At 41.5% G+C, this 121896-nt stretch overlaps 6 protein-coding genes and 1 non-coding gene across 10 annotated transcripts; 4 read left to right on the top strand and 3 right to left on the bottom strand.

The window, feature by feature from the left end:
* The first annotated feature begins 3752 nt into the window (after positions 1–3752).
* lrrc2 (leucine rich repeat containing 2) lies at positions 3753–30771 on the top strand. The gene is made up of 11 exons (XM_082969920.1): positions 3753–3844; positions 6234–6270; positions 7180–7327; positions 13915–14098; positions 15302–15370; positions 15487–15643; positions 15831–15964; positions 22832–22977; positions 23509–23661; positions 29533–29657; positions 29847–30771. The coding sequence occupies exons 3-11, from the start codon at positions 7191–7193 to the stop codon at positions 29894–29896; spliced, it is 1155 nt and encodes a 384-aa protein (XP_082826046.1). The 5' UTR covers positions 3753–3844; positions 6234–6270; positions 7180–7190; the 3' UTR covers positions 29897–30771.
* A 646-nt stretch (positions 30772–31417) lies between these two features.
* On the bottom strand, positions 31418–52826 carry slc71a2b (solute carrier family 71 member 2b). The gene is made up of 12 exons (XM_014174881.3): positions 52573–52826; positions 44818–44910; positions 40862–40924; positions 40093–40220; positions 39516–39630; positions 39176–39394; positions 38767–38880; positions 38122–38193; positions 37858–37970; positions 37575–37672; positions 37128–37282; positions 31418–35324 (listed from the first exon to the last, which is right to left on the bottom strand). Exons 1-12 carry the CDS (start codon positions 52642–52644, stop codon positions 35109–35111), a joined length of 1458 nt encoding a protein of 485 aa, XP_014030356.2. The 5' UTR covers positions 52645–52826; the 3' UTR covers positions 31418–35108.
* Positions 52827–69668: 16842 nt separating this feature from the next.
* spinb (spindlin b) lies at positions 69669–74641 on the top strand. 2 transcript variants are annotated; one of them, NM_001165328.1, is made up of 6 exons: positions 69669–69754; positions 70862–71067; positions 71229–71277; positions 71409–71659; positions 71868–72101; positions 72805–74641. In NM_001165328.1, exons 2-6 carry the CDS (start codon positions 71016–71018, stop codon positions 73002–73004), a joined length of 786 nt encoding a protein of 261 aa, NP_001158800.1. In that variant the 5' UTR covers positions 69669–69754; positions 70862–71015; the 3' UTR covers positions 73005–74641. The 2 variants fall into 2 exon arrangements, with proteins under 2 accessions (NP_001158800.1, XP_014030236.1); XM_014174761.3 differs by having other exon boundaries at positions 69699–69838; positions 72805–73288.
* Positions 74642–76510: 1869 nt separating this feature from the next.
* LOC123730867 (small nucleolar RNA U13) lies at positions 76511–76606 on the top strand. Its single transcript, XR_006762318.1, has one exon. It is a non-coding gene; the product is annotated as a small nucleolar RNA U13 (small nucleolar RNA).
* Positions 76607–83627: 7021 nt separating this feature from the next.
* Positions 83628–87409, top strand: mak16 (MAK16 homolog (S. cerevisiae)). Its single transcript, XM_014174880.3, has 10 exons — positions 83628–83800; positions 84386–84435; positions 84590–84699; positions 84834–84898; positions 84986–85137; positions 85313–85367; positions 85547–85621; positions 85765–85869; positions 86555–86620; positions 86719–87409. The coding sequence occupies exons 1-10, from the start codon at positions 83786–83788 to the stop codon at positions 86926–86928; spliced, it is 903 nt and encodes a 300-aa protein (XP_014030355.1). The 5' UTR covers positions 83628–83785; the 3' UTR covers positions 86929–87409.
* tti2 (TELO2 interacting protein 2) lies at positions 87353–93593 on the bottom strand. 3 transcript variants are annotated; one of them, XM_014174876.3, is made up of 8 exons: positions 93489–93593; positions 92214–92922; positions 91824–92010; positions 91617–91709; positions 91263–91447; positions 90957–91100; positions 90706–90862; positions 87353–87630 (listed from the first exon to the last, which is right to left on the bottom strand). In XM_014174876.3, the coding sequence occupies exons 2-8, from the start codon at positions 92909–92911 to the stop codon at positions 87547–87549; spliced, it is 1548 nt and encodes a 515-aa protein (XP_014030351.1). In that variant the 5' UTR covers positions 92912–92922; positions 93489–93593; the 3' UTR covers positions 87353–87546. The 3 variants fall into 3 exon arrangements, with proteins under 3 accessions (XP_014030351.1, XP_014030352.1, XP_014030353.1); XM_014174877.3 differs by having other exon boundaries at positions 93029–93513; XM_014174878.3 differs by lacking the exon at positions 87353–87630 and adding an exon at positions 89729–89904.
* Positions 93594–105770: 12177 nt separating this feature from the next.
* Positions 105771–114922, bottom strand: slc18a1 (solute carrier family 18 member A1). Its single transcript, XM_014174874.3, has 16 exons — positions 114800–114922; positions 113607–113775; positions 112901–113237; positions 112698–112756; positions 112441–112524; positions 112220–112312; positions 111840–111929; positions 111313–111356; positions 110786–110846; positions 110476–110571; positions 110304–110382; positions 108358–108409; positions 108208–108271; positions 108001–108120; positions 107708–107841; positions 105771–107237 (listed from the first exon to the last, which is right to left on the bottom strand). The coding sequence occupies exons 2-16, from the start codon at positions 113731–113733 to the stop codon at positions 107130–107132; spliced, it is 1548 nt and encodes a 515-aa protein (XP_014030349.1). The 5' UTR covers positions 113734–113775; positions 114800–114922; the 3' UTR covers positions 105771–107129.
* Between the last annotated feature and the right edge of the window lie 6974 nt (positions 114923–121896).

The following is a 121896-nucleotide window of genomic DNA, read 5'->3' as shown; positions in this document are numbered from 1 at the left end:
ACGCAAGAACAAACGCAGCTATTTGGATATAACTGTGGATTATTTGGAACCAAAACAACATTGGGTGTCGAAGTAGAAGTCCTGGGAGTGCATTCTGACGAAGAACAGCAAAGGTAATCCAATTTTTCTTACAGTGAATCTGAGTTTGGTGAGTGCCAAACTTGGTGGGTGTCAAAATAGCTAGCCATGATGGCCGGGCTATCTACTCAGAATATTGCAAAATGTGCTTTCACCAAAAAGCTATTTTAAAATCGGACACCGCGATTGCATAAAGGACTTCTGTATCTATAATTCTTAAAATAATTGTTATGTTTTTTGTGAACGTTTATTGTGAGTAATTTAGTAAATTCACCGGAAGTTTTCGGTGGGTATGCTAGTTCTGAACGTCACATGCTAATGTAAAAAGCTGGTTTTTGATATAAATATGAACTTGATTGAACAAAACATGCATGTATTGTATAACATAATGTCCTAGGAGTGTCATCTGATGAAGATCATCAAAGGTTAGTGCTGCATTTAGCTGTGGTTTTGGTGACATTATATGCTAGCTTGAAAAATGGGTGTGTGATTATTTCTGGCTGGGTACTCTCCTGACATAATCTAATGTTTTGCTTTCGTTGTAAAGCCTTTTTGAAATCGGACAATGTGGTTAGATAAAGGAGAGTCTTGTCTTTAAAATGGTGTAAAATAGTCATATGTTTGAAAAATTGAAGTTTTTGGATTTCTGAGGTGTTTGTAATTCGCGCCACGCTCTATCATTGGATATTGGCGAGGCGTTCTGCTAGCGGCACATCTAGATGTAAGAGGTTAATGCAGGCAAACTTAACTCAGTTTTACCAGCATGTCACATGTGCAACCAGAGGGAAAAAAACTCTAGACCAACTTTACTCCACTCACAGAGACGCATACAAAGCTTTCTCTCGCCCTATATTTGGCAAATCTGACCATAATTCTATCCTCCTGATTCCTGCTTACAAGCAAAAACTAAAGCAGGAAGTACCAGTGACTCACTCAATTGCAGAAGTGGTCAGATGACGCGGATGCTACACTACAGGACTGTTTTGCTAGCACAGACTGGAATATGTTCCGGGATTCATCCAATGGCAATGAGGAGTATACCACCTCATCAGTAAGTGCATCGATGACATCGTCCCCACAATGACCGTACGTACATATCCCAACCAGAAGCCATGGATTACAGGCAACATTTGCATTGAGCTAAAGGCTAGAGCTGCTGCTTTCAAGGAGCGGGACACTAATCTGGACGCTTATAAGAAATCCCGCTATGCCCTCAGACGAACCATCAAACAAGCAAAGCGTCAATACAGGATTAAGATCGAATCCTACTTCACCGGCTCTGATGCTCGTCAGATGTGGCAGGGCTATGACTACAAAGGGAAACCCAGACGCGAGTTGCCCAGTGACGCGAGCCTACCATACAAGCTAAAGGCCTTTTATGCTCGCTTCGAGGCAAGCAACACTGAAGCATGCACGAGAGCACCAGTTGTTCTAGGTGACTGTGTGATAACACTCTATTGCCGATGTGAGCAAGACCATTAAACAGGTCAACATTCACAAAGTCGCGGGGCCAGATGGATTACCAGGATGTGTACTCAAAGCATGCACGGACCAACTGGCAAGTGTCTTCACTGACATTTTCATCCTCTCCTGTCTGAGTCTGTAATACCAACATGTTTCAAGCAGACCACCATAGTCCCTGTGCCCAAGGAAGTGAAGGTAACCTGCTGTAACCTCAATGATTACCGCCCGTAGCACTCATGTCGGTAGCCATGAAGTGCTTTGAAAGGCTGGTCATGGCTCACATCAACAGCATCCTCCCTGATACCCTAGACCCACTCCATTCGCATACCGCCCCAACAGATCCACAGATGACGCAATCTTAATCACACTCCACACTGCCCTTTCTCACCTGGAAATAAGAAACACCTATGTGAGAATGCTATTCATTGACTACAGCTCAGCGTTCAACACCATAGTGCCCACGAAGCTCATCACTAAGCTAAGTACCCTGGGAATAAACACCTCCCTCTGCAACTGGATCCTGGACTTCCTGACGGGCCGCCCACAGGTGGTAATGGTAGGCAACAACACGTCTACCATGCTCAACTCAGGGGTGTGTACTTAGTCCCCTCCTGTACTCCCTGTTCACCCACGACTGCATGGCCAAACAAGACTCCAACACCATCATTACGTTTGCTGACGACACAACAGTGGTAGGCCTCATCACCAACAATGATGAGACAGCCTATAGGGAGGAGGTCAGATAACTGGGAGTGTGGTGCAAGGACAACAACCTCTCCCTTAATGTGAGCAAGACAAAGAAGCTGATTGTGGACTACAGGAAAAGGAGGGATGAACAGGCCCCCATTAACATCAACAGGGCTGTAGTGGAGCGGGTTGAGAGTCGAGAACTATCATGGTCCAAACACACCAAGACAGTCGTGAAGAGGGCACGACAAAACCTATTTCCCCTCAGGAGACTGAAAAGATTTGGCATTGGTCCCAAGATCCTCAAAAAGTTCTTCAGCTGCACCATCGAGAGCATCCTGACCGGTTGCATCACCGCCTGGTATGACAATTGCTCGGCATCTAACCATAAGGCGCTACAAAGGATAGTGCTTACGGCCCAGTACATCGCTGGGCCGTACGCTGGGCCGTAACAGCTTCTACCCTCAAGCCATAAGACTGCTGAACAATTAATCAAATGGCCACCGTACTATTTACATTGCCCCCCCCACCCCCCCCCCCCCCCATTTGTTTTGCACACTGCTGCTACTCGCTGTTCATTATCTATGAGAGAATACCAAGAGTGTGCTAAGCTGTCATCGAGGCAAAGGGTGGCTACTTTGAAGAATCTCAAATATAAAATATATTTTGATTTGTTTAACACTTTTTTGGTTACTGCATGATTCCATATGTGTTACTTCATAGTTTTGATGTCTTTGCTATTATTCTACAATGGTGAAAATATTAAAAATAAAGAAAAACCCTTGAATGAGTAGCTGTGTCCAAACTTTTGACTGGTACTGTAGGTCAGAGAAGGTAGGACAGAGGTCACAACATCCAATGTGAAATATCATTCATGCATGCATCCTGAGGGTTGAGTATTCATGCATGCAAGCACACACACACATTTGCACGCACGCACATGCCTATGTAGGTTTAACATTCCAACTGATTTCTTTACTGATGTAGAATGTATAGTTAAGCAATAAGGCACAAAGGGGTGTGGTATATGGCCAATATACCATGGCTAAGGGCTGTTCTTATGCGCAACGCAACAAAAAGTGCCTGGATACAGCCCTTAGGCTTGGTATATTAGGCTTGGTATATTGGCCAAATACCACAAACCCTCGAGGTACCTTATTTCTATTATAAACTGGTTACCAACATAATTAGATCAGTAAAAATACATGTTTTGTCATACCCGGTCTATACGGTCTGATATACCACGGCTGTCAGCCAATCAGCATTCAAGGCTCGAACCACCCATTTTATACCTTGCAATGTATGACTTCTAATCACTTGTAACCACTGCAATATGAGAGCTTTTCAGTATCTTAACCACTGAAACTTGAGAGCAGTTTAGTAGAACAGTTTCCATAAGAGATTCCATAAGGTGACAGACGGTAGGGCTCATGCTGTAATGTTGGTACTCATGAGAGTGCCTCCATGTGACCCATGGAATCATATCTCCAGTGTAAAAATAGCACCTTGGTCACAGAGAGGCAGACAGTTGTTAGTCATCTGTATTTTAGCCTAACAACTTTGTAAACAACTAAACAAGCAGTTGAAGTTACACAGAAGCAGTCAATTTACACAGGTAAGAAAATGTATTTGTTGTACGCATTGTCTTATCAATAATCGTACCTATGGATGTCTTCATTGTTTTCATACAGGATTTATAGCTTAGGGGAAAATCTGGTTATTTTCACAGAATAATAAATGTGTGTTGTGAAATTCAAGGTACAGACAAACTACAGCAAACAACTGTTTTGGATCTAAAAGTAGAGAGAAACCAATATGTTTCCAAGTGAGATTGATGAAGGACCATTCAGACTCTTGAGCTGAAAGTAATATATATGAAGACATACATTTATGAAAGCATTCAATCCTGTTCAAGTGCTTGCTACCATGACTTCAGTTTTTATATCAATAGTCAGTCACAGCAGTCTGTTCCCAAGTCTAAATATAAAGTAGAATTTTACAAAAATAGCACCTCATGGCATAACTCCACAATTACTAATGTTATTCTAATTTACATACTTATATAATTTTCTGACTTTTAAAGTGGATGTTCACCATTATTTGGTTCCACACCCTCCTGTAGTCTATGGACCAGGAGAAACTATCACCAATGGTTTGTTTTTCTTTAAAACCATCTAAACCATCTAACATCAAGTTGTACAATCCTGAACTTCCCCATTAATGATTATTCAGTTTAGACTATTCAACAGGGTTAAAGTCACGTCACAGTCTAGGTTTCAGTGTGGTATGACTGTGATCAGAAACCAAATGTGTCAGTGTGGTCAGAGGCATTAAAGAGCGAGGTGAACTTAGCAAAGCCGACTGCTGTGACTGTTCTCATCAAAATGCTGTGGTGATGATTGATGTGCTCCACATATAGGGCATGGTTACCTTTAGCGTATATAATATATAAACAGTTCCAGTCAAAAGTTTGGCCACACCTACTCATTCAATTTTTTATTTTTTTGTGTGACTATGGAATGGAATCATGTAATCATGTAGAACCATGTAGTAACCAACAAAGTGTTAAACAAATCAAAATATATTTTAGATTTCAGATTCTTCAAAGTAGCCACCCTTTGCCTTGATGACAGCTTTGCACAATCTTGACATTCTCTCAACCAGCTTCACCTGGAATGCTTTTCCAACAGTTTTGAAGGAGTTCCCACATATGCTGAGCACTTGTTGGATGCTTTTCCTTCACTCTGTGGTCCAATTCATCCCAAACCATTTCAATTGGATTGAGGACGGGTGATTGTGGAGGCCAGGTCATCTGATGCACCACTCCATCACTCTCCTTCTTCGTCAAATAGCCCTTACACAGCCTGGAGGTGTTTTGGGTCATTGTCATGTTGAAAAACAAATGATAGTGGGACTAAGTGCTAATCAGATGGGATGGCATATCGCTGCAGAATGCTGTGGTAGCCATGCTGGTTAAGTGTGCCTTGAATTCTAAATAAAGCACTGACAGTGTCACCAGCAAAGCACCCCCACACCATCACACCTCCTCCTCCATGCTCTGCGTCTCACAAAGACATGGCGGTTGGAACCAAAAATTGCATATTTGGACTCATCAGACCAAAGGACAGATTTCCACCGGTCTAATGTCCATTGCTCATGTTTCTTGGCCCTAGCAAGTCTCTTATTTTTATTATTGGTGTCCTTTAGTAATGCTTTCTTTGCAACAATTCAACCATGAAGGCCTGATTCACGCAGTCTCCTCTGAACAGTTGATGTTGACATGTGTCTGTTACTTGAACTCTGTGAAGCATTTATTTGGGCTGCAATTTCTGAGGCTGGTAACTCTAATGAAATTATTCTCTGCAGCAGAGGTAACTCTTGGTCTTCCTTTCCTGTGGTGGTCCTCATAAGAGCCAGTTTCATCATAGCGCTTGATGGTTTTTGTGACTGCACTTGAAGAAACTTTCAAAGTTCTTGAAATTTTCCACATTGACTGACCTTCATGTCTCAAAGTAATGATGGACTGTCGTTTCTCTTTGCTTATTTGAGCTGTTCTTGCCATAATATGGACTTGGTTTTTTACAAAATATGGCTATCTTCTGTATACCACCCCTACCTTATCACAGCAAAACTGACTGGCTCAGAAGCATTAAGAAGGAAAGAAATTCCACAAATTAACTTTTAAGAAGGCACAGCTGTTAATTGAAATGCATTCCAGTTAACTACCTCTTGAAGCTGGTTGAGAGAAAGCCAAGAGTGTGCAAAGCTGTCATAAAGGCAAAGGGTGGCTACTTGGAAGAATCTCAAATATAAAACATATTTTGATTTGTTTAACACTTTTCTGGTTACTATATGATTCCATATGTGTTGTTTTATAGTTTGATGTCTTCACTATTATTCTACAATGTAAAAAATAGTAAAAAATTATAATAAATGAAGCACTTACTGTATATAGCATGATCCTTTTTTTAATCAATATCATCTGCATCAAATGTTTTTTACAGGAGAAATAGAGACTTTTCCTATTCAGCGCACTGAAAAGTAAGCATGGCAAAGCATGTTTGTGCTTGTCCAATCTCGCTTGGGGAAGCCTGTGCTTCTGATGCTAATACATGTCTAAACAACTGTAGAGTAAATTATTTGTGTATGATTTTCTCTCAAAGCTCTAGAAAATACAAGTCAAGGCGCTCTGGATAAAAGTTTCTACTAATTGACTAAAATGTAATGTACACATAAAAGACAAAGGGCACAAAACCAAAGTTTGTTTTTCAAGGCACTTCCTGCACTATGGTATTAATTAATACATTTTTATTTAACTAGGAAAATCAGTTAAGAACAAATTATTTTTTACAATGGCGGCCTACCCTAATGGCCAAACCCTAACCCGGACGACGCTGGGCCAATTGTGCGCCGCCCTATCGGACTGCCAATCAAGGCCGGTTGTGATACAGCCTGGAATCGAACTAGGTTCTGTTGTGATGCCTCTAGCACTGAGATGCAATGCCTTAGACCGCTGCTCCACTCGGGAGCCCAAAAAAGGAGTGTCAATTGGTAACAATTTCAATATGGAATCAAAGATCTACAACTCTACATCTGAACTTGTACAGTGTCATTCATATTGGCAGACACATTTAAAACACATAACATGGAATCAACACTCAAATGTGAGATTCAACCTAACAGTTCCAGAGGTAAGATCGTGGGTCAAACGGTTAGATACAGTTTTTGGATTACCCTTGTTTTATGGTAGATTGTCATCTGATTTCTAACAAGATATACATTTTACCCCCTTGATGCTGCTTATCTGTTAGCTAAACCCAATCCTTTTTTTAAATATAATTTTATAACAGATTTTCTCAAAAGGATAGAGGCTTGTAGTGAAATACCTTTTTGTTTGTGGGTATAATGTCATGTTTTTTACTTACCCTCAATTTCTGTATTTTTCCACAGGGGAAATCAACATGAGGGTGGACAGGAGGGTTGATATACCAGTTTATGACATCTCACTGCTCAGGAACATTTGGGAAGGCAGAGAGAAAAAATACAAGAACAAGCAGAAGAAGGAACACGAGCGAGTACAGAAAAGCGCTCTGGCAAAGTATGTTTATTAATCAAAACTCAGAGGTTTGACAACCATATTCTAGATATATTCTCATATTATTTTTAACTTAAAGGAAAATTAAACCCCAAAACAATATTTAAGGTATTTGTTTCAGTAGTCCATTGTTAATATAGTCCCATTTTTTTATGCATGACAGCAATCACGTTTATATACAACCATGTATATCCCTCCTCAAGCCGATACCATGAAGGCCCTCAAGGAACTTCACTGGACTTTATGCAAACTGGAAACCACATATCCTGAGGCTGCATTTATTGTAGCTGGGGATTTTCACAAAGCAAATTTGAAAACAAGGCTACCTAAATTCAATCAGCATATTGACCGTAGTACTCACACTGATAAAACACTGGATCACTGCTACTCTAACTTCCGCGATGCATACAAGGCCCTCCCCCGCCCTCCTTTTGGCAAATCTGACCACGACTCCATTTTGCTCCGCCCCTTCATATAGGCAGAAACTCAAACAGGATGTACCCATGCTAAGGGCTATTCAACGCTAGTCTGACCAATTGGAATCCACACTTCAAGATTGTTTTGATCACGCGAACTGGGACATGTTCCGGGTAGTCTCAGAGAATAATATCAACATATACGCTGATTCGATAAGCGAGTTTATAAGGAAGTGTATTGGAAATGCTGTACTTACTGTGGCTATTAAAACCTACCCTAACCAGAAAACATGGATAGATGGCAGCATTCGCACAAAACTGAAAGCGCGAACCACCACATTTAACCATGGAATGGTGACTGGCAATACGGCCAATTACAAACAGTGTAGTTATTCCCTCCGCAAGGCAAACAAACAAGCAAAACGTCAGTATAGAGACAAAGTGGAGTGGCAATTCAACAGCTCAGACACAACACGTATGTGGCAGGGTCTACAGACAATCACAGACTACAAAAGGAAAACCAGCCACATCACAGACACCGACGTCTTGCTTCCAGACAAACTAAACACCTTCTTTGCCCACTTTGAGGATAATACAGTGCCACCGACACGGCCCGCTACCAAAGACTGTGGGCTCTTGTTTACCCTGACAAGGCTGCCGGCCCAGGTGGCATCCCTAGCCGCGTGCTCAGAGCATGCGCAGACCAGCTGGCTGGTGTGTTTACGAACATATTCAATCTCTCCCTATCCCAGTCTGCTGTCCCCACATGCTTCAAGATGGCCACCATTGTTCCTGTACCCAAGTAGGAAAAGGTAACTGAACTAAATGACTATCGCCCCGTAGCACTCACTTCTGTCAACATGAAGTGCTTTGAGAGACTAGTCAAGGATCAGTCATATCACCACCACCTTACCTGTCACCCTAGACCCACTTCAATTTGCTTACCGCCCCAATATGTCCAGACGATGCTATCGCCATCACATTGCACACTGCCCTATCCCATCTGGACAAGAGGAATACCTATGTAAGAATGCTGTTCATTGACTGTAGCTCAGCATTAAACACCATAGTACCCCCCAAGCTCATCATTAAGCTTGAGGCCCTGGGTCTCAACCCCACCCTGTGCAATCGGGTCCTGGACTTCCTGACAGGTCATCCCCAGGTGGTGAAGGTAGGAAACATCACCACCACTTCACTGATCCTCAACACTGGGGCCCCACAAGGGTACGTGCTCAGCCCCCTCCTGTACTCCCTGTTCGTCCATGACTGCGTGGCCATGCACGTCTCCAACTCAATCATCAAGTTTGCAGAAGACACAACATTAGTGGGCTTGATTAGCAACAACGACAAGACATACATTTACATTTTAGTCATTTAGCAGACGCTCTTATCCAGAGCGACTTACAGTAGTGAATGCATACATTTCATACATTTTTTCCCTGTACTGGTCCCCCGCGGGAATCGAACCCACAACCCTGGCGTTGCAAACACCATGCTCTACCAACTGAGCCACACGGGACCAGCCTACAGGGAGGAGGTGAGAGCACTCAGAGTGTGGTGTCAGGAAAACAACCTCTCACTCAACGTCAACAAAACAAAGTAGATGACTGTAGACTTCAGGAATCCTCAGAGGGAGCACCCCCCTATCCACATCAACGGGACAGCAGTGGAGAATGTGGAAAGTTTTAAGTTCCTCGGCGTACATATCATGGACAAACTGAAGTGGTCCACCCACACAGACAGTGTGGTGAAGAAGGCGCAACATCGCCTCTTCAAATCAGGATGTTGAAGAAATTAGGCTTGTCACCTAAAACCCTCACAAACTTTCACAGATGCACAGTTGAGTGCATCCTGTTGGGCTGTATCACCGCCTGGTATGACAACTGCACCGCCACAACCGCAAGGCTCTCCAGAGGGTGGTGCGGTCTGCACAGCGCATCACCGGGGGAAAATGACCTGACCTCCAGGACACCTACAGCACCCAATGTCACAGGAAGGCCAAAAAGATCATCAAGGACATCAACCACCAGAGCCACTGCCTGTTCACCCCACTACCATCCAGAAGGTGAGGTCAGTACAGGTGCATCAAAGCTGGGACCGAGAAACTGAAAAACAGCTTCTATTTCAAGGCCATCAGACTGTTGGTATTAAATGTATGGGGAGGAGTGTACAAGTGCACACTTCAGAAGAAAGAACAGTTTTGGACACAGGCAAAGTGTCTGAGAATGTGAAGTTTACTGTCGGTGTAAACAAAATGTTCTACAATGAGTGATACAATCTGAGTATTAACCATTACAGTAGCAATGAGACCCTTTTTTCAAAATAAATCAAGAGGGACATTTTCCTAGATGTAGATCAGACAAATGTTATATTTGCCATAACTAACACAGAGAGGCTGCTGCCTACATACAGACTTGAAATCATTGTCCACTTTAATAAATGGATCATTAGTCACTTTAATAATGCCACATGAATAATGTTTACATATCTTTCATCACTCATCTCATATGTATGTACTGTATTTTATTCTATACGATCTATTGCATCTTGCCTATGCCGCTCCGTCATTGCTCATTCATATATTTATACAGTTGAAGTTGGAAGTTTACATACACCTAGGTGGGAATCATAAAAACACATTTTTCAACCACTCCACACATTTCTTGTTAACGAACTATAGTTTTGGCAAGTCGGTTAGGACATCTCCTTTGCGCATGACACAAGTAATTTTTCCAACAATTGTTTACAGACAGATTATTTCACTTATAATTCACTGTATCACAATTCAAGTGTGTCAGAAATTTACATACACTAAGTTGACTGTGCCTTTAAACAGCTTGGAAAATTCATGGCTATATAAGCTTCTGATAGGCGAATTGACATCCTTTGAGTCAATTGGAGGTATACTTGTGGATGTATTTCAAGACCTACCTTCAAACTCAGTGCCTCTTTGCTTGACAATCAGCCAAGACCTCAGAAATAAATTGTAGACCTCCACAAGTCTGGTTCATCCTTGGGAGCAATTGCCAAACGCCTGAAGGTACCATGTTCATCTGTACAAGCAATAGTACGCAAGTATAAACGCCTTGGGACCACGCAGCCGTCATACCACTTCTGTCTCCTGGAGATGAACGTACTTTGGTGCGAAAAGTGCAAATCAATCCCAGAACAACAGCAAAGGACCTTGTGAAGATGCTGGAGGACACAGGTGCAAAAGTATCTATATCCACAGTAAAACGAGTCCTATATCGACATAACCTGAAAGGCCGCTCAGCAAGGAAGAAGACTCTGCTCCAAAACCGCCATAAAAAAGCCAGACTACGGTTTGCAACTGCACATGGGGACAAAGATCGTACTTCAAATGTCCTCTGGTCTGATGAAACAAAAATAGAACTGTTTGGCCACAATGACCATCATTATGTTTGGAGGAAAAAGGGGGGAGGCTTGCAAGCCGAATAACACCATCCCAACCGTGAAGCAAGGGGTTGGCAGCATCATGTTGTGGGGGTGCTTTGCTGCAGGAGGGACTGGTGCATTTCACAAAATAGATGGCATCATGAGTAAGAAAAATTATGTGGATATATTGAAGCGACATCATAAGACATCAGTCAGGAAGTTAAAGCTTGGTCTCAAATGGGTCTCCCAAATGGACAATGACCCCAAGCATACATCCAAAGTTGTGGCAAAATGGCTTAACTAGGGGGCAGTATTGACACGGCTGGATAAAAAAACATACCCAATTTAATCTGGTTACCACTCCTACCCAGTAACTAGAATATGCATATACTTATTACATATGGATAGAAAACACCCTAAATTTTCTAAAACTGTTTGAATGGTGTCTGTGAGTATAACAGAACTCATTTGGCAGGCAAAACCCTGAGACTTTTTCTGACAGGAAGTGGATACCTGATGTGTTGTATTGCCTTTAAACCTATCCCATTGAAAAACACAGGGGCTGAGGAATATTTTGGCACTTCCTATTGCTTCCACTAGATGTCACCAGCCTTTACAAAGTGTTTTGAGTCTTCTGGAGGGAGATCTGACCGAACAAGAGCCATGGAACGATGATGTCCCATTAGACACCTGGCGCGCGAGTTCATGTTGGGTACCCTCGTTCCAATACGTTATAAAAGAGTATGCATTCGTCCACCTTGAATATTATTCATGTTCTGGTTAAAAAAGGCCCTAATGATTTATGCTATACAACGTTTGACATGTTTGAACGAACGTAAATATATTTTTTCCCCTCGTTCATGACGAGAAGTCCGGCTGGCTTAGATCATGTGCTAACAAGACGGAGATTTTTGGACATAAATGATGAGCTTTTTTGAACAAAACTACATTCGTTATGGACCTGTGATACCTGGAAGTGACATCTGATGAAGAGAATCAAAGGTAATGGATTATTTACATAGTATTTTCGATTTTAGATCTCCCCAACATGACGTCTAGTCTGTATCGCAACGCGTATTTTTCTGGGCGCAGTGCTCAGATTATTGCAAAGTGTGATTTCCCAGTAAGGTTATTTTTAAATCTGGCAAGTTGATTGCGTTCAAGAGATGTAAATCTATAATTCTTTAAATGACAATATAATATTTTAGCAATGTTTTCTAATTTTAATTATTTAATTTGTGACGCTGACTTGACTGCCGGTTATTGGAGGGAAACGATTTCCTCAACATCAATGCCATAGTAAAACGCTGTTTTTGGATATAAATATGAACTTGATAGAACTAAAAATGCATGCATTGTCTAACATAATGTCCTAGGAGTGTCATCTGATGGAGATTGTAAAAGGTTAGTGTATCATTTTAGCTGGTTTTATGGTTTTGGTTACCCTGTCTTTGAATTGACAAAACATTACACACAACTCTTGTAAATGTACTGTCCTAACATACTCTAAATTTATGCTTTCGCCGTAAAACCTTTTTGAAATCGTAAAACGTGGTTAGATTAAGGAGATGTTTATCTTTCAAAGGGTGTAAAATAGTTGTATGTTTGAAAAATTTGAATTTTGACATTTATTTGGATTCAAATTTGCCGCTCTTGAAATGCACCTGCTGTTGATGGAGTGCACCACGGGTGGCACGCTAGCGTCCCACCTAGCCCATAGAGGCTAAGGACAACAAAGTCAAGGTATTGGAGTGGCCATCACAAAGCCCTGACCTCAATTCTATAGAACATTTTTGGGCAGAACTGAAAAAGTGTGTGCGAGCAAGGAGGCCTACAAACCTGACTCAGTTACACCAGCTCTGTCAGGAGGAATGGGCCAAAATTCACCCAACTTATTGTGGGAAGCTTGTGGAAGGCTACCCAAAAAGTTTGACCCAAGTTAAACAATTTAATGGCAATGCTACCAAATACTAATTCAGTGTATGTAAACTTTTGACCCACTGGGAATGTGATGAAAGAAATTAAAGCTGAAATAAATCATTCTCTCTTCTATTATTCTGACAATTCACATTCTTAAAATAAAGTGGTGATCCTAACTGACCTAAAACAGGGAATTTTTGCTAGGATTAAATGTCAGGAATTGTGAAAAACTGAGTATAAATGTAGTTGGCTAAGGTGTATGTAAACTTCCGAACTAGAAGCACAAGCATTTCGCTACACTCGCAATAACATCAATCAATCAAATGTATTTATAAAGCCCTTTTACATCTGCTAACCATGTGTATGTGACCAATAAAATGTGATTTGAACGCAGCATTATTTGATGCAAAATGCATCATACCAGCTGTATTTTGAAAGTTACATATCTTGTGATTTCTGGCATGCAAAACATTTTGGGACTATACCAACAATGTTCTAATGAAACAAATACCAAAAGATAGTTTTTGGGTGGAGTTTTCCTTTAAATCACCTGGATTACCAGTCTGTTTGTGCCATCATGCAACTCCTTGTTTGGAGCGACACAATATTTGGTATGACAAGAAGACGAGTAGCATGATGGCACAAAAAAAAGACTGGTACCCCTGTAAACTAGATTCACCTCAGCTATGTGATAATAATGACATCCAACAGCAGTGTCTTAATCGTTGCTCTCATCCAGACAATGTATTTTCAACAATTGATGTTGCTGTGATGATCTGGTCGAACCATGCCTTTTGTAGATAAGCTACTACACAAATGTCAACGTTTCCAGAAAAACGTGTAAATATTTTTCCCAAGGATCGATCAGCAATGGCAGTATCGCATAGCATGCAAGAAATTGAAGTCCAACGAGGTGGAAGTGCTCCAACACTACCTGACGAGAACAGCTCTGAATGAAATTCAGCCCCACCAGGATATACCAAACACAGGCAAGCTCAGCAAAACAATTAAATCATTAGGACAGCAATCCCAACATGTCCCGTGAAGATGTTGTAAATATATACAAATATAAAACAAATGTACATTTACAAAAGTATTCAGACCCTTTACTCAGTACTTTGTTGAAGCCCCTTCGGCAGTGATTACATCCTTGAGTCTTTTTGTGTATGACGCTACAAGCTTGGCACACCTGTATTTGGGGAGTTTCTCCAATTCTTCTCTGCAGATCCTCTCAAGCTCTGTCAGGTTGGATGGGGAGTGTCGCTGCACAGCTATTTTCAGGTTGCTCCAGAGGTGTTCGATCGGGTTCAAGTCTGGGCTCTGGCTGGGCCACTCAAGGACATTCAGAGACTTGTCTTGAAGCCACTCCTGCATTGTCTTGGCTGTGTGCTTTAGGTCGTTGTCCTGTTGGAAGGTGAACCTTCGCCCCAGTCTGGCCACTCTACCATAAAGGCCTGATTGGTGCAATCCTGCAGAGATGGTTGTCCTTCTGGAAGATTCTCCCATCTCCACTCTGGAGCTCTATCAGAGTGACCATCGGGTTCTTGGTCAACTTCCTGACCAAGGCCCTTCTCCCCCGATTGCTCAGTTTGGCCGGCGGCCAGCTGTAGGAAGATTCTTGGTGGTTCCAAACTTATTCCATTTAAGAATGATGGAGTGTTCTTCGGGACCTTCAATGCTGCAGACATTTTTTGGTACCCTTTCACAGATCTGTGCCTCGACACAATCCTGTCTCTGAGCTCTACGGATAATTCATTCGACCTCATGGCTTGGCTTTTGCTCTGACATGCACTGTCAACTGTGGCACCTTATACAGACAGGTGTGTGCCTTTCCAAATTATGACCAATCAATTGAATTTACCACAGGTGGACTCCAATCAAGTTGTAGAAACATCTCAAGGATGATCAATGGAAACAAGATGCACCTGAGCTCAATTTCGAGTCTCATTAGCAAAGGGTCAGAATACTTACTGTATGTATTTCTGTTTTTTATTTGTTATAACGTGCAAAAAAAACTGTTTTTGCTTCGTCAATTTGCGGTATTGTGTGTAGAGTACATGTTATAATTTAATCCATTTTAGAGTAAGGCTGTAATGTAACAAAATGTGAAAAAGGGAAGGGGTCGGAATACTTTCCGAATGCACTGTATATTTATCTGAATAAGTACTTGTGCCATGGTTACTATGCTCTCTCTCTTCTCACTCTCAATCAATGCCATGCTCCACTCTTTAACTGACTTTTTTATCCTACAGATGCAAATCCCACAATTGAGGGCATCAAATTCATTTTTGAACTGGATGGTGATAAATGGATAGTAAGTTGGCTCATACCATCTCATTCTTTTTCATCATGATTGTTTTCAGATAACATCACTACCATTGTAGGTATCCACACTATCGTTGTTTTCATGTTGTATTACTTTCAATGCAGGAACTTCCTGATAATCTTCTTGATATGACATACCTTCGAGAATGGCACATAAGAAGAACTAAAATCTGCAAATTACCAGCGTGGATTGTGCAGTTTCCGGACCTCTGCGTATTGGATATACCCCAAAACGGAATTGACAAGCTGCCTGTTGAAATAGGTAATTATTATGTATCATGCATGTCCTCCTATTTGAAAATATGAAAGTTGAAGTCTCTCCTATGACTTTGTCTTTATTTGTTACATTAGCTCATTAAACATCCTTAATTTGAATTGAATGTAAATGGGATTTAGAACATATCTGTTTCTTCATTCCATTACATGTCTTCCCTATGTTTTTTTGTAAGGTCAATTAACAAAGCTGAGGGTGCTGAAAGTTAATTACAATAGGCTGTCCAGTATTCCTCCAGAACTTGGTGAATGTGAGAATCTGGAGAGATTGGAGCTAACTGGAAATTATCTTGAAGAGTTGCCTTTTGAGGTAAGGGGTATTTGTGTGAAATGGCTTGTGTGGTATGATATCTTCAAAAGCTCCGTTTATACCTTGTTCTAACATGCATCCATTTTCCTGATTTCGTCCAGATTCTGATTGTGCCCAACATTTTTTGACAGGGGTAGACAATCAAAATATACATTGTGATCTGATTTTGATTAGATCTTCTTGCCCACCTCCGGAGTTAGTCAGGCACACATTGGATCTAGATATCTTACAATTGTAGACAGATCTGGGCCTCGTTTCCCAGTTGTGACACAAATTAAGCATTACGATGATAGTACCAGAGGCAGTGCTTCCCAAGTTATTTACTTTAAAGTGTTTCCCAAACAAGCACGTAGAGTGAATATGTAAGTGTGACAGCTAAGAGCATCATTGGGGCCATGTTCGGTTTTTCACGTGATCCCCTCTAGTTTCATGTGAAATGTAAGCTATGCCAATACATTTCACAGATTCGTTTTTATGAATGAAAATAAATAACAAAAATAAATAACAAACAAACCATTGATTTCAAGATTTGAATCTGTCGTCTTCTTTTCTATAGTGCTTAAGCTCTAGTGCTGAGCTAATTGAATTTTGGTATAATTTTTTCTGTGAGCTCAATACGCACATTGCGCAGTTTCTCTAGAGATCAATAAAATCAAGCAGATACACAGAGTAGTCGCAGCTTGTATGTGAGTGGGTGTGTGTAGAGTCAGTATAAATGTGTGTGCATATTATGTGAGTGAGAAGATTATGGAGTGAGTGTGTGTGTGAGTGTGTAGGGCCCTGTGAGAGTGCAGTGCAAAAATAAAAGGTCAATAAGGATACAAGGTTAACTCAGATAGCTATTTTGTTACAGTGAGGGAAAAAAGTATTTGATCCCCTGCTGATTTTGTACGTTTGCCCACTGACAAAGAAATGATCAGTCTATAATTGTAATGGTAGGTTTATTTGAACAGTGAGCGACAGAATAACAACAAAAAAATCCACCCACCTCGACGGGGCTGCAGTGGAGCAGGTTGAGAGCTTCAAGTTCCTCGGTTTCCAAATCACTAAAGACTTAAAATGGTTCAAACACGAGCACAGTTTTCCCCTCTGGAGATTGAAAAAGTTTGGCATGGGCTTTCAAATCTTCAAATAGTTCTACAGCTGTACTATTGAGAGCATTTTGACTGGCTGCATCACTGCATGGTTTGACAATAGCATCGCCCTTGATCGCATGGAGCTACAGAGGTTGGTGCGGATAGCCCAGTACATCACTGTGTCCGAGCTCCCTAACATCCAGGACATCTTTATCAGGCAATGTAGTAGGAAGGCCCGGAAAATTGTTAAAGACACCAACCACCCAAGCCATAGGACTATTCTCTCTGCTTCTGCACGTCAAGCGGTACTGGTGCATCAAGTCTTGCACCAACAGGCTCTTGGACAGCTTCTATCCCCAAGCAATACGACTGATAAATAGATACAGTGAGGGAAAAAAGTATTTGATCCCCTGCTGATTTTGTGCGTTTGCCCACTGACAAAGAAATGATCAGTCTATAATTTTAATGGTAGGTTTATTTGAACAGTGAGAGACAGAATAACAACAAAAAATCCAGAAAAACGCGTGTCAAAAATGTTCTAAATTGATTTGCATTTTAATGAGGGAAATAAGTATTTGACCCCCTCTCAATCCGAACGATTTCTGGCTCCCAGGTGTCATTTATACAGGTAACGAGCTGAGATTAGGAGCACACTCTTAAAGGGAGTGCTCCTAATCTCAGCTTGTTACCTGTATAAAAGACACCTGTCCACAGAAGCAATCAATCAATCAGATTCCAAACTCTCCACCATGGCCAAGACCAAAGAGCTCTCCAAGGATGTCAGGGACAAGATTGTAGACCTACACAAGGCTGGAATGGGCTACAAGACCATCGCCAAGCAGCTTGGTGAGAAGGTGACAACAGTTGGTGCGATTATTCGCAAATGGAAGAAACACAAAAGAACTGTCAATCTCGCTCAGCCTGGGGCTCCATGCAAGATCTCACCTCGTGGAGTTGCAATGATCATGAGAACGGTGAGGAATCAGGCCAGAACTACACGGGTGGATCTTGTCAATGATCTCAAGGCAGCTGGGACCATAGTCACCAAGAAAACAATTGGTAACACACTATGCCGTGAAGGACTGAAATCCTGCAGCGCCCGCAAGGTCCCCCTGCTCAAGAAAGCACATATACATGCCCGTCTGAAGTTTGCCAATGAACATCTGAATGGTTCAGAGGACAACTGGGTGAAAGTGTTGTGGTCAGATGAGACCAAAATGCCCCCCCCCCCCGTTTCCTGTAGTCCATGATCAGCTCCTTGGTCTTACTGACATTAAGGGAGAAGTTGTTGTTCTGGCACCACACTGTCAGGTTACTGACCTCCTCGCTGTAGGCTGACTCATCGTTGCCGGTGATCAGGCCTACCACCGTCATTTCATCAGTAAACTTGATGATGGTATTGGAGTTGTGCGTGGCCACGCAGTTGTAGGTGAACAGGGAGAACAGGAAGGGACTAAGCACACACCCCTGTGGGGCCCCTGTGTTGAGGGTCAGCGTGGAGGAGGTGATGTCGCCTACCCTCACCACCTGGGCTCAGGCTGTCAGGAAGTCCAGGATCCAGTTGCAGAGGGAGGTGTTTAGACCCAGAGTCTTAAGCTTGGTGGAGAGCTTGGAGGGGACAATGGTGTTGAATGCTAAGCAGTAGTCAATTAACAGCATTCTGACATACAGTATGTATTCCTCTTATCTAGGTGGGTGAGGGCAGTGTGAAGAGCAATTGAGAATGCGTCATCTATGAATCTGTTGGGCAGTATGCAAATTGGAGTGGGTCTTGGGTGTCTTGGTGTCAGCCTCAAATAATTTCATTAAGTCATACAAAAAAAAGAAATTGGTGTTTTTTCTTTATTTTGACTATTTTCTACATTGTAGAATAATTGTGAAGACATAAAAACTATTAAATAACATATGGAACCATGTAGTAACCAAAAAAGTGTTAAACAAATAAAATACATTTTATATTTGAGATTCTTCAAAGTAGCCACCCTTTGCCTTGATGACAGCTTTGCACACTCTTGGCATTCTCTCAACCAGCTTCATGAGGTAGTCACCTGGAATGCATTTCAATTAACAGGTGTGCCTTGTTAAAAGTTCATTTGTGGAATGTCTTTCCTTCTTATTGCATTTGAGCCAATCAGTTGTGTTGTGACAAGGTAGGGGTGGTATGTAGAAGATAGCCCTATTTGGTAAAAGACAAAGTCCATATTTATAATTTTTTTATTTCACCTTTATTTAACCAGTCAGGCCAGTTGAGAACAAGTTCTCATTTACAACTGCGACCTGAACAAGATAAAGCAAAGCCGTGTGACAAAAACAACAACACAGAGTTAGACATGGGAGAAACAAACGTACAGTCAATAACACAATAGAAAAATCTGTATACAGTGTGTGCAAATTAAGTAAAGAAGTAAGGCAATAAATAGGCCATAGTGGCAAAGTAATTACAATTTAGCAATTAACACTGGAGTGATAGATGTGCAGATGAGGATGTGCAAGTAGAAATACTGGTGTGCAAAAGAGCAGAAAAAAACGAATATGGGGAGGAGGTAGGTAGTTGGTAAGAACAGCTCAAATAAGCAAAGAGAAACGACAGTCCATCATTACTTTAAGACATGAAGATCAGTCAATACGGAAAATTTGTGCAGTCACAAGAACCATCAAGCACTATGATGAAACTGGCTGTCATAAGGACCTCTACAGAAAAGGAAGACCCAGAGTTACCTCTGCTGCAGAGGATAAGTTCATTAGAGTTACCACAGAGTTCAAGTAACAGACACATCTCAACATCAACTGTTCAGAGGAGACTGCGTGAATCAGGCATTCAAGGTCAAATTTCTACGAAGAAACCACTACTAAAGGACACCAATAATAAGAAGAGACTTGCTTGGGCCAAGAAACACAAGCAATGGACATTAGACCTGTGGAAATCTTTCTGATGAGTCCAAATGTGAGATTTTTGGTTCCAACCGCCATGTCTTTGTGAGACACAGAGCAGGAGAATGGATGATCTCCGCATGAGCGGTTCCCACCGTGAAGCATGGAGGAGGAGGTGTGATGGTGCAGGTGTGCTTTGCTGGTGACACTGTCTGTGATTTATTTAGAATTCAAGGCACACTTAACCAGCATGGCTACCACAGCATTCTGCAGCGATACGCCATCTCATCTGGTTTGCGTTTTGTGGGACTATCATTTGTTTTTCAACAGGACAATGACCCATAACACACCTCCAGGCTGTGTAAGGGCTATTTGACGAAGAAGGAGAGTGATGGAGTGCTGCGTCAGATGACCTAGCCTCCACAATCAACTGACCTCAACCCAGTTGCGATGATTTGGGATGAGTTGGACCGCAGAGTGAAGGAAAAGCAACCAACAAGTGCTCAGCATATGTAAGAACTCCTTCAAGACTGTTGGAAAAGCATTCCCCATGAAGCTGGTTGAGAGAATGTCAAGAGTGTGCAAAGCTGTTATCATTTTGAAGAATCTAAAATATATTTTGATTTGTTTAACACTCTTTTGGTTACTACATGATTCCATGTGTTATTTCATAGTTTTGATGCCTTCACTATTATTCTACAATGTAGAAAATAGTCAAAATAAAGAAAAACCCTTGAATGTGTAGATGTCCAAACTTTTGACTGGTACTGTATGTATTTACACACAGAAACAGTTGAATAATAAAATATTTAATCAATTGTCTTCCTCAAACAAAGGGGGTGATGACACAATCTTTGCAAGAGGGAGGTATTCTGATTTCATTGGTCCTCAACTAGCAGCTCAAACACTTCATTCAGGATAAATGGAGTTAGCCCTGAGTTAGTCTGCCCCAGAGCAGATTAGATCTGAAGGATTTGTTGCAAATAGAAATTGACCTGACTAAAAGGTAAGCCATATTCATATGACTGGTTATCCCGAGTTGAACTCAGAGTTGAGTCACTTTCTCCTCAAACCTGATTTGTATGATACCACTCTGGTCTCATAGACTAGATGTAACATATTAAATGAAAATCCAAAATTAACCCTAACCCTTTAACCTAACTTCTAACCTTATCCTTAACCCCTAGTCTAGCTAACGTTAGCCACCTAGCTAATGTTAGCGTTAGCCACCTAGCAAACATTTGCCACAACAAATTGGAATTCGTAAAATATCTTATGTATTGCATATTTTGAACATATTGTACGAATTGCAATTTCTGACATAAACAGATTGTAATTTGAAACATATCATACTAATTGTAATTTGAAACATATCATACGAAATGGATGATGGACATCCACAAAGTAATGCATACAAACGTAACATATCATACTATTTTTGTTTACTATGTTACATCTACCCCTAAGCCCAGGTTGCAGCACTCAGGCAAAGTTGCAGTGGGTTGGTCGGCTGATTGAGGGAGACACAAGGTCAAGCAGTCTGATTATCTCTTCTCGTGGGACCCTGTATTTTCTAAGGAAAGCCCCATCATTGTGAGTCTGCAACGGGCTCAGGTTGTTGTGAATATGCACATTTATATACACCAACCAACTGCGCGGCCGTCGCTGCAAGTTATGTTACAGAGCAACAATCCTCTGAATAGCAGCCAGGCTATATTACTGTTGTTCCGCTGATCTCTGACCTCTAGCTGGGTGTTTATAGTGTCCAAGGTCTTTCCAAAAGTGTCTGGGACTCTATTGGAGGGATGCGACACCAATCTTTCTCGAGAAATGCTATAATTTGGTGTTTTGTTTATGGTGGTGGAAAATGCTGTCTCAGGCGCCTCTCCAGAATCTCCCATAAGTGTTCAATTGGGTTGAGATCTGGTGACTGAAACTGCCATGGGATATGGTTTACATCATTTTCATGCTTATCAAACCATTGTGACCACTCGTGCCCTGTAGATGGGGGCATTGTCATCCTATGGGGGCATAGCCATGGTAGCCAAAATAATGGCCTATCCAGCATTTTTATATACGACTCTAAGCATGTTGGGATGTTTATTGCTTAATTAACTCAGGAACCACACCTATGTGGAAGCACCTGCTTTCAATATACTTTGTATCCTTCATTTACTGAAGCGTTTCCATTATTTTGGCAGTTAACTGTATTAGAACCAGGTATTTCCACTGAGTGTACAAAACATTAAGAACACTCCTTCCATGATATAGACTGACCAGGTGAATGCAGTTGAACGCTATTATCCCTTATTGATGTCACTTGTTAAATCCACAGTGTAGATGAAGGGGAGGAGATCGGTTAAAGAAGGATTTTTAAGCCTTGAGACAATTGAGACATGGATTGTGTATGTGTGCCATTTAAAGGCTGAATGGGCAAGACAAAGGATTTAAGTGTCTTTGAATGGGGTATGGTAGTAGGTGCCAGGAGCACTGGTTTGTGTCAAAAACTGCAACACTGCTGGATTTTACAAGCTCAACAGTTTCCCGTGTGTATCATGAATGGTCCACCCAAAGGACATCCAGCCTACTTGACACAACAGTGGGAAACATTGTAGTCAACATGGGCCAGCATCCCTGTGGAACGCTTTCGACACCTTAAAGTCCGTGCTCCTATGAATTGAGGCTGTTCTATGGGGGGTGCTACTCGATATTAGGAAGGTGTTCTTAATGTTTGTACACTCACTGTGTATACTGTACAACAAGCAACAATGGCGAACCACAACCATGCGAAAACTTAACGAAAATGCAAAAGGTCTCATTCTGTGATGATAATGTTTTATAAGGCCTTTATTGTAGGGATTTGTTTTCTTGCTACAGCTCTTCTATGTAAACACAGAATAAATCAGAGTCTTTGTTTCAGTTAAGCAATCTCAAGAAAGTCACACATCTGGATATAGCAGAAAACCAATTCGCCAGCATACCCATCTGTGCTCTTCGTATGACAAGCCTACAATTGTTGGATATGAGTATCAACATGTTGACGGATTTGCCTGAGGATATGGACAGGTATGTGAAGCATAGCGTTAATGCTATAACAGATTACCATTTCATCATTCATCACTCACACATTACCATCATTGATTATCATCATGATCATCTAATGATAAAAGTTTCATATTCATGAATGATATTAAAATGGTTATAATGAAGTACTACATGTTTCCACTCTGGGTGGGGGCAACCTTCTGCCTGGAGAGCTACTGAGTGCGCAGGTTTTTTCTCCAGCCCTGCTGAAGGCTCTGTTAATCAGCTGCTCATCAGGATCTTGATTAGCTGGGGTTTATTTGCTAGTGCACATCATAGCAAAGTATTTGGCAACGAAAAATGTTCTGCAAGGAAAACTAGTTAATTTTTTTACAAATTTAGGTAGGACCCTCCACGTTTTGTCACATTTGCTTTGGTTTAGTTCCTAGTGAGTACACCCCTGAATTAGATGTGTGTTGGGTTGAGGTAAAAGCCTGTACCTTGTAGCTCTCTAGGAGGAGGGTTGGCCACAGCTTCTTTAACTATTCCCAATATCTCCTGTGTCCGATTCAGGTTGGAAGAATTGGAATCCTTGTTTGTTCATAAGAATAACATGTCATATTTGCCAAAGTGTTTGGTAAATATCACTACACTCAAGATGATTGTTGTTAGTGGAGACACATTGATCTGCTGGCCTTCAGGGCTTAAAGAAAATCCTGCCATCAAGTAAGTCTGACGAGATGACTGAGAGTGTATAGTATCATAATATCCCTGTATAACTATGCCTGTTGGTCACATATACACTATATATACAAAAGTATGTGGACACCCGTTCAAATGAGTGGATTTGGCTATTTCAGCCACACCCATTGCTGACAAGTTTATAAAATCAGGCATACCACCATGCAATCTCCATAGACAAAACATTGGCAGTAGAAGGGCCTTACTGAAGAGCTCAGTGACTTTCAACGTGGCACTGTCATAGGATAAAATTCTACTAAATTGTATTGGTCACATACACGTTCAGCAGATGTTACTGCGGGAGTAGCGAAACGCTTGTGTTTCTAACTCCAACAGTGCAGAACTATCTAACAAGTAATATCAAACAATTTCACAAGAATACACACAATACACACAAATCCAAGTAAAGGAATGGAATTAAGAATATATAAATATAAGGATGAGCAATGTCAGAGCGGCATAGACTAAGATACAATAGAATACAGTATATACAAATGAGATGACTAATGCAAAATATGTAAACATTATTAAAGTGACTAGTGTTTCATTTATTAAAGTGGCCAGTGATTTCATGTCTATGTACACTACTGTTCAAAAGTTTGGGGTCACTTAGAAATGTCCTTGTTTTTGAAAGAAAAGCACATTTGTTGTCAATTAAAATAACATCAAATTGATCAGAAATACAGTGTAGACATTGTTAATGTTGTAAATGACTTTTGTTGCTGGAAACGGCAGATTTTTTATGGAATATCTACATAGGCGTTCAGAGGCCCATTATCAGCAACCATCACTCCTGTGTTCCAATGGAACGTTGTGTTAGCTAATCCAAGTTTATCATTTTAAAAGGCTAATTGATCATAAGAAAACCATTTTGCAATTATGTTAGCACAGCTGAAAGCTGTTGTCCTGATTAAAGAATCGATAAAACTGGCCTTCTTCAGACTAGTTGAGTATCTGGAGCATCAGCAATTGTAGGTTCGATTACGGGCTCAAAATGGCCAGAAACAAATAACTTTCTTCTGAAACTCGTCAGTCTATTCTTGTTCTGAGAAATGAAGGCTATTCCATGCGGGAAATTGCCAAGAAACTGAAGATCTCGTACAACGCTGTCCCTTCACAGAACAGCATAAACTGGCTCTAACCAGAATAGAAAGAGGAGTGGGAGGCCCCGGTACACAACTGAGCAAGAGGACATGTACATTAAAGTGTCTAGTTTGAGAAACAGACGCCTCACAAGTCCTCAACTGGCAGCTTCATTAAATAGTGCCCGCAAAACCCCAGTCTCAATGTCAACAGTGAAGAAGTGACTCCGGGATGCTGGCCTTCTAGGGAGAGTTGCAAAGAAAAAGCCATATCTCAGACTGGCTAATATAAAGAAAAGATTAAGATGGGGAAAAGAACACTGGACAGAGGAACTCTGCCTGGAAGGCCAGCATCCCGGAGTCGCCTTTCACTGTTAATGCTGAGACTGGTGATCTTTTTGGCCTTACCGTGACATCGGGTGCTGTAGGTGTCCTGGAGGGCAGGTAGTTACCTCCAGTGATGCGTTGGGAAGACCGCAACACCCTCTGGAGAACCCTGTGGTTGTGGTCAGTGCAGTTTCCATATCAGGCGGTGATACAGCCTGACAGGATGCTCTCAGTTGTGCATCTGTAAAAGTTTGTGAGGGTTTTAGGTGCCAAGCCAAATCTCTTCAGCCTCCTGAGGTTGAAGAGGCGCTGTTGCGCCTTCTTCACCACACTGTCTGTGAGAGTGGACCATTTCAGTTTGTTAGTGATGTGTCTTTTCGATGTGGATAGGGGGAAGCTCCATCTGCTCTTTTCCACAATAATCTCCTTTGTTTTGTTGACGTTGAGTGAGAGGTTGTTTTCCTGGCACCACACTCACAGAGCCCTCACCTCATCCCTGTAGGCTTTGTCACTGTTGGTAATCAAGCCTACTACTGTTGTGTCATCTGCAAGCTTGATGATTGAGTTGTAGGTGTGCGTGGCCACGCAGTCGTGTGAACAAGGAGTACAGGAGGGGGCTAAGCACACACCTTTGTGGGGCTCCAGTGTTGAGGATCAGCGTGTTGTTTCCTACCTTCACCACCTGGGGGCGGCCCGGCAGGAAGTCCAGGACCCAGTTGCACAGGGCGGGGTTCAGATCCAGGGCCTCAAGCTTAATGATGAGCTTTTGAGGGTACTATGGTGTTGAATGCTGAACTATAGTCAATGAACAGCATTCTTACATAGGTATTCCTCTTGTCCAGATGGGATAGGGCAGTGTGCGTGCAATGGCGATTGCATCATCTGTGGATCTGTTGGGGCAGTAAGCAAATTGAAGTGGGTCTAGGGTGTCAGGTAAGGTAGAGGTGACATGATCCTTGACTAGTCTCTCAAAGCACTTGTGAGAAGTGAGTGCTACGGGGCGATAGTCATTTAGTTCAGTTACCTTTGCTTTCTTGGGTACAGGAACAATGGTGGCCATCTTGAAGCATGCGAGGACAGCAAACTGGGATAAGGAGAGATTGAATATGTCCATAAATACATCAGCCAGCTGGCCTACGCATGCTCTGAGGACGCGGCTAGAGATGCCATCTGGGTCGGCAGCCTTGCGAGGGTTAACACGTTTAAATGTCTTACTCTTGTCGGCCACAGAGAAGGAGAGCCAACAGCCCTCGGTAAGCGGGCCGTGTCGGTGGCGCTGTCTTATCCTCAAAGCAGGCGAAGAAGGTGTTTAGCTTGTCCAGAAGCAAGACGCCGGTGTCCAAGACATGGCTGATTTTCATTTTGTAGTCCGTGATTGTCTGTAGACCCTGCCACATACGACTTGAGTCTGAGCCGTTGAATTGCGACTCCACTTTGTCTCTATGCTGATGTTTTGCCTGTTTGAATGCCTTGCAGAGGGAATAACTACACTGTTTGTATTTTGCCATATTCACAGTCACCTTTCAATGGTTAAATGCAGTGGTTTGCACTTTCAGTTTTACGCGAATGCGGCCATCTAGCCAGGGGTTCCTTTTTAGGGTAGGTTTTAATAGTCACAGTGGAAACAACATCTCCTATACACTTCCTGATAAACTCAGTCACCGTATCAGTATATTCATCAATGTTATTCTTGGAGGCTACCCGGAACATATTCCAGTCTGCGTGATCAAAACAATCTTGGAGCGTGGATTCCGATTGGTCAGACCAGTGTTGAATAGTCCATAGCACGTGTACTTCCTGTTTGATTTTCTGGCTATAGGAAGGGCGGAGCAAAATGGAGTCATGATCAGATTTGCCGAATGGAGGGCGGGGGAGGGCCTTGCAGGCATCTTGGAAGTTGGAGTAGCAGTGGTCAAATGTTTTAGCAGCGCGAGTACTACAGTCGATGTGTTGATAGAATTTTGGTAGCACTTTCCTCAAATTTCCCTTGTTAGAAATCCAGCTACAATAAATGTGGCCTCAGGATATGTGGTTTCCAGTATGCATAAAGTCCAGTGAAGTTCTTTGAGGGCTGTCGTGGTATCAGCTTGAGGGAGAATATACACAGCTGTGACTATACCCGCATTTGATTGTGGGGTATTCTAGGTCAGATGAACAAAAAGACTTGAGTTCCTGTATGTTATCACAATCACACCATGAGTAGTAAATCAATTTAACATACACCCCCACCCTTCTTCTTCCTGGAGAGATTTTTATTTCTGGCTGCGCGATGAACTGAGAACCCAACTGGCTGTACGGACTCAGACCGTAAATCCCAAGAGAGCCATGTTTCCGTGAAACAGAGTATGTTACAATCCCTGATGTATATCTGGAAGGAAATCCTCAGCTCATCAACTTTATTATCCAGTGACTAAACATTAGTGAATAATATACTCGGAAGCGGTTGGTGGTGTGCGCGCCTCCTGAGTCAGACTAGAAGTCCACTCCGAGTACCTCTTCTCCGCTGGTGATGTTTTGGGTCAGCATCTGGAATCAGTTCAATTGCCCTGGGGGGTACAAACAAAGGATTTGATTTGTACCCGGCTCATGCTCTTGTGGTTGAATGGAAGCAAGTTCCCCGCAGCAACGTTCCAACATCTAGTGGAAAGCTTTCCCAGATCAAAATGAATCAAATCTGTAACATATCACATCATACAGTGCCTTGCGAAAGTATTCGGCCCCCTTGAACTTTTCGACCTTTTGCCACATTTCAGGCTTCAATATAAAACTGTAATTTATTGGATATTTCAAACTTTTTTAACAAATAAAAAACTGAAAAATTGGCCGTGCAAAATTATTCAGCCCCCTTAAGTTAATACTTTGTAGCGCCACCTTTTGCTGCGATTACAGCTGTAAGTCGCTTGGGGTATGTCTCTATCAGTTTTGCACATGGAGAGACTGAAATTTTTGACCATTCCTCCTTGCAAAACAGCTTGAGCTCAGTGAGGTTGGATGGAGAGCGTTTGTGAACAGCAGTTTTCAGTTCTTTCCACAGATTCTCGATTGGATTCAGGTCTGGACTTTGACTTAGCCATTCTAACACCTGGATATGTTTATTTGTGAACCATTCCATTGTAGATTTTGCTTTATGTTTTGGATCATTGTCTTGTTGGAAGACAAATCTCTGTCCCAGTCTCAGGTCTTTTGCAGACTCCATCAGGTTTTCTTCCAGAATGGTCCTGTTTTTGGCTCCATCCATCTTCCCATCAATTTTAACCATCTTCCCTGCCCCTGCTGAAGAAAAGCAGGCCCAAACCATGATGCTGTCACCACCATGTTTGACAGTGGGGATGGTGTGTTCAGGGTGATGAGCTGTGTTGCTTTCACGCCAAACATAACATTTTGCAATGTTGCCAAAAAGTTCGATTTTGGTTTCATCTGACCAGAGCACCTTCTTCCACATGTTTGGTGTGTCTCCCAGGTGGCTAGTGGCAAACTTTAAACAACACTTTTTATGGATATCTTTAAGAAATGGCTCTCTTCTTGCCACTCTTCCATAAAGGCCAGATTTGTGCAGTATACGACTGATTGTTGTCCTATGGACAGAGTCTCCCACCTCAGCTGTAGATCTCTGCAGTTCATCCAGAGTGATCATGGGCCTCTTGGCTGCATCTCTGATCAGTCTTCTCCTTGTATGAGCTGAAAGTTTAGAGGGACGGCCGGGTCTTCGTAGATTTGCAGTGGTCTGATACTCCTTCCATTTCAATATTATCGCTTGCACAGTGCTCCTTGGGATGTTTAAAGCTTGGGAAATCTTTTTGTATCCAAATCCGGCTTTAAACTTCTCCACAACAGTATCTCGGACCTGCCTGGTGTGTTCCTTGTTCTTCATGATGCTCTCTGCGCTTTAAACGGACCTCTGAGACTATCACAGAGCAGGTGCATTTATACGGAGACTTGATTACACACAGGTGGATTCTATTTATCATCATTAGTCATTTAGGTCAACATTGGATCATTCAGAGATCCTCACTGAACTTCTGGAGAGAGTTTGCTGCACTGAAAGTAAAGGAGCTGAATAATTTTGCACGCCCAATATTTCCGTTTTTTATTGTTAAAAAGGTTTGAAATATCCAGTAAATTTCGTTCCACTTCATGATTGTGTCCCACTTGTTGTTGATTCTTCACAAAAAATTACAGTTTTATATCTTTATGTTTGAAGCCTGAAATGTGGCAAAAGGTCGAAAAGTTCAAGGGGGCCGAATACTTTCGCAAGGCACTGTATACTACAACAAAGATCATGTTATATGATCCCATGTCATTTGTTCTAATGAAGGGGGAACAAAATCAAATGGGGGAACAAGATTGGGACAACACAGGATAATTTTTTCTGTATTAAAAAAACTGGGTCCAGATGATAAATATTAAATTAAAATTGAAAATATGTGATATGCCTTTTTCTTTTCAGATTCATTAAGCTATATGACAACATGGCTGATGAGATAATGGAGGGGGATGATGAGATATTGGAAACAAGGCAAGACCATCACAAAGAATTTATGAAGACATACATTGACACAGTGAAGGACAGAGGTAAGACATCGCTTTCATATTTGTGGGTTGTTTCACTGTTGGACAAGTTAGCAATCACTTAGCAAGACATTAGATCCATCCACCACAGACTATTTATTTACCACTTAAGGCACTCATATGTCTAATAATGTATTATTGTGTAGCCTATAAATGCAGAGTTCGACATGTAAATGTATAATTTCTCTCCAGAAACTGCCCCAACATACACCACCAAAGTGTCATTCTCATGCTGTCTGTAATGGAGATTCAGATGACCAGAAGAAAACAGACAACCATGCTGCTGTACATGCATTGCATGTCAATCCTCTGAACACTTGTAAACAGTGGCCGAGTTCCAGGCTGACTACATTGCAGATGCATGCCAAAACTCACATCACCTGGATAGATGTTTAACACTGGGGCGTAGACATGTAATGCTCTTTACTTGTCAGTGTTCTAAACGGGATATTATTTACCTAAGCATACAAACACCATCAGATAGAATTCATAGCAAGCAGTGCATTGGGTTAGTCAGATTTGAGTAAATATAACAGAAGAGATGAACTGGAATGACATTCACTCTCATGGGATGGGTTGCCAAAACTAACTGGAAGCCACACACCCAATAAGCCACGAATATGACTGCAATGAAGCTTATATCCTTGTGCTTCTATGCCACTGCCTATTTCATTTGTTCATTTAGCAAACAAGACAGCTGATATTCCAGTGCCTTTATCACAGTCAACCACCTAAATTTGATCTTTAATTAGCTATAAAATTGCAGGAAATTAGCTTTAAAACAGCAACATTTTCTCACAGCCTTACGGCAAAATGTATAGAATAGCATGAGATTAGCTATAAAACAGCACATTTTTCTCTTTGCCCCATGAAAATTTTTTGCCCCAAAAAATACAAAATTGTCCCACGCCACTGTTTTAACATATAAACTAATTCCATCATATGATTTTGCAATCTGATGCCGACCCAGTCGATGACATGTCACGCAACCATTGGTTGATGCAATGCAATGTCTGCAATGAAGTCGACCTGGAAATCTCCCAGTAATTGCACCTGGTAATCTACTACTTTAACAGTTCAAGTTAGTTTTTTCAAGATTATGGATGGGTTAATGTTGTGCCATGATTACTAGTCTCTGCTGGAGTGCAATATCATTTTAAAATGTTGCAATATAGTATGCTGTGTGATTTTTACTTGATATATCTGATGCCTTTTGTGGACCTTGCATTTTGCCAAGGAAAGCATGGTCCCCCGCTTTTTAATCCATGATCAATAAGGCTTGTAAATGACATGACCATACCGATATACATTTGTTAAGTGTAAAATTTGTGAAGATTGGGCTAGCACTAGCTTCAATATTTACGAAATGGTCTCTCACATGTTATGGGAGACCATACGGTAGTTGTAATATGGTATATCTGTTCTGATGTGACCAAACACTAGTTGCAGTGCAATAGTGAAAGCCCTGAATGTAGGAAGGATTATATTTTTCTAACTTTTTCCTCAAAGACAATGATTGTCAATCAAGTTTATTGAATGAGTGTCTGGGATGCTGAGTGTTTTGCAAGTGAGCATGAGTATGATTTGTTATAGACAATGCTGTATGATTAAACACTTTCGAAGTCTGCATGATACCAAGAGCAAATATGAGGAATCCTTATCACATAATCAAATTTGATATAATACCCACATAATGGTCAAAATGTGTGGATTATAAAATCCATACATACTAGTATAAATTATGTAATGCAGACATCCAACAATTGCTATACATTTCTTTATTATTGTAGATATTCAGAATTATGATTTAAGATAAAACAAAGCTGTTACAAATGCACAACCCATGAAGAAATAATTCAACATCATTTAAAAAAAGACCTCAAAATATATTGAGCAAAAATATAAAAACGCAACATGTAAAGTGTTGGTCCCATGTTTCATGAGTTGAAATAAAAAATCCCAGAAATGTTCCATATGCACAAAGTGTATTTCTCTCAAATTTTGTGCACAAATTTGTTCACATCCCTGTTAGTGAGCATTTCTCCTTTACCAAGATAATCCATCCACCTGACAGGTGTGGCATATCAAGAAGCTGATTAAACAGCATGATCATTACACAGGTGCAACTTGTGGTGGGGACAATAAAAGGCCACTTTAAAAATGTGCAGTTTTGTCACACAACAAAATGCCACAGATGTCTCAAGTTTGTTGGGAGCATGCTGACTGCAGGAATGTCCACCAGAGTTGTTGCCAGATAATTGAATGTTACTTTCTCTACCATAAGCTGCCTCCAACGTCATTTTAGAGAATTTGGCAGTGCGTCCAACCGGCCTCAAAACTGTAGGGGATTAGAAATATTACAGTCTGTAATAAAACATTTTGTGGAGAAAAAGTCATTTTGATTGCCTGGGTCTAGTTCCCCATTGGGTGGGCCTATCCCCTCCAAGGCCCATCCATGGCTGCACCGCTGCCCAGTCATATGAAATCCATAGATTAGGGCCAAATGAATTCCTTTCAATTCAATTGACTAATTTCCTTACATGAACTGTAACTTAGTAAAATCTTTGAAATTGTTGCAAGTTGCGCTTATATTTTTGTTCAGTATATTAACATGTATATATATTTTTAGGCACACATTTTCATTGAAATTAAGGTCCAGTACTCAGCAAATGAATGCATAATTTACACTGCAAGAGTTGAGTAAATGACTCGTTCATGTAGAAATAAGTATATTTTAACTGCAGAAGTGAATAGTTTTCTTTAGCAATAACAATGGCTAAATATATTAACCTTGTTCTTAAAATATACAAAGTGCTGCATTACGAAAGTCCAAAAGACTTGGGTCTTACATAAGTTAGAGCAGATTCATACTGTTTCATCAACATGTTTGTAGAGATATGTCATAAGTTAGATTCAAACCTGCTGGCAAAATGAACACAATACACAATACAGGGAAAATGTAACACTAAATTCCACTTTTACAGGTTAGTTATGATTGTATGCAAAAATATAGGTTGTATTGTGTTTTTTTACACCAACTATCTTTGAGAAAGCAACATTTAAAAAAATCTTAAGATCTGACAGAGCAACATCTTGGTCTCAATTCAGTCTGTGGTCATAATAGATACAGGCAACCGCTAAAATAAAGGAAACACCAACAAAGTGTCTTAATAGGGCATTGGGTCACCACGAGCCGCCAGAACAGCTTCAGTGCACCTTGGCATACAATAGATTCTACAACTGTCTGGAACTATATGCGACACCATTCTTCCACGAGAAAATCCATAATTTGGTGCTTTGTTGGTGGTGGAAAACGTGGTCTCACGCGCCGCTCCAGAATTTCCCATAAGTGTTCAATTGGGTTGAGATCTGGTAACAGACGGCCATGGTATATGGTTTAAATCGTTTTCATGCTCAGCAAAAAATTCAGTGACCATTCGTGCCCTGTGGATGGGGGTATCGTCATCCTAGAAGAGACCACTTCCATCAGGACAGAAAGGATTCACTATAGGTTGAAGGTGATCACTCAATGGCTGTGTATTCATTGGTGTTTACCTTGTCCTCTAAGGGGTTGAGTGGAACTAAACCATGCCAGGAACATGCACCATAAGAGCGGCCAGAGCCCTCATTTACTCAAGTGTATTCTTTATTTTGACAGTTACCTGTACCATACCACAAAAAAAAGAAGCACTTTCCAACTAGTTGCAATAGTTATGAGGCCAAACAACTGTACTCTGAAAATACATTTTTAAAGTACCACAATATGCCATTATCACGGTTTTAATTTCAATTCAGGATTGGCAGTTAAAATGTTAAAGTCTCAAGTTAAAAACTGAGGAGTACAACTGTACTGTGGGTCTCAAATTAATCCTTCACTGGTAGCCACAATCCCACCAGACCTTTATGCAACACAAGAACTAACACTCAGATGTAAAAGGTAACAGTTGCTGTAAAAGTGATGATTTAGTTTTTAAAGGTTATGAGAAGCTATACCAAATCAGGGGGCCTAGATTTGTCTAAATTTACATTTTATGAAGAGGTAAACATTTGAGGTAGCTGACAATATACTCAGGTTGGGATTTGTAGGGTGGATAGGCATATTTGGAATGTCATGTTCAACTCTTTCAGCAACTATTTCTGTAACATTCAAGTCCATGTCAAGTCTCACTCGGCTGATTCAACAATGCATGAAAAAAAGGCAAGAATAAAAAGAATATATGGCACAGCATTTATAATAAATTGCATCACCTTTAAGGTACATACACTATATATACGCAAAAGCATGTGGACACCCCTTCAAATTAGTGGATTAGACTATTTCAGCCACACCCGTTGCTGATAGGTGTATAAAATCAAGCACACAGCCATGCAATCTCCATAGACAAACATTGACTGTAGAATGTCCTTACTGAAGAGCTCAGTGACGTTCAACGTGGCACAGTCATAGGATGCCACCTTTCTAACAAGTTAGTTTGTCAAATTTCTGCCCTGCTAGAGCTGCCCCAGTCAACTGTAAGTGCTGTTATTGTGAATTGGAAACGTCTTGGAGCAACAACGACTCAACATGACAACGCCCCCGTGCACAAAGTGAGGTCCATACAGAAATGGTTTGTTGAGATCGGTGTGGAAGAACTTGACTGGCCTGCACAGAGCCCTGACCTCAACCCCATCGAACGCCTGCACTGTTGGAGCTAGAAACACAAGCATTTCGCTACACCCGCAATAACATCTGCTAAACACGTGTATGTGAAAAATTAAATTTGATTTGACACCTTTGGGATGAATCAGTGCTCTACCTCACTAATGCTCTTGTGGCTGAATGGAAGCAAGTCCCCGCAGCAATGTTCCAACACCTAGTAGAAAGCCTTCCCAGAAGAGTGGAGGTTGTTATTGCAGCAAAGGGGGGGGGACCAACTCCATATTAATGCCCATGATTTTGGAATGAGATGGTCTAAGAGCAGGTGTCCACATACTTTGTCAGGTAGTGTATTTACCTAACTATACACCAATCCGTTTACAATCTAGATTGCACAGTAACTTTGATGAGATACAGGTCAATATTTTATTAACATAAAGCTAGAGTGGGCATTGATTGGCCTTTAAAACCCATTAATAGGAGGGGGGGTTCTTTAAGCATATGAGAAACCAGCAGAGCTTACGGTCATCTCTTCAACTCCACAAACACTGTCTAGGGCAATGTTAAACACCAAAACACATTGTCACTCAACCCGGTGCATTAAGAAGTGTTTCTGTCCTTGTCGCAATGTAAAATCACAGTAAACGATAAAACCATCTCGCTGGACAAAAGACCGATCCCTAATCGTAGAAACAGAACTTTGTGTTTTCAATGTGGTTGAAGGATATACCCTGAATGGCTCCATGTCGGCTGCTGCTGGTTGAGGTTGTAGTTTGGGGGTCATTAGGGGGGCTCATGTTGGAGTCCCTTTCAGACAGTCACATGCTGCTGTCCTGCAGGAGAGGCTCTATGTCCTCTTCGCTGGTAGGCAGGGGGTTTAAACTCTGGAGGTTGTTGCTGGTGCTGATTTTGCAAGTGTCCGTGTAGGTCTTCACTGCCATACTGTGGTGGTCAGGGATGAAGATGGCCACAAGGACAGCCAGCAACACTAAACAGGCTCCGAAAAGGAAGGGCGGCCCGGGAATGGTCGGTTTCTGAAAGGAAATTCACAATAAATGTTACCAAAATGAACCGCTTGCATGTACAGTGCATTCGTTAAGTATTCAGACCCCTTGACCTTTTCCACATTGTATTACGTTACAGTGTTATTCTAAAGTGGATTGAACTGTCCCCCCACCCTCAATCTACATGCAACACCCCATAATGACAAAGCAAAAACAGGATTATATTTTTTTCAAATGTATCAAATAAAACGTAGACACTTTTACATAAGTATTCAGACCCTTTACTCAGTACTTTGTTGAAGCACCTTTGGCAGCGATTACAGCTTCGAGACTTCTTGGGTATGACGCAACAAGCTTGGCACACTGGTATTTAGGGACTTTCTCCCATTCTTCTCTGCAGATCCTCCTCTCAAGCTCTGTCAGGTTGGATGGGGAGCGTCGCTGCATAGTTATTTTAAGGTATCTCCAGAGATGTTCGATCGGGTTCAAGTCCGGGCTCTGGCTGGGCCACCCAAGGACATTCAGAGACTTGTCCTCTAGCCACTCCTGCGTTGTCTTGGCTGTGTGCTTAGGATCGTTGTCCTGTTGGAAGGTGAACCTTCACGCCAGTCTGAGGTCCTGAGCGCTCTGCAGCAGGTTTTCAAGGATCTCTCTGTACTTTGCCTCAATCCTGACTAGTCTCCCAGCACCTGCCGCTGAAAATCATCTCCACAGCATGATGCTGCCACCACCATGCTTCACCGTAAGGGTGGTGCCAGGTTTCCTCCAGACGTGACGCTTGGCATTCAGGCCAAAGAGTTTAATCTTGGTTTCATCAGACCAGAGAATCTTGTTTCTCATGGTCTGATGGTCCTTTAGGTGTCTTTTGGCAAACTCCAAGCGGGCTGTCATGTGCCTTTTACTGAGGAGTGGCTTCCGTCTGGCCACTCAACCATAAAGGCCTGATTGGTGCAGTGCTGCAGAGATGGGAGAACCTTCCAGAAGGACAACCATTTCCACAGAGAAACTCTGGAGTTCTGTCAGAGTGACCGTTGGGTTCTTGGTCACCTCTCTGCTCAGTTTGGCCAGGCAGCCAGCTCTAGGAAGAGTCTTGGTGGTTCCAAACTTTGCTGCAGAAATTGTTTGATACCCTTCCCCAGATCTGTGCCGACACAATCCTCTCGGAGCTCTATGGATAATTCCTTCGACCTCATGACTTGGTTTTTGCTCTGACATGCACTGTCAACTGTGGGACCTTATATAGACATGTATGTGCCTTTCCAAATCATGTCCAATCAATTTAATTTGCCACAGGTAGACTCCAATCAAGTTGTAGAAACATCTCAAGGATGATCAATAGAAACAAGATGCACCTGAGCTCAACTTCGAGTCTCATAGCAAAGGGTTTGAATACTTATGTAAATAAGGTATTTCTGTTTTTGCTTTTTCATTATGGGGTAGTGTGTGTAGATTGGATTAAATAAATAAAAAATCCTGATCATTCTAGAATAAGGCTTTTACATAACCAAATGTAGAAAAAGGGAAGGGGTCTGAATACTTTTGGAATGCACTGTATGTATTGATGATAGGTTTTACTTTGATAATGCTTATTTTAACCATCATCAAAAAGTAGAAGAAGCTTCTCTTAATGGGATAACTTTTTGTTGTACTAATCCAACGCCATAAAATAAAACTACTGTTTCTTAGCCAACAGAAGGGGTTTTTGTGCTCTTTGGGCCTAAAGCAAACTGACTATCACATTCACCATCACACGAACACAGCTGTACTCATATGATCTCATCAGAGTTACACAGCCATGAAATTAAAGATGTAAGCGTATTCTGGGCTCTGTACCTCGCTGGGCTCCTGAGGTGTGCTTTTGTTTCTTCCTGTCATAGGGTCAAGCTCGTTCAGCTCCACGTTGAACAGGAAGAATATGAAGCCATACAGAGCTGGACCCAGGCCATTGCATAGGCCTCTGATACCCGTAATCATTCCCTGGACACATCCTGTAAACGTAACAAAGCGATTTTACTCTGACGGCACAGATAAACTCACAATTCACCTCCTTTCAGACACCTCAGGTAGACAGGGTATAAAAAGCATAATGATTCCTGCCTGTTATGGTGAAAGGGAGAGCAAGGTAGAGATTACATAGACCAAGGCTTGAATCAGTTGTCACATACATGTCAGCTGTTGCTCTTTAGTTGGTCAGTGGCAGTGACCTCTGCAGCTCTGTGTAAGGGCAATGTGTGGAGGGGAAAAGGTAGAGCCACAGAGAGGAGACTGGTGTTGTCTTACCTTGCTGATCAGAGGCTGCTATCCGGGACACCAAAGCACTGACTGCAGGGAAGGTGATACTGGACATGGCTGCGACTGTGCCCGCAGCCCACATCATCCTGAAAGGCAGGAGGTCCCACAGTGTGGTTAGAGCTATTTCACACGGACAATGGACAAATCCCCTCCACACTCACGCGGTGCCAACACTTGGACAGCTGGACAACACTAAAGACTGAAAGACCAACCCTATGTATTCTAGCACGTATGAGATATCATTTTGGCTGTGGATCAAATACAAACTTACCATGGTTCTGATCCAAAGCCATACCAGGCTAGCTGGAACAGCTGAAACCCCAGTCCAAGTAACACTGTGTTTTTATTCCCGATAGTTCTCATAAAATAGGTTAAGAGCAATGTCTGTTAAAAGAAAAGGGAGAGAAAAATTACAGTAAATCCAAAATATTGTATTCTTCATTACCTTTTAATAGTTTACTGAGGTAAATATTGACGTGGAACATCGTAAATAGCGACACTTTTCACAGTTGATAAATAGATATAGCAACAATACCTGAGCGATAATAGAGAGGATCCCGACCATTGCTATAAAAGCAGCAATTGCTGCAGGTGAGAATTCAATAACCTGGTAAGGAACACAAAAGCAGTGTATCTCATATTACACAGTGTGGATAAAAGTGAAGTATACACGTCACCCTCAACATATCCAATTAGTTTAGACAAGGCAGATGCAATGTTGCCAATTGAGTGACTTTGTTGCTATACTATGCAAGTTCAGACCCCTCCAGCGACTTTTATTGGTTCTAGTGACAAATTCAGCTACTTTTTAGGGTGCCTTTGGGAAGTTTTGACACGAGGGCTTTTCCCACAAAATTCTGCCGCAAACGAGAGTAGGATTCACAGCAACGGTGCACACACAGGTTGAGGATGTGCGGCGAGAGAGGGGGCAAAAACGCTACATCAGGGACTGCAGCCATGCCGCAGCAAGGCAAATTTGTGCTGTGACGTCGTCGCAGCAATGGCAAAACATCTAGAGACTTCTAGCGACAAATCAAGGAGCCAATAGCGAAACTCACCGCAAAATTGTTGGCAACACTGGTCAGATAACATTACATAATGATTGATAACAATGCTAGAATGACTTAAGACTTCCCATGATTCTTATAACCTGTTATAACTGACTTATAACCAGTCGCACCTGTCGCAGGTAGAGGAAGAAACTGGAGTACTGGCCTGCCTCTGGCAAGTAGGACAGGAACACTGTGACACATATAAGCAGCACTGTCGGGTCCTTTCCCACTCGCCTAAGAGACTGTGGACAAATGACATGTGAGGAAGAAAAACCAAGTGGTCAACATTCAGTAGTATCACAGTGAAATTCTAAACATATTGAACAGATGTAAGACTTGAGGCTAATTTGTTCCCAACCAACATACGCAAGAATGCAAAATGACGATCCTGCGTAGCCCAAATACGCAGACGTATGCAGCGCTTCAATTTTCTACTCCGCAAAATCGCCATTTTACGGAGCTAATGGCCTTCTTGCATATGTACATAAGGTATAACATTTTATTCAATTTGAGTCAGGTTATGTCAATGTCACTCACAGCAAAGGGGTCAGCTTGCTCCCAAGAGATAGGCGACCCCCAGGACGTCAGTCTCATTTTGTCTGGGAGAGATTCTGGCACGACCAATAGGACAAAGGCGATATCCACCACTGCGATGATAGTGGCCACTAGCACCACCAAACTGTCGCCGTAATTTGCAGAAAGGTAGGCACCGATGGCGGGACTCGTGACCAAACTGGCGGCAAACGTTGCTGACACCTGAAGCAGAAGGGGAAGGTGGAACATCCTCAACATTTGTGTGTTAATTTATTTTATCCTCTTTAACATGAGTTGTAAGGGTGGTGGGGGATAAGGCGTTAAGACAGACAAGAACCATTACCAGTCCATATGCTGTGCTTCTTTCATGTTCTTCAGTGATGTCTGCAACATATGCAAAGATTACAGAGAAAGTCACAGCGAAGACGCCCGAGACTGATATCATGGCAAAATACCACCTGCAGAGAAACATTCAAAAGTAAAAATCTTACTCAAAACAGAGGAAATGTCACAAATATTCAACACTGATAGAAATGTATATTGAAAACAAAGTTGCGTTTAAATTCAGCAGCAAAGATACCTTCTCTCACTGAGAGAAATGTAAGCATCAGCAGAAAACACATAGGGAGAATCTCAATTGCCTACTCCTCGCTTCCTCTCTTCTTGCCTCCTTCTCAAAACCCATTGGAGGAGAAGGTCAGAGGGGAGGGACCTATGGCTTTCTCATCCAATAGGTTTTGAGAAGGAGGTGAAGAGAGAGGACATGAGGAGTATGCAATTGAGATTTTCCCATTGCCCACATACGACCCTTGTTCCCAGCAGGTTCACAGTCAGAAGCCACGGAGAGCGCTGTAGAGATCACTCACATGAGAAGCATGTGACTGAGCACAAAGGGTGCTATGTCTACTGGTGCCTCTTACCATGGGCTTATCCTCATTAGGGGGATTGGGGCACAGGTGAAGAACACTGTAACCAGCAGGAAGGACTTCCTGCCCCAAACATCTGATAAGGCACCTATCAGAGGGGCACTCAGGAAAGACAGCAACCCCTACACACGACACAGGGGGGTGGGTAAAATGTAATCACAATGCTACGCCAAAAATGCATCAAGCACGAGACCTATATGGGCAGGCGTTTCACACAACTCAATGTAGGTGTGAAAGAGCTACATTACCAATGTTAAAGTTGCTCACCTAAGCACATAAAGAGTGTGACATAGCTAACTGAAGTATAGTAACGGGGTCTTGCTGTGGGTAGTAAATGCAGCACATAGACGATCATGACCAAGCCTTAGGCAGACCTGGGTTGCCAGGCAAGCTCAACCCTCTGTGATTCTGACTGACAACCATCTCTGTCATACATGACAATATGTTATATTACAATGCTGTAATACTCAGCTCTTTTCACCATTGATGAATGCTGATCTGAACAAACCAGATTGTCAAGTTTCTACTAGGCATAGGCAAAAAGACAACCAGTTTCCCACCGCACCTCTCACCTACACCAAAAAGCTAGATCACCTAAAAAGAATCCAGAAACATTAAAAGAACAGGGCTGTCTGAAATTAGAAAGTGAGCATAGTAACCAAATATCCTCTCATCTTTGAGATAAAAGTTCGTATTTAAAAAAAAAAAAAAAATGTATTAAACATTGAATCTTAAAAGCAACCCAAATGGAAATGCCTCTTACCTTAACACCTTGAATCAGACCATTCATGAGAAATGTGTGCTGGGGGAACGTTTCATGAAGAACCTGGAGGACAGCAGAAGGAGACAATACAAATACCCTTGTTAGGTCATTTGCAAAGTCTCTACAGATAATGCAGTCATTCATTCATGACCTTTGGGGCACTGAGGAGGGCGCACGTCTTGCCCGCTTCCTGCTTGACTATGCTTTTATTAATTAGTATTTTTGCATTAATTATGACTTTGTTTGCTCAGAATGTTTGTGCAATAATTTCCTACAAGCAACAAACACTTCTGGATCATGAATCAGAAGCTACAGACTTATCACTCAGCCTCCCAGATCTGGAATAATAAATGTCTCGCACAGCTGGCTTACCTGTTGCTCCTGGCCGAGACAGAAGGCAATGCCGGTGATGAAGAAGAAGAACGAAAGGGGGACTCCAAGCCAAGCTGAAAAGACAGGCTACATGGCCTCCTCTTTATAGCATCCTGATGGCTAATGTCCAATCGCTGGAAAATGAACTTTGTGAACTCAGAGCAAGGCTTCAATCGTAGAGGGACATCAGGGAATGCTGGGTCTTGGTTTTTACAGAGACATGGCGTATGGACAATTCACTTGACTCTGCTATTCAACCAGACGACTTTTCAATTTTCCGTATTGATTGAACACCGGCTTCTGGTAAGAGTAGGGGGAGGCGTATGCTTCCTCGTCAACAGTTCATGGTGAACCGAAGTTAAAAACACCTCAAGCTCCTGTTCACCCTACCTGGAGTTTTTGGTGCTAAAAGTTGGACCCCACGATATGCCGAGGGAATTCACGTGCGTTATTACCACAGCTGTGTACATACAGCTACAAGCAAACATCAAAGCGGCACTCGGCGAACTGTACAAGAAAATCAAGAATCCTCTCACCCGGAAGAAGTCTTTATGGACGGGGGAGATTTTAACAAAGCAAGTTTATTATTTATTATTCCAAAGTATCACAAAAATGGATCCGGGATCACGAGAGGAAACAATGTGCTGGACCATGTGTACACAAACATCTGTGACACATACAAAGCTGTCCCCCGCCTCCACAACGGCCAACCAGATCAAGTCTCTCTGTTCCTACTCCCTGCCTAGAAGCAGCAACTCAAGAGGGAGCCACCAACACAAAGAATAGTGAAGTGCTGGATAGAGGCAGACTCAATGCTGTAAGACTGTTTAAGAATATTAATTGGAATATGTTCAAAGATTCATCCACCCAGGACTCATCCATCAATATTGAGGAATATACATTGTCAGTCACAGGCTTCATTATGAAATGTGTTGATGATGTACGTACAAAAACAATGCGGACATACCCCAACCAAAACCCTGGATGAACAGAGAAATCCGTACCATGCCGAGAGCCCATCCTGCACCATTCAATGTCAGCAGCGCGAACCCCAACAATTCGGTGGCGTGAACAAGGCAAGCAGGAACGAGCTCTACAAATCCTTTAGGGATGCAAAAAGACACTACAAACGCAAACTTTAATCGATGTTTGACAACTCAGACTCGCAACACATGTGGCAAGGAATACAGGCTATCACGGACTACAAAGGCAAATCCAGCTGTGTGGTGCTCTCCCTCTCAGACAAGATTAACACAATCTATGCACTCTTCGAGGCAGACAATACTGAGCAATCCAGGAAGGCTTTTGCTGCTCCGGAACCAGATGTTTTCGCTCTCCGAGTCTGACGTGAGGAACTCTCATGAGTGAATACACAAAGCCACCGGCCCAAATGGCATCCCTGGCCGCGTCCTCAGAGTGTGCTATTTGAGCCAGTCACGTGTTTGTTTGTAAATAGCACAACTGGAGAAAGCGGAAGCAGATGAGTACAGCTGTTTGACAGCGGTTGCGTTTTATATTGAAAGTCAGTGGTTTTTTTGCTTCAATAGAGAGTGTTCAGGGACGTGCAACTATAGTTTTCCATTACAGAAAATACTTTAGTGCAACACATTTGGCAGAAAATAGTCTGTTGTCATCTGATGAAAATGAAGTGCAACGCTATTTGGCTGGAAGTAGGCTAAATGAGCTTACAATGAAAAAGCAAGGTATTTTTTTGCTAAATCAATGCATGACCATCATATTTCAGTTGATCACAGAAAGAATATAGCCAGCTTGCATTTTACCGGAGAAAAGTTGGCTGGCCACACCGAGAAAAGTACCAGAGATAAGTAGCTACACATCAGTCAGAGCGCTGTCTGCTGATAGAACGCCCGTTTTCTCATCCCAGTGGAGAAGTGCAACAAAGGACAAAATTTGTCTGATGCCGAGCAGAAAGATATTTATGCGTTTTTATCTTTTTTTCCCAGTGTGAAAAACAAAGAATTCTACGTTAAAGCAACCCCTTAGTTTAACTTGCTAGTTATCTAAGTAAGTGGCTGAATTAATAAGGTGACGGGGCATCATATTGTGTTGGATTTCTGCCGTGTTTGAGAAGTCAAAGCCCTTTGGATGAATTATCTGTACAGCTGGCACTGTCTTTTGATTTCCTTGCATTTTTTCTCCTCTCCGTTCTCGGACTGTCTGCTCTTCCGCCATCTTCTCCAGGTAGGCCCATTGCCCTACCAACTCCAGACTCCACACAGAATGTACACATGCTGCGCCATAGCCAGTATTGTTCATTTGCACAATGTCTCTCGTTCACATTCACATGTAAATGTCCAAACTCACCAATAATGACATTCAGCAGCACCTACCTATTTACAGTGCATTCGGAAAGTATTCAGACCCCTTGACTTTTTCCACATTTTGTTTCGTTACAGCTATATTCTAAAAATATATATTTTTATTATCAATCTACACACAATACCCCATAATGTCAAAGCAAAACAGTTTGTTAGACATTTTTAAAACTGAAATATCACATGCACATATGTATTCAGACCCTTTGTCAGTACTTTGTTGAAACACCTTTGGCAGTGATTACTGCCGAGAGTCTTCTTGGGTATGACGTTAAAAGCTTGGCACACCAGTATTTGGGGAGTTTCTCCAATTGTTATCTGCAGATCCTCTCAAGCTCTGTCAGGTTGGATGGGGAGCGTCACTACACAGCTATTTTCAGGTCACTCCAGAGATGTTCATTCGTGTTCAAGTCAGGGCTCTGGCTGGGCCACTCAAGGACATTCAGAGACTTGTCTAGAAGCCACTCCTGTGTTGTCTTGGCTGTGTGCTTAGGGTCGTTGTTCTGTTGGAAGGTGAACCTCTTCCCCAGTCTGAGGTCCTGAGCAGGCTTTCATCAAGGATCTCTCTGTACTTTGCTCCATTCAACTTTCCCTCGATCCTGACAAGTCATCAGACTAGAAAATCTAGTTTCTCATGGTCCGAAAGTCCTTTAGGAAACTTTTGGCAAACTCCAAGTGGGCTGTCATAGGGAGTGGCTTCCGTCTGGCCACTCCACCATAAAGGCCTAATTGAGGGAGTGCTGCAGAGATGGTTGTCCTTCTGGAAGATTCTCCCATCTCCACAAAGGAACTCTGGAGCTCTGTCAGAGTGACCATCGGGTTCTTGGTCCCCTCCTTGACCAAGGCCCTTCTCCCCCGATTGCTCAATTTGGCTGGGTGGCCAGCTCTAAGAGTCTTGGTGGTTCCAAACTTCTTCAATTTAAGAATGATGGAGGCCACTGTGTTCTTGGGGACCTTCAACGCTGCAGCAATGTTTTGGTACCCTTCCACAGATCTGTGCCTCGACACAAACCTGTTTCGGAGCTATAGGGAAAATTCCTTTGACCTCATGGCTTGGTTTTGGCTGACATGCACTGTCAACTGTGGGACGTTATATAGACAGGTGTGTGCCTTTCCAAATCATGTCCAATCAATTGAATTTACCACAGGTAGAAACATCTCAAGGATGAGTAATAAAACTGTCTCCTGTGTTAAAATTACTAATAAAATATCAAACTTAAAACTTGGGTGTCTGGTGTGTTTACTTACAGTCAGCATTGGTGTTGTAAGTAGTCCCCAAGCAAAGAACTCTAGAAAGATGACCACAACTGCATGGGACACCTTGGCACGGCCGGTGGTGTGCTGCAATGGGAAGATAGTGACAGGGGCTGTTTAGGACAGTACACGGTGCAAAACAGCAGTGTCTGATCTGTAATAACAACATTGAGCAAGAACTTGCTACACCCATCCTTGTTGTTTTAAAAGTGAAAATATGTCAACGTGGGGAGATGCTACAGTAGGGATACTACTGTCGCGTTCAGGTCATGTCGGAAACTCGGGACCTCAGAATTAAAAAGAATGTAAATTAGTTACGTAGACTCTTAAAGCTTCCTATTGGTTAATTCTGATGAATATTAATGGAAGCAGTTACCTGCCGAAACTCAATTGGAAATGCAAATGGTCAAATGACAAATCATGCAATTCCTTTTCCTCAATGGGTATGCATTTTGTGACGAAATTCAAATTGAAATGCAAAATAAATTGCATTATCATTTTTCATGATTGAGTACGCATGTCTGCCAATTTGAAAAAGAAAAATGTCTGATATTTAATTCCCATGGTACTAACCAGTACAACACTGACACATTTAAAAATCTAATGTAAATGCATAAATGACAAATCATTTCTCATGTCTGCCATTTAATTGCATTGTTGTGATAACATGAATTGTGACAAATCTAATGAATTCTCAACTGGCAATTGACAATGCTTTTTTTAAGACGGTCAAAATTCAAATGATAAAATTCAATAAATCAATCGCAATTCTTCATTTTGCTATTTAGTTTAGGTTATCGTTTTTTGATAATCTATTATTGGAGAAGAGAATTGTAATGGATTGGATTCACCGTTTGTGTACCATGTCTCCTAGAGGTCTGAACCAAGAGTTTGATATCTGACCATTTTTTACATGAATATGTCACTTTAATTTGTCTCGTCTTCCAGGTCACCTACTTGGACATTTTGTAATTATCTGGAACTACTACATGTACCTATCTCATTGCTACCAAATTATTAACAGGTGTGCCTTGTTAAAAGTGAATTTCTTTCCTTCTTAATGCTTTGAGCCAATCAGTGTTGTGACAAGGCTGGGGTGGTATACAGAAAATAACCCTATTTGGTAAAAGACCAAATCCATATTATGACAAGAACAGCTCAAATAAGCAAAGAGAAACGACCGTCCATCATATCTTTAACTACTCAGGGCTGTGTGGGACGCTACCGTCCCACCCACGGTTCACACTATTCAACAGCCAGTGAAAAATCAGAGCGCCAAATTTAAAACAAAATGTCATAATTCAAAGTTCTCAAACATACAACTATTTTACACCATTTTAAAGATAAACCTCTCCTTAATCCAACCACATTGTCCAATTTCAAAAAGGCTTTACGGCAAAAGCATAAAGTTAGATTATGTTAGGACAGTGCCAACACAAGAAAAACCACACAGCCATTTCCCAAGCAGGAGAGGGGTCACAAAAACCATAAATACAGCTAAAATTAAGCACTAACCTTTGACGATCTTCATCAGATGACACTCCTAGGACTCAATGTTACACAATACATGCATGTTTTGTTCGATAAAGTTCATATTTATATCGAAAAACCCATTTTACATTGGCGCGTGATATTTTTCCTCCAAAATTGCCGGTGAATCAGCACAACAATTTACAAAAATACTCATCATAAACGTTGATAAAATATTAAACTGTTATTCAAAGAATTATAGATAAACATCTCCTGAATGCAACCGCTGTGACAGATTTCAAAAAAGCTTCACGGGGAAAGCACACTTTGCAATAACCGGAGTACGGCGCTCAGAAAAATACAACAGGCAATACAGATACCCGCCATTTTGGAGTCATCTAAAATCATAAATAGCATTATAAATATTCACTTAACTTTGATGATCTTCATCAGAAGGCACTTCCAGGAATCCCAGGTCCACAATAAAATGCTGTTTTGTTCGATAAAGTCCATAATTCATGTCCAAATACCTCCTTGTTGTTAGCGCGTTCAGTAAGCTACTCCAAATGTAGGAAGCGCGCCCAAAATTTCACAACGAAAAGTAAAAAAAAGTTCTATTAACATTCGTTGAAACATGTCAAACGTTGTATAGCATCAATCTTTAGGGCCTTTTTAACACAAAACGTGTCCAATGTCTTGAAAAACGTTATGGAACACAGCTACCTCATCACGTGAACGCGCGCCACAAAACTCATGTCATTTTCTGAGTCACCAACTTCCCGGCCTTCTTGTTCGCTCTGTGTTCACAGCAAAAGCCTGAAACTAGGTTCTAAAGACTGTTGACATCTAGTGGAAGCCTTAGGAAGTGCAAAATTAACCATAAGTCACTGTGTGTTAGATAGGCAATGCCTTGAAAAGACTACAAGCATCAGATTTCCCACTTCCTGGTTGGATTTTTCTCAGGTTTTTGCCTGCCATATGAGTTCTGTTACACTCACAGACATCATTCAAACAGTTTTAGAAACTTCAGAGTGTGTTCTATCCAAATATTTGACACTGGGTCCAAGTATTAGGCAGTTTACTCTGGGCACGTTTTTCATCTGAAATCGAAAATACTGCCCCCTATACCTTGACAGGTTAAGAAATGAAGGTCAGTCAATCCGGACAAATTCAAGAACTTTGAAAGTTTATTCAAGTGCAGTGGCAAAAACCATCAAGTGCTAAGATGAAACTGTCTCTCATGAGGACCACCACAGGAAAGGAAGACCCAGAGTTACCTCTGCTGCAGAGGATAAGTTCATTAGAGTTAACTGCATCTCAGAAATTGCAGCCCAAATAAATGCTTCACAGAGTTCAAGTAACAGACACAACGCAACATCAGTTGTTCAGAGGAGACTGCGTGAATAAGGCCTTCATGGTCAAATTGCTGCAAAGAAAACACTACTAAAAGGACACCAATAATAAGAAGAGACTTGCTAGGGCCAAGAAACACAACCAATGGACATTAGACCGGTGGAAATCTCTTCTTTGGTCTGATGAGTCCAAATTGAAGATGTTTGGTTTTAACCGCTGTGTCTTCTTAGTAAGACGCAGAGTAGGTGAACGGATGATCTCTGCATGTGTGGTTCCCACCGTGAAGCATGGAGGAGGTGGTGTGATGGTGCTCCGCTTGTGACACTGTCAGTCACCTATTTAGAATTTAAGGCACACTTAACCAGCATGGCTACCACAGCATTCTGCAGCAGCACGCCATCCCATCTGTTTTTCAACAGGACAATGACCCAACACACCTCCAGGCTGTGTAAGGGCTATTTGACCAAGAAGGAGAGTGATGGAGTGCTGCATCAGATGACCGGGCCTCCACAATCACCCAACCTCAACCCAATTGAGATGGTTTGGGATGAGTTGAACTGCAGAGTGAAGGAAAAGCAGTCAACAAGTGCTCAGCATATGTGGAAACTCCTTCAAGTCTGTTGGAAAAGCATTCCAGGTGAAGCTGGTTGAGAGAAAGCCAAGAGTGTGCAAAGCTGTCAAGGCAAAGGATCTCAAAGATAAAATATACACTGCTCAAAAAAATAAAGGGAACACTTAAACAACACAATGTAACTCCAAGTCAATCACACTTCTGTGAAATCAAACTGTCCACTTAGGAAGCAACACTGATTGACAATAAATTTCACATGCTGTTGTGCAAATGGAATAGACAACAGGTGTAAATTATAGGCAATTAGCAAGACACCCCCAATAAAGGAGTGGTTCTGCAGGTGGGGACCACAGACCACTTCTCAGTTCCTATGCTTCCTGGCTGATGTTTTGGTCACTTTTGAATTCTGGCAGTGCTTTCACTCTAGTGGTAGCATGAGACGGAGTCTACAACCCACACAAGTGGCTCAGGTAGTGCAGCTCATCCAGGATGGCACATCAATGCGAGCTGTGGCAAGAAGGTTTGCTGTGTCTGTCAGCGTAGTGTCCAGAGCATGGAGGCGCTACCAGGAGACAGGCCAGTACATCAGGAGACGTGGAGGAGGCCGTAGGAGGGCAACAACCCAGCAGCAGGACCGCTACCTCCGCCTTTGTGAAAGGAGGAGCAGGAGGAGCACTGCCAGAACCCTGCAAAATGACCTCCAGCAGGCCACAAATGTGCATGTGTCTGCTCAAACGGTCAGAAACAGACTCCATGAGGGTGGTATGAGGGCCCGACGTCCACAGGTGGGGGTTGTGCTTACAGCCCAACACCGTGCAGGACGTTTGGCATTTGCCAGAGAACACCAAGATTGGCAAATTCGCCACTGGCGTCCTGTGCTCTTCACAGATGAAAGCAGGTTCACACTGAGCACGTGACAGACGTGACAGAGTCTGGAGACGCCATGGAGAACGTTCTGCTGCCTGCAACATCCTCCAGTATGACCGGTTTGGCAGTGGGTCAGTCATGGTGTGGGGTGGCATTTCTTTGGGGGGGGCCGCACAGCCCTCCATGTGCTCGCCAGAGGTAGCCTGACTGCCATTAGGTACCGAGATGAGATCCCGAGATCCCCAGACCCCTTGTGAGACCATATGCTGGTGCGGTTGGCCCTGGGTTCCTCCTAATGCAAGACCTCATGTGGCTGGAGTGTGTCAGCAGTTCCTGCAAGAGGAAGGCATTGATGCTATGGACTGGCCCGCCCGTTCCCCAGACCTGAATCCAATTGAGCACATCTGGGACATCATGTCTTGCTCCATCCACCAACGCCACGTTGCACCACAGACTGTCCAGGAGTTGGCGGATGCTTTAGTCCAGGTCTGGGAGGAGATCCCTCAGGAGACCATCCGCCACCTCATCAGGAGCATGCCCAGGAGTTGTAGGGAGGTCATACAGGCACGTGGAGGCCACACACACACTACTGAGCCTCATTTTGACTTGTTTTAAGAACATTACATCAAAGTTGGATCAGCCTGTAGTGTGGTTTTCCACTTTAACTTTGAGTGTGACTCCAAATCCAGACCTCCATGGGCTGATAAATTGGATTTCCATTGATTATTTTTGTGTGATTTTGTTGTCAGCACATTCAACTATGTAAAGAAAAAAGTATTTAATAAGATTATTTCTTTCATTCAGATCTAGGATGTGTTGTTTAAGTGTTCACTTTATTTTTTTGAGCAGTATATTTAGATTTGTTTAAGACTTTTTTTGGTAACTATATGATTCCATCTGTGTTATTTCATAGTTTTGATGTCTTCACTATGATTCTACAATGTAAAGAAAAATCCTTGAATAAGTAGAGGTGAGTCCAGATGTTTGACAGTACATATTTATTATCATGGTGAACAAGAAACCAGTCTGATTCCCACCTCTTTGAGTGGACTAATCCACCGTGGAGGCTGTGGGGATGGCACAGTCCATCACAAGACATGTGCTACTGAAATTGTATATGTTTATATTAAGTAATAACACAGGTGCAAAAATTATCAAATATATATAATATATAAGTCCTTCTCCTCTCATCTTTTCCCTTCGCTTGTGGACATCAGCTGTGTGAAGATGAAGAAAAGTTCTCAAGTCAAACCTTAATATTATAACCACTACACACAGCCTACATCGATGTCACCATATTAGTTAACATTTTAGTGAGCATAGCTACCACAACTAATGTGTTAGTAAACCCGCTACAATCATGCAGTACAGTGTAGTTAGCAAGCATTTTAGCAGTTAAACTGGCGGGCCCCAGTGGCAATACATTTATAAAACCTTGACTTGGAAGAGTACTAGTGTAGGATAGCCATTGCCAGCTAGCTAACATAAGATCCCAGTCTGTTTGAGTATGCTAAACTAGCTAACAGCCTTCACAAGCTAAGTGGAAAAAAATAGTTGAACAGTTCAAAACTGTTCAACTATTGACTTTCTCTTTGAGTCAACTACTCAACCACATTTAATCCATTGCAGTGATGGCTACAGCTAGCTTATGCTTTCAGTACTAGATTAATTCTCTGAACCTTTGATTCGGTGGACAACATGTCAGTTCATGCTGCAAGAGCTCAGATCGGTTGGAAGACATCATCCGGGTGTTGTTATAATTAGTGTAAATCTATGGAAGGTAAGGCTGGGCAATATAGCCTAAAAATCATACAGATTTTTTTTTTCAAACTTATGGGCGATTCACAATAAATATCTTGATGGTTTTTATGTTCTCTCAAGCGTTGTTGTACAATAAAGGACAAATGTTTCCTCGTCTTCTTACTCCGCTGCTGCCTGCCTCCGCCGCGTTGTTCTCAACACATTTAAATCAAAATAGCCTGCTGTCTTCTAGAAATCTGGCTTTTTTTCTGGTTAATTTCTGTGATGTCGGACTGGGGCTCAGGCTTCAACTCACCGGGCTTGGGTCGGAACATGATCTAATTTTCAGTTATGATGAGAACTCTAAACTGCATTCGGTTCTCGTGTGCAGTCCAGCAGTGTCAATTATGCGTGCGCTTTGAAATTATTGCATCTTCGTGTGAAGGAAATACGCTAGGCTAAAGGCTTCCATGCAACAACCTGTTTGGATAATGTGCCATTTTACTTTTGGCCAATCTGCTGCTGCGCATGTTGTGTATTTTTTGGAATTGCATTAATGCGACATTGGGGGAAATGTTGTAATTTCCCGGGTCTTGTCATTACATTTTTTCAGGAAATGTGAAGAGTGGTCCCAGGATCCCGGTGTTAATCACTATTGTGGAGTAACTACAATGTTGTTGAGCCATCCTCAGTTTTCTCCCACCACAGCCATTAAACTCTAACTGTTTTAAAAAGTCACCATTGGCCTCATGTCCTCTCAGGCAACTGCGTTAGGAAGGATGCCTGTATCTTTGTAGTGACTGGGTGTATTGATACACCATCCAATGTGTAATTATTAACTTCACCATGCCCAAAGGGATATTCAATGTAATTTTTTATTAATTTGTAACATTTTCCAAAAACATCATCCCACTTTGACATTAAGGGGTATTATGTGTAGGCCAGTGGCAAAGAAAATCTTGATTGTATCAATTAAAGATGCACTATGCAGAAATCGCATCGCCATTTCCTGGTTGCTAAAGTTCGAATAGTTCGCCTATTTATTTTTTTATGTGACAAAACAAGCAAGTATAGTGTAGAGAATCATTGTAACACCTAAACACCTGTGAAATATATTTTCCATAACCAAAAATGTATTTTCAGCTGTCCTATCAGTATAAAAGAAAATGATAAAGTCAAGTAAGTAATGGGATTTGCTAGTTCGCTACATGCATAGCTCCAGACCAAAGATTTTGCTTTATTACAACGTTATGTTGGATAAAGACATTTTAGGGCACCCAGCTGTATGTTATTGTGGTAGCTATAGCCACTTACTGTCATGTGCACCCTGTTCATATGACCCCGACCCTCGCCTAGCTAATCATACCAGATTGGAATTCAAGAGCACGGACAGCAAACTTTATTGCTAACGAGTTCGCAAAATGTAGCGACAAAGCTATCTAACGTGTATGTGTCCGAATCATGAAAATACGTAGTTATATGGACACAATAACCTCGTGAAAATGAGATTGTCAAAATGGCAGAGATATTAGCTAGCGAAAACAGAAGAAATAGCTAACATTAGCTAGAAAGCTAACGTACTTGCTAGTAGCTAGTAGCTAATAACATGCTAACTTCGACTAACTGGTAGCAACAAAAGAGGGACTAAATAACGTTATTGACACTTCCGGCATAGCCGTAGCTAACTACAGTAGCTAGCTAAATATTTTGAAGGATGTCCAAACGTGGGCAACGTTCATTTCACTTACAGGGGTCCCATCTCTCATGTTTCGGACCAACATGATGTCGTTGGTCTCAGTCGGTATTTTCTCCTGGGTCATTTCACATCTTGCTGTAACGATATTTACATAAAGTCCATGCTGTGTAATACTCTTAGATACATCCGTCTCTTCCAGGTTGTCTTGATGATTATGACTATTACCCGGTTCGAGTAAACTGTTGTGAGTTTTTCTGTCAGATTCTGAGGTTACGTCATGACGTTCTTCTTCTTTGGTATTATGTGACGTTCGCACATTTTGTTTGCGCATGAGGCCACCTACTGTGCGGTCGTGTGTGGTCGATCACGTTACATTTTGTGATACAAAAATTAAAAAGGGGGAAAAGGAAGAAAAATAATGCACTACCAACTAACCCTACACCTACTGTATATACCAATACTACAACAAAAAAATGTATCACCCCATTTCACTAACTTGATCTGAACTGATCCTATACCAGGCCTACTGCCTGGGAGGACAGGCCTCTTTCGTTCAACACACCAAGAAACCCTTCTGCAGTAAAACCCCATACACCTAAGTACTTCTCTGCAGCTGCCACTAAAACATCTATTTTCTCTGATTTACATGCAATTTCTGCGGTACAGTTGGCAATGAATGCTAAGAAGCCAACCTTAGTGAAGCATACATTCCTATCACTCTGTATTGGCCTAGGGCTACTACTCACCCTTGATCCATCATCCTCTACTCTCTTCACTTTCTCAGCATACGACACCTTCTGTTCTACTTTGACCCTGGCAACCTCAACCTGTCTCTCTCGCACCAGGCACTTCTGATCCCCAGCAACATGGACACCACCACAATTGACACCGTTTTTTCCACCAATACTACACACTCCTTTGTCCCATGCCCTACGCACACTTCTCACATCTCAGAATCTCCCTCCTACACACTGATGCAACATGACCATAAGCTTGGCATCTGAAACACCTTAGTGGGTTCGGCACAAAAGCTTTCGCGGGATAACTGACATATCCTAACATTACTTTATCAGGTAAAGACTCAAAGGGACAGACAGTGTTTTCTCAGTTTCACCACGCTCACCAACGGGTCTGTGTCGCACCAAACAGCAGGTGTCACAGACGCAGGGAATCTTACATTTAATTTGCTTCACCTCAACACTTAACGCCACCCCAGTAATCACTCCTTTTAAAGGCGCCCTGCTCAGCTTAGTAAAGCAAATCACAGGTTTTGTCCCTAGGGGGGATGATGTGCAGCGCCCGCTCCCCATCATGACATTCACCCAAGGATAGTAGATAAATTAAGGTAGTTTACTCAGGCTGTTTACCATTGACAAAAATGGTAAGTTCCCTGTCTACTTAGTGGCTCTCCCACAAACACCAATGCAATAGCAACTGGGTCTGGTCTAGTTATTTCATTGACTTCCATTGACACAGAAAGAAATTAGGGAGTGGGATGTCTCGCTTCCTCTTCCATCCCTGATTCGGCTGTGTGAAGCAGTTTCCATCAGCTAGCACAGCTACAAAGTAAAAATTGGATATACCGTAAAAATTCTTGAAAACAAAAATGAACTTTTTGGTCTTCATTTAAGGTTAGGGTTAGGCATTAGGTTAGCAGTGTAGTTAAGGTTTTAAAAATATAAATTGTAGAAATAGGTGGGGTTTATTACTTAGTGGCTGTGTTATCTAGTGACGACCTTGAGAAGCAGGCAAGAATAACTAAGCACTTCTGGGTCAAAGATTTTAATAACGGACACACGTTTGAGTGGTAAGGCGAAAGTAGCTGACGGTAGACGGAAGTCAACGAGTAAAGTGGAGGGAGGTACATCTGCCTGATAGCAACTTCTGCTGTTTCTAGGACAGACGAAAATGGCATACATTGGCATTCGTCTTTGTTATTGCCGATGAAGTTGATGGTATCGAAATTTCACCTTTCCTACACAAAGCAGAACATGATCAACATGTTCCAAGGAATGAATATCCTGATGATAAGGAAATTAAATACCAGCCCAAGCTCGTTCTAACATTCACAAGACTTGTTTTGTATTTTTGTGACGGTTTCTCAAAATATAACCTGGTAGTTAGTACATAGCCTACTAGAACAATAACATTTTTGCAGGCTATGGGCTATGCTCTGTTGTTTGCCATTACTTCATGCCCTTGTACCTTCCTCATTATTATTTGTGATTGTGCAACATGGAATTGTAACAGATGTGATTAAATGCAGTCCACAAAGATTCTTACTGTATGGTAATTGATTGCATGTTAGCATCACTACAGCCTGCAGTGTATTTCTTTAATTCTCAACCTTTGTTGCTTTTGTCAGTAAGCATGTAAAGAGCAGAATTTGATTCAATCACATGAAGGACAAAACACTCACTGTGAAGAAAAGTATTAGAAAATACATGTACATCAGTTCACATAAATTACTGGGTAAACAGTATTCCAAGCAATATGCTAAGCAGTCAAAAACGCTTGGTATTGACCCCACGACTGGTGTCTGGGGTACTTGCTCATTAAGGGACGGTTCCCCACACAGATTAATTCTCCAAAAATGCAAATGTAGAAATCCCCAGTGTAGAAATCCATTACAATAACACGTGTAGCCTACAATATGTATTACATTTTATTCACATGTAATAAACAATCAACAAATTTGAATTTGTTTGGGGAACAATATTACAAAACATTACAGTAACATCTAGAGAATTACATTAGCTATGTTGTCGCAAACTGGATATTGTATTTATTTATGTTAGAAATTTGCAGCATATGTAGGCCAATGTAATTAGATCGTAAGGATAAATATGTATTTAAGCTCTACATAGTCATAGACCCAAAACCGTAAACGAGCATTGAATATAACCAATGATAGGTGGTGAAATCAACCATTTATGAGCTTGTAGTGCCTTTTGCTTTAAAAAAAAAAAAAAACATTAGAAGGTTGTCTCCCACAATGCTTTGGTTCCAACTCAAGTTGGTGTTGGTGAGGGAGCAACTGCAGAAATTTCCAGTCAACTGCAGTCGAAAGTTCATGACCTTTGATCACATGCTTGTTATAAAGGTCATACGGTCAACATTGGCTGCAGTCCAAACTCAAAGTAGACAGCCCTCGGCCCTAAACCCTCAGCCCTCGAATGACGTTATACATCGTCACATCCAAGTGTACCTTAAATGTCTCTTGCCCATGCGAGGGAGAGTGATGATCGGAGAGGCAACATTCTTGGTAGAAATCTTGAAGTTCAGCTTAAATACAACCAACCTAAAGCTATTAATGTACTTAGCAAGCTAGCGTAGCTAGCTAGGACTCCTGTCAGGTAACTAGCTACAGTTACCCATAGCTGGCTAGCTAGTTTTACAGTTTGGTCATTTATTCCAATACATTTCAGAATTCCCAAAAATATGTTCATGAAGCTAGCTACATTTTACAGGCTCTTCACTACGAGACTAAGCCACTTTGCCAATGCTAAAATCAATGTCATCTACATGTAAATATATATTTTTTAGCACGCTAGTATCATAATTTGGTCTGAAATGCCGAAAATGCAGGCGTGTTGATTAAATTTCACACTTCACAGTCACCAGAGTTTGACAGGTGACTACAATTGGCATTGAATTGTGGGTTATATCAACCCCACAAGTGATCAAAATTCTTAACTCGCTCCCTCGAGCTAAATCGAGGGACCGAGGGGGCAACATTTGTGAATTGGACCTCCAAACCGGATGCAATCAAACTGCATCCGGTTTCAACGGGGATTCCCCCGAGGGAATGTAGTCGCAAGTCGGCCAATTTTTATACCCATAATGCAACACACTTTGAAAGGCAGTGATCAACATTGGTCAACAATCAGCTCGAATGTGGCCACTCTTTTCAAGCCATTTCACCCGGTGGGCGGGTACTAGGACCCCTGTGGGTACTTGGCCTATCCACAGGAGGTACTTGAGAAGACTCATGTGACCATAGGCCTACAGGTACAATGTACATGAGGGGGTACTTCAGGGGTACTCCTGGCAGAGAAAAATTATTTGCCAGTGTGTATGTAGGCTACCTGCCCCTCCCCCGTCCTCCGAAGCATGCATAGTTCACCATAGCTACTGACATTACATGCGTGATTCAGAAATGAGGGAATTAGATAACAATGGATTAACAGTAGTTATCATGTTTCATATTGTATTTATTAACTACAAAAAGATAATACGTGTTTTATTTTAACTCTGGTGCCATTCTGCACACACAAGATTGTTATCTAACTAGCTAGCTTGTTAGCTAACTTTAGTCTAGCTCTTGAAAACTCAAGGCATTATGTGTAATGTAATGGAACTGAGAGTCATGATCAAGGTCTAGATCTGGTCCAACTTTAGTTAAGCCAAGTCAATTATGTTCAAAGACATTCATAGAAGCCACTCCTCCATAGTTATAATTCTGTGGGCCTAATTCAGATAATGCATGTCATAAAAACAAGATGATCAGAACTTCATGCTCAGCACTCTCCTCACCCGCAAAAATGCAGTCATATGTTGCATCCTACACTACGCTTGTCTTTCTGATGCATGTACATAGCTTTCCCGCTCCATAGCAAGCCGCTCTATCCATTGGTGAAGTAATTTAATGTCGAGCTAAATGTTTAAAAAGGAAAGATATAAACCGTAATATTTTTCTGGTTCAAACAGGTTCAGAAATTTATTTTTCTAGTCGAAACAGTGGAACGTAACAAAAAATATATGGTTCTGTTTCGAACTAAACGACTGGAAAATAACTTCTGATATACAGTGTATTCGGAAAGTATTCAGACCCCTTGAATTTTTCCACATTTTGTTACGTTACAGCCTTAATCTAAAATTAATTAAATATTTAAATATCAATCTACACAAAATGCCCCATAATGGCAAAGTGAAAACACTTTTTTTGAAATGTTTGCAAATGTATTTAAAAAAATATAAAACATGAATACCTTATTTACATAAGCATTCAGACCCTTTGCTTTGAGACTCGAAAATTGAGCTCAGGTTCATCCTGTTTCCATTGATCATCCTTGAGATGTTCCTACAACTTTATTGGAGTTCACCTGTGGTAAATTCAATTGATTGGACATAATTTGAAAAGGCACACACCTGTCTATATAAGGTCCCACAGTTGACATTGCATGTCAGAGCAAAAACCAAGCCATGAGGTCAAAGGAATTGTCCGTAGAGCTCAGAGACAGGATTGTGTCGAGGCACAGATCTGGGGAAGGGTACCAAAAAATGTCTGCAGCATTGAAGGTTCCCAAGAACACAGTGGCCTCCATCATTCTTAAATGGAAGAAGTTTGGAACCACCAAAACTCTTCCTAGATCTGGCCACAAGGCCAAACTGAGCAATTGGGGGAGAAGGGTCTTGGTCAGGGAGGTGACCAAGAACCCAATGGTCACTCTGAAAGAGCCCCAGAGTTCCTCTGTGGAGATGGGATAACCTTCCAGAAGGACAACCATCTCAGCAGCACTCCACCAATCAGGCCTTTTTGGTAGAGTGGCCAGACGGAAGCTACTCCTCAGTAAAAGGCACATGACAGCCTGCTTGGAGTTTGCCAAAAGGCACCTAAAGACTCTCAGACAATGAGAAACAAGATTCCCTGGTCTGATGAAACCAATATTGAACTATTTGCCTGAATGCCAAGCATCACATCTTGAGGAAACCTGGCACCATCCATTTTGTTAGGGGCAGTTACTGGAAGACTAGTCAGGATCAAGGGAAAGATGAATGGAGCATAGTAGAGAGAGAGATCTTTGATGAAAACCTGCTCCAGAGCACTCAGGACTTCAGACTGGGGTGAACGTTCACCTTCCAACAAGACAACGACCCTAAGCACACAGCCAAGGCAATGCTGGAGTGACTAGAGGACAAGTCTCTGAATGTCCTTGAGTGGCCCAGCCAGTGTTCAGACTTGAACCCGATCGAACATCTCTGGAGAGATCTAAAAATAGCTGTGCAGTGACACTCCCCATCCAACCTGACAGAGCTTGAGAGGGTCTGTAGAGAAGAATGGGAGAAACTCCCCAAATACTGGTGTCCGAAGCTTGTAGCGTCATACCCAAGAAGACTCGAGGCTGTAATCACTGCCAAAGGTGTGACATGACTGTCCTGGTGTGATCCAAATGATCAGATCAGGTTTGCAATGAATAAACTTCCACCAGACCCACTCTCACCCACAAAGGGGAGGATGGAACTGGTGTGGGGGTTTTGACACCTCACGCCCTGTTGTAAATTAAGGTTGAAGAAGACTCTCCCTCCCTCTTCAAATGCACATAGGAATGTGCTTTTGTTTCACAGAAGTCTTCCCGCTAAAGTGAATAGTGGAACAATATTTCTAACATAAGAACGTGGGGAGTTGTCAGAGACGAGCTATAGAAAACTAATGTCATATTGGGTTTTATTTTGTGATGTCATTAAAAGGGTTGTGGGGGAAATACTGTAACTTGAAAAGTGTTTACACTACAGGCATGAAGTCTCCCTCCTTAACGTTGTAAATGAAATATGAACAATTATGAAAGTATTTTTGTTAGGATAGAAATGTGATTTTAGGAAGTATAAGAGAATCTATCTCCTATAAACTGTGCACGGTAAGTAGCCATGCCCCGAGTGAGGTCAGAGAGCGTGTCAGTCTGACGGAACCGTCCCCTTCGGCCAGAGTGCATAAAATGATTTCCAACAGAGATAAACATTAGACCAGGAAACATGAGGCGGGAGCTACACGTTTGAAATGGTTGGAACTTTGAACCTCAACACGAGGTGAAGAAAATACCTCACCTCCCAGACTAGAACAGAAAGACGGCGAGGTTCAGCTCATGTCCAAAGTGGTCTGAATCCTGAATATCAACACGAGGAGGAAGACGCCAGAAGCTCACCTCTTAGATAATCATTGGTACAGCTGATTAGCTGTCTTTAGTCAAATATATAGAAAAGCAAACTCTTCAAACCATCCACGCTAGCTATCTTCCAGAGTAGACAACAGTAGAAGACGGGAAAGGGGAGACACCTTTCGGACAATCAGAGCCATACAGCTTGCCGCTGAAAGGCTAACAACCTTCCCAAGGAGGGCTGGTTCCGACAGAGATAAACGGCGAACCAAGGTACTCACACATAAATACATTCATGATTTCTTATTCCAAACGGGCAGCGGTTCGTGTGCAAACTATATGATTACTGTGAGAATAGTTTTGAAATGTATCAACGATAAGTGTCTTTTTCTCCCTCTTTCTCTCTCCCTCTCCATGTCATTCTGTAAAAAGCCACAATATTGTAAAAGTTTGCTAGGGACCTTTGTCTCATGTATTAAGTGTGTATGTTATCCTGTTATTATTTAGTTAGCTAGTAAATAATAAATTAAACCAATTTGTGTAGTACTGAATCATGAGTAAGGCTGGGGTTTTTGCAGATGCATGAGGTTATGACTGTTCAGAATGATGATATGATAAGAGGTAATGATTAATAAGATAACTGTTTATCGATGAAATAGAAATATACCTTATAGAGTTTAATTCGGGCGATGGTAACTCTTTAAACAACCTATTCCGTGGTGCCCCAAATTCTAATGCGTTAAATGTTACATGATTAATTTAATCGGGTAACAGTTAAACATAGTTAGTGGATTAAATAAATAACAGTCATCAGATGAATTAGTAACAACAGATGCTTCAACAAATTACTGAGTAAAGGGTATGAATACTTGTGTAAATGTGATATTACCATTTTGTTTTTATACATTTGCAAAAATGTGTAAATGTGACTTTAACGGTTTTTCATACATTTGCAAAAATGTATAAAAAACGGTTTTTGCTTTGTCATTATGGTGTATTGTGTATATATTGATTAGGAGGGAAAAACAATCAATACATTTTAGAATAAGGCTGTAACGTAACAGAATGTGGAAAAAGTCAGGGGGTCTGAATACTTTCCGAATGCACTGTAAACCCTGGATTGCCGATGCCATCTACTGGCCAATGAGAGTGTAAGTGTGGACTTGGTGGACTGTATATTCTTTAGGTTAGTTTATACAGAGAGGCTTTGAAGCCACCGGTTGGCTGTATTAGCATTCCCCAGAAGGAGCAGTCCTCCATAGGAGATTAATGGAATTCTGCAGTATTTCAATTAAATCTTTCAAGGACAAAATTACATGTATTTATGTAGTTTGTTGCTGTAGTGGGGACAGTAACATGAGAACTTTCTAAAAATTCTACATTAAGGAAAATATTAAAAAATATTTTTTCATTTTTTATTTGTATGTTTAGCTAACATAATATAAGGTGGAAGTATGCATTAAGGCATCTGTAATAGAATAAACAGGTGAAAAACAAATGCATTTCTGTGGCTTCCAAAATATTTTCTTTACAATAATGGGGGTGCCAAGATGGAGGTGCGGTGGCTTCAAAACAGAGCTCCCTGATAGTCATCTAGTGTATATATAAATTATTGGTTCACGCAGTGTAGAGAACGAGCCAAGCACTCTTGGCTCAAGTCCGGGTCGTGGATTCTATTCAACACACCGCTAAGCCATAGAGTACAGGGTCAGGTTTAATTTTTTATTTATTTTATTTCACCTTTATTTAACCAGGTAGGCTAGTTGAGAACAAGTTCTCATTTGCAACTGGGACCTGGCCAAGATAAAGCAAAGCAGTTCGACGCATACAACAACACAGAGTTACACATGGAATAAACAAACGTACAATCAATAATACAGTAGAAAAATCTATATACAGCATGTGCAAATGAGGTAGGATAAGAGAGGTAAGGCAATAAATAAGTAATTACAATATAGCAATTAAACACTGGAATGGTAGAATGTGCAGAAGATGAATGTGCAAGTAGAGATACTGGGGTGCAAAGGAGCAAGATAAATAAATAAATACAGTATGGGGATGAGGTAGATTGGATGGGCTATTTACAGATGAGCTATGTACAGGTGCAGAGATCTGTGAGCTGCTCTGACAGTTGGTGCTTAAAGCTAGTGAGGGAGGTAAGAGTCTCCAGCTTTAGTGATTTTGCAGTTCGTTCCAGTCATTGGCAGCAGAGAACTGGAAGGAGAGGTGGGCAAAGGAAGAATTGGCTTTGGGGGTGACCAGTGAGATATACCTGCTGGAGCGTGTGCTACGGGTGGGTGCTGCTATGGTGACCAGTGAGCTGAGATAAGGCGGGGCTTTACCTAGCAGAGACTTGTAGATGACCTGGAGCCAGTGGGTTTGGCGACGAGTATGAAGCGAGGGCCAGCCAACGAGAGCGTACAGGTCGCAGTGGTGGGTAGTATATTGGGCTTTGGTGACAAAACAGATGGCATGTCATGATTCTCTAAGACAGAACCCAGAAGGAGACCAGGACAAGGTGAGTAAAATGAAGGTGAGTATTTATTGGTAGTCTTGATGTGTAATTTGAGTGGTCCAGGAGACGGAGCGGCAACCAGACAGGGTGCGTTCAGGAACCTTAGACAACACTCAAACAAAAACAGTAATCTCAGGCAGAAACAGACTCAGGAAGCGGGATTCCTGACATGGCACTGTGATAGACTGCATCCAATTTGTTGATGAGTGTTGAAGGCTATTTTGTAAATGACATCGCCGAAGTCGAGGATCGGTAGGATGGTCAGTTTTACGAGGGTATGTTTGGCAGCATGAGTCACGGATGCTTTGTTGCGAAATAGGAAGCCGAATCTAGATTTAATTTTGGATTGGAGATGTTTAATGTGAGTCTGGAAGGAGAGTTTACAGTCTAACCAGACACCTAGGTATTTGTAGTTGTCCACATATTTTAAGTCAGGTGCGGGCAGCGATCGGTGCGGGCATGCATTTAGTTTTACTTGCATTTAAGAGCAGTCAGCGGCCACAGAAGGAGAGTTGTATGGCATTGAAGCTCATCTGGAGGTTAGTTAACACAGTGTCCAAAGAAGGGCCAGAGGTATACAGAATGGTGTCGTCTAAGTAGAGGTGGATCAAAGAATCACCAGCAGCAAGAGTGACACCATTGATGTATACAGAGAAGAGAGTCGGCCCGAGAATTGAACCCTGTGGCACCCCCATAGAGACTGCCAGAGGTCCGGACAACAGGCCCTCCGATTTCACATACTGAACTCTATCAGAGAAGTAGTTGGTGAACCAGGCGAGGCAGTCATTTGAGAAACCAAGGCTGTTGAGTCTGCCAATAAGAATGTTGTGATTGACAGAGTCGAAAGCCTTAGCCAGGTTGATGAATACGGCTGCACAGTAATGTCTCTTATCGATGGCGGTTATGATATCGTTTAGGACCTTGAGCGTGGCTGAGGTGCACCCATGACCAGCTCTGAAACCAGATTGCATAGCGGAGAAGGTACGGTGTGATTCGAAATGGTCGGTAATCTGTTTGTTAACTTGGCTTTCGAAGACGTTAGAAAGGCAGGGTAGAATTGATATAGAGCTGTAGCAGTTTGGGTCTAGAGTGTCTCCCCCTTTGAAGAGGGGGATGACCGCGGAAGCTTTCCAATCTATGGGAATCTCAGACGATACGAAAGAGAGGTTGCAACAATTTCGGCAGATAATTTTTTTGTAGGGGTCCAGATTTTGCAGCTCTTTCAGAACATCAGCTATCTGGATTTGGGTGAAGGTTACAGTAATGGATGTTACTGTTTCATCAGGGAGCCACAAAGTTTAAGTAAACAAAGCTGAATTCACATTACGTTTCATGCAACCACAGAATAGAAAGAAGCAATTGAGTTTGTATTCGAATTTTGCATTGTTTAAAGTTGATAGATATCATTCATGCAAAGCAATGAGACTGGGGGTATAAGTATGCCTCCAGAATAATATGATCGAGTTGGCATGTATATGCCCTCAAACAAATAAATAAGGACATCCAAAATCCATCATAATAACAGTTCTTAATGAAGCCAGAAATGCTGATACCAAATTCATTTTTTAGAATAAAAATAATTATCACATTGGAAGAGAGAGAGAGAGAGCACTTCATACATTTTGGGATTGCATAGACATTTACATTTACATTTAAGTCATTTAGCAGACGCTCTTATCCAGAGCGACTTACAAAATGGTGCATTCACCTTATGATATCCAGTGGAACAACCACTTTACAATAGTGCATCTAAATCTTTTAAGGGGGGGGGGGGTTAGAAGGATTACTTTATCCTATCCTAGGTATTCCTTAAAGAGGTGGAAGATAGAACACATAGAACACCAGTAAATTAAAATATGCTAACAGTAACTAGAGCTTGGTTTGTTTGTTTGTTTGTTAGGTGTTCAGCAGCGAAGCTGGTGAAACCCTATTGTATTTGTTCCAGTTCATTATTGTTATGTTCCTTTTTCTCCCATTTTGGTGGAAAAATACAAATTTCCGAGAGATGAAAAGGCTCAGAGCTGTGTAACTTAGCAACATGGTAAAAGCCCAAGAGCCACACCTTCCTATGCAATACCATGCCAATTGACCACATGGTGGCGCTATAACAAGTGATTGAAAAACTTTGAAAGGTCAGACCCCACACCCCATGTGACCTAGACTCATTCAATTTAGTTCCTAGGTCCCTCTCCTCACAAGGAACAAATTTGCCTTAAGAACCCATAAAGTCTGCCATGATGGATTTTCTGCCATTCAGAATTTTGTGAAAAACACTTAAAACGCTACTCCTCTAGCACCGTTTGACCGATCTGCGTGGCTGCTATTGACCAATGAACATTCACATGGGCGTGGTCTTGCACATAAATGCATACAAATCAGACAGTATCTTCGTGTTGTGCCAAAAAATTGGTACACATGTTCCAAACACTGTCAAGGCTCAACATATCAAAGCACATTTGGATCGACCACACATGGTCCAAAATATACTGAACAAAAATATGAACGCAACATGCAAACAATTTCAAAAATGTTACTGAGTTACAGTTCATATAAGGAAATCAGTCAATTTAGATTAATTAATTATGCCCTTATCTATGGATTTCACGACTGGGCATAATTTATTTATTTAAATTGACTGATTTCCTGATATGAACTTTTCAGTTTTTGGTTCTGTTCCCTGAACTGGTTCCGGACCCTGGTTCTCTCCCATCACAGTCATTGAACTATTTAGCTGATTTAAAATCACCAATGGCCTTATAGTAACATCCTTGAGCAGTTTCATTCCTGTCCTGCAGCTCAGTTCAGAAGGACGACTGTATCTTTGGGGTGTCTGAGTGGTTTAATACATAATGCACAGCATAATTAATAACTAGACCATGCTTAAAGAGATATTCAATATCTGATTTGTTATTGTTACCCATCTATCAATCACTGTCCTTTTTATGAAGCTTTTGAAAAGCTCCCTGGTGCGAGCAGAGCGCTGATTGGTCAGCTCATCATCCTCAGGAGGAAGACATCATCCTCTATGAGGAAATAGCAAGCTTTTTTAAAATGGTCTGATTCAAGTTTGAGGTGGGTTTTTAAAAACATTTTTTTTCTCAAATGTATGCTTTGGCCACATGCGAGTATAAGATGAGTCAACAACATTATTTGGGTATGAGTTAACAGATTAATAACTTTTAAAAGTGAGATTTTCGCTGGACTGTTACTTTAAGGGCCGCAAAATGAACAGCAACTCTGGCCCTTTTGGAAAGTAAAGGTGCTCCTGAGTAGAATGGACCCACTTTTACTGCGACACAATGTACAGGCAATTATGTACGGTGCAATATGAAAAGCATACTGAACATCATGCAATACTAATGGACTAAATAACAATGGGATTTAAATGTGTTTTCTAAAGTCGATTATTATAATATTAATATTAATATTGATATTACTATTATTATTAACAGTTGCATTATAAATAATGTTTTGTTATTTGGATGACTGTTGCTACCATAATAACGATCTAGTAATCATTACTTTTAATGCTGTAAAAAATATCGTCAATGCTATATTCATTTTTTTCATATTGTTAAACAACATTCTAAGTCTTCTAACATTTCCTAATAAAATGTTACGAATTTCGAACATTTGTATTCTTTTTTACCATCTTCTTTGCAGAACTTTTATTTTGAAGAGAAATCGTTGAGGTCAAGGCCTTATTCTTGCTTGGTCTTGCTTATTCCTGCTGGCTTCTCAGAGGTATGACATTCTTCTTCCTCTTGCCCCCGCTTCCATCAAGAACGCACAGGAAATTAGATTTTCCAAAGATGACACTTGGTAGCATAATGACTAAATAAAATAAAAAACTGACTTTAGAACAGCAGCTACTTTTACAGCAGCTTTCTTTATCTTCCTCATTGGTTCAAATAATTGATTTCAAAATGTGCATACGCCGTCTAATGTCTTGTAGTGGAAATGAGAGGCCTACAATATTACATTTAGAAAATCTTTGTTGATTTTTTAAATATATTTCAGAGTAACCAGAACATAACTCTTAACTCAGCCCCTGCGACTGTTAGTCCAACATACACCAATACACCAAGTGGTCCGAATGTCTTGAGGAGTTCACTTTACAGTCCTTACAACCGTCAGTCCAACAGTCCAACTAGGTTGTTGTGTTATACTCAGGTCACTATATTATAAACTGTCATTTGGGGGAAGGTATACTACAGTATACTATTGTATAAATACTATAGTATTCACTTTAGTGTTTTTGCTGATTTTACTGTTGTATTCACTGTAGTGCAAAAACACTACAGTGAATACTGTAATACTTTGTGTAGTATTGACTGTAGTATACTGTAGTATGTACAGTTAACTTTAGTATAAAGACTGTAGTAAAATAACTGTAGTATACACTATAGTAATTAAATGTGTTTTTGCGGCTTGAAGTACACTATTATTTACTGCAGTGTTTTGCAGACCTTACTGTAGTATTTACTATATTGTTTTTGTTTTATTATCTTTGACATAGAAGTGGAAGCTTTCTCCTTCAGGAAACCTACTGGAGAAAAACTAATAGAGCAAATTTTCCATATCCTGTAGGTAGGTCAGACTGGGGTCTGACTAGATAGTTCAGAGCTTCTGATCTGTTCTATAACTTTGGGGCGGCAGGTAGCCAAGTGGTGGCCACTGGGGATAAGCTGCCTGCCATCCAGGACCTCTACACCAGACAGGGTGTCAGAGGAAGTCCCTAAAAATTGTCAAAGACCCCAGCCACCCCAGTCATAGACTGTTCTCTCTACTACCGCATGGCAAGCGGTACCGGAGTGCCAAGTCTAGGACAAAAAGGCTTCTCAACAGTTTTTATCCCCAAGCCTGAACATGTAATCAAATTGCTACCCGGGCTATTTGCATTGTGTGCCCCCCCCCCCCCCCCCCCCCCCCCCCAACCCCTCTTTTACGCTGCTGTTACTCTCTGTTTATCATATATGCATAGTCACTTTAACTATACATTCATGTACATACTACCTCAATTAGCCCGACCAACCAGTGCCCCTGCACATTGGCTAACCGGGCTATCTGCATTGTGTCCCGCCACCCGCCCACCCACCACCCGCTAACCCCTCTTTTACGCTACTGCTACTCTCTGTTTACAATAAAGGCTTCTCAACAGTTTTTATCCCCAAGCCATAAGATTCCTGAACAGGTAACCAAATGGTTACCAGGACTATTTGCATTGTGTGCCCCCCCCCCCAACCCCTATTTTACGCTGCTGCTACTCTCTGTTTATCTTATATGCATAGTCACTTTAACTATACATTCATGTACATACTACCTCAATTGGCCCGACCAACCAGTGGTCCCGCACATTGGCTAACCGGGCTATCTGCATTGTGTCCCACCCACCAACCCCTCTTTTTACGCTACTGCTACTCTCTGTTCATCATATATGCACTGTCACTTTAACCATACCTACATGTACATACTACTTCAATAAGTCTGACTAATCGGTGTTTGTTTATAACCTTGCTACTCTTATTTTCAAATGTCTTTTTACTGTGGTTTTATTTCTTTACTTACCTACCTACACACACACACACACACACACACACACACACACACACACACACACACACACACACACCTTTTTTTTGCACTATTTGTTTAGAGCCTGTAAGTAAGCATTTCACTGTTGTATTTGGCGCACGTGACAAATAAACTTTGATTTGATTTGAAAGGACAGGACAACACCACCCTGTAACTCTTCTGACGTCAAGTCTCGTATACACAAATACCTCTCTGCAGCTGACACCGCAACCTACATTTTCTACGACTTACGTTCCATCCCTGCAGTACAGTAGATAACAATTGCTATAAACGCTAAAAATCCAATCTTGCTGAAGCATATTTCACTTGTTGGCCTATCCCTCTGTACTGGTACAGATCTACTACTCACATCACTCCTCTCAGGATCCCTCCCCCTTGACCCATCTTCATCTACTTTCTTCACTGCCTCAGAATACATCAACTTCTGCACTACTCTCACCCTGGAAACCTCAACCTGCCTCTCTCACACCAGACATTTCTGATCCACAGCCCCATGGGCACCCCTATAACTAACACATACCACTTTCCCCAATGCTATACATTCCTTTGTCTCATGAGTTCTTCACACTTATCACACCTAGGAACCTCCCTCCTACACAGTGCTGCCACATGCCCATAAGCTTGACAGCTGTAACAACGTAATGTATTCGGCACAAAACCTTGTACAGGACAACTTATACACAATAGCATCACTTTGTCGGGAAAAGACTCAACATCACAACTCAAAAGAACAGACAACGACTCTTCTGTTTCACCACTCACGCCACCCTGTCTGCATCGCACCAAACGACGAGCATCACAAACACCGGGAATCTTCCCTTTCAGTTGATCAACTTTCACATTTATCAGTACCCCAGTAATCACTCCTTTCAATGGCGCCCTTTACTTGAGAGCAAAACAATTCACATCGCTTGTCCCCATTTATTTAACCCGGAACGCATGCTCCCTCTGACCTGCAGAAATACAAACAATTATCACAATACCACTTCTGGTAACCCTCACCGATTCCACTGCACCCAACTCTGTTTTCACCCACAAATGGATCAGCCAAAAGGCAAGGGTCCACTTTTTCCAAAAATGTCACTCCTACCGCCACAGACTCATATTTATCCTGACCCTCGGTGTCTAGGGCTCCGAGAACTTCACCACACCTACCCCCTCCAATACTTCGCCCTCCTCCTGTCTTCGATCCGGCAGACAGCTCACTCTGCTTACACTCTCTGCCATTCTTCTTTAACAAACCAACAAGCCATTTTTAACCGATTCAAGCTCACCCTCTTCCTCCTTCGCTCTTTTTGACCTCTGCCTCTCTTCTTCCCCCCATTCCTCCTCCGTATTCCAAGTATACATCTCCTTATGATAACACTGCACTTCTCCTGACATACCTCTTGTTCATGCCTTCTCAAGGGACCATTTTTCTTCTATAACTGTAGGGAACACAATATATGGTATGTACTTGGCATATAAGTTTCTCATTTATGGGTGGCACAAATTGTGATATGGGGGAATGGGCAGGGTATATGCAAATTAAATACTGTAATATTTACTATAGTTTAATTGTAGTGTTTTTGCAGACTGCAGTGTTTTTGCGGACGTTACTGTAATATTTACTACATTCGTTTTTTTCAGATAATACTGTAGTATTTACTATAGTATTCTACAGTATACTACAACATTCTATAGCAAGTACTACACATGATTGAGGGATACTACAGTGTGTAGTATATTATTCTACAATATACTACAACATTCTAAAGTAAGCACTACACCATCGAGGGGTACTACAGTGTGTAGTATAGCATACTACAGTTTACTACAAAATTCTATAGTAAGTAATGTGGTAACTTTTCTATAGTAAACTGTGGTATTTTTTCATATCGGTACTACAATAAGTAATAACAACTGTTTACTTGTTTATATTCATGTACCTGTATTCATATTTCAAGTTCATCACAAAGTTGCAAGTGGTTGCCAATCACAATTGCTTGTATTAAACAGAAATACAGATGATTTAAAATATGTGTAGGCTTCTACGAATGGTGTTGTATTGTCCGCGCATGCGCAATTTGCGGTCGAAGAACCCACTATTTGGCAGGAAGACCGAGCTTCCCGCGTCCCCCATCCACATTTCCAGATCACTATTTGGTAGAAAGCGGGATAGGTGGGACTCGGCCATAGGATTTGGGTTGTATGCAAACGGAGCCAGAGGAAAAGCGAGATGGGATCAATTTAGATGTAAAATTCATCGGGTAAGCAACCCTCTAACTAATCACTCGATTGGTAATCAAATGCATGGACTCAGACGACCACTAACTACAGTAGTTCATTGGGAGGTATGCATGTGCATGAGCAATTTGTGTATAAACCTGCTTTGTTGTTTGCATTTCAAATGCATGTCAGACAGACCCAAACCTTCCCCTCCTTTGTTCGCTTGCGCTGGTTTTGATGCGGGGTTTGTATATACTGGTGCAACATGGCTGACATTGAGGTACCATACCTCCTCAGTTAAAATCCAGTCAATCCGCCTATTTGACAATCAAGCGAATCGGTGCTTTAGGATGCACATGTATGCAACGTCAAGCAACATATTTCCTCCCTTTGACTTTATTAATTGTAAACAAAATGACAATCCTATACTTTCTTGGGTCACTCTAGAGCATCTTGAGTAGTTTTACTTAGCTTGAACTGCTTGACGTTTCTGTTAAATAAAAGTATACAATAGTGAGTTCGAGGCAATGAGACGAACGTTATTTCAATGTTACCTGTAGGTAAGTAATGTTTGAAAAAACATGTCTGAAGGGGGCGGGTCTAATCCTAGTCTACTAAAAAGTAATTTCTGCTGTCTGGATTTTTTTTAAATGGGGGGGGGTGGGGGTGTAAATCACTATTGTTTATACATTTTCAGGAAAGACAGCCAATGTTGTCTATTTTCATAAGTATACATTATTCTATTACACCTAACGTTGTAGAAATGACATCAGAATTGTGACAAATTGATCCAAGATGGGCCTACTTTCTCTATGGACCACTAATAGTTAATTGAGTCTGATTGACCTGTGTTGGTAGGCCTACTTGGTCTCTACTGTAATTATGACTCATTGAACATGGTGTGTAAGACTAAGTCACCCTTCAACAACAAACAATTATATACTGTTCTGCAATTGTTTTTTGGCAGCTACTGGTGCTATATATAATTGTATAAAAGGACAGGTCTATAGCACACGAGTCAGCATGACTGATTAGGTTCATATCAGTTACATTTGCAATGACATACTTGCTAGTTATGACATTTTGTACCCCAAAGTCATTCTACATCATAATGTTGCCATGTTTAACACATGCTCATTTTTCAACAGTCTGAACTGCCACATTAAGTGTTCCTGCCCTGGAGGGGAGTGATCCTCCCACCTGGGGCCACCACCTGCACGCTGTCCTTCTTTCTCCTGATTACCTTGTAGAGACATTGTCACCCTAGTCTGGCAGCCTGGCTGCTTACCTACATGTATATCAATGAAGACCCCATTTGGGAAGAGGCCAGGCCAGCGCCCCAGAGCTGATGGGGGTGAGACACATTCTCGCCTTGTGTACATGAAGGCAGCAGGAACATTACACATTACATATAGCCTACTACACTATATGGCTGTAATTTTTAAGATATAAGTATGATACAGGAATAAATACTGATTGGAGAGATTTCATGCACACGTTTGTTTGTCATTTTAGGGAATATTGGGGTATCTGCAAATATGATGAAGAAGAAAAATCCCCACAAGTAAGTTCTCTCATTGTGTAGACACAGCATAAGACCAAAAGCAGGTTGGTTTACAAACTGATACTACATAGATTGATTTGACATTCATTTACATATTGCTGTCCTTGACTCTCAAATTGGGATCTCTATAGGAAGCAAAAGAATAATGTTGGTCCAAGCAAGCCTATTGCCCAACCCAGACGAAACATAGTGGGTTGCAGGATAACGCACCAGTGGAAGGAAGACTCCAAGGTTTCCCAGTGGAAAGGAACAGTTCTCGACCAAGTCCCTGTTAACCCCTCTCTCTACCTAATCAAGTATGATGGATTTGACTGCATCTATGGACTTGAGCTTCACAAAGATGAGAGGGTGCAAGGCCTGGAGGTTTTACCAGACCGAGTTGGTATGTGTTGTGAAGACATGACAAAAATTGGCTTTGCTCTGCCATAAAAAGCATTACACTTATGTCTGTTCAGTATGAGTATGGTATAACCAATGTACTTATGTACTTGATGTGTGTTTGATCATGCATACCTTATATCACTGATTAGTAAATGTGTCTTTTCATAGCCATATTAGCTATCCATTTGAAAGTGCTCTCTGTATTGCAGCTCCAGCTCGTGTAAGCGATTCCCAGCTAGCAGAAACCATGATAGGCAAAGCAGTGGAGCACATGTTTGAGCAAGATGAAGGACCAAAGGAGGAGTGGAGGGGCATGGTGCTAGCACAGGCTCCCATTATGAACACATGGTTCTACATCACTTACGAAAAGGACCCTGTTTTGTACATGTACCAGCTCTTGGATGACTACAAAGAGGGGGATCTCCGGATAATGCCTGATTCAAGTGAGAGTCCATCAGAAATTATCTTCAGTGTTTAAAATGTAGACATTGAGTACGTTTACATGCACAGTAATAGTTTGATATTAAACTGATTATGGCAGTAGGCAGATTATGCAATAGTCATGTAAACACCTTACTCTGCTTATTTTAATCAGCATAAGCTCAAAATTGAAGTAAGCATACACCGATTAGAACACATAGTTTTCTGAGCAATCTTTAGAATTATTAGGACATGTAAACAGCTTAATCGGTGTTCCGGTGGTGTATTTGATCTGTGCCTGTGCTAGCACCAGGTAGTGCGAGTGAAGTGAGTTTGGGAAAAACTGAAAGTATGCATCTTATAAATAGTTTTCACATACAAACTTTGTCTGAACACAGAATCAAATATATTTTTATTGCTGATTTTCTGCACTTATCAAAAGGCCTATCAGTAGCCTGATTTCAGATGTGTCCATGTAAACAGGATTATTAGGGAAATCGTTCTTCTTGCAAAGCATGTAAACATTTTAAACAAACTATTATATTAACCTATCCACAATAATCACATTATTGTGTGCATGTAACCGTGCTCATTGTTTAATGTCTATCTTTCTCTCTTTAAAAAAACATGTAATTCTAAATTGTTTTACTGTAGATACAATCATACTACATAGATGTAGTCAACCAATTATCTCACTAAAGCTGGTAATATTCTATGCTTTTGCAGATGACTCGCCTCCAGCAGAGAGAGAGCCTGGAGAAGTGGTGGATAGCCTTGTTGGCAAACAAGTGGAGTATGCCAAAGAGGATGGCGGCAAAAGGACTGGCATGGTTATCCATCAGGTTGAAGCCAAACCCTCTGTTTATTTCATCAAGTTTGATGACGACTTTCACATCTACGTCTACGATTTAGTAAAAACGTCTTAGGGCATAGGCATTGAGAAAATCATTGATTCACAGACCATGGCAAATGTTCTGACGCTTTCTTTGAAACAACATACATTTCCATTCAAAATGGACAATTCCTTCACAGGCTGCAAATGTGGAACTTGTCGTTTCCTGTGTCACTGCTTCCAATGCGAAAGCTTTTAGTGTACTTTGTTTCAAGTCCACTTTGTTTCTAAAAGAAGGGAGACCTCTGCAGAATTCGGCATGTCTGAACATTTACACTGTTCAATTGGGCCAGACGCCATGTGCGACATGGTTTATGAATGTAAAATGCGGGAAGAAAAAAATCATTGCGCTGGTAATATGGGTCAGGTCTTTTTAACTGTTTTGGTTAGAAACAAGCAGTTTTCACTGTATTAATGGTGCAAGCATGACGCTAACTCATCTGCACTCTGGAAACAATGTTACAGTGACACTTTATCATTACAGCAATTATTAAAAATATATATATATATTGGATTATAATTTTTACGCACAGTGCTCCCAAATTAAAACTCCAGGTCGCACAGCAAAATATTTAATTGCATACCTTAGAACCCTGCTTGCAGCATTTTGAATTTTAACTAATTCTCACCTAAAATAACCATGTCATTGTTCTTTTACGTGAGAATTGTTGTATTGTTAACACATGATTAAATTGTTCACCTTGTGTTACTGAAGCCTGTTGTCCTATGCAGCTGTTCTGATGCTGCTGCAGGTTTACTTACCGCTACTACAGTCACTCTTGTGTACAAAGATCAGCTCCTGCTAACCTCAATGTAGTATTATTGATAAGACATCTTGAAGGTCTGCAACAGGTCTCTGAACCATGTGCACCTGGATATACTTTGGTCAAAATGCTAGATCCTTGATGGCCCCTTCATGATTTCCAAGGTGTGGAAATCATCATATGCTGCCAATGGCTGTGGGAGGCATCAAGGCATTTAACATTTTACATTACTGTTGTGCTGTATTGTGTGCAATGTCAGTTCCACTTCTGAAAAGCAGACTTGTGTTTTCATGTTTATAGCTAAATGTAAGTTGATGTGAGTTGCATGTCAGTTTGTTCTTTTCAAGGTTATGAGCTTATGTAAATTGTGACATTTATTTTGTTGTTTTTGTACCATGCATTACAGAAACCAGTTGACTGATAATGCCAAGTGAGTGCCAACTAATGGTGCCAGTGTTGTACAGCATTTAATGGGTAACATTTCTAAATAAATCAGTTGTCTGTTTTTTGTTTTAGTTTTTTCCACAAAAACATGGCTTATTTGTATGTATCAACAAAGAGCTTGCCTTATTTGTTTGGGAGAAATGTGTGTGTGCATGTAAGGATGGAGCTTGTGTGTACATATTCACTCACAGTGGTTGTATGTCATAGGACTAACATATTTTGAGTTGAAATGGAAGAGAATTTAGATATAGCTAAGGGACAGTAGTGAAGTCCTGTTTATACATCAATATAGAGGTAAAATGTGTTCTTAAAGGCATTGTGTGTTCTACATTCAGTTAATATACCTAATGCATTATTTTTGAATAATGAAAATGGTTACAGTTTGTCATTTGGCACAAACACTTTAACGTTACATAATTCTGTAAGGACATTTTATAATTAAAGACTACTCTGAATATTAAAACAAGTATGTCATATGTTTTTAAATGTTATATAAGAATGTTGTGTTTAATTTTAACACAACCCTGGAGGATTGTCGATTGTTTGTGTAGCGGGGTGTAGTAGTCCAAATGGGGTCCATGGAAAAGCTCTCATAATATTGAGTGTTGCAAAACACAAATACTAGCTAGCCATTCCTTCTGTCATGCTAACTGAGAAATACTTAGCAATAGAATTACATATAGAATATGAATTATAGGATCGCTGTGTATTTAGCTGCAAGATATTGTCAAACTTGTATAATTTATTAGATGATTACTTTATCAATACTTTAGCACATCATGAGCGGAAACAATATAGTCAAGGAGCTAGGCCCTCAGATCCGGTTCTGCCACTTGTCAACTTTACGTGTGCCATCGTAAGGTAAGGCTGAGAGGAAGGACATCATGTTTCTTGTTTTCCAGATCCTAATCTTGTCTCACTTGAGTTTTCTTAGGCACTAATGCTGTGTTCATAACAAAGTGAGAAGGTGCTATTTACCACATACGACTGGGGGAAAAAACACTTGAATGCCCCTCCAACTGGTAATTACTAGTGGGAAACTCATCTGCCAACCCTGAGCACTGACTTCTCCCACATGCTGACCTCTGACATCACCTACTATGGAAATTGCAACAAAACTTTATTTATGAAAAGCAATCTATTAATTTGTTTTTTTGAGCACCATCATTTCTTTACAAGCATGACAGTTGTACTTTTGGTTATGGTTGACGCTAGGTTGTTGGCCATTAGCCAATTAGCGTTTCTCAACGAGTTCAGAGCATGTGACTGCATCCAACTCGTATTTACAACTTCCCAACTGTAATTACCCCCTTCCCACTTGGTTATGAACGAGCAAGAAAAACAAGTAAATAAGAAACCTCTTTCTTCCATAGCATGAGGCCTTATAATGTAAAGAAGACGTGTCACTGATTTACACCTCTCTAACCCCTTCAGATCTAGGGAGGAGGGGCTATTGGTCGATTTGGATGTCAAGGGACAGAGCAACTACACATATTATCAATTATATTGACCAGATATTCTAGTAGCCACTCTAACAATGAAAATACATGTCTTAAAAACTAGAGGCAGTCGGGAGGAGGCAAGATCAGGTGGGCACATTCTAGCCAATGAGCGAGCATATACTCGCGTGAAAAACAGGCTCAACTGTGCCCATTAGTTACTACAGCCACAAAGTCAAAATAGTCCGTAAAATTCATGAAAACGTGTGATTTTTATTTGAGGTTAGTGTTAGGCATAAGGTTAACAGTGTGGTTAAGGTTTAAAATCACAATTTAAGAAGATAAATTGTGAAAATAGGCGAGGTATGCCTTTACCACTGTGGTAACGACGAGGCACAACTCCGATAAATGTTTTCTCCTCAATGTTTACGAGTCCTAGATGTATCAGTAAACTCTAAACAACCTAATCATTACGAAACGTATATTCGATCAAATAAGCCACACACCAAATAGGCCATTACATTTTTCTTTTGTTAACCAAATTCACTTTCATTGACCTCCATACAAAAACTAAAAAACGGCACCTGCTGGAGAAGACAGATTTCTGGCCGAGTTATCGCTCTCGCTTCGCCTCTTCCTCTCTGCTAACTATATCAAATGTCCCAGAATGCATCAGTTGTGAATATATTATAACGTGAACTACTGACGGTTTGCTGTACTTTATTGGAAATTCACAAACATTTTAGTGTTTTTTCATGCTGAGAAATTGTGATTATATGTTTGCACTGTTCGTTGAATGTAATTCTACAAGAAAACGTGGACTTTGTTTCCAAACCAGTTACTAAAAGACTATGAGCATTCCTCTAATACTTTTGTAACCGTAACCATCGTTGATCCTTCGGTTCATAAATGTGATGATCGGGAGCGTCATAGTGTGTCTGTGACAGGTGTGACCTCATTGTTACGCAATGCACCTCAACCGTCTGATCATGAACCGGGGTTTCATTAAATGGTTGAAATAATGTGCTCGATATACGAAACATTGAAAAATATTTCTTTATTTTTCCTTACCTCTTGCACAGATGCAGGTTTAGTTCAAGGGTAAATGCAAGTAATTGCCCGTGGATGCAGGCTTTTATTCGTTTTTGGGGTTCCCAAGCGTTTGGCTTCGTGAACAGTGCACTAAAACAACGTGCCTGAGTTGTAACCCACTGGAGAATAGCGGTATAAAAACATGGACCAAATAATAACTACAAAATAAAACCCCTCTGCTTCAGAACATCTAACTTTCTAAAGATCTTAAACTCTGGTCAGTTTTAAGGGGCTGGCTGACACTATAATGGATTCATTTTTTCGATATGCCAAAAAATTTCAACCTACGACCCACATGAATCCCTCCCACGACCCAATCCCGAATGATGTAGGCCTATATGCTAGGTCGAACATATAACTGAAGTCGGAAGTTTACATACACCTTAGCCAAATACAATTAAACTCAGTTTTTCACAATTCCTGACATTTAATCCTAGTAAAAATTCCCTGTCTTAGGTCAGTTAGGATCACCACTTTATTTTAAGAATGTGAAATGTCAGAATAATAGTAGAGAGAATGATTTATTTCAGCTTTTATTTCTTTCATCACATTCCCAGTCGGTCAGAAGTTTACATACACTGAATTAGTATTTGGTAGAATTGCCTTTAAATTGTTTAACTTGGATCAAATGTTTGGGTATTCTTCCACAAGCTTCCCACAATAAATTGGGTGAATTTTGGGCCATTCCTCCTGACAGAGCTGGTGTCACTGAGTCAGGTTTGTAGGCTTCCTTGCCCGCACATACTTTTTCAGTTCTGCCCACACATTTTCAATGGGAATAAGGTCAGGGCTTTGTGATGGCCACTCCAATACCTTGACTTCGTTGTCCTTAAGCCATTTTGCCACAACTTTGGAAGTATGCTTGGGGTCATTGTCCATTTGGAAGAACCCTTTGCGACCAAGCTTTAACTTCCTGACTGATGTCTTGAGATGTTGCTTCAATATATTCACATAATTTTCCTACCTCATGATGTCATCTATTTTGTGAAGTGCACCAGTCCCTCCTGCAGCAAAGCACCCCCACAACATGATGCTGCCACTCCCATGCTTCACGGTTGGGATGGTGTTCTTCGACTTGCTCTTCGGCTTGCAAGCCTCCCCCTTTTTCCTCCAAACATAACAATGGTCATTATGGCCAAACGGTTCTATTTTTGTTTCATCAGACCAGAAGACATTTCTCCAAAAAGTACGATTTTGTCCCCATGTGTAGTTGCAAACCGTAGTCTGGCTTTTTTATGGCGGTTTTGGAGCAGTGGCTTCTTCCTTGCTGAGCGGCCTTTCAGGTTATGTCGGACTCGTTTTACTGTGGATATAGATACTTTTGTACCTGTTTCCTCCAGCATCTTCACAAGGTCCTTTGCTGTTGTTCTGGGATTGATTTGCACTTTTCGCACCAAAGTACGTTCATCTCTAGGAGACAGAACGCGTCTCCTTCCTGAGCGGTCTGACGGCTGCGTGGTCGCATGGTTTTTATACTTGCGTACTATTGTTTGTACAGATGAACGTGGTACATTCAGGCATTTGGAAATTGCTCCCAAGGATGAACCAGACTTGTGGAGGTCTACAATTTTTTTTCTGAGGACTTGGCTGATTTCTTTTAATTTTCCCATGATGTCAAACTAAGAGGCACTGAGTTTGAAGGTAGGCCTTGAAATACATCCACAGGTACACCTCCAATTGACTCAAAGGATGTCAATTAGCCTATCAGAAGCTTCTAAAGCCATGACATCATTTTCTGGAATTTTCCAAGATGTTTAAAGGCACAGTGTATGTAAATGTTTGACCCACTGGAATTGTGATACAGTGAATTATAAGTGAAATAATCTGTCTGTAAACAATTGTTGGAAAAATGACTTGTGTCATACACGAAGTAGATGTCCTAACCGACTTGCCAAAACTATAGTTTGTTAACAAGACATTTGTGGAGTGGTTGAAAAATGAGTTTTAATGACTCCAATCTTAGTGTATGTAAACTTCCGACTTCAACTGTACGTTCGGGCACAAGCATTTTAGCTTTCAGTTTATTTCAAGTAATAATTTAAGAGTACAAAAATCTATAGGACAAGTAGCAGTGGTGGAAAAAGTACTCCATTGTCATACTTGAGTAAAAGTAAAGATACCTTAATAGAAAATAACTCAAGTAAAAGTGAAAGTCACCCAATAAAATATGACTTGAGTAAAAGTCTAATAGTATTTGGTTTTAAATATACTTAAGGATTAAAAGTAAATGGATCTGCGAAAATGTACTTAAGTATCAAAAGTAAAAGTATAAGCCATTTCAAATTCCTTATATTAAGCAAACCAGACGGCACAATTTTCCAGTTATTTTTTTATTGTCGGATAGCCAGCGGCACACTCCAATACTCAGACATAATTAACCAACAAAGCATTTGTGTTTAGTGAGTCCGCCAGATGAAAGGCAGTAGGGATGACCAGGGATGTTCTCTTGATAAGTGTGAATTGGACCATTTTCCTGTCAAAATGTAATGAATACTTTTGGCTGTCAGGGAAAATGTATTGGTAAAAAGTACATTATTTTCTTTAGGAATGTAGTAAAGTAAAAGTAGGCAAAAATATAAATAGTAAAGTACAGATACTCCAAAAAAATACTTAAGTAGTACTTTAAAGTATTTTTACTTAAGTACTTTACACCACTGACAACTAGTGTAAATCTAATAGTGATCAAGGCAGGGCCCACTAATTTCATTCATACTGACATACATTGATTGGTTGGTTACACAATATTTAGATACTTCAAATTCTGCCTGACACCTTTGCAATTTGTCTTCTTACTGAAAAAATGGTGAAACATTAGTTGATGGTGTTCTTTGTATGTAAAGTACCAGTCAAAAGTTTGGACACACCTACTCATTCCAGGGTTTTTCTTTATTTTATTTTTTACTATTTTCTACATTGTATAATAATAGTGAAGACATCAAAACAATGAAATAACACATATGGAATCACGTAGTAACCAAAAAAGTGTGAAACAAATCAAAATATATTTTATATTTGAAATTCTTCAAAGTAGCCACCCTTTGCCTTGATGGCAGCTTTGCACACTCTTGGCATTCTCTCAACCAGCTTCATGAGGTAGTCACCTGGAATGTATTTCAATTAACAGGTGCGCCTTGTTAAAAGTTAATTTGTGGAATTTCTTTCCTTCTTAATGTGTTTGAGCCAATCAGTTGTTATATGACTAGGTAAGGGTGGTATACAGAATATTGCCCAATTTGGTTAAAGACCAAGTCCATATTATGGCAAGAACAGCTCAATTAAGCAAAGAGAAATGTTAGTCAATCCGGAAAATGTCAAGAACTTTTAAAGTTTCTTCAAGTGCAGTCACAAAAACCATCAAACGCTATGAGGAAACTAGCTTTCATGAGGACCACCACAGGAAAGGAAGATCCAGAGTTACCTCTGCTGCAGAGGATAAGTTCAGAAATTGCAGCCCAAATAAATGCTTGACAGAGTTCAAGTAACAGACACATCTCAACATCAACTGTTCAGAGGAGTCTGCGTGAATAAGGCCTTCATGGTCGAATTGCTGCAAAGAAACTACTACTAAAGGACACCAACGAGAAGAAGAGACTTGCTTGGGCCAAGAAACACGAGCAATGGACATTAGACCGGTGGAAATCTGTCCTTTGGTCTGATGAGTCCAAATTTGAGATTTCTGGTTCCAACCGCCAGGTCTTTGTAGGACGCAGAGTAGGTGAACGGTTCCCACCGTGAAGCATGGAGGAGGAGGTGTGATGGTGCTTTGCTGGTGACACTGTCTGTGATTAATTTAGAATTCAAGGCACACTTAACCAGCATGGCTACCACAGCATTCTGCAGCAATACGCCACCCCATCTGGTTTGCGCTTAGTGGGACTATCATTTGTTTTTCAACAGGACAATGACCCAACACACCTCCAGGCTGTGTAAGGGCTATTTGACCAAGAAGGAGAGTAATAGAGTTCTGCATCAAATGACCTGGCCTCCATAATCACCTGACCTCAACCCAATTGAGATGGTTTGGGATGAGTTGGACAGCTGAGTGAAGGAAAAGCAGCCAACAAGTGTTCAGCACATGTGGGAACTACATCAAGACTGTTGGAAAAGCATTCCAGGTGAAGCTGGTTGAGAGAATGCCAAGAGTGTGCGAAGCTATCATCAAGGCAAAGGGTGGCTACTTTGAAGAATCTCAAATATAAAATAAATTTTAAATAGTTGAACACTATTTTGGTTACTACATGATACCATATGTGTTATTTCATAGTTGTGATGTCTTCACTATTATTCTACAGTGTAGAAAATAGTAAAAGAAACACTGGATTGAGTCGGTGTGTCCAAACTTTTGACTGGTACTGTTTATGTACGAAACAAGTCTCACTCAGTCATAGCAGAATAACAAATGGATTGGCAAGATTTTCTTTAACCTGTTATGGCTAGGGGGCAGTATTTTCACGGCTGGATAAAAAACGTACCCGATTTAATCTGGTTACTACTCCTGCCCAGTAACTATAATATGCATATAATTATTGGCTTTGGATAGAAAAGACCCTAAAGTTTCTAAAACTGTTTGAATGGTGTCTGTGAGTATAACAGAACTCATATGGCAGGCAAAAACCTGAGAAGATTTCATGCAGGAAGTGGCCTGTCTGACAAGGTGTCGTTCTTCTTGTCTCTGTTTATTGAAGAGTGAGGATCTTAGCTGTCCCGTGACACTTCCTACGGCTGCCATAGGCTCTCAGAAGGCGGCAAAACGCTGAATCGTGGCTTTGCAGGCTCTGGCTGAAAAAAAGTAGCGCGTTTGGGTAGTGGCTGGTTACAGTACTGTGAGACTCAGGCTCGTGCCCGCGTCGACCGAAAGCTTTGTTTTCTTTCCTCTGTTTAGCTAAATGGACATTCCCGGTCGGAATATTATCGCTTTTTTACAAGAAAAATTGCATAAAAATTGATTTTAAACAGCGGTTGACATGCTTCGAAGTACGGTAATGGAGATTTTTTTTGGCACGAATTGCGCCATGCGCGCGACCCTGATTTACCATTTCGGATAGTGTCTGGAACGCACGAACAAAACGCCGCTATTCGTATATAATGATGGATTATTTTGGACCAAACCAACATTTGTTATTGAAGTAGCAGTCCTGGGAGTGCATTCTGACGAAGACAACAAAAGGTAATCAAACTTTTATAATAGTAAATCTGATATTGGTGAGTGCTAAACTTGCCGGGTGTCTAAATAGCTAGCCCGTGATGGCTGGGCTATGTACTTAGAATATTGCAAAATGTGCTTTCACCAAAAACCTATTTTAAAATCGGACATATCGAGTGCATAGAGGAGTTCTGTATCTATAATTCTTAAAATAATTGTTATGCTTTTTGTGAACGTTTATCGTGAGTAATTTAGTAAATTGTTAGCAAATTCCCCGGAAGTTTGCGGGGGTATGCTAGTTCTGAACGTGACATGCTAATGTAAAAAGCTGTTTTTTGATATAAATATGAACTTGATTGAACAAAACATGCATGTATTGTATAACATAATGTCCTAGGTGTGTCATCTGATGAACATCATCAAAGGTTAGTGCTGCATTTAGCTGTCTTCTGGGTTTTTGTGACATTATATGCTAGCTTGAAAAATGGGTGTCTGATTATTTCTGGCTTGGTACTCTGCTGACATAATCTAATGTTTTGCTTTCGCTGTAAAGCCTTTTTGAAATCGGACAGTGTGGTTAGATAAAGGAGAGTCTTGTCTTTAAAATGCTGTGAAATAGTCATATGTTTGAAAAATTGAAGTTTTTGTATTTTTGAGGAATTTGTAATTCGCGCCACGCCTATCATTGGATATTGGAGCAGGTGTTCCGCTAGCGGAACGTCTAGATGTAAGAGTTAAAGGTTAGTAGGAAAGTTAATAATTTAAACCACCTAAATACACTGAACATATAGTATTTGAAACGCAAACATTCATTTCCCAACTGCTTTTTATATAATCCTACAGGCTCTTTATCATTCCCCATTTTATATTCCAATGCATGCCCACCTTGGTATTGGGCAGCAGCTATTTGAGATAACCAATCAAACTGGTTATCTTATTGCAGAGCACAATGCTATATATGTAGGCTATGCCATATGTATTGATTAATATGCATATGCAGTTGTCGTTTTTAAACCTTCATTCTGGCATACATGACACATCTGTCTATCTACATGCTTTTATTTGGGTTTCTATGCAAAGTATATGATTGAATGTTTCTTTAAGCCTGCAGCGAGCTACTTGAAATGAGACAAAAATAATCGTGACAAAACATGATTCAGCAATTGAATTTACTAACAGAGATAGCTAATGAAACAGAAATTGCCATTTAATGTAGCGGGCTAGGCTAGTCTAACATTGGCTATTTTTTCATAAATTGGCTAAATGGTCAACGGAGTTACCTCTTCATACAATCATGACAATTAGTATTGCATGCGACATATTTCTAGTCCACTCGAAAACAGATACGTATCGTACTTCATTCTGGGAGCTAGCTAGCAATATCTGTTCTTCTTCATCAGACAGCAGCTCGCGTTTTCACAAGAGGCTGTGTTTACATCGTAGATATAAGCAGGCAATTGGTTGACTTCCTCATGACGGGTTGGTACGGGAGTTCTGATTGGTTATATGTTTAGGCGTTCGGCAAATTTGCCTGAGCGGCCGAGTGTTGAATTATACTTTTTATAAACAAAAATTGCAATAATTGAAGGTGCCAACATATTTTATAGTCATAATATGTTAATGTCACACAAACAAATCAGCTCCTCCATTGACGGAGATCGATCAACTTCACGTTTTAAGGCTTCGGCCCACCACCCTGTGAATGTCCTCACACTCCAGTACAGTAGGCGGCGGTGTATGCACTTCACGTTTGCGATCTGGCAATACAAATGTAAAGAAGAAGAATAACGTCCGTTTCCTATTTTTCCATGTGGTTGTACTGAGATAAAACTTAACTACACCTTGCCTGTAAAGTTGTACTATTTGGAGCTTGTAAAAAAATATATATTTGAAACAATCGGAGAATTCACAACACTCGTTTGGGGAACTAAAAATGCAGCACGACGATGTAAGTGAAGAGATACTAGCTAGCTGATGTCCGAGACGCCACGCGCTATGTAGCGCGCTCTGGACATCAGTTTATTTTACACTTGTAGCTACAATATTGACTTGTGATTATGCATTCACATAGATTATCTAATCTTTCAATGACACATAAAATGTCAGCTTGTTGGTTGGTTTGCCAGCTAGCTTGATCAATGTGTATTCTCCCATATACCTAGCAAACAGGCTAAATTTGCTAGCTGGGTCAATTCCAGGGTGATTGATTGATGCTGAGACACAAGATTATTTTCCTTTAAAATGTATGTCAAGTAAAAACCGACGATTGCAAAGTAAAACAAACCATAAAACTATACACAAGGACTCCTGTGAAAAAATTCCACTGAACATTTTGCAAAAATATATTTACTTGAGTAACAGGACAGATGCAAATGATGGCACAAACTGCACATGTACATTTTAAAGTTAAAAATCAGAGTCTAAGCATCACTGTTACCGTAGAATTGCCCCTAGTTAGATATTTGGTAGATGGTTTTGGAGGATGGTTTTGGAGGAAAGTGACCAGGTAACTAATCTAACACTTAATTTCTAGGTTATCTGGGATGTTATAGGAAACAGAGCGTTCTGTTCCTTCAAAGTCAAGTAAGTTACCCACTGTTGATGTTTCGTCTTTTCACAAGTGTGTGGATGTGGAACCCATTCAGTGCTTTTAACGCCAGCTCATTTGTTGTAGCTATCAAGATAAGGTCATTGGTGGTTTACTTACAAAATACTGTTTCTGTTGGTCTTTTAACAGGACAAAGGTTCAGAACTTCTGCCGGAATGAATACAATATAACTGGACTTTGTAATAGGTCATCCTGTCCACTAGCAAACAGTCAGTATGCAACTATAAGAGAGGAGAAAGGTAAGTTGTCTCCTGTGAAATAAGTATCAGAAATATTTAGCTACACATAGGAAGTATGTTTTTAGTATTTGATAAGGGTATTGAGATTACAATGCAAATTGAGGTTTAATGTGTCTGCTTACCTTTTTTCTTAGGTCAATGTTTCTTATATATGAAGGTTATTGAGAGGGCAGCCTTCCCTGCCCGAATGTGGGAGAAGGTAAGTGACAATAGAACTAAAGAACTGTCTGTTAATAGACATTTGTTTATATTTGATGTCTTTTCTTTAACTTCAACTGTCTCGTAGGTGAAACTTAGTAAGAACTATGAGAAGGCTCTGGAACAGATTGACCAGAACTTGATCTATTGGCCCCGTTTCATCAGACACAAATGTAAACAGCGCTTCACCAAGATCACACAGTACCTCATCCGTATCCGCAAGCTCACGCTCAAACGACAGTAAGCATCCAACCTATATATACCATTCCTTTCACACACTCATAAACTGATCTTTCCGGAAATGAGTTTGGTTTCCTTTAACTTGTATAGTAAACGTCAAATTGTCTTTTTTTGTTATTGAATTTGTTTTATTTTATTCAAATGACGTGTGAACTGTAAATGTATGATCTTTCAGGAGGAAACTGGTCCCCCTTAGTAGAAAGGTGGAGGCAAGAGAGAAAAGGAAAGAGGTAAGTACTTGGTTAAACAGTTCAGTAGTGTTTGGCCCTGGCATTCAACTGTTCTGCTCCAAGGAGTGTTGGTGAATAGACCGTAAGGCATTGGCGACTCAAGAGTTCCTGTCAAAGGCTATGATTTACAAAAATGTCATGTGATCTAAGCATGAGATTCATATTCTATTGTTTTACAGGAAAAGGCCCTGATTGCTGCACAGCTTGATAATGCAATAGAGAAAGAACTGCTGGAGAGACTGAAACAAGGAACGGTAAATACATGATTATGTACAGTGTCAATCACTCCACAATTTGTCACCACCTGAAGAATACTTTCAGACAAAGTAAAACTGCATGAGACAAATATGGTATGTTCATAACAGGAGATTGAGTATTAATGTTCAATTTCTTTCAGTATGGCGACATCTACAACTTCCCCATCCATGCCTTTGATAAGGCACTGGAGCACCAGGATGAGGAGAGTGAGACAGACTCAGAGGAGGAGGAGGAGGATGATGAGGTGACAACTGCTCCTTAATTGAGTTTCTATTGAGCAGGGCCCAGATTCACAATCTTAAGAAGAAATGTCTTAACTGCCATTTGTTCCTTAACTATAGACTTACGAAGAAAGTTAATGCAAAGTTGCTATTCCTCAAAAGTTCTTGGAAATGTTCTTGCATTATTTCTTATGATTCTCTTTAAGCAACTAATTAAGAAATTAGATTCTTGAAAATAGTTATTGGATATGTTCTTAATTCCAAGGTTGATAAACCCTTGTCTTAAACTCAGGAGAGTGAGAGAATAAGCGCATGAAAGCAATTGAACATGTTTAATACACAAACTTCATCTGAAAGTTTCAGTATTGATTATTTCAAACCCAAGAACATGTTTTAGAACAGTAATCTCAGTAGGACATATGCTAACATGATTGCCATTGCTTGCTAGATAGGTTGACTAGCAACAAACACAAGACATTTTTAATAAGGTATTTGAGAAAAGCATTAAATCTTAAGATATTGAGTAATTGCACTTAAGAACTATCTTAAGTTTTTGGACTGCAGGTGTTCCTTTCAGCACAACCAATAAGATGGCTCTTATATATTGGGCAGGGTCTGGTGCGGGACATTAGTACTGATCAAAATGAAACCCAAGTGGGAGGCCCAATGCCATCTTATGTATTTTAAATCAAGTGAATGTGTTTGCAGGATGTTGGAAAGAAAGAATTTGTCGCTGAGGATGAAATAGAAGAGAGCGATCTCAGTGACTTTGAGGTAACTTACAATATAGCATGATCACTTCTAAAGATCACTCACATTGACTAATATAGGGTGTGATATTGCTTGAAGACTAAACATGTCTCCTTTGAAAGGACATGGACAATCTGAAGGCAGGCAGCGATGAACAGGAAGAATCCAGTGAAGAGGATGATGAGTCTGAAGAGATGGAAGAGGAGACTGAGGCCTCAGGCTCCAAAGGAAAGATGCCCCTCAAAGGCGCTGTATTCAGGAAGAAAAGGGCCTACGTGGAGATTGAGTATGAACAGGAGACGGAGCCTGTCCCCAAAAGCAAGGCAACATAGTCAGACTTCCTCTGACATGGACTCTAGGCCTTTCTTAGTTTGGAAGGTTAACCTGGTTATGTTGTCTGGAAGGATTACTGGAATGCATCAAGCCTTTTGGTTCTTTGAGCTGTCAAGAATGTTTTGCCTAACGGGACTGTACTTCCAGTAATTTGTCAATGTATCACTCCTGGGTGGATTATGAGATGGGGCGTAATCCTGTGATCAGGCTTGACCCCATTAAATTGTCAAATTTAGACCCATCATGAATGCCATTTCAAATGATTTGCTGTCTTAAATTCAGTTTTTCCACCTACAGGTCCTTTTCTGGCCATTTGTTCAAATTAATTCATCTCAATGCTGAGTAGCCTGACAATAGTGTAATGTCTTGAACCTGGCTGAAAAAATTAAGTTTCTGCTGTTTGATAAAGAATGACTTGCCAGCTCTCAACCAGTGATGTTTTAATAAATACAGTGGGATCCACTGACATACAGAATGGAACATGTTTGTTTACTGTATAATAGCACTTGGGTCAGTCCTGCTCAAATTAACCACATTCATCTTGATCATATCACTGTTCCAGATATCCATAGATGTGGGCTTAAATTTCCAATGGAGGAATGAACACTGTAGATATGTCATCTTTGGGCCATTGTGACTGTCTCTATGCATCTCAGCACATAGGTGCTGGTGCAGCTGCTGTCGACATCCTTTAGAAGCATCTGAAAAAAGAATAGTTACCATTAATATACTGAACAAAAATACAACTATTTCAAAGTTTGACTGATTTCCTTATGAACTCAATTGAAATTAAATAGGCCTTAATCTATGGAATACATATTAATCTGCTGGTCACATATACCTTACATGCTTTTTTTATCAGTAAACCAGTCAGTATCTGATGTGACCATCAGCTTTCAGGAATTGTGTACAGATCCTTGCGACATGGGGCCTTGCAGTATCATGCTGAAACGTGAGATGATGACTGGCACGACAGTGGGCCTCGCTCTTGTCACAGTATCTGAGCACTCAAATTGTCATCGGCAAAATACAATTGTGTTCCTTGTCAGCTTATATCATAACCGCACCATGGGGCACTCTGTTCACAACGTTGACATCAAGTGGTAAGACTGGTTGGACGTACTGCCAAATTTTCTAAAACTTCAGAGGTGGCTTAAGGTAAAAAAAAATAATAAAATGTTATGGCAACAGCTCTGGTGGACATTCCTGCGGTCGCAGTTGCACACACCCTCAACTTGAGACATCTGTGGCATTGTGTTGTGACAAAACTACACATTTTAGAGTACCGTTTTGTCACTAGCACAAGGTGTACCTGTGTAATGATCATGCTGTTTAATCAGCTTCTTGATATGCCACACCTGTCAGGTGGATGGATTATCTCTTGGTGAAGGACAAATGCTCACGAACAGGGATGTAAACTAATTGTGCACAACATTAAGAGAAGTGATCGTTTATTTCAGCTGATGAAACATGGGACCAACACAAATTGCGTTTCTGTTCAGTGTAAGTGGCAATAACTTGCCTCTATCTCAGAAGTTCTGAGCTCAGATTTATATCATACACAACTTGAAATACATCAATTTATTACTAGTTACCTTAGAGGATGGGTACTTAACTACAATTTGAGAAGGTCCAGTCCTAGGTGGCAAAGGTGCAGCTGGATATTGTCATTCTTTGGCAAAGTAACAAACCCTCATTTCGCAACACATTTAACCCCAAACTGTTCACACCCTTCTTGTTGGCAGAGAAAATGTACACATTTTAAAGCAAATTTCTTGCAATTCTACACATTTCACAGTGTCATCCAAATGACTCAACAAAATCAAATGGGGGGGGGGGACCCCTTGGGGTCGAGGCCCTTGGGGTCGAGGCCTGTGAACAAACACGGCGTAATCTGACAATGATAACTATAAGATCACTGGTTAGCCTAATTTACCTACCTAGCTAACATGGCCTAGTTGATCAACTGGACATTTCTGACAGGTTATGAATATCTCTAAGATCTGTCAGTGAATGACATAACGAGGTAAACTGCCCATGCACTACCAAATTTCAAAATTGCACCTTTTACGACTACAACAGCAGCTAAAAGCCAGACTGACTCATAATATACACATATACACACAAAGTATTCAGACCCCTTGACTTTTTCCACATTTTGTTATGTTACAGCCTTATTCTAAAATGGACTACATTTTTTCCCTCATCAATCTATACACAATACTCCATAATGACAAATCAGAAACAGGTTTGTAGAAATATTTGCTAATTTATTAAACATAAAACAGATTCCTTATTTATCATAATAAGCTATCCATTAGCTATGAGACTTGAAGTTCAGCTCAGGTGCATCCTGCTTCCATTGATCATCTTTGAGATGTTTCTACAACTTGATTGGAGTCCACCTGTGGTAAATTCAATTGATTGGACATGATTTGGAAGACTCTTCCTAGAGCTGGCCGCCCGTCCAAACTGAGCAATCGGGGGAGAAGGGCCTTGGTCAGGGAGGTGACCAAGAACCCAATGGTCACTGACAGAGTTCCTCTGTGGAGATGGGACAACCATCTCTGCAGCACTCTACCAATCAGGCCTTTATGGTAGATAGGCCAGGCGGAATTCACTCCTCAGTAAAAGGCACATGACAGCCCGCTTGGAGTTTGCCAAAAGACACCTAAAGACTCATAGACCATGAGAAACAAGATTCTCTAGTGTGATGAAACCAAGATTGAACACTTTGGCCTGAATGCCAAGCGTCACATCTGGAAGAAACCTAGCACCATCTCTATGGTGAAGCATGGTGGTCGCAGCATCGTGCTGTGGGGATATTTTTCAGCGGCAGAGACTGGGAGACTAGTCAGGATCAAGGAAAGATGAACGGAGCAAAGTAGAGAGAGAGATCCTTGATGAAAACCTACTCCAGAGGGCTCAGGACCTCAGACTGGGGCGAAGGTTCACCTTCCAACAGAACAACGACCCTAAGCACACAGTCAAGACAACGCATTAGTGGCTTCAGGACAAGTCTCTGAATGTCCTTGAGTGGCCCAGCCAGAACATCTCTGGCTGGGCCACTCTCCATCCAACCTGACAGCTTGAGAGGATCTGCAGAAAAGAATGGGAGAAACTCCCCAAATACAGGTGTGCCAAGCTTGTAGTGTCATACCCAATAAGACTCGATGCTGTAATTGCTGCCAAAGGTGCTTCAACAAAGTACTGAGTGAAGGGTCTGAATACTTACGTAAATGTGATGTTTTTTATTACAAATTTGCAAAAATAATAAAACAGTTTCTGCTTTGTCATTATAGGGTAGTGTGTACATTGAGGGGGGAAAAAGCAATTTAATCAATTTTAGAAAAAGGCTATAACATACCAATTTTGAAAAAGGGGTCTGAATACTTAACGAAGGCACTGTATATGCAGGACTCGTGGTCCGTAGTGACCCAGTTCTGAGTCCGGATCTGTTGAATATGGCTGCTCTAGGGGCTCAAATCAATCCGTATCGCTGAAAATCAGCTTTATATCTTGATTGAAATGTAAAGGTAATTTTAGGATTGAGCTGACGTATGTAGCGTTTTACCGTGAATGCCGTCTCCGCTAGCGCTGAAACGTTGCCTTTAAATACCTAATGCACTTTAGTGCAGCTCTTCAGCACAATGCATTGAATCGAGCCCTAAATCAATTTCTGATTATTGCCAAGTTGTATTCAACAGGTAATATACTTGGAGGTTAAAAGCCGACCCAAGACCCTGAGTGGTACAGTGATACTGTTTTATGCCTACCTTGAGCTTGCCCTGGGTGCAGTGGTCCAGCAGCAGCAGACAATGAGTGGCCTTGGTGACAAGCTCCTCTCTCACTGCTGGGGGTATGGACTCTGTGGACAGGTCACACAGTAGCCTCAACAGACTCTGCACCAGGGCGGAAAGACGGCACTCCATTCTGCAAGTCCAGAGGACACAAACACTCAGCATGACACCAAAAACAGAGATGGGATTTCCATTAGTCGCATTTATTTGCTGGGTGTAATGACAACCTTGGCCAGGCGATGAGCAGGGTCTTTTCTAAAGCATCCAGGATAGCCAGTCTAGTCTGTTCTTCAGGACCGTCTGAAATCTCTAGATACCCAATGATTACTCTTTCCAATCGTTTCAGATGGCGAACAATGACGATACCCATCCTAACAAAAGAAAAGTACAATCCAAAAGTGAATTTCCTAAATATGTCTTAAATTTAAAAAAATGGCATTTACCAGAACCAGGAGATCACAAACGCAATTTCTCACAGATACTCAGTGTAATGAAAATCCATTCAAATGTTAGCAAGAGGAGATAGACCTCACTTTTCAATGAAGTGTTCCAGAAACTTGGCATAGACACTCCGAAGTGCAAGTTTATGCTCCATCTCCATATGGGTGAGGGTCAGCCGCAGCACCTCGTCATAACGGTTAGGCTTCCTGGGGAGCCCAGTGCAAGCAGGGTCTTTCTCCAACACAGGCAGAAGGTCTATCAGGCATGGAAGGACCACCTGAGACACAGAGGGGAAGATACAGTATATGGAACAATAGAATACCATGATGTGAATGAGGCTACATTGTCACCGAGTACAACTAGTACAAACAAAGTGTATTATGAGATGTTGGTCGGTGCATTGTACATACAAAAGCTGTTAATGTCATTGAAAGCCACAGCATTACCTCAATAAGCTGAGGCTCAGATGTGTAGAGGTGGTTAAAGAGGGCATGGTAGAGCACCTGGGCCCTGTTGTACTGACAGAGATCGGCAGCAGGCTGAAAGGGGGAGATGTTAATTGAACAGACACACAAAACACCACACATAGTTTTACAACCCATTACTGTAGATAACGGCATTATCTGGAAATTCAGCGATATAGTACATCTCACCACATTGAGGACAATGTGATTCAGGCAGCGTACTCCCAGCACTTGGTTGTCAGTGCAGTAATCATCCGACATCAGCAGTGAAGGGGGGAAAACCTTCTCCAGATAGTCGGTCAGCCACGGCCGGCCCACCTGCATGAGGATCCAGGCAAATACATGCTTAGTGGCCTGGTTTCGCTTCCAGCTGTCCCTGCAAAACATTATAAACAACACATTTAGAACATTCACAGCATGGTGCACTGATTGAAAAAAGAATGCAAAGGATGTTCAGTTTTGAGATTGGGAATGTTGATGAAATATGGTCAACAACGCAGAGGAGGTTAAAGTGTTTGAAATGTTCTGAATAATTTCAACTTGCACTATTTACTAGCAAGTCATTTTGACGGAATTCACCTTTTTAAATCCGACTGCAGGATCTCCAAGATGGAGCCAAGGACTCCTGGTTGGCGCTCTGTGTTGTGCTTCCCAAACAGAAGCTGTGAAGTGGTCTCCCAGTCCCCTGCCTGGACCACTGAGTCCAGGAGGTTAGATGCAGCTGTTCTGGAGGCCTCACTGGTCCATGCCTGCTCTTGCATATGAGTCAATGCAAACACACACAAGAGGGGGGCAAGTGGACCTATGAGGAAGACCCAGGAGGTGGCTTGGCAGTGGCTGGAAACAGCCTCTCCTCCATTCCCAAGTCTTTGTACCAGGGCTAAGACTACTGAACTCACGACACAGGCTCTGGCCGGGGTGGCCTCAAAGGAACTCTCTGGTAGTGTGCCACTGTCATTGTCACACAATGGCAAAGCAGCATACAGTGTCAGGGAGCTCACAAAGTCTACATACTCCCTTGTCAAGTCTGTGCTCTGATTGCTGCAACACTCAGAAAAAAGCCAGTGTCTGTCACCTAGTCTGAATAGCTGCTCCACAATATGAAGGATTGCTCCACTTTGTTCTGTGGTGAGCCCTGGTGCCTTGAGTTTCTCCTGGACATGAAGCAGGACCTCAGCCACTGGAAGGGAGAGCAGCGTATCAGGTTCTGCTGCGGAATGTCCCTCTTCAGGAGCCTTACCTTGTTGTAGGTCTTGCAGCATATGGGACAAGTCCATCTTTGAAATATCTGTTTGGTGATGGAATTATGTTGTTTTTGTAACAATAAAACATAGAAGACATGCATGCAATATTAATGGCACAACTCACAATTCTGACCCAGCACAAAAGCATACCTTATTGTAGATGTGTGCTATCTAAAAAAAAAATAGCACGCTTATCCGTAAAAGTTATGGTTGAACCTATCAACTAGCTAGCTAAAGTTAGCCGTTTACGATGGGACCCCATGGACTAACAAGCTAGCTACCTAGACATACTATAAAACCTGCGTTAAACTAAAGCTAGCAACCGTTGAGTGATACTTTATATAACCATTCGTATTCATAGATAGCAGAGGGACTCTTATTTGCAGTTTATGATTTGACGAAGGGCGAGACCGCGGCAATATACTTCCTGGCATGAGAGAAGTAGGCGGAGCTTCTCTCGCTCATGCTATAACGGATAGGTGCACCCGATACAGAAACAAACAGTCTATATAATCGAGAACAATCATCAGAAATCACGCGATATTAATCAGACAGTGGTGCGCCGTCTGATCCACTAGTTGGTCAGAAGGTTCAAATCAACGTTTCATACCATAATTTGCGAGTAGACAAAAAGCATCAACCACGCAGTGTTGCCAACAAATTTTCAGGGGAAGTTGCTCGAGGCAGGTCAATTTGTTACTAAATGTTGCTAAATGACGTTGTGACGTCGCTGCATGATGACATCATTATGTAAACGTAAACTCGCGTCATTACGTAGAATACGCAATAATGCAATATTGTTACTCAAAAAGTGCTCTTCACTGACGAGTCGTGGTTTTGTCTCACCAGAGGTGATGGATGGATTCGCATTTATCGTCGAAGGAATGAGTGTTACACCGAGGCCTGTACTCTGGAGCGGGATCAATTTGGGGGTGGAGGGTCCGTCATGGTCTGGGGCGGTGTGTCACAGCATAATCAGACTGAGCTTGTTGTCATTGCAGGCAATCTCAACGCTGTGCGTTACAGGGAAGACATCCTCCTCCCTCATGTGGTACCCTTCCTGCAGGCTCATCCTGACATGACCCTCCAGCTTGACAATGCCACCAGCCATACTGCTCATTCTGTGCGTGATTTCCTGCAAGACAGGAATATCAGTGTTCTGCCATGGCCAGCGAAGAGCCCGGATCTCAATCCTATTGAGCACGTCTGGGACCTGTTGGATCGGAGGGTGAGGGCTAGGGCCATTCCCCCCAGAAATGTCTGGGAACTTGCAGGTGCCTTGGTGGAAGAGTGGGGTAACATCTCACAGCAAGAACTGGCAAATATGGTGCAGTCCATGAGGAGGAGATGCACTGCAGTACTTAATGCAGCTGGTGGCCACACCAGATACTGACTGTGACTTTTGATTTTGACTCCATTTTTGTTCAGGGACACATTATTCCATTTCTGTTAGTCACATGTCTGTGGAACTTGTTCAGTTTATGTCTCAGTTGTTGAATCTTGTTATGTTCATACAAATATTTACACATGTTAAGTTTGCTGAAAATAAACGCAGTTGACGGTGAAAGGACGTTTCTTTTTTGGCTGAGAATAGTTTTAAGCAGTGTATTTGTAGTTAGTTAACATGCTACCTAACTGATCAACAATTCTAGGTACATGCTAATAACAAGGTAAATATGCTATCTTATTGAACAAGCAACTTAACTCAAATAATGATGTGTGCGCTAGGCATCTCTCTCCAGCTCTCTCCGGGTTGTTGTGCTGCTTGGCTGGCTAGCTGCTCAATGTGTTCCTCCAGATATTGCCACTGTTCTCCCCTACACTGCAGTGCACACTGCCACTATCAGCTGTGTGTCTCCACCAGTTCCAGAAAGTCCACTCCTTGCATGCGTACTAAATATCATGAATCATAGATTCAAGGAAATTCTCTTCATCTTCACTGTCCAACTGCATTGTCACGGAGCTGGAACCAGCAGAAGAGGATGGAGTGGCCTTAAAGCTGTATGCTGCTGTGGTGCAAACTGCTGCAGAACTTCACTTGGTAGTTTATACTGGTAACAGGTATCACCAGCCAGCTTCAGTCCATACCGCACCAGGAGTATGGAGTTGAGAGTGTGCAGTGACATTCTATTTCTTAACTTTGACTTGACCACACTCATTTGGCTGAACAGCCGTTCAACCTCCGCATTTGAGTGTGGCAAGGAGCTTTGCACAGTTTTTCAAATGGATTTGACCCGGAAGAGTCAGTGTAGTTATTCACTTCACTCCAAAACTCGACTCTATTTTCAGTTGAATCCCACCTAAACAGATGGATGTTTCTCCATTGGGAAACAATTTTATCAACTGTTTGGGGCTGGTACCCCAGTAGCTCAGCTATTTTAATAATTTCAGTGGTGCCTTTATTGTGCTCTAGCATTCCCTTAACACTGAAAAAGGCCATGTTTCGCAAGGTTTCTAGGTTGTCTGGGAGCCTTGCTTGCAGCTCCTTGCTTAAAGCAACAATGTAGTTGATGTACTTTCTCCGAATGACCTTTTCATCCTCTGGTGCAAGACTGAGTTGGTACACCGTGCTCTCGAAAAGGTACCCAAGGTACGGTGATGTACTGAGATGTCCATCAATGGCATCCTTCTGGACATCAATTTTTGCCATAGGGTTGACTACTCTGCTGCAAATTTATGTTAAGAGGTGTACCAGATTGTCCAAAAGCTTGACAGGATCTGTTTGCTCTCCCTCAAATGACTTCACTGCAACTTGTACGTTGGACAGTATTGATTTCAAGAATGTCAGGTAGACGTAGATGGTCTTGTCCATGTACATGGAGTGGAGCACATCCGCCATGTAACAACGCTCACTGGCATTGGTCAACTCAAAGTGGAGTTTCAGTTCTTCCCACTGGCTCAATTTACGAGTTACCGCAGGTTCAATCGATAGCCAACATGTGGCACACACTTTGGTGATCTGCAGGGGTTTCTGGCCACAATTAATGGTGGCATACACTGCTTTGTACGCCTCGCACCGTTTTTGGGAAATTGAAAACCAGTTGTAGGTTTCTTTGATTAAGTACTCAACACTCCTAGGTATGGTTTCTTTGGATGCTGCACTGACAGCCAATTGTAAAGAATGGCACACACAGCAGATGAGTATCAAATTGGGAAATGCACATTCCTCCTTTAAAATCTTGTGCACCCCGTTGTGCACCCCAGTAAGCACGGACACATTATCTGATTTCCGAGCTGGTCATGGGTGCCCCTCAGCCACGCTCAAGGTCCTAAACGATATCATAACCGCCATCGATAATATTCAGTACTGTACAGCCGTCTTCATCGACCTGGCCAAGGCTTTGACTCTGTCAATCACCGCATTATCGGCAGACTCAACAGCCTTGGTTTCTCAAATGACTGCCTCGCCTGGTTCACCAACTACTTCTCAGATAGAGTTCAGTGTGTCAAATAGGAGGGCCTGTTGTCCGGACATCTGGCAGTCTCTATGGGGGTGCCACAGGGTTCAATTCTCGGACCAACTCTTTTCTCTGTATACATCAATGATGTTGCTCTTGCTGCTGGTGATTCTCTGATTCACCTCTACGCAGACGACACCATTCTGTATACTTCTGGCACTTCTTTGAACATTGTGTTAACAAACCTCCAGACGAGCTTCAATGCCATACAACTCTCCTTCCGTGGCCTCCAACTGCTCTTAAATGCAAGTAAAACTAAATGCATGCTCTTCAACCGATCGCTGCCTGCACCTGCCCGCCCGTCCAGCATCACGACTCTGGACGGTTCTGACTTAGAATATGTGGACAACTACAAATACCTAGGTGTCTGGTTAGACTGTAAACTCTCCTTCCAGACTCACATTAAACATCTCCAATCCAAAATTAAATCTAGATTCGGCTTCCTATTTCGCAACAAAGCATCCGTGACTCATGCTGCCAAACATACCCTCGTAAAACTGACCATCCTACCAGTCCCCGACTTCGGCGATGTCATTTACAAAATAGCCTTCAACACTCATCAACAAATTGGATGCAGTCTATCACAGTGCCATCCGCTTTGTCACCAAAGCCCAATATACTACCCACCACTGCGACCTGTATGCTCTCGTTGGCTGGCCCTCGCTTCATATTCATCGCCAAACCCACTGGCTCCAGGTTATCTATAAGTCTTTGCTAGGTAAAGCCCCGCCTTATCTCAGCTCACTGGTCACCATAGCAACACCCACCCGTAGCATGCGCTCCAGCAGGTATATTTCACTGGTCACCCCCAAAGCCAATTCCTCCTTTGGCTGCCTTTCCTTACAGTTCTCTGCTGCCAATGACTGGAACGAATTGCAAAAGTCACTGAAGCAGGAGACCCATATCTCCCTCACTAACTTTAAGCACCAGCTGTCAGAGCAGCTCACAGATCACTGCACCTGTACATAGCCCGTCTGTAAATAGCCCATCCAACTACCTCATCCCCATATTGTTACTTATAATTTTAAGAAATTGCTCCTTTGCACCCCATTATCTGTAATTATTTCACCACTTTGGCCTATTTATTGTCTACCTCCCTTATCTTACCTCATTTGCACATGCTGTATATAGACTTTTTCTCTATTGTGTTATTGACTGTATGTTTTTTTTTATCCCATGTGTAAGTCTGTGTTGTTGTTTGTGTCGCCCTGCTTTGCTTAATCTTGGCCAGTTCGCAGTTGTAAATGAGAACTTGTTCTCAACTAGCCTACCTGGGTAAATAAAGGTGAAATAAAAAGATATGAGAAACATATTTAAGATACAGAGAACAGTGTAAAGAACATGAGGGGAGATAGAGAGCTGGTTTCAAGCGCAGGGCACAGCAGGTGTTTATTGCAATGGACCACAGGAGGAGGCAGGTAGCTGGGTCCAGGGGCAGGCAGAAGGTCATACACAGGGGGTCTAAAAGGGCAACAGTACAGGCAGGGAAAAGGCTAGTAACGTAGTCCGGGAGATCAGGCAATAGGTAGATAACAGGAGATCCGGTAAGCTAAAGTACAGGCAGGGAATAGGCAAAATGAGTCATTAGTGAGGCAGGCAAAAACTATCATACACGGGAGGAGGCACGCTCTGAAAGACGTGTCACAAAACAAACAATACCTCACAGTGATGGGGTGCAAAGAACTGAACTAAATAGCTTCCCTGTGGCTCAGTTGGTAGAGCATGGTGTTTGCAATGCCAGCATGGTGTGTGCAACACCAGGGTTGTGGGTTTGATTCCCACGGGAGGACAGTATAAAAAATAATAAAATGCATGAAATGAAATGTATGTATTCACTACTGTAAGTTGCTCTGGATAAGAGTATCTGCTAAATGATGTAAAATGTGTGTGACAATGACAAACAGGGGATTAGAATTCAGGCGATTGGGATCTGGAGAGTGAGCTGCATTCAGGGGATTTAGGTGTTTGAGAGCGTGGGCTAGAAAGTGAGCTGTGTTCAGGGGATCTATGTGTTTGAGGGTGTGAGTTGGAAGCAGATGTTACAGACAGGCATTTTTCTTATGGAAGGATTTCAGTCTTTTCGCCAACTCTTTTCCAATAAGGATTTTTAGGTATTGTATTTTTTTTTACATTTGATATAATTTATTATTCATCTTGTCTATTTCTACAAAATGTTTTGCTAGGTTATCGAGTTGGAGTGTATGGGAGTCGAAACAGAATTCCTTATCCACAACCCCGATGACCCCATACCAGTCAGCACAACCTCATCTGGGAGGGCAAAGGAATTTATTGAGGGCCAGTTTTCTGTACACTTTTCTGGTACACATATTTAAAAAAATCTATCAGACTTGATTTTCCTTTGCGAAAAATGTATCAACCCCCGATCAACCCCTGTCAATTCATTATAATCCACAGAACAATTCACATTTCCTGTTACTGCACGATTATTTCCTGCTGTAGCAAACTGACTCAAATTAAGATCCTACATCTGTACATCTATAATGCCTTTAAATACACTCATACAGTACTGTGCCTCTTTTATTGTTACACCTAGGCAAACCTGCAGCTTGACAGTCAAAGGGGTTTGACAAGGCTAGGATGCAAGGAGTACAAGCCTTATTAAACCAGAAGTCTAGTATGTATCTTTTTATTTGAAGTAACTATTAAAATGTACTGTATATATGTGATTCAACAATTAAATAACGGTCCTGCCCCGCTTTTAAGCAAGCTTAAAAAATGTAACCTCCAAAAGTCACAGGAAGAGTTCTGGATACAAGGGTTGACATTTGATTTATAAAAACATATGTGGTAACTGTGCCTTGTTGGTTTACATTGCTGATATTGCAGATTTCTTGATTTCTGGATCATTGGTAGAAGCTTGAAATAATGTGTACACTTGATCTTCCTTCACTAAAGCCTTAATTCTGTTTAGGTTTAAATGAAGCAGGTGGACTTGGCAGAGTTCCATACATGGCTGTGGCTGCCAATAAGGTGGTCATTGAGGTAAAGGGCATGCCAGGTGGACCAACTATCTACCATTTTTGGAGGCAGGCCGTGGCATCAAGTTCACAATAAGTAAGATGCAATGCTTTCTACAATGTTTCAATGCAGAATTGTAATGTCTTGGTCATTGAGATGAACAACTTTGACATGTACAGTACAGGCAGTGGCTTGACCCATTCCTTTAGAAAATCAGGACATTCCCTTTGAACAGATACCCATTGTGGCCATTGCTCTCATTAGAGGCAACGGTGGGCTTTGCTATATATGGCCATCCACCACTTGTTGTTGTTTTCTTTTGGGCCAATGTGTCTGCTGATTTTGAAAATAGAAAGAGTCATTTCAGAATTAGAAAATGGGTACATTTGTGTAAGCTCATTTATCACACTACTTTATGGATGAGGTGTTTCAGTGCAGACGCTAAATTAAAAACACATCTGTTTGATGTTATTTGTTCAAAGTGTACTGTAAATGTAGTCAGCAAGTCAACCTGTATTTTGTCTTTGATTATGAAGAACATACTTTATTATCTTACAATTTATCACGTTGTAATTTCCAGTCATACACAGGCATCCTTGCAGTTGCAATGAACTCCATTATTACTTATCCATAATGAATTGTTTTTTAATAAAAAATGTTTTTAAACATTGTGTTGGGTGTAATTACATTGATAGATCTAGTGAACATTGGATAAGCAACTCTGAACTGCACTGGTTGGGCATGACGGAGAGAAATTGTCAATACAAGCCTAACACCAAAGTTGCCTGAAGCAGAATGGAAATTATGCCCTGACCTGTTATGCCCTGACCTGTTATTCAGAAGACAATCCTTGTATCTAATTTATATAAGGTTGGTTAACTTACCGGCGTGGACCCAAAACACACACATTCTACACATTTATAAACTACCTTTATAAAGTTTTATTGCCACCATGGTGTTATTTTTACTGAATCTTATACAGCATATCAAATAACATGACAATGATCCACATCATATGGGTCAGCCGGTCCTATACGACTTTGGCCAACCTGTTATACCCCAGAGGTTGTAAGTCAAACTTTTAAAGGTTGGTATTACTTGTATTATTATGATAGGGCTCTGAAACCCAGAGCCGAATGACTTCAGACTGAGCATTTCACACTTGAAACGGCTAACGACAGTGAACTCAAGTTAGGGTTAGGGGTTATATTTACTGTCAGAAGGTCCTATACCACTTTGCTCAACACGTTATACCCCAGAGGTTGTAAATCAAACCTTTAAAGGTTGGTTTGACTTGTATTATTATGATAGGGCTCTGAACCCCATAGCTGAATGGCTTCAGACTGAGCATTTCATACTGTAAACGGCTATCGACAGTGAACTCAAGTTAGGGGTAGGGGTTATATTTCACTTTATATTTTTACTAAAAGCTATTAGCCAAATGGCTTGAAACTATGCTTGAAACGGAGCAAGCCATTCGGCTATATGGAGAAATCATGTGGCACAATGGAACGAGACACAATTGAAAGTTATGGTGTATTTTACAATGCACTGCTAGAACGGGTTAAGTGTATATTCGATTCATTAAATAATTTTTAATCAGTACACTGGGTCACATTTGTTTGGATAGTCCGGATTTTCCATCTGTAGATGCACTACAGATAGTCATACTATTAATAAACTATGTGTTGATAAGCAACTGTTTGCTACGGTTACGGTTAGAATTAGGTTTAGAATAAGGGTTAGGGTAAGATTAAGGGTTAAGTATAGGGTAAGGGCTAGTAGTTAGTTGAAATGTTACTGTCCATCTGTCGATGCTCTACAGACTATCAAAATAAGTGTTACCATACACTGTAAACTGATTCATTTTGGCAAACAGAGAGAAGTTATACTGTAGTAGGATGTCAATGGGATTGAGTAACATACAAAAGCATTCTCCTGCTCTCCCAGGTTTTTTTTTTTACAGTTTTCTTCAATCACTGGTGCAATTATGTGGTACATTTTCACAACTATTAGCACATAAATCAACAGATCATCAAAATGGGACGTGTTTCAAAACAAGTACATTTTCAAGTACATTTTCAATTGACTGAGTACAACAAACATATTCACAAAGTCACTTGTTCACTGCACCAAATCAATCATACAATTGGCATACATATTACATCTAAGTATCTGCTTTTCACAATGTATTATTCACATAAGTTTTGATATGATTTTCTTGTAATTTGTTAAAATACATACTAAATATGACTCAATCAATTAGCTCAAAACTGATAACTAGTAAAACAAATTGTATAGTGTATTTCAAAAGTAAAGCGTATAGTTTACATATACACAGTGTACAAAACATTATGAACACCTGGGCCTAAATTCACAAAACACTTATTATGGAAAAACTTAAGCTTCTAAAAAAGTTAATAAGATAGTTCTTAAGTGCAATTCCTCAACACTATCTTAATGATTTTAATGGTTTAAAATAATTAATGAGTGAATTAAACATCTTCTATTGCTTTCATGATCTTATTCTCTCACTGCCCAGAGTTTAGGACAAGGGTTTAGCCATCTTGGAGACAAGGGTTTAGCTATCTTGGAATTAAGAACAAATCCAATAACTTTATTTTCAATAATCTAATTTTGTCTTAACGTTTTGCTTAAGGAGAAACATAAGAAATAGCACAATAACATTTCCAATAACCTTTTTGACGAATAGCAACTTTGCTTAACTTTCTTCATAAGTCTATAGTTAAGGAAAAAATGGCAGTTAAGAAGAAAAATTGCAGTTAAGAAGAAATTCACAGGTTTTGTGAATCTCGGCCCTGCTCTTTCCATAAGATAGGTGACTGACCTGGTGAATCTAGGTGATGGGTTCTGACTTCTAAACTTGTAATATTGTTCATCATCAGGTATCCAATGGAAAGGAAGGGCCACAGTCTGGTTGCTACACCAGAAGTTAATGGTTATCTGTAGGAAGAATGTATATGGTGGAGTCAATTAAGGTCGGATATGAGCCAGGGGCTTGTAATGTACTGAGTAAAGGAAAGGCAATTGCTTGGTTGCGGTCACTGATAAGGGTGGAGAGCCGTGGATTAGTGAGGAATGGGGGCCGAGGTCAGGTAAGGTCAGGTCATATTAAGGGAGAAGGAACAGTTTATTACCCATATCACTTAACTTCCTTTCTAGCAATGACGATGTAATGTTTAGAGCGAAGGAGGAGTTCACCTAAATTGGAGTATGCATACTGTATTTGTGCTGGTGGGAACATGTCTTTGTTCAGCTGTCTGACCCACTGGGTGAATAAACTTGGTTTGAGCTTTTATAGTTGTCCGTAATTTTTTACCTTGTTATGTAGAACCTAACATAGGTGAAAGCTATGATCCCTTATCGATGTCACTTGTTAAATCCACTTAAATCATTGTAGATGAAGGGGAGGAGACAGGTTAAAGAAGGATTTCTAAGCCTTGAGACAATTGAGACTTGAATTGTGTATGTGTGCCATTCAGAGGGTGAATGGGCAAGACAAATGATTTAAGTGCATTTGAACGGGTTATGGCAGTAGGTGCCAGGCGCACCGTTTTGTGTCAAGAACGGCAACGCTGCTGGATTTTTCACACTCAACAGTTTCACATGTGTATCAAGAATGGTCCACCACCCAAAGGACATCCAACCAACTTGACACAACCGTGGGAAGCATTGGAGTTAACATGGGCCAGCATCCCTGTTGGATGCTTTCGACACGTTGTAGAGTTAAATCAAATCAAATTGTATGTCACATGCGCCAAATACAACAGGTATACAACTGGGCCACCCAGAGTTGTCCTGAAGTCACTCCTGTGTTGTCTTGCTTGTGTGCTTAGGGTCATTGTCTTGTTGGAAAGTGAACCTTCGCCCCAGTCTGAGGTTCTGAGTGCTCTGGAGCAGATTTTCATAAAGGATATCTCTTTACTTTGCTCCGTTCATTTTCCCCTAGATCCTGACTAGTCTCCCAGTCCCTGCAGCTGATGGTGTCATGTTTCCTCCAGACGTGACGTTTGGCATTCAGGCCAAAGAGTTCAATCTTGGTTTCATCAGACCAGAGAATCTTGTTTCTCATGGTCTGAGAATCCTTTAGATGCCTTTTGGCAAACTCCAAGCGGGCTGTCATGTGCTGAGGAGTGGTTTCTGTCTGGCCACTTTACCATAAAGGCCTGATTGGTGGAGTGGTACAGAGATGGTTGTCCTTCTGGAAGGTTATCCCATCTCCACAGTGGAACTCTGGAGCTCTGTCAGAGTCCCCACTGGGTTCAAGGTCACCTCCCCGACCAAGGCCCTTCTCCCCCGATGGTTCATTTTAGCTGGGCGGCCAGCTCTAGGAAGAGTCTTGGTGGTTCCGAACTTCTTCCATTTAAGAATGATGGAGGCCACTGTGTTCTTGGGGACCTTCAATGCTGCAGAAATGTTTTTGTACCCTTCCCCAGTTCTGTGCCTCGACACAATCCTGTCTCGGAGCTCTACGGACAATTCCTTCGACCTCATGGCTTCGGTTTTGCTCTGACATGCACTGTCAACTGTGGGACCTTATATAGACAGGAGTGTGCCTTTCCAAATCATGTCCAATCAATTGAATTTAGCACAGGTGGACTCCAATGAGGCTCCCGAGTGGCGCAGCGGTCTAAGCTGCTGGAGGCATCACTACAGACCCTGGTTCAATTCCAGGCTGTATCACAACCAGCTGTGATTGGGCGGCGCACATTTGGCCCATCGTTGTTAGGGGTAGGCTGTCATTGTAAATAAGAATTGACTTGCCTGGTTAAATAAAAAATCTAGTTGTAAAAACATCTCAAGGATAGTCAATGGAAACAGGATGCACCTGAGCTCAATTTCAAGTCTCATAGCAAAAGGTCTGAATACTTATGTAAATAAGGCATTTCTGTTTTTTGTTTTTAATACATTTGTAAACATTCTAAAAGCCTAAAAACGACCCAACCAAGCCACACTGCTTTTTGACACAATGCCCGCCAGCCACACCAATGTGTCAGAGGAAACACCGTACACCTGGCGACCGTGTCAGCGTGCATGCGCCCGGCCCACCACAGAAGTCGCTAGAGCGCGATGGGACAAGGACATCCCTGCCGGCCAAGCCCTCTCCTAACCCGGACGACGCTGGGCCAATTGTGCGCCACCCCATAGGTCTCCCGGTCGCAGCTTGGACTCCAACCAGGATCTGTAGTGGCACAGCTTGCAAATGTGATGCAGTGCCTTAGACCGCTGTGCCACTCGGGAGGCCCCCGACCCCCCCTTTTTATTATCTATGCATAATGACTTTACCCCTACCTACATGTACATATTACCTCAACTAACCTGCACCCCTGCACATTGACTCGGTACCGGTGACCCGTGTATATAGCCTCGTTATTGTTATTTTATTGTTGCTCTTTAATTTTTTTACTTTCGTTTATTTTGTCAATATTTTATTAACTTAAAAAAAATTTAAAACCTCATTGTTGGTTAAGGGCTTGCAAATAAGCATTTCACGGTAAGGTTTACACCTGTTGTATTCGGCGCTTGTGACAAATATATATATTTTTTGAGCTTACCAACCAAAATTTCAGGGTCAGGCTGTTGAAATTACAGATAGTCCCTTTAAGGCAAAGCTATGTTTAATTCTACACTCAAACAGTAAAATCCCTTTGTAAAATAATCTAAGAGAAGTAATGTCGTCTGGCAATGCATGATTAAGTTTGGTTATAATTCCAAAATATGTCAATGCAATTGATGAGGACTTTCATAGCATCTACTGGTAAATGTAATGGAAATCTTCATATCCCAATGCCTTTTTTATTTGTGTTCTATTGGTTTGACCACAAGTAAAGACAATGACAGATTTGACTCATTTGGGTAGTGACGATGTCCAGGATAGATCACATGTGATATCTCCATCCTTGTACCAGTCTATGTATGACGCAGTTGTGTTTAATTATCACACACATTTATCTGGAAAGCCAAACAGGTTCCTATTCCGTCATCTCAGAGTAACAGCCTAGGAGTTGCCTGTTGGCCAAGCTTACAGCCTAAGAGGAGGGGAAAAGACCATCATTGATGGGAAAACACAATATGAAAACATGCATATATTGATTGAGTGAGGAAATAATGTGAAAAATAATATACTGTTTAGACAAACAGGTAGGGAGCCTAGTGGTTAGCGTGTTGGACTTATAACCAAAAGGTTGCAAGATTGAATCCCTGAGCTGACAAGGTAAAAAAAAATGTCGCTCTGCCCCTGAACAAGGCAGTTAACACACTGTTCCTAGGCAGTCATTGAAAATAAGAATTTGTTCTTAACTGACTTGCCTAGTTAAATAAAGGTAAAATAAAATGTGGTGTCTCAAATAAAACTTCCACCATTTTGAAATAGCCTCTCATTTGAGTCTTCTGGTGAAACTTTCCTTTATTCAAACTACAGTATAAAGCTGGAGTGTTCCACTTGATTCATTGTAGTTTACTTTTTATTTTGTTTTCCAGATACATTTAATAAGACTTCATTTAGCATTTATAATGTGCAATCAAATATACACTTTGGCTTTGACAATTTGCTTTGCATCACATGCACTTGTTTTGCATCACATCACATCACATGCACTTGCAATATGTTATTTATGTGGGCCAAGAAGATTTGAGGCATTTGAGCCACAATGATGCCAATCTTGCTCTCTTTATCTCATCTTTGCCTCTTTGTGTTCATAATTTCCACTGCTTGGTTAGAAGTAAACCGACCCAACACAGCGTTGTGTCCCAAATGGGACCCTAGGCTATTCCCTATATAGTGCACTACTTTAGACGAGAGCCCTATGAGTCCTGGTCAAAGTAGTGCACTACATAGTGAATAGGGTGCCATTTGGGACAGAGACAGAGCCTTGCTACAGCCAAAGAGGAAATTAAAGGTGAGGTGAGATAGCTCTTGCACTATACCAGACAGCAGCCGATTGGTTGATACAGGGAGACACACTAGAAGAGCTGATATTACATGTTACAGCATTTGAACTAAAAGCTCTGAGCTTTTATGATCTCTGAACAAACATTGTTCTCTAGTCGAGCATTGTGAATTAAATAATCCGCTTTCATGATCGTGGATAGGTTATATTCAGCAATTAGGAATAGGCCTAGGAATAAGCATTGATCTAGATCTAGACCAATTAGTTATCCGGATACACATTGAACATATCTTGACGTTCATATTTCAAACATTGAAAGCTACTGATTCATACGGTAGGCTCAACAAATGAACATAAACGTAGCTACAATCAAATGCCAAATGCATGTAAAGACATCATTTTCAAGCTTATAGTAGGTTTTAATGTTTGTTGAGCCTGCACAAGTGTCCCTTTTACCTCTTAGTACATTAAGCGAAATTATTTACAGAAATCTGACAGAGAGTAACTGAAAGTAACCAAGTTCATGCATACACACACACACACACACACACACACACACACACACACACACACACACACACACACACACACACACACACACACACACACACACACACACACACACACACACACACACACACACACACACACACACACACACACACACAATAAATAAATTGCAAACACTTCTGTCACTATACATGCCATATTAAAAACACAGGTGCCATTGTTTGTTATTTCTAGTAATAAACTAAGTACAGAGGTCATTAGGAAACTTTGAATACAGATAAGTGCTAACAAAATGCATTTTCTAGACATCATGTCAATTCAAAGGCATTATGAACAATGCCTCTGCTCTTTCACTGTAAAAAAAATGTGTGTGTTGGGTTGACAAGGAGCATGTTACTCCTCTGTTTCCTCCTCGCTCTCGTCACTCAAAGGGAACTCTCGACACTCCTTCTGTGTGTTGTAGCTCTTCCTGTGCAGCGGGCATTCCTGGTCTATGATGGCCTACAAGACACATAAGACATTTGTAAAACATTGTCATGGGCCCTGATTTCGGGGCATACAATTATTTTACAAGAGTAGGAAATCATCTTTGTTTTCATATTTGACTCTTATACTCCTATTTGTATTATTAAATAATTAATTGGATATTATTACTTTCTAATAATTTATTCCTTATTTTCTGTTATGACTGTATCTTTGAAGTGCATGACCATCATCTTTAAAACCATGATCATAATTATTCGGTAAAGACCCACATCAATGAGGCACTATCTTTTCTACAATTATACCTTTGGCTAATACACCTTCCCACTATATGTGAGGGCTGATTCTCTGTTAGCTGGCACTGATACAAACACATTGGATTGCAAACCTCACCTCCTAGGATGTGTTAGAACACGTTGGTCCAGACATTCTGGTGGGTCTGGATTATGACTGGAGCCAGGGGATAGCAAATAGGAAATACCACTCACCATCTTCTCCTCCCTGATGGCAGGATTACGCAGGAAGAAGCACAGGGGAGCGTAGAAGATGTTGATGATGCCGATGAATACCATGAGGTAAGGAAATCCAATGGCCCTGACCAAGGAGCCCCCTATCGAAGGACCTGGATCACAACAACACGGGAGACAGAGGATGCTGCGGGGTCAGAGAAGCTAGGAAAAGTTGAATCGCTGGGACCACCGGGCTGGGTCATACAATCCAAGTGATTTACTGTATTTGCTGTATTTGTGTAGAAGCAGACAACAAAGGAATTATCACTCACCAATGGCAAAACCCATACACAATGCGACATCAGCTATGGCGTAAACACTGCCGTAGACCGAGGCATGGCGAATATCCACCAGGTATCCCATTATGGCCATCATAGAGGAGTCCACCATTCCTAATACACACAGCAGACAGTTCATAGTTGTAATGGTGATTCAGACCATCATTCATATGTGTTTCTATATAACACATTAGCACCCACCAATAGCAAACCCCAGGCCTGCATTTGGACCAATAAGACCATAGATGTTCTTTGCAAAAGGAACCTATAGGACAAGAAATATGATGGTTATTCATTGAACTACTTTGTGATCTTGCAGAGCCAAAAAAGTGCATAGGAAATAATACTCACGCAAAGGAGACTGATGCCAACAATAAACATCCCAATCATGGAGCACAGCCACCTGAGGAGAGAAAAATACCTTCTCCTGACTGCGAATCATCAACTTCATCACACACACACGCACGCACGCACACACGCACGTACGCACACGCACACACACACACACACACAGAGGTAGACTGGGCCCATTTTGGGCAGTCCGCCCCTGCACACACACACACACACACACACACACACACACACACACACACACACACACACACACACACACACACACACACACACACACACCGATTCACACAACCCCCATAGGCTTACATGAGATCTCCTTTACTGAGTGACTAGCATTAAAGAGATGGAGAAATGCTTTATATATTGATCATTGATACAGTACCAGTCAAAAGTTTGGACACACCTACTCATTAAAGGGTTTTTCTTTATTTTGACTATTTTCTACATTGTAGAATAGTAGTGAATACATCAAAACTGTGAAATAACACATATGGAATCATGTAGTAACTGAAAAATTGTTAAACAAATCATAATATATTTGATATTTGATATTCTTCAAAGTATCCACCCTTTGCCTTGATGACAGTTTTGCACACTCTTGGCATTCTCTCAACAAGCTTCATCAGGTAGTCACCTGGATTGCATTTCAATTAACAGGCGTGCCTTGTTAAAATTTCATTTGTGGAATTTCTTTCCTTCATAATGAGTTTGAGCCAATCAGTTGTTAAAAAAAAGTTGATATTAAGGCAAGAACAGCTCAAATAAGCTAAGAAAAATGACAGTCCTTCATTACTTTAAGACATGAAGGTCAGTCAATTCAGAAAATGTCAAGAACTTTAAAAGTTTCTTCAAGTGCAGTTGCAAAAAATATCAATCGTTATGATGAAAATAGCTCTCATGAGGACCGCTACAGGAAAGGAAAACCCAGAGTTACCTCTGCTGCAGAGGATAAGTTCATTAGAGTTACCAGCCTCAGAAATTGCAGCCCAAATAAATGCTTCACAGAGTTCAAGTAACAGACACATCTCAACATCAACTGTTCAGAAGAGACTGCGTGAATCAGGCCTTCATGGTCAAATTGCTGCAAAGAAACCACTACTAAAGGACACCAATAATAAGAAGAGACTTGCTTGGGCCAAGAAACACAAGCAATGGACATTAGACCTGTGGAAATCTGTCCTTTGGTCTGATGAGTCCAAATGTAAGATTTTTGGTTCCAACCGCCATGTCTTTGTGAGATGCTGAGTAGGTGAACGAATGATCTCTGCGTGTGTGGTTCCCACTGGGAAGCATGGAGGAGGAGGTCTGATGGTGTGGGGGTGCTTCGCTGGTGACACTGTCTGTGATTAATTTAGAATTCAAGGCACACTTAACCAGCATGGCTACCACAGCATTCTACAGTGATACGCCATCCCATCTGGTTTGCGCTTAGTGGGACTATCATTTGTTTTTCAACAGGACAATGACCCAGCTATTTTACCAAAAAGAAGAGTGACGGAGGGCTGCAGCAGATAACCTGGCCTCCACAATCACCCAACCTCTTGAGATGGTTTTGGATAAGTTGGACCGCAGATTGAAGGAAAAGCAACCAACAAGTGCTCAGCATATGTGGGAACTCCTTCAAGACTTTTGAAAAAGCATTCCAGGTGAAGCTGGTTGAGAAAATGCCAAGAGTGTGCAAATCTGTCAACATGTCATAAGGTGGCAACTTTGAAGAATCTAAAATCTAAAACATATTTTGCTTTGTTTAACACTTTTTTAGTTGCTACATGATTCCATATGTGTTATTTCATAGTTTTGATGTCTTCACTACTATTTTAAAATGTAGAAAATTGTAAAAAATTAAGAAAAACCCTTGAATGAGTAGGTGTGTCCAAACTTTTGACTGGTACTGTATGCAGGAACAAATAGAAGATAACGGGAGAAGATCAACGAAAACCTACCTTCCCATTTTGTTAGCCAACAAACCAAATAAATTGGTGCCAATAAGGTAAGAAATGCTTGCTGGTAGGAAAGCCATACCTATAAATCAAATGCAAAACACTGTCAGGCACAGGAAGGACTATTGCAATCTAAAATATTAATTGTTAAGAAAAAGACAACGCAGGAACGTACCAAGCAGCCATTTGGGAGAGCACATGGTCTGCATCATCCAGATGGGAAGTGTGGGTTCCAGAATGGCGACTCCCATGTTGGCGAAGCACAGAGAGCCTGAAACCAAAGCACCAAGGTCAGCTCACTTCTGTTTTATGACTATGTCTACGTCCCAAAAGGCAACGTAATCCCTATTTAGTGCACTACTTCACCCATAGGGCCTGGTCAAATGTAGTGCACTAATAGGGAATAGGGTGACATTAGGGACACTTACTCTGTGTTTAGCCTTCTTCTCTGGTTTGTTATTCTGACAGTCAAGGCCCAGTCTCACCTGCGCTTATGAGAATGTAGGGGTCCTTCAGTAGGGTCAGCAAAGGAGTGCCCTCCACACTCTGTAAATTAATGTGAAATGTTAAGCCAGAGGAGACAGAAAGACAGAAAAAATGTCTGTTTTTTTCTAATGTGAGGGAGTTGTGAAACGTCAACATTCTAAAATAAGACAGCATGTGTAACTTAATGCAATGATGGCTTCTGTTCGGTGCATCTTGAACTACATTGATTTGTACACACTTTGGCTCAATCTGAATTTGTCTTTCCGAGGTTCCTCACATCCTAGCTCCTCACCTCCTACTCTACAGTATTGGAACAGAAGGTCCAACGTCCCTCGCCTCAGGCTTTCTTCTCTAATGGTTTGTGGAGGTGGGAGGTGGGATATAGCATTTGAGAAATCAAGGAAAGATGAATTGAGATGAAGCCCCACTATTTTCAGTGATTGGGATTTGATCAAGTCAGTTATGTTCATTTTGAGAGTGTATTACATTTTTTTTATCTTGAAAGAGATGGTAAAAGTATACTCACTCCTGGTGAAATCTTTGATGGCTGAAGTATACAAAGCTGTAACGCTGTGTGTTTAGAGAGTCAGTCAGTTGCCATTAAGGAACATTCCTAGAATATATTTTGTCCTCTCTGAACAATACAAACACAAGAGATAATCTGGTAACACTTTACGTTACAGTGCCCTTATTACTGTGTAACTACTCCTGTAATTACAGTGTAACAACAAATATAGTAATTCCTCATATTACACTGAACTAAGCATAACTCTAACCTTAGCACTGACCCTAAGCCTAAGTAACCTTAAGTACATTGTAAGTACAGACCGTACTGTACAAGTGCAACGAGAATTGTAATTACTCATTATTACACTGTACTGAGTGATTACGATACTCGTTGCACTGTAATTACAGGAATAATTACAATGTAATAAGGTCACTGTAATGTAAAGTGTAACAGATAAACGGTATTGAACCAGTCAATGCAGTCATAGCACTGAGATTAAATCAGTTCTTGATGTAATATTATAAGAAATGTTTTAACTTGATTACCTCCATCAAATACTGCAAGAAAAGCCAAGATTAAGAAAGGAGCAGTCTTCCCCACAAATTCATACATCACACTGCCAAATGGCGCTCCAACTGTCAAAGACATTTTCAAGAAAAAATAACTGATTTTACATATATTCCACTTGATGATTTCAAGTTTGTCATGTTGTAGCATAAGACACATTTCACCATAACCATTTGCTATTTAGCAGATGATTTTATCCAAAGCAACTTACAGTAGTAGTGCATACATACATTTTCGTAAGGGTGGCCACAGTGGGAATTGAACCCAAAACTTGGGCATTACAAGTGTTCTGCTCTACCAACTGAGCCACACTGGAACACTAGGATCTTAGAAAGGGGGAGTAAGGGGAGTAACTCACTGAGGACACCCATGGCCAGTCCACCCAGAGCGATCCCCATGGCTACGCCTCTCTCCTCATCATTTGTGTACGCACTGGCCAACATTCCCAGCCCTACAGGAGAAGACATGCTTTTCACTTAGACATTAAGATGCTAGGACAAAATAGTTCAATTTCTATTGCAACACTGTGGAGTTAGGATATTATTGTGAAACACAAAACACAACACCCACACACAGTACCTGCCACAGAGGAGAAAGAGGAACCAATTCCCTGAAGAGAGCGAGCAAAAAACAACAAGGCGTATGTACCTGAAAAGGCAAACACTGACAACCACCAGACACAACCAGCGTGGTAAGATAAAATCAAATCTAAAGATGACACATTGGAGTTGTGAAACAGTCATGGTATGTATATTAGAGATCACTACCTCATTTATATCTCATTATCAACTGTGTGTAACAAGTTAGAAGTGTGTGTCAGTGTCAGACACGCATACTTATTGTTGAAACAAACATGATGATGAAGCCAGCAAACATTGGTATGTGATATCCAACCCTTGGGGAAAAAGAGAAGGATATGATTAGAACTAATGTGTATTGTATTTCTTCATTTTCAATAAATGAGCAATTGAACACCGTCCTAGCTAGCTGTGATTTTGTCACACACAGAAAACACTTGCTGTGTAGCCGGAACATGTACCTGTTGGTCAGGGGACCCACGAAGGGGTTGATTAGAAGCTGCACCAGAGCCTTGGAAGCAAAGAGGAGTCCCACACGAACATTCTCCTTGTCCAAGAAGGCACTGTCCTCCTGGCATGTGCTGCCTTTCACCTGGCTGGAGTTTCTGGAGATGTTGAAGAGGAGGGCCTCAGACAGGTTGCTCTCAGAGCCTCTGAGGCTGTAGGAAGTGTTGTCATAGAAGGAGTGGACCGAGGCCAATGTGAAGCCCTCCTCAGATGGCCCCTGTGTGCTGGGCTGGATGAAGGGGTCTTGTGTCGGGTGGTCAAGGGCATATAAAAAGGTTGGGATGATGGGCACTGCGAGAGAGGAGAGACGACACATTTGGGTTTGGAGGAGACTGTGGACTTTAAAAGGCAGGCAGAAGGAAGAGAGGTCAACCCTTTTGTCTCAGTACCGGGGAGGCACAGTGGATCTACTCCATGAGGGGTAATGTGGTCGCACTGCTCTCTGTCGCACCAAGTTATTCTCTGTGTGCTCTCGAAGTCAGGCCAGGTAAAGGCAATTGCCATGGTCACGCTAGCTGCACTGTTGGCCCTGCAGCTAAATATTAAAACGTGTGATGTCCCTTTTTCAATGCAGATGTCACTGCCCGATCTAAGGTACACGCCACATGCACTTTTGAAAGTGTGTGTATGTGTGTGTGTGTGTGGGTTGTCTGGACTCACCGACAACAGTAAGCAGCATGTTATCCAGTAGCAGGGCTACACACACGACCACCAGCACCAGTCTGGAGGAGCCTCTGCTCTGTCGCAGCCACTCCCGCACCCACGCCAAGGGGTTGAATAGTGGCATAGCTCTCCACGTTCCCTGGGCCAATAGCTACAGAACAGTTCTCTTTTTCGGATGAGAAACAGATATGCTGATTATTAAAACATATTTGACAACATCAACATTTGTTTACCAATTTAGTCACAAGAATATGTCCCCACAACCGTGTCTGTACATTATCGTTACACCACTACATTTGAGTTAGTCCTCAACTAACTACACATAACCTACTCCAGGTATAGTCTTTTCATCTGAAAATATAAAACCGTAATAGTAAATGATCTGAAGGGGTCTCATCTCTCCGTGTGTACTACCTCCAACGTTACCTATCCCTGCCCTGCCCTGCAGCCACCACTCATGCACCATCCATTTCAATTTAATAAACTGGGATGTGGTAGCTAATGGAGTGAACTGGTGGCTGCTGCCTGGATGGTCAGGCATGGTATTTCTGGAGAGACATTTGGCTCCGAGGATGTTTTTTTTTCTTCTCAGCAATAGGATTAGACTTCCTCCAGGGCCCTCTCCAAACCCTGCCTGCTGTGTTCTGTTCTGATCAAGGTAAAGTGCAGCCTGCTTGCCTGCCGTGGTGCTCACATACTGTAAATAAGGACTGGTCCATATGTTAAACAAACGTCTGATCGCACAGCTCCATCATGTCTCGTTTTACCACGTGCTAGTCAAGAACAAATGTGCAAAGGGCTCAGTACACACAGTACCAATCTTCTATGAAAATCACGATGTCTTTCAGTAACAGAGGTGATTATGGATTAAGTTTATAATTTCTGCAAATTAGGTTTGCAGAGAAATCTAAATAGCTTACTTTTATCTTCAGACATCTTACATTACTATATTGACACATCATATAGCCCATGGTTACCATGCGTAACTGGTGGGAACAAACCAATGGATAACATTACAATTCATGTTGAGTCATATTCCATGCATTATTTGCACCTTTAATGATTACAGAACAAACTATAATTAACATTTCTAAAATGGATTAGCCTCATCCTCATCAATTTCAGTTAGGTCTATAGTAAAGTATTGAGGATCCCTTAAGTCCAATTCGACCTGAGTCAAGACCTCTTACCTTCAGATACATCCTGCAGATCCACATCGGATACAAGTGGTCATCTCATCCTCCTGTTGCTCTATTTAAGTCCTCTTGTGGCTGCCCTTTTTTCATAGGGTAGTCATAGCCCCCTCACAAACACATGCACGTACGCACACATACTGTACACACTCCCTGACCTGAGCTCACTCTGCGTCACAGGGGGAAGTAATTGTCTACATCTGCTGCTCTTTATTGAGAGGGGTGGGTGGGTGAGGGGGGGCTGTATAACCTGAGGCTGGTGTTGTTCACAATAAGCTTTATCTGCCATCTCAGCCACATTAACCCTTTTCAAACTGTGGAACAACCTGGTCTTTTCCCCTGGCCTGTTTACATTGCACCTTTGTCCAATTGGCTCTGTCAACAGGTTCCTGTGACGCTAGCGTACCAGGAAGAGAGTCTTGTAAACTGTAAACAAAAGGCAGCACACCTCCAAACCGGCTGCTGGAAAACCTGGAGCCACTGTTGGTTCACTGGTTGATATGCAATTATCATATTATCAAAGTGTAAAATTGGTCCAATTAGAAAATGAAGGATTTTGAGAATTCCTGAAATCCACACCACTCACCCATCTAAAGAATTGTTCACACTGCAGGCCTTAATGCTAAAATCAGTTTTGTTTTTCAAATCCGTTTTGAAATACTTACTGTCCAAATAGCAAGTTACAAGTGACCAAATAGGATTTGTCATTTGCTGACATGGCTATGCTAGTCATAGTAACGACAGGTGTGTGTACAGTGGTGTTGGCTAATTGGTGGTGGTGCTCATGCTTCCCATCACTCAGAAGTTATGTAGCAAGCTAAGATGACAACAATTTCTGCCATGGACGTTTCCCAGTTGCTTTGAATGCTCAAAGAACACTTTTAAAGCGTCAAAGGATAAGATGAGCCAACTGTCAAAATGAGTCATTTTTGGCCAGCCAAGGCAGTCAACTAGCTTGCTAGGTAGCTGTTAAGCTTCCTAGAACATTCACTAATTTGTTTTTAAGCAATTAACAAGATAATTAGCTACCATATGGTCTTGTCAAACTCTCAACAGAGTAGCTAGCAAGCAACAATATATGACAATTAAAAGTGAATAAACCACTTGAGGGCAAATAAATCTGATTTTACCATTCAGACACAAATCACCTGGCCAGGAATCAGATTTGTATCTGACTTCAAAGCACCTTTGAAGGTGGTTTGAAATGTGAATTGAAACATCTGATTCCATGTGCATGGGCTGTATAGACTTCAGGAAAAATAATAGATTCTAATCGGATTTGCAATTTTTTTTTGATTTGAGTCAAATCAAACTGCCAATGTGAACATGGCTTAAAAGTACCATGTGAATCTAAGAGGGATAACTCCTCTATAGCTTGAATTATTTTCTTTGCATAAATGATAGTCATGTACTGTTACTATATTTCTGTCAGCTTGGAATGAATTAGTGGTGTGCATGGTTTTTAGTGGGGTAGGGAGTACTGTGTTTTGATAACTGAAATTCACCTGGAACTGAGCAGGTGCCATTGCCTACTAGCTCGAGGGTAGGCTTTAAAAAAGGCAGACCTGAATCAAACAGCCCTAGGTGAGCTGCCTGGACCAATGCAAGTTCACTCTCCCTGTGTGCACATGTGTACACATCATGTAAAAATAGAGAAGAGACAAAAAAATGGAATCAAAATCACATTTAATTTGTCAGATGCGCCGAATACAGCGTGTGTAGACTTTGCCGTGAAATGCTTGCTTACGAGCTTTTCCCAACAATGCAGAGTTAAAAAGAACAATGCAACTGTAAGCAAAAACAGTAAACATTGTCCCCCAAGAATGATGCAGCACCCTCCCCTTTGGACGAATTAGTGACAACAATTCAAACTAGACTATACTGAAAGTAACAAAACATGTGCCCGTTATAGCGCCACCGTGTGGTCGATGTGAATGTTCTTGCATATGTTGAGTCTTGACAGTGTTTGCAATATCTGTACCAAATTTTGACCATGACTATGACCCGGTGAATGTTTATTGCTTAATGATCATGTTGTTTTAGGTAGTAGTCTGGAAAATATTGCATTGAGAGACCTTTGTCCATATAAGCCACATATCAAGGTTTGTGCAGATCGGTCATTCAGTGCCAGAGGAGTAGCATTTTAAGTGTTTTTCACAAAATTCAAAATGGCAAAGAATCCATCATGTCGGACCTTATGGATCTCTGAAGCAAATGTGTTCCTTGTGAGGAGAGGGACCAATGTACCACATTTCATGACTTTAGGTAAAATGGGGTGAGGGGCATGACATTTAAAAGTTAGAATTTTCAATCACTTGTTATAGCGCCACCATCTGGCCAATCCGTGTAATTTTGTAAATGCTGGATCTCTATGGCAAGACACATCATTCACCCAAGTTGAGTCAAAATCAGGCTAGTGCTGACTAAGATATCTCATGTGACAAACGTACTAACAGACGGAGAATGCACCGGAGAAGATGGCTGACGTTTTACGTGCTCCTAACCAAATGTGTTTTTGTTCGTTTTTTGCATTATTTGTAACTTGTTTTTTTACTTATTCTGTACATAATGTTGCTGCTTCCATCTCTTATGACCGAAAATAACTTCTGGACATCAGAACAGCGATTACTCACCACGAACTGGCAGAAGCTTTTTTTTCCATTAACGAGTCCGACGAGCCTGACGTGAAGGACATACTGCTTTCCCGGGAACAGGCCCAAATCCCCATCATTTGCGTGAAGAGAAGACACAGAAAAAGAGGACAGAGGTCGGGATGCCTTCTGAGAATTCGTAGGCAATCGAATAAACACCCACTGCCTTCCGTTCTACTAGCTAACATGCAATAATTGGAAAATAAAATCGACGACCTACGAGGAAGATTAAACTACCAACGGGACATTAAAAACTGTAACATCTTATGCTTCACGGAGTCGTGGCTGAATGACGACATTATCAACACACAGCTGGCTGGTTATACGCTGTATCAGCAGGATAAAACAACATCATCGTCTGGTAAGACAAGGGGGGGGTCGGACTATGTATATTTGTAAACAACAGCTGGTGCACAATATCTGAGGAAGTCTCGAGGTTTTGCTCGCCTGAGATAGAGTATCTTATGATAATTTGTGGACTACATTATTTACCTAGAGTGTTTTTATCTGTATTTTTCGTAGCTGTCTACATACCACCACAGACTGATGCTGGCACTAAGACCGCACTCAATGAGCTGTATTCCGCCATAAGCAAACAGGAAAACGCTCATGCAGAGGTGGCGCTCCTAATGGCCGTGGACTTTAATTCAGGGAAACTTAAATCTGTTTTACCAAATTTCTATCAGCACCTTAAATGTGCAACAAGAGGGAAAAAAACTCTGGACCACCTTTACTCCACACACAGAGACGCGTACAAAGCTCTCCCTCGCCCTCCATTTGGCAAATCTGACCACAATTCTATCCTCCTGATTCCTGCTTACAAGCAAAAATTAAAGCAGGAAGCAACAGTGAAATGGTCAATAAAAAAGTGGTCAGATGAAGCAGATGCTAAGCTACAGGACTGTTTTGCTAGCACAGACTGGAATATGTTCCGGGATTCTTCCGATGGCATTGAGGAGTACACCACATCAGTCATTGGCTTCATCAATAAGTGCATCGATGACGTCAACCCCACAGTGACCGTATGTACATACCCCAACCAGAAGCCATGGATTATAGGCAACATCCGAAATTAGCTTAAGGCTAGAGCAGCGGGACTCTAACCCGGAAGCTTATAAGAAATCCCGCTATGCCCTCCGACGAACCATCAAACAAGCAAAGCCTCAATACAGGACTAAGATCGAATCGTACTACACCGGCTCCAACACTTGTCAGATGTGGCAGGGCTTGCAAACCATTAAAGACTACAAAGGGAAGCACAGCCGAGAGTTGCCCAGTGACACGAGCCTACCAGAAGAGCTAAACTACTTGTATACCCGCTTCGAGGCATGTTTCACTGAAACATGCATGAGAGCACCAGCTGTTTCGGACGACTGTGTGATCACGCTCTCTGCAGCCGATGTGAGTAAGACGTTTAAACAGGTCAACATTCACAAGGCCGCAGGGCCAGACGGATTACCAGGACGTGCACTGCGAGCATGCGCTGACCAACTGGCAAGTGTCTTCACTGACATTTTCAACCTCTCCCTGTCTAAGTCCGTAATACCAACATGTTTTAAGCAGACCACCATAGTCCCTGTGCCCAATAACACTAAGGTAACCTGCCTAAATGACTACCGACCCATAGCACTCACGTCTGTAGCCATGAAGTGCTTTGAAAGGCTGGTCATGGCTTACATCAACACCATTATCCCAGAAACCCTAGACCCACTTCAATTTGCATACCACCCTAACAGATCCACAGATGATGCAATCTCTATTGCACTCCACACTGCCCTTTCCCACCTGGACAAAATGAACACCTATGTGAGAATGCTGTTCATTGACTACAGCTCAGCTTTCAACACCATAGTGCCCTCAAAGCTCATCAATAAGCTAAGGACCCTGGAACTAAACACCTCCCTCTGCATTTGGATTCTGGACTTCCTGACGGGCCGCCCCCAGGTGGTAAGGGTAGTTAACAACACATCCGCCATGCTGATCCTCAACACAGGGGCCCCTCAGAGGTGCGTACTCAGTCCCGTCCTGTACTCCCTGTTCACTCATGACTGCACGGCCAGGCACGTCTCCAACACCATCATTAAGTTTGTCGATGATAGACTATAGGGAGGAGGTCAGAGACCTGGCCATGTGGTGCAAGGACAGCAACCTCTCCCTCAACGTGATCAAAACTAAGGTGATGATTGTGGACTACAGGAAAAGGAGGACCAAGCACGCCCCATTCTCATTGACGGGGCTGTAGTGAAGCAAGTTGAGAGCTTCAAGTTCCTTGGTGTCCACATCACCAAGAAACTATCATGGTTCTAGCACACTAAGACAGTTGTGAAGAGGGCACGACAAAACCTATTCCCCCTCAGGAGATTGAAAAGATTTGGCATGGGTCCTCAGATCCTCAAAAGGTTCTACAGCTGCACCATTGAGAGCATCCTGACTGGTTGCATCACTACCTGGTATGGCAACTGCTTGGTCTCAGACCGCGAGGCACTACAGAGGGTAGTGCGCACAGCCCAGTGCATCACTGGGGCTAAGCTTCCTGCCATCCAGGACCTCTCTACCAGGCGATGTCAGAGGAAGGCCCTAACAATTGTCAAAGACTCCAGCCACCCTAGTCATAGACTGTCCTCTCTGGTACAGCACGGCAAGTGGTACTGGAGCGCCAAGTCTAGGTGCAAGAGGCGTCTAAACAGCTTCTACCCCCAAACCATAAGACTCCTGAACATCTCACCCAACCCCCTCTTTTACGCCGTTGCTACTCTCTGTTATTAGCTACAGTGGGGGGAAAAAGTATTTGATCCCCTGCTGATTTTGTACATTTTCCCACTGACAAAGAAAGGATCAGTCTATTATTTTAATAGTAGGTTTATTTGAACAGTGAGAGACAGAATAACAACAAAAATATCCAGGAAAACGCATGTCAAAAATGTTATAAATTGATTTGCATTTTAATGAGGGAAATAAGTATTTGACTCCCTCTCAATCAGAAAGATTTCTGGCTCCCAGGTGTCTTTTATACAGGTAACGAGCTGAGATTAGGAGCACACACTTAAAGGGAGTGCTCCTAACCGCAGCTTGTTACCTGTAAAAAAGACACATGTCCACAGAAGCAATCAATCAATCAGATTCCAAACTCTCCATCATGGCCAAGACCAACGAGCTCTCCAAGGATGTCAGGGACAAGATTGTAGACCTACACAAGGCTGGAATGGGCTACAAGACCATCGCCAAGCAGCTTGGTGAGAAGGTGACAACATTTGGTGTGATTATTCGCAAATGGAAGAAGCACAAAAGAACTGTCAAAATCCCTCGGCCTGGGGATCCATGCAAGATCTCACCTCGTGGGGTTGCAATGATCATGAGAACGGTGAGGAATCAGCCCAGAACTACACGGGAGGATCTTGTCAATGATCTCAAGGCAGCTGGGACCATTGTCACCAAGAAAACAATTGGTAACACACTGCGCCGTGAAGGACTGAAATCCTTGAGCAAGGTCCCCCTGCTCAAGAATACATATACATGCCCGTCTGAATTTTGCCAATGAACATCTGAATGATTCAGAGGACAACTGGTGAAAGTGTTGTGGTTAGATGAGACCAAAATGGAGCTCTTTGGCATCAACTCAACTCGCCGTGTTTGGAGGAGGAGGAATGCTGCCTATGACCCCAAGAACACCATCTCCACCGTCAAACATGGAGGTGGAAACATTATGCTTTAAGGGGTGTTTTTCTGCTAAGGGGACAGGACAACTTCACCGCATCATTTGACAGGGACATGTACTGTCAAATCTTGGGTGAGAACCTCCTTCCCTCAGCCAGGGCATTGAAAATGGGTTGTGGATGGGTATTCCAGCATGACAATGACCCAAAACACACGGCCAAGGCAACAAAGGAGTGGCTCAAGAAGAAGCACATTAAGGTCCTGGAGTGGCCTAGCCAGTCTCCAGACCTTAATCCCATAGAAAATCTGTGGAGGGAGCTGAAGGTTCGAGTTGCCAAACGTCAGCCTCGAAACCTTAATGACTTGGAGAAGATCTGCAAAGAGGAGTGGGACAAAATCCCTCCTGAGATGTGGGCAAACCTGGTGGCCAACTACAAGAAACGTCTGACCTGTGTGATTGCCAACAAGGGTTTTGCCACCAAGTACTAAGTCATGTTTTGCAGAGGGGTCAAATACTTATTTCCCTCATTAAAATGGAAATCATTTTATAACATTTTTGACATGCATTTCTCTGGATTCTTTTGTTGTTATTCTGTCTCTCATTGTTCATTTAAACCTACCATTAAAATTATAGACTGATCATTTCTTTGTCAGTGGGCAAACGTACAAAATCAGCAGGGGATCAAATATTTTTTCCCCCACTGTATGCATAGTCACTTTAATAACTCTACCTACACGTACATATTACCTCAATTACCTCAACTAACCGGTGCCCCCGCACATTGACTC

This window comes from Salmo salar, chromosome 26 (genome assembly GCF_965601325.2).
Source record: "Salmo salar chromosome 26, fSalSal1, whole genome shotgun sequence".
In the NCBI taxonomy this organism is placed as follows: domain Eukaryota; kingdom Metazoa; phylum Chordata; class Actinopteri; order Salmoniformes; family Salmonidae; genus Salmo; species Salmo salar.
Note: the sequence above shows the minus strand (reverse complement) of the source record. Positions and strands in the feature narration are given on the sequence as shown.

Coding starts and splice junctions, on each gene's coding strand:
- lrrc2 (XM_082969920.1), top strand. CDS start 7,191: ATGAGGGTGGACAGGAGGGTTGATATACCAGTTTATGACATCTCACTG. Junction 15,371..15,486: donor TGGATGGTGATAAATGGATA/GTAAGTTGGCTC, acceptor CTTTCAATGCAG/GAACTTCCTGATAATCTTCT. Junction 22,978..23,508: donor TTGCCTGAGGATATGGACAG/GTATGTGAAGCA, acceptor TGTCCGATTCAG/GTTGGAAGAATTGGAATCCT.
- slc71a2b (XM_014174881.3), bottom strand. CDS start 52,644: ATGACCCAGGAGAAAATACCGACTGAGACCAACGACATCATGTTGGTC. Junction 37,673..37,857: donor GGCTTTGGATCAGAACCATG/GTAAGTTTGTAT, acceptor CCTGCCTTTCAG/GATGATGTGGGCTGCGGGCA. Junction 37,283..37,574: donor AGCAGCCTCTGATCAGCAAG/GTAAGACAACAC, acceptor TTACGTTTACAG/GATGTGTCCAGGGAATGATT.
- spinb (NM_001165328.1), top strand. CDS start 71,016: ATGAAGACCCCATTTGGGAAGAGGCCAGGCCAGCGCCCCAGAGCTGAT. Junction 71,068..71,228: donor GCGCCCCAGAGCTGATGGGG/GTGAGACACATT, acceptor TTGTCATTTTAG/GGAATATTGGGGTATCTGCA. Junction 72,102..72,804: donor CCGGATAATGCCTGATTCAA/GTGAGAGTCCAT, acceptor ATGCTTTTGCAG/ATGACTCGCCTCCAGCAGAG.
- mak16 (XM_014174880.3), top strand. Junction 84,899..84,985: donor CTGCCCGAATGTGGGAGAAG/GTAAGTGACAAT, acceptor ACTGTCTCGTAG/GTGAAACTTAGTAAGAACTA. Junction 85,870..86,554: donor AGGAGGAGGAGGATGATGAG/GTGACAACTGCT, acceptor ATGTGTTTGCAG/GATGTTGGAAAGAAAGAATT.
- tti2 (XM_014174876.3), bottom strand. CDS start 92,911: ATGGACTTGTCCCATATGCTGCAAGACCTACAACAAGGTAAGGCTCCT. Junction 92,011..92,213: donor CTGCAGTCGGATTTAAAAAG/GTGAATTCCGTC, acceptor AATGTTTTGCAG/GGACAGCTGGAAGCGAAACC. Junction 91,710..91,823: donor ATCACATTGTCCTCAATGTG/GTGAGATGTACT, acceptor TCCCCCTTTCAG/CCTGCTGCCGATCTCTGTCA.
- slc18a1 (XM_014174874.3), bottom strand. CDS start 113,733: ATGCCACTATTCAACCCCTTGGCGTGGGTGCGGGAGTGGCTGCGACAG. Junction 112,313..112,440: donor CTCTTTCTCCTCTGTGGCAG/GTACTGTGTGTG, acceptor CTTCTCCTGTAG/GGCTGGGAATGTTGGCCAGT. Junction 108,272..108,357: donor TTGGCATCAGTCTCCTTTGC/GTGAGTATTATT, acceptor CTTGTCCTATAG/GTTCCTTTTGCAAAGAACAT.